Source organism: Apiospora phragmitis, assembly GCF_038363925.1.
Source record: "Apiospora phragmitis strain CBS 135458 chromosome Unknown utg000011l:1.0-3236445.0:1.0-3240683.0, whole genome shotgun sequence".
In the NCBI taxonomy this organism is placed as follows: domain Eukaryota; kingdom Fungi; phylum Ascomycota; class Sordariomycetes; order Amphisphaeriales; family Apiosporaceae; genus Apiospora; species Apiospora phragmitis.
Window position 1 is genome coordinate 2,147,082 of NW_027117411.1, and position 121,896 is coordinate 2,268,977.

Consider the following 121,896-nt stretch of genomic DNA (forward strand, 5'->3'; position numbering starts at 1 on the left):
TGCTCGATGATAGAAAAACCCCTTAATCCCTAACGCAATAGCCTCAAGTCCTTTCCTCAGGACAAGCAATGCTCATCAGACACTTGCTCCTTATCCTGTCCCCTCGTTTTCTCCATGTAAGCCACCATCACGAGCATTGTCCTTTTTAGCTCGTCGGTGCAGTCGCTCCGTTGTTCTAATGCAGCCCCTATCTTCGACATGTGTAGATGTCCCAGTATTTCCACGCTTCGTTGTCGTCTCCACGACAGTGATGCTTCTGTATGTGTTGGAAGAGTCTGTCCCAGCTACATGTAGCTATGTTTTCTTCTATGTCTATTGACCATTGAGTCAGTCTCTGGACATGAACTGCTATCTTGCCATCGTCTAGGTCGCTTGCGTCGAGGCTTTTCAGTATTGACAGGGGAGGGCAAATAGAACGTTTCTTTTCCAAGATGAGTTGTTTGAGTAGCTCAAGATAGGGGGCAGTATTGTTCAGCTCCTTGCCTACGCTAGTCATATCCGGATGCGGAAACACTAGTCAGGACATGTTAGATGCATTTCGATGAAGCGCCTGGTGGATTTGAGCAATACGCACTGGCCAGCATTCCAAAGGAATATATGCACAGAAGTTCGATCGGAAAGTCAAAGGACTGTAGAGGGTCCAGCACATCCCCAAAGTCCAGGAGCAAATGTACCGTCCGATCAGGGTGCACAGAATGCAGATAACAGCCACTCAATTGGGAAAGCATTGTCATCATTACCCAAAATTGAGGAAGGCCTAATAATTATTGCGATGTGTCAGGTTCATCGAAAGTCATGGGCGGACCTGAGCACTTACATTCTGGAGATTGATCCAGGACTTCGCTCAAGCGGTTCTTTTCCTCCTGGGTCCTGTCTACCCCGGTGTCTGCCGTACCCGAGGGTAGGGGACTAGCTGATGTCGAGTTACCAAGGACGTAGTCGTCTCTTACTCGACGTATCATGCTGCACCACTCGTCCACATGCTTGATCTCTAGATCACTAAGGCGAAGGTCAGAAAACATGTCCTCTATCTCCGTATCTCTTTCTGCAGTATTGGTCGAGAGCATGGGTTTTTTCGAGCTACTCTCTGCTGGCGTGTAACAGTGCACGAATCCTTCCGAGCTGCGCTCTGGTGGTGTGCAGTGAGCTGACATCTTGAAGATGACTAGGAAACAAGAAGAGCGGCCTCCAAAGGAGGTATTGCAAATCAACTTGGTGCAAATACACCTGCGGGATGTAGTAGTGCCACCAACAGGAACGTGTTGAAGTTGGATACATGGACTTTCTAGATAGCCCAGTCAAGATTATGGCCCCTTTTAATACCTCCAGAGCTTCATGTTGGATCCTGATTGAGTCCGTACACATAGTATATGCTAGCTAGGCAGCCGGTCGATTGCAGGTAAACTCGGTGATTTTGAACAAACAACTTGATACCACCAGGCGTTTTTCACGTTCCGACTATACAAACACATGAACAAACATAAGGCCCAAGGTCGTCCCACGCAAGATATGTAGCCTACAGGGGCTTACAGGAATGCCAGGAGCAAACTTCCGGGATAAGCATGTTTCCTGCAACTGGGATTGATTGCTAAAAGTTCGAACAAACAGGGCAGTACTTTGCGGGTTAATGGACATGTAATAGGATATGTCAATAGGAAAAATGAGGTAATAGCGGCCTGAGTCCAGGGCGGAATCGCAGGAAAAGTGGATGATGTCGTCGTTTCCAAGCCCTTGGCATCACTTCCGCTTGGCTTCGGAACTTATCGCAACGGTGGTAACACAATCCGCGATGCTTGAGAGTGCATATCGACCTGTTCGGAGCTACAGCATAATCTTTTCATAATTTTCCACCGATGTAGGATCACACCGTGACAGCACGAGCGGATGCAAAGTAGTTGCGTAGTAGTGCCAAGCCAGATGCCAAGCCAGATATGACTCAGGACGATACCCCTGAAAACCGCAAGTGCGGCTGACTGAGTACAAAAGGTAAACAAACAGCCGAAAGTTTCTTTTACGCAGTAATTCCCTATGTGGCAGCCCCGCGCGTTTCCGTGCTGCATTTTCCGAGAATCTTCGTCCATCATGAGAATCACTCAGGCAGTGGTGTTGGCGTCCGCGTCGTGCGCCGCAGCTCAGTCCACGCCAACGCTTTCCAACCCGGACTTGGCCAACTTCTCGGTCATTACAAAAGACTTCTCCGCTGTAATTGGGCAGACACCCTCAATTGAGCTGATTCACAATGCGACCGAGCCGCTCTTCCATGAAGCGGGCATCTTCCTCAACGGTACCCTGTTCGTCAGCTCGAACCGGATCAAGGTGGCGTCGGATCCGGCGACGGGCGACCAGACCATCTTGCTGCACGCCGTGACCAATGTCATGTCCGGCGATCTGTCTAGCATTGCACTGGACCCCATCTCAACTTCACAGGTGGTCCTCCCCAACGGCGGCACGCTCTACGGGTCCTCCGGTCTCGTCTTCACGTCGCAAGGCTCCAAGACGGCCAGCGGCGGCCTCTTCGTTATCCCGGACCCGCTGGGCAGCCCCAACGTCTCCGTGCCGCTCGTGACGGACTTCTACGGCAAGCCCTTCAACTCGCCCAACGACGTGGTCGTGAACCCAAAAGACGGGGGCTCCGTCTGGTTCACGGACCCGGACTACGGCCACCTGCAGGGCCTCCGTGACGCACCTGTGCTGCCCAACCAGGTGTACCGCTTCGACCCGGCGACCAACAGCACGCGCGTCGTGGCCGACGGCTTCTCGCGGCCCAACGGCCTCGCTTTCGATGCGGAGTTTCGTACGCTGTACGTCACGGATACGGGCGGGTCCGAGGCGCCCAACGGGGCCGGCCCCGCCACTATCTACGCCTTCGACGTCGTGACTGAGAACGGGCCCTTTTTGGCGAACCGGCGCGTGTTCGCGTACGCGCCCAAGGGGATCCCGGACGGTGTCTGCGTTGATAGCCAGGGCAACGTCTGGAGCGGCGTCGGATCGGGGCTTGCGGTCTGGAATCGCGCGGGTACGCTGATCGGGCAGGTGCTGGTGGAGGGTGGGGTGGCGAACTTCGGCTTCGCACCCAATGGGACGGTGTTTGTGCTTAACGAGACGAACTTGTGGCGGGTTAAGCTTACTGGGCAGTCATTGTTCTAGACCTAGCATGATGGTTTGGCAGTTACTTAAATACCGAAGACGGTCTCATGTGTTAAGAGATGTGTACTAAATCGCTTTTATTGTGCGTTATCCCATACTTCCAACCTTCTAAGCATATGTCAGTGTAATCCAACGAGGCATTAATAATAGAATTTAAGGAATTGTTATCCAGTGGGCGTTGTGGGGGCCTGCATTGAAAGAGATTCTGCCTTTTTTAGACAGTTGTCATCTGGGATCTTTGGGCTTATAAAACTGCCTTGGGATTTAACTTGCTGATGCCCAAAACATCAGTCAAAAGCATGGGGCCAAATCACTCTTTTCAGGTCAAACCTACAAACCCATCACCATCTTCCCACCAAACACTCCACTTGCGAACAGGGCCAAGATAGGTGACCAAGGGATACAACTACGAGCCAACGAGGTTTCCAACACCTCGGCAAAAATGGCACTACCGTTCGATATGTACGTTTTGTGCACCCGTTGCATTTCTGCCCTTGTCATCCCGATTTCCTAACACGTCATTAACAGCATTCTCCGGTCTCGCCCCATCACATTTGTGATTGGCCCGAACAAAACCGAATACACGGTCCAAGCCTACGCCCTCACCCGACTCTCCAGCCCACTGCGAGTCCTACTTGATGGCGGCATGAAAGAGGCCAACGAGGGCCGCGTAGTCTGGGACGATGTTGATGACCATATCTTTGTACACTTCATCCAGTGGGCCTACACGGACGATTACGTCCCGGCAGAGCCATACACCATGCCTGACGCGACAAGTGTTCAGCTACATGCTTCACCGACCAGCGAGTCTCCCCAATCTGAGAAAGTGTTTTATTCTCTCCAAGAAAAACCTCTTGAGGCGCCAGCCGAGCACCGTACCTCCACTTCCCGGTCCAACTACTACGCAACCGATGGTTCGTCACCATTTTGCTCTTCTTGTTGCAATTACCTACAGGGCTGTCTTCGCGGTTGTGCCTCTCTGGTCGACGAACACAAGTTGAAAAGCCGCGTTACGCGCAAAGGCCCCGCCATGGTCAAAGATTTCGTCACAAGCACCGACTGGGCAATGCACGATACTTCCTTCAAACCTAGACTAAACAAGAATCCTTGCGAGGACTATACCATTGTATTCTTCTGTCACGCCAGCCTCTACATTATTGCCGATAAATATGACATCGGCGCCCTCAGCAAGCTGTCGATGCACCGTCTTCACGCGACCCTGAAGGCCTTTACGCTCTACCCCAGTCGCATGTCTGACATCTTGTCGTTGGCCGCGTTTGTGTTTGAAAATACTCGCGATGGAGATCCGATACGTTTGATGATTGTTCACTACTGTGCTTGCATAGTGGAAGACCTGGCGAAGTCCGAAGATTACGAGCCCACCCTGCAGAACTACCCACAATTCAGCTCTGCCCTCATGGTGAAGATGAGTGAGAGGCTGGACTGAAGTTGCGATCTCGGCGAATTAATGGCTTCTTGTCTGTTTGTTTGACACGGTGACGAGTGTGTGTATGGATATGGAAGTAGACTACATAGTAGGTGGGCTGTTGCCCTCAGCCTAATTGAAAGAAACGTCTTTTGCCCCATGCAACATGTCTTAAATGCTATGGAAACAAACGGCGCAACTGGTGACTAAGCAGTACCATTGTCACTATTGCGACAGGGAGAAAGAACGGAGGGGTAAAGAAAATGTGGAGGATGTGTCCCGTCGACGACTTCAAATGTCCCTTCTCGTTTCTTGTAACACCGGTGCACCACCCCCAAGATGAGCTGGAAGTTGTCAAAACGTTGGTGAAACCCGCCTCGTAGCGCCTCAATTTCCATATGTATCACATATACAAATTTGAGCATTGCAGCTAACAGTCTTCCCTCAGGATTAAAAGCAGGCTTCAGCTCAGTGGCGCGTAATCAACCAGCGCCCACACCTCTACCGTCAGCCTCTACATGCAGCCCAGGCGGTGTCTTGATTGTGACACTATATGCTGCCGCTGGACTGAACGTGGCGGAAGCGAATCGCAACCGTCCCCGAAGCCATGAGTGCCCATCCTACCTCCCATACGCCATCTTAGACTATGAAAGGTCGCAAGTGCCTGTTGCCGCAGTATCCGGCACCACAGAGAATCCCGACTGGGGTTCTTGTGCCATCAACCTAATGTTCGATGTAACACGGGCCGCCGAACGTACTATTTCTATCTACCTGAGAGATCCGACGGCGGGAAGCAGAGGCAAGAACACATTGCTCGGGGAGGCAAGAACCAGCCCCTTTAACGGAAAAACCGTTTCGGGGCTGCAATGGCTGCCAATGCAGAACGGGATCGGTAAGCACCCTAACCACTTAGCCGTCCTACCACATAAGCAGCCACCTAAACTTAGCACTAAACCATATCGTAACCTAAGTTTATTTTATTAATAAGGTACCTTATAAGTGAATTAAATATATAAGTGAATTAAACACTTTCGCTATATTTTATTTAAATAACCTTTATATTTAATTTCTTTAATAATATAATATAGTTAATATTTTAAAAAGAGAAGTAAATACTTCTAGCTCTTTAAGCGCTTTAAAAAAAACTTAAAATTAAGTCTTTAATATATAGCTTTAATATATAAAGTCTCTTATATAACCCTTTATAATTAACGGCTCGATTTCTTTATAAAATATAAAATCTTTATAAAATTTTAAAAATTAACCGATTTAAAAAAAGGGGCGATTATAAGATATATAATTAATTTAAACTCGCGATCGTTTCTTTACTAGCTTAGCAGTATAAAAGATATAACGAATCGATTACTTCGTTAATGCGACGCGAGACGCGTCGGCATTAATTAGGCTTTAAACCTCGTATAATAATAACTAGACTTCTAAACGCGTTTTAATCGAAAAATCGATTATTAAAGAGTTTTTTATAAAAATCCCGACGCGTATCGCGCGTAGTTTACCTTCGTATAAAATATAATTAATAAATATAAGATTTAAGAGGAGGATATTTATAACTTCGATAAGACCGGCTTTTTTATAAACTAAATCTCGTTTAAAATAATCATTATAACCTCTAATCGATACGAAAAGCCTAAGGTAATTTAATAAAAGAACCGGGAATAAGTTATAATTATTTAAGGCGTCGGATCGTATAGTTACGCTATCCCTTCGTATATTATATTTATTAAGAAAACGTACCTCTTTTCTTAGTACGAAAATAGCTTATTATTAATATTAAATAAGCTCTCGTACGTATGGTAGTTCCGGTTTTAATCGGGGTTTAATCGTTCTTATTCTATTATTTATATCTATTTTTAATACGAGCTACGAGGGGTATCGTATACCCCTCTTAATAAAATAAGAAAGGGGTTCGTACGCGTAAATACGTAATACCTTTTTTAAAATAATATAAAAAACCTCAGTTCTTATTATTTTAATATTAGCACTTTTTGTTTTAATAATAGATTGAGGTAGCTCCCTTTTTTAAAACGAGTCTTCTTTTCGTAAGGGTTTTATACGGATAGGTTACGTTAATCCGGTATTCGGTACCTGTTTAAGCTGTATAGGTAATATTATACCTTCTTAATATTAATTTAATTAAGTAATAAGTCCCTTTATAATAATAATAATAAGGAAAGTTATTATATATTTACGTATATTATTTCCCGTTATAAATTAAAAGGAATAATTTAAAAATAATAATAATAATAAAAGTAGTAATAATAATAGGTACGCCGTCGTATATCGAGATACGTTATACCCGTTAAGGAAAAAGATATCTCTCTTTTTCCTTTTTTTACTCGCTGTACGAGTTTAGTCTCTCGACGTACGCTTTTATGCGTACGGTTAACCTATTAATTAATACTAGTTATTCGAGGGCTTTATTTAGAGATTTCTTAGTAAAGGCGTTTATAGGGTTATTTCGGCCGTCGACTTAATAAATCTTCGAGATCTCCCTTTTTTTATATAATTCTTAAAGCGATATAATATCGATTATTAGTTTTTTTTCGTTCGTTATTCTTAATTTAATTAAATATTTATTAAGTAAATATCCTCGCTAATAAGCCGGTGGTAAAACGCGGCGTCCGTTAAGTAAGTAATGCTTTATTATACGTTTTCCGGATTGAGATAGTTGTACTCCTTTTCGTCGTTTTTTAGCTCCTCCTTTTTTTTTTTTAGTCTCGAACGAAATCCCCGTATTTTTCTTAGGTAGGGAGATCTTGTTTAATATTATTACACGCTTAGAAGTATTAGATTATTATACGGGTTCGTTTTTTAGTTAGGTAGTTTATTAATTAATAACTTTATTTGTGGTAGATTCAATAGGTTCTTTGTTTAAACTGCCGGTTCCTGTATAATAACCTTGGTTAAAAGGTGTTAACGGGTCGCTAGCTACTTTCTTATTCTAGTAATCGGCTATTATATAGTAATTTATTATTATAAATTAGTTTTTTTTTTTTCGTATAGTTATTTATAAACCGTTTATTAATTAAGTACGTATTTTTAACCGGGTTTCGATATAGTTTCTCTGTTAAGTATCGTTCCGAAATCCTTTAATCCGCTATTATATTTAACGATACGCGAAAGTTTAAAAATAGCGCTTTATATATTAGCTTTTAGTGGATAAGAACCGGTAAAAGTTCCGGAACTTCTCGATAAGCTCTTACGATGGAGGTATAGAGAGCGATCTCTTTTTCGAATCCTTTTCCGAGGGCTCGTTATACGAGTTAGAGCTTATTTAATAGTATTTCTAAAACCTTGATAAATTATTTTTTAGCGTTCTTATTTTTTATTTATATAAAAGAGGTTATTATTTAATTTATAAAATATTATACGTAATTTATTATTATATTAAAATACGAGTTTATTAAATAGTATATCTCGTTTTATTTCTTTTCGAGTCTAATATAATTAAGATAAAATACCTCCGCACGGCCGGAAAAAATATTTAGAAAAACTATATAGTATTAATTTTTTAGTATATCTAACCGTTAGCATGTTCCGATAAATATCCGTACTTTATCGTAGAAGATATCGTACGGTTTGCCGGTATAGTTCTTTTCTTTCCTCTATACTTTTAAGAAGGTAATAACCTTATTTTAATCGATTTTATCGTTATAAATAACTCGGCTTAAAGGGATATCGTATTTTATAACGTACGCTAGACCAGATAATCGTATAGTTTGGTCCGGCGGTACGGAGTTAGAAAAAGAAAAGGGATAATATCTTACGACGTTTAAGTATTTAAGAATTTAAGGTTAGACGTCGGGCTTAGAGTATCCCGTAGTATCGCGGACGATTAATCCGTATAGAGACCGGGTATTTCTCGCTTAGGCGGCGGTTATTTAACTATTTATTTTAGGGGAAGAGTATAGAATATCTTTTTTTTAAGTTTTCGAAGTCGGTTCTACCGGTCGGTCTTATTAATATATAAAAGCGGCCGGTAATATTAATTATATGAGCTTATTTTTAAAAGATCCGCCTATTAATATATTAACTCCGTTTCTTTCGAGGTAATAATAGAGCTCTTTTTTAAAATATACGGTTAATTTAACCGAATTAATATTTAATTTATTTTTTAAACTTTATATTAAATACTTTTTAAATGAACGTTTTTTTATTTTTAATATATAATATTTTAAGAAATATTATACGAGGTACATTATAAATAATTCGGGTATTATTTTTTCGGAAAGTATTTCTAAAAGTTGAAGTTTTTAAAAAATAAGGTTAATATTTTTTTTTAAAACTATTAAAAAAATCCCGGTATTTTAAGAAACTTTTTTATACGTAAATAGTTTAAGGTTTAAAATTATTAATTTATCTAGGTTCGATACGTCCGGGCTCGATCCCGATTCGCCGACCGTAATTAATTCTATTTTAATAAGTGTTATTATTTTATAAATCGTATAATAGAATTATTTAAGTATATAATTATATATAGTTTAGCTAGTTTCGCGTATAATTCGGAACCTGGTCTCCTCCTTATAATATATACTTGGAAAAAGAGGTTCCTTTTCGTATAGTTAATTTAGTTCGGCTCTTCCTCCTAATCTCTAACGGGCGGAAATTCTCGGGGCTCCTTAATACGGTCGCCCTTATATCGATAGGGGCGTAAAACCGTCTCTTCACTCCTATTAATTTATAATCGCTACGGGTAATTATTAATTAATATTAAATAAGCTCTCGTATATATAGTAATTCCGGTATTAATCGAGGTTTAATCGTTCTTATTTTATTATTTATATTTATTTTTAATACGAGCTACGAAAGGTATCGTATTCCCCTTTTAATAAAATAGGAAAGGGGTTTATACGCATAAGTACGTGGCACCCTTTTTAAAATAATATAAAAAACCTTAGTTCCTGCTATTTTAATAATTAAAGAATTAAATAATCGTAATTATTAAAAACGGCTAAATTATAAATAAAAAAGCGAGGACTAAATTCGATACTTTAATTATTAAATAGGCTTTCGTACGTATATATAAGTAGGTTCCGGGTTTAATCGAGGTTATATTATTATATTTTATTATTTATATCTATTTCTTATACTAATTAAGAGGGGTATTATAAACCCTTTTTATTACAATAGAAAAAAGGGTTCGTACGTATAAATACGTAGCACTGTTTTTAAAATAAAATAAAAAACCTTAGTTCTTATTATTTTAATATTAATAACTTTTTATGTTAATAATAAATTTAGCTAGCTCTTTTTATTAAGACGAGTCTTCTCGTTATAAAGGTTTCGTATAAATAGATTATATTAATCCGATATCCGGTACTTATTTAATCCCTATAAATAATATTATATCTTAATATTATTTTTATTAAATAATAAGTTCTTTTAATTAATTATTTTAATTATTTAATAATAATAACGGGAATAAAACAATTATTATATATTAACGTATATTCCTTTTTATTATAAATTAAAAAGAACGGTTTAAAAATAATAGTAATAATAAATATAGTCGTATATCGCGATACGTTATATTTTATTAAGGACGTATAAGTCCAGCTTTTCGATATACGCTTTTATACGTACGGTAAGGCTATTTATCGCGATTATTTACTCGAGGGCCTTATTTAAAGATACCTTAGTAAGGTCGTCTACCGGGTTATCTTTATTATCGATATAATGGATTTATAAAATCTCCTTTTTTTCGTACGACTTTTAAAAGGATATAATATCGATTATAAGCCTTTTTTATTTATTATACCTAACTTAATTAAATAGTTATAAAAAAGCCTTGAATTTATATAAAAAATTATTAATATAACTTAAAATCTTAAAGTTTATATTAAATAGGCTCTCGTACGTACGGTGGTTCCGGTTTTAATCTAGGTTCAATCGTTCTTATTCTATTATTCATATCTATCTTCTCTACTAGCTACGAGGGGCATTATATGCCCCTCTTTATGAAATAAAAAAGGGGTTCGTACGCGCAGGTACGCGGCACCCCTTTTAGGGTAATATAGAAAACCTTAGTTCCTGCTGTTCTAACAGTTTATATAATTCTTTTAAACGTGATATTTAATACGATACCGTTATTTATATTAGAAATTATACCGTATAATTCTTTCATTAATACGCTTTATATAACTTTTTTATATTTTATTAAACTTTAATAAATAATATTATTTTAAATTTTAAACTAGTGCTTTATATAATTTATTTTTTAGCTTAATAAAATTAAATATTTAAATTAAAAGGTTAATTTTTTATTATTTATAAACGAGTCGTTAATAAAAATATATATTTTTATATAACAAAAGTTAAGCGGAATATATTTTAAGCCTTATATCGAGTTTTAAATTTATTAATTAATACGCTTGTTTAAGCATTTAATATTTTTATTTTTTAAGGTTTATATTTAAATGATAATAAATAAGTTATATATTATTTTTAATTAATAAATAAACGTTAAATGTATTCTTTTTATATATTAAAAAACGTATTATTAATCTTTATTAATAATTTTTAGGTTAATAAGTTTTAATTAATTAACCTATCTTTTTTATTCGAAAAAGATATCGTATAATTTTAATCGAATTTTGCCTTTATTAAACTCGATCGGCGTGTTTTTAGTTACAATGCTTTTCGGCTTTATACGGAATTATGTTTCTATTAATGTTTTTTCCTTTTTTTAAGAAAAAGGGGTTATAGCGAAGCTAAATGTATCGTCGGTTTATATTATTATAATGCCGAAAATATCCGGTCTGTCCGTAATAAATAATAAATAAGCGTCGTATATTAATATTATTATTTTTAAATTTTATACGTCATGATTATAATACGTTTTAAATTAATAAAGTTTTAATTCTATTAGTCTATATAAAGGTAATATAATTTAAAATAACGCTTTTTTTAAATACTTGTTTTTAAGCTTCATTAATAAACGTGTATAGATTAATCGGTTTAGCTTATCGTATAATTAAATATACGCCTATATAATATTACGTAACTCGGTTCGTATATTAAAGTCTCGGATTAGGGTCGGTCCGAAGGCTAAAAGGAGTTTTTAGCTTATCCGCTAAATTATTAATAATTAAATTAAAATAGCCTCTTTTTTTATATCTTTATAACCTTATATTACGAGCTTAGACTTCTCGTATAGCTTTATAGTTTTACTCTTAATTTCTTATACGAGCCGTATTTAAAGATTTTCTAGCCGGTATACTTACTTAGGTCGAATCAAATAAATTCGAAACTCTTCGTGCGGCGAGATTATTAATCTCCTCCGCGTTAAACTCTTAAAATAAATATCTAGAAGAGGTAATAACGCCGTTTTATTAAAATTTAATTATTAAGTCGTAATTCTTTTATTTTTTTTAAATAAAAAATATGGCGGTTAAAACGTTCCAGGGTAGATATTTTTTAGGTCGTCCCCGGCTATGTTATACGGGAGCTACCGTAATTTCCTCGGCTATCGGTTTAGTATTTAAAGTATTTACCGGCTATTCCGGATCTAGTTATATATCCGGCTCGTCGTACGGTTTTCCGGCCTCCTCTTAATAGTACGGCTTAATTTAAATTACTCGAAAAGCTTTCTAGCCGTTTAAGGTATTTATTTCAATTATACGATCTTTAATAATTATTATTTTATATAGTTTAATTTATCCTTTTTTGCCGCTAAACTAGAACTTCGCTTTAGAGCGAGAGTATTAAAATATTCTAAATAGCCGGTCTATTCCGGGTATTTAAAGCTCGGTAAATCTCGACGTCCGCACGTATTTTTTAAAGTATCTATTAGAACAGCAGGAACTAAGGTTTTCTATATTACTCCAAAAGGGGTGCCACGTGCCTACTCGCACGAACCCCTTTCCTATTTCATTAAGAGGGGCATACGATGCCCCTCGTAGCTAGTACTAGAGATAGATATAAACAATAGAATAAGAACGATTGAACCCCGATTAAAACCGGAACCACCGTACGTACGAAAGCCCATTCAACAGTATCTTTATTATTTTCTATACGGTTTCTCTTCGTATTTAGATCTTTAGTAACGGGTGTAAAGTTCCCGTTGATACGGGGTATATTTTAAATACGAGTAAAGTAAGTATTAAGTTATTAAGGCTAGCCGTATTGTTTAATATTTTAATTATTATTTAAAGTATTATTTTAATATTTATATAATAACCGAAATTTTTTTATAAAATATCGAAAACCCTACGTAGAGGAATATATATTCGTTCGATTTTACTTACTACTTAATAAGTTTCGATAAATATTTACATATAAGTAATTCTTATTATTTATATATAATTTTAAAACTCTTTTTTAAAATACGTACTCGGATTATACGAGATATAATTAAAAAGTTCTTAATATACGTATATCTAGCATTTATAAAAGGTATTCTAAGTATTTCGTATACTAAATAAATATAGAAATATAACCGCTTAGAAAAATATATTCGTATCGATTACGTGGAGTACGTTTTATCCGTTCACGTAAATAATATTTATAATAATCTCGTAATTAAAGTTATATTTATTTTATAACGAGAATTTAAATCTTTATAACGCCGAATTATACGCTTAATATTAAGAGTAGAATTTTTAAATCTTATCGAGAACAGTAAAGTTAACGTTATCGTAGCCGGCGTTTTTTAAAAAAGTATAGAGCTTTTACGTATAAAGGTATTCAAAACGTCGGTAAAAGTATTGAAACTATTCTTTAATAAAATATAATGTCGTTTTTATACGGCCGGTATTAAAGAACGAGTATCTTTATTTTTTAATTATAAAGAGTATTTCGCTATTTTTTATATAATAAAAATAAAATTATTATTATAATACGCTTTAAACTAATCGGCGTTATATAACGAAAATAAAAAAAAGGTTATAATATTTAAAATATAATACCTAATTATTTTTAATAAGTTTTATATATTAATTATTTTAATTAACGAAATAAGCTGTAAATTTCCGAACTTAATTTCGGCGCTTCCTGGGGTTTAATCGATTCGTATATCTAGGTTCTCTCGTATATAGGCCTTTATTTAAAGTTTTTTAATTATTAAAAATAAGGCGGCGCCGGTATTTTAAAGCTCTTTTTAATAAGTCTAGTTATATAAGCTATTAAGATTAAATTAATTAGCTTATATAATAGTTTCTAAATAAATATCGTCGTTAATAAATTAATAATAAAACGCGGTATTTATTAAGTAAATAATACTTCATTATATATTTTCTAGATCGAAATAATTATATTCCTTTTCGTTATTTTTTAACTCTTTTTTATCCTTTTTTTAATTTTAAGTAAATACTTCGTACTTATTTAAAAAAAAGAGCCTTATTTAATACTATCGCACGCTTAAAGATATTAATTCCTTATTCGGAACTATTCTTCGGCTAGGTGGTTTATCGATTAATAGCCTTACTTATAACAGATTCGGCAAGTTCTTTGTTCTAACGTTCGATTCTTATATAGTAATCTTGGTCGGAAAGTACCGGCGAGTCGCTAGATCCTTTCCTATCCTAGTGGTCGGCTATTATACGGTAATCTGTTACCGTAGTCTAGTCGGTTTCCTCTCGTATAGTTATTTATAAACCGTTTATTAATTAAATACGTATTTATAGCCGGGTTTCGATATAGTTTTATTATTAAATATCGTTTTAATAGCTTTTAATTTATTATTATATTTAATAATATACGAAGGTTTAAAAATAACGTTTTATATATTAGTTTTTAATTAATAAAGGCCGGTATAAACTCCGGAACTCCCGGTAAGTTTATACGATTAAGGTATAGAAAGCGATCTCTTTTTTAAATCCTTTTCCAAGGGCTGGTTATACGAGTTAGAGCTTATTTAATAAGATTTCTAAAACCTCGATAAATTATTTCTCGGCGTTTTTACTTTTTTATTTATATAAAAGAAATTATTATTTAATTTATAAAATAATTGTATATAATTTATTATTATATTAAAATACGAGTTTATAAAGTGGTATATCTTATCTTATCTCTTTTTAAGTCCGATATAATCAAAATAAAATACCTTTATACGGCCGGGAAAAATATCCGGAAAGATTATATAATATTAGTTTTTTAATATATCTAGCCGTTAATATATTTTAATAAATATTTATACTTTATTATAAAAGATATCGTACGGTTTATTAATATAATTCTTTTTTTTTATACTTTTAAAAAAGTAATAACTTTATTTTAATCGATTTTATTATTATAAATAACTCGGCTTAAAAGGATATCGTATTTTATAACGTACGCTAAACTAGATAACTATACGGTCTAGTTCGGCGGTACGGAGTTAGAAAAAGAAAAAGGACGATATTTTATAACGTTTAAATATTTATAAATCTAAGGTTAAACGTCGGGCTTAAAGTGTCTCGTAATATCGCGAACGATTACTTTATATAGAGACCGGGTGTCTCTCGTTTAGGCGGCGGTTATTTAACTATCTATTTAAGGGAAAAGTATAGAACATCCTCTTTTCGGGTTTCCGAAGTCGGTTTTATCGGTTAGTCTTATTAATATATAAGAGCGGCCGGTAATATTAAGCTTACGAGCTTAGTTTTAAAGGATCCGTTTATTAATATATTAACTCCGTATTTTTTAAAATAATCAAAAAGCTTTTTTTAAAACGTATAATTAAATTAATTAAATTAGTACTTAGTTTATCCGTCGAACTCGTTAATAAATAACTTTTAAAAAGAGGTCCTTTTTATTTTTAATATATAATATTTTAAAAAAATATTATATAAAGTACGTTATAAATAATTTTAGTATTTTTTTTTAAAAAATACGTTTAAAAGTTCGAGTTTTTAAAAAGCGAGGTTAACGTTTCTTTTCTAAATTATTAAAAGAATCTTAATATTTTAAAAAACTTTTTTATATATAAATAGTTCGGGGTTTAAAGTTATTAGTCTATCTAGGTCCGATACGTCCGGGCTCGGTCTCGATTCGCCGACCGTAATTAATTCTATTTTAATAAGGGTTATTATTTTATATATTATATAACAGGGTTATTTAAATATATAATTATATTTAGCTTAGTTAACTTTTATATATAATTCGAAACCTGGTCTCCTCTTTATAATATGTACTCGGGAAAAGGGGTTCCTCCTCGTATAATTAATTCAGTTCGGCTCTTCCTCCGAATCTTTAATGGGCGGAAATTCTCGGGGCTCCTTAGCACGGTCGCCCTTATATCGGTAAGGGCGTAAAACCGTCTCTTTACTTTTATTAATTTATAATTACCTCGTATAATTATTAATTAGTATTAAATAGGCTTTCGTATATACGTATAAATAAGTTCCGGGTTTAATCGAAATTATATTATTATATTTTATTATTTATATCTATCTCTTATATTAGTTACGAGGGGTATCGTATGCCCCTTTTATTAAAATAAAAAAAGCGTTCGTGCGCGTAGGTACGTAGCACCCCTTTTAGAGTAATATAGAAAACCTCAATTCCTGCTGTTCTAATATTAATAAATATACGAAGTCTCGTACGAAAAATATTTATCGCTTATTAATTCTTAACGGCTATAAGAGCTACTACTCGATAACTTTCGAGCTTTATTATAAAAAGAATTGAATTATTTTATTCTATATATTTTCTTATTTATTATATAAATTTTAACCTTTTAATATCGGCTATTTTTATATATTAAAAATGTTATATAAGAACGAAATCGAGCGTTTTATACGAGCGCATTTTATTTATATTTTAAAGGAGGACCTCTTACTAGCGGTTTAAAAGCGGTTTAAGCGATTTTTATCGTTTTAAATACTTAGGAAGGTTTTTAAGGGGCAGGAATTATATTATTTAACCTAGAATATATTGTTTATAGTTAAATACAAAACTACGTACGCCGACGCTTCCGGCGACCTCTTTTAGCTTATTTATACCTTAAGAATTAAAAACCTTAAATAATTTAATTAAAGCTTAATCTTAAACCGAGTATATCAAAAATCGAATCGTACGATATTAAAATAGTTTTTAAATATTAATTTTAATTAATCTTAATTAAATTATAAAAAATATAACGTAAGTTATATACCGGCTCGTTTTATTAAAAAGTAAGGTAACCGTATTACGAGAAACGAATAAGATGCTTAGCCGGCGCCGCCGTACGAAAAAAAAAACGGCTATAAGATAGAAAATCACTTCGTATATAAGCTAGAAAAGACCTATAGTTTTAAAAGAATATTAATAGATAATTATAAAACGAATCGCGTTAAAGGAGTAGTTATACGAGGACGTTTAAGACACGCTTACAGCGATATAAAATCTGCGGAGAGCCCGGTCATAATGCTTGTACCTGTTAAAATAATATAGAAGTATCTAGAGATAAGAATTTCGATTAATTTTAATATATTAAATACGTTATAATAAAATTAACTTATACTTAATTATACTAGGTTTTGAGAAGTGTTTAATTTATTTATATATTTAATTCAATTGTGAGGTACGTTAATTATTTAAAAAGAAATCGGAAAACTATAACTTTAACGAATTTTAACTTTTATATAAATAGTAATATTAAAATCGTTTTTTTAAATTTAAATTAATAATTTAAATCGATTTATTTACCTTCGATTAATTTTAAAGGTTATATTATTAAATTATTATTTTATTTTTAATTATTATTATTTTATTTTATATTATATAAATTATACCATTAAAGTTTTTAATTACTCGATAAGGTTTAAACTTATATACTTTATTTAATTTAATTAATTAAGCGTTTAAAGTATTAAGCCTTTTTTTAAGCTTATAAAATAATAGCCTTTTAAATATACTATTAAGTTAAATATTTTTATTACGACTCTAAGACACTCTGGTCGCTCAAACGATGGGCCCGACTACGGAGCTGGACGCCACCACAGACAGCCGGTATCCCAGAATTAAGACGTCACGAGGGAGCTGCTATCGAGGCGCGAAGCTACGACGAGAAAGCTACGCTCCTTTCGAAGAGGTTCTTCCCTAACCTAGAGGCCGACCTTACGGACCTAAATAACGTAACGAGCTACGCCCTTAGCCTTCCTCGGTCGAGATAAAGGTAACGGTTAAGGAGATAAAAGATATTATTAAATAGACGGGACTTTAGAAAGTTCTAGGGGAGGACCTTCTATTTACCGGCTTCCTTAAAGTGTGCGGGGAACCCTTTTTCTGGACGTTAGCCGGCTTAGCGACCGCAAGCTTCTAGCTTGCTTATTTCTTTAAACGTTTCCGTACGGTAAAGGTTATCGTAATCCTTAAGCTAAATAAGACGACAGCCGAAAAGCAGATACCCGGTAAATGGAGACCTATTTTATTATTTAGTACGCTCGGGAAGGTAATAAAGACGGCTATAAACCGGCGAATTACTAGTATAGCCGAAGAGTGCTCGCTTTTACCCGAAGGCTAAATAGGGAACCGAACGCGGCGATCTACCGAGCTTGCTATCTAACTAATTACCAACGTTATTCGTATAACGTGGAAATAAAAGGGTATCGCCTCCCTCCTCTAGTTCGATATTAAAGGCGCCTTTAATACGGTGAACCACCGGAAATTAATCGCTATACTCCATAAAAAAGGGCTGCCGGACTAGATCTGCCGATAGGTCGAGAGCTTTATTACGGACAGATCGGTCCGCCTTTATTTCGACGGCAAGTCGTTAAGGAAGATCTAGCTCCGTGCTAGTATTCCGTAAGGCTCTTTATTATTACCGATCCTTTTTATTCTTTATATCGTTATTTTATATAAGGAATTAAAAGCGTACGAGCAGCTTATTATTATCGGCTTTATAAACAATACGAACCTTATTATTATAAAGCCGGACTACGCTACGAATTACCGTAACTTAAAAAGAGCTTAGGAAACCTATAACCGCTGGGTATATACGAGAAGGATGGAGTTCGAACTTAAAAAAAGCGAGCTCATTTATTTTACTCGAGCGCGAGAAGCTTGTACGCTATAAGTACGACTCGGGAACGCTATTATTTCGCCGGTAAGCTTTGCGAGATTCCTCGGCGTATAGTTTTATTAAAAACTATAATAAAAAGATTATATTTTTAAAATTAAAGCGAAAATAATAACTTAAATATTAGCTCTTATTAGGCTCGCAGTATTAACGTAGGATATTCGGTACGAAAGGCGAAAAAGCTCTATACGAAAGTAATACGTAACGTACTTATATACGGATCGTCGGTTTAGTATAAAGTGGCCGATACGGAAAAGGGGCTAGTCCGTAGCTTTATAACAGTTTAGAACTCTTATCTCTAGACCGTAATAGGGGTATACAAGGCGACCCCTTAACGTTACTTAGAGATTAAAGCGGTAGTTCCTCTCCCTTGACCTTTATTTAAGTGCGAGGGCAGCTAGTTTCGAAATACGCACGGAGACTATTAAGAAGCTGTAGCTCCTGCGTGGCGCCTGTATAAAAGCGGTAGAGATTATTAATAAAGAACGTAGCGTAAAGAGGAGGAAATAAAGGAGACCTTAAGGGGCTATTAGCGAAGCCTTTGCGACTTTATAGCTAAGTGACGATTAATTAGCGTTAGTTAAATATTGGCTAGGCGGTTAAACGGTCGAATAAGCGCTCTAAGAGAAATGGGAATAAAAATGGTTCCACGCCGTTACTCCGACGCGAGGCCGCTGCGAACTAGCTGTAGAGTCGCCGCTAGACTGGGGAGCGTGCCGTTATTATGACGATATGTTTAAGCACGAAGCGTCGGTTTTAATATAAGCACGTATCGGAAGAATAGGACTTAAATTATTTTTATTTACCTGCCGGGTTCTAGACGTCCCGACGCCGCTATATAATTGCGGTGAAGGGCGGGAGATAGTTAAATACCTGATTCTATACTGTAAAGATTTCGAGGGGAAGTTAAGAGTAGTTAGTAAAATAATTAATACTTAGTTTATTACGAACTCGCCGCGATTTAGCGGCGCTTATTATAAAAAAGGATACGGCGAAGTTAATTACTAAGTAGTTTTTACGGACCGGTCGACTGCCGTTATATAAACTAATAATAGAGATGGGGGAATTACTCGTACCTAAATAATCTCTTTAAGCTTTAAAGTAAGGATCGTTAGGCTAGTAAATAAAAACTAGTATAATAATGTCGAGTACGTAAGGTAGACTTTACGATATTAATAACGTATATTTTTAATTTAGTTTCGGCACGGTTTATTATATAAAGAATTAGGTAGATATACCGAAGGCTTTCGGCCTACGGCGTACTATTAATAATAATAATAATAATAAATTTTTTTATTACGAGCTAAGGCTTTAATTTAACGTATATATTAAGAGTTTATAAATATAAACGCTTTTTAAATAAGTGTTTATTAGTTAAATTATTTAAGGCTTAAAAGGATTACTTTTTAAGCGCGGCTTTATTTATATCTATATAACCGAGAGTTTAAAGGTTTAATAATATTATTAGAACAGCTGGAACTAAAGCTATCTATATTATTCTAAAAGGGGTGCTACGTACCTGCGCGTACGAACCCCTTTTTTATTTTATAAAGAGGGGTATACGATACCCCTCGTAGCTAGTATTAAAGATAGATATAAATAATAGAATATAACGATTAAACCTCGATTAAACCCGGAATTTATACGTATATATAAAAGCTTATTTAATATTAATTAATAGTTACCCGTAGCGATTATAGATTAATAAGAGTAAAGAGACGATTTTACGCCCTTACCGACGTAAAGGCGACCCTGTTAAGGAGCCCGAGAATTTCCGCCCGTTAGAGATTAGGAGGAAGACCGAACTAAATTAACTATACGAAAAGGAACCTCTTTTTCCAAGTATATATTATAAGGAGGAGACCAGGTTTCGAATTATACGCGAAATTAATTAAGCTATATATAATTATATATTTAAATAACTTTATTATACGATCTATAAAATAATAACCCTTATTAAAAATAAAGTTAATTACGGTCGGCGAATCGAGACCGAGCCTGGACGTACCGAACCTAGATAAACCGATAACCTTAGACCTCGAACTACTTACGTACGAAGAGGTATCTTAAAATACCGGGATCTTATTAACAGTTTAAAAAAAGAATATTAACCTCGTTTTTTAAGAACTCGAACCTTTAAATATACTTTTTAAAAAAATAATACCGGAACTATTTATAACGTACCTCGTACGATACTTTTTAAAATATTATATATTAAAAATAAAAAAAACCTCTTTTAAAAAGTCGTTTATTATAAAGTTTAATAAATAAACCGAATATTAATTCGGCTAATTTAACCGTATATTTTAAAAGAAGCTCTTTAATTACTTTAAGGAATACGGAGTCGATATATTAACGGACGGATCTTTTAAAGCTAAGCTTATAAATTTAGTATTACCGGCCGATCTTATATATTAATAGGACCGACCGGCAGAACCGACTTCGGAAACCCGAAAGGAGGATATTCTATACTCTTCCCGAGAACAGATAATCGAAGAACCGCCGCCTAAGCGAGAGATACCCGGTCTCCGTACGGAGTAATCGTTCGCGATACCACAGGGTATTTTAAGACCGACGTTTAATCCCGGAGTTTTAAATACTCTAGGCCTGACGTTTAACCCTAGATTCTTAAATACCTAAGCGTCGTAAGATATTATTTTTTTCCTTCTCCGATTCCGATACCGCCGGACTAGACGGCACGATTATCTAGTTTAGCGTATATTACGGAATACGATATCCCTCTAAGCCGAGCTATTTATAACGGTAAAATCGATTAGAATAAGGTTATTACCTTCTCGAAGGTATAAAGGAAAGAAAAGAACTATACCGGTAAGCTGTACGATATCTTTTACGATAAAGTACGAATATTTATCGGAATATATCGATAGTCAAATATATTAAAAAATTAATATTATATAGTTTTTTTAAATATTTTTTTTTAACCGTGCGAAGGTATTTTATTTTAATTATATTAAACCCGAAAAAAAATAAAACGAAATATATTATCTTATAAACTCGTACTTTAATACGATAATAAACTACGTATAATATTTTACGAATTAGATAATAACTTTTTTTATATAAGTAAAAAGTAACTTATCGAGGTTTTAGAAATCCTGCTAAATAAGTTCTAACTCGTATAACGAGCTTTTAAAAAGGGATTCGAAAGAGAGATCGCTTTCTATACCTTAATCGTACGAGCCTAGCGAGGAGTTCCGGAGCTTATACCGGCCTTTATTAATTAAAAGCTAATATACGAAGCGTTATTTTCGGACCTTTGCGTATCGCTAAGTATAATAACGGATTAAATATTATCGGAACGATATTTAACGGAGGAACTATATCGAAACCCGGCTATAAATATATACTTAATTAATAAACGGTTTATAAATAACTATACGAAAGGAAACCGACCAGCCTACGGTAATAAATTATTATATAATAACCGACTACTAGGATAGGAAAGGATCTAGCGACCCGCCGGCACCTTTTAACCAAGATTACCGTACGAGAATCGAAAGTTCGAATAAAAAACCTGCCGAATCTGTTATAAATAAGGCTATTAGTTAATAATCTACCTAGTTAAAAAGTAATTTCGAATAAAGAACTAATATTTTTAAACATGCGATAATATTAAATAAAGCCCCCTTTTTTAAAATAAGTACGAAACGTTTATCTAGAATTAGGAAAAGAATAAGGAATAGTTAAAAATAACGAAGAGAAGTATAAGTATCTCGATCTGGAAAATATATGATAAGGTATTACTTACCTAACGGACGCCGCGTTTTATTACCGGCTTACTAGCGAGGATATTTATTTAAAAACTATTATATAAGCTGATTAATTTAATCTTAATAGCTTATATAATTAGACTTATTAAAGAGAGCTTTATAATACCGGCGTCGCCTTGTTTTTAATAATTAGAAAGCTTTAAGTAGAGGTTTATATACGAAAGAACCTAGACGTATAAATTAATTAAACCTTAAAAAGCGTCGAAATTAAGTTTAAAAGTTTAAAGCCTATTTGATTAATTAAAATAATTAATATATAAAACTTATTAAAAATAATAAAATATTATATTTTAAATATTATAACCCTTTTTTATTCTCGTTATATAACGCCGACCGGCTTAAAACGTATTATAATAATATTTTTAATTTTATTATATAAAAAAATAACGAAATATTCCTTATAATTAAGAAATAAAGATACCCGTTCTTTAATACCGGCCGTATAAAAACGACGTTATATTTTATTAAAAAATAGCTTTAATACTTTTATTAACGTTTTAAAAACCTTCGTATAAAGAAGCTCTATATTTTTTTAAAAAACGCCGGCTACGATAACGTTAACCTTACTATTCTCGATAAGATCTATAAGTTCTGCTCCTAATATTAAACGTACGATCCGGTATTATAAAAATTTAAATTCTCGCTATAGGACGAATACGACTTTAATTACGAGATTATTATAAACGTTATCTATATTAACGGATAGAACATACTTTACGTAATCGATTTAAATACGTCCTTTTAAATAGCTATATTTTTATATTCGCTTAGCGTACGAAATACTTAAAATACCTTTTATAAATACTAAATATACGTATATTAAGGACCCCTTAATTATATCTCGTACGATCCGGGCACGTACTTTTAAAAAAAATTTCGAGACTATATATAAATAATAGGGAATTACTTATAAATAAATACCTATCGAAGCTTATTAAATAATAGGTAAGGTTAAATAAGCGCACGTTCCGCTACGTAGAGCTTTCGATATCTTATAGAAAAATCTCGGTTATTATATAAATACCGAGACAGTACTCTAGATAGTAATTAAAGCTTTAAACGATACGGCTGGCCCCGATAGCCTAGTTCCTACCCTGCTCGTATTCGGAACATACCCTCGTATCGACGGGAACTCACCACCGTTACCGGATATCCAAGCACGAGGAGAAGCCGTACGGAAAGTAATGAAGATGCTTCGGAAGATACGTGTAAATATCGATATCCACCGAGCTCTAAATACCCGGAATAGACCAGCTGTCCACGATATCTTAATACTCCCGCTCCGGAGTGAAGTCCTGGTCTGGCGGGAAAAAGAAGGATAAACCGGATCATACAAGATAGTAGCTATCGAAGACTGTACGATCCGGGTGGACACCCCAGACAGCCTAAAAGCCTTTCGAGTGATCTAAATCAAGCCGTACTACCGGGAAGAGGCCGAAGAACCGCGCAACGAGCCGGATACACAACCAGATCCGGAACAGCCGGCAGGTACTGAGTACCGGATTGGAGGAACCCAACCGTACGAGACCCTCGTGGAGGGAAGGCTCGTATCTAAAAGGGGGAACAGGCTGATTCTATCGCCAAAACAGAAAACTGCCAGTGTTGGAACAGCTAGAACTGAAGCTGTCCATATTACTCTAAAAGGGGGTGCCACGTGCCTACGCGTACGAACCCCTTTTCTGTTTTATAAAGAGGGGCATACGATGCCCCTCGTAGCTAGCACTGAAGATAGACATGAATAAGAGATATAACGATTGAACCCCGATTGAACCCGGAACCTGTACGTACGTACGAAAGCCCATTTAATAAATACTTCGTAAATAGATTTCGATAGCTCGCTACTCGTTAGTTATTATTTTAAGTGTAAAAGCTAATTTTTAAACTTAATATTATTTTTAAACAAAATTAACCTTATTTATATTTATATAAAATATTAAAAAAAGATTTAAAGTTAAAAACTATAATATATAAAAAATATATAACGTATCCTATAAGCGAATATCCTATATAAGCGAATGTCCTATTTTTTACACCTTTTCTAATAAAATATAAGTTAATTTTATTATAACGTATTTAAAATATTAAAATTAATTAGAATTCTTATCTTTAAATACTTCTATATTATTTTAATAAGTACGCGTATTATACCCCGGCTCTCCGTAGATTTTATAACGTTATAAGCGTATCCTAAACGTCCTCGTATAACTACTCCTCCGACGCGATTCGTCTTATAACTATTTATTAATATCCTTTTAAAATTATAAGTCTTTTCTAGCTTATATACGAAATAATCCTCTATCTTATAATCGTTTCTTTTTCGTACGGCGGCGCGGCTAAACATCTTATTTACTTTTTAAAATATCGCGTTCTTATTTTTTAAAAGAATAACTCGATATATAATATACGTTATAACCTTTACGATTTAATTAAAACTAATTAAAATAAACGTCGAAAAGCTATTTTAATACCGTACGATACGGTTTCGAACATATTCGGTTTAGAATTAAGCCTTAATCGGGTTATTTAAAGTTTTTAATTCCTAGAAAAAAATAGGCCGGAAAACGTCCCCCGGAGGTATTAAAGTATATAGCTTTACATCTAACTATAAAATAATATATTCCGAATCGTACAAAACGAGTCCTATCCCTTAAAAGCTTCCTTATATATTCGAAACGGTAAAAATCGCCTAGAACGCTTTTAAAAACATTAATAAAAAGTCTTCCTTTAAAATATAAATAATATACGCCTGTATAAAATATTTAATTTTTTTTATACACCCTTTTTAACGTATAAAAATAGCCGATATTAAAAAATTAAAGCTTATATAATAAATAAAAAAGTATATAGAGTATAATAATCGAGTTTTTTTTATAATAAAGCTCGAAAACTATCGAATAGTAACTTTCGTAGCCGTCTAGGATTAAAAAGTAATAACGACCTTTCGTATAAAACTTAATATATTAATTAAAATATCGAATCTAATCCTCGCCTCTTTTATTCGTAATCCAGCTATTTTTAATAATTACGATCATCTAGTCCTTCGGTAATAAGCTATTTTTATACTAAGAAGAAAGGTGCGTTTTCCCGGTAAAAATAATATACGGAAAGATAGCGTAACCGTATAATCCGACGCCTTAAATAATTATAACCTATTCCCAATTCCCTTACTATACTACCCTAAACTTTCCGTATTAATTAAAAGTAGTTACGACTATTTCGAACAAGATTTAGCCTATAAAAAAGCCGGTCTCGTCGAAATTATAAATATCCTCTTTTTAAATCCCATACTTATAAATTATATTCCGTACGAAAATAAACCACGCGCAATACGCGTCGGGATCTTTATAAAGGATTTTTTAATAATTAATTCTTCGGTTAAAACGCGTCCGGAGATCTAGTTATTATCATACAAAATTAAAAGCCCAATTAACGCCGACGCGTCCCGCATCGCGTAAACTAAATAATCGATTCGTTATATCTTTTATATTACTTAACCGGGGAAAAAACGATCGCATATTTAAATTAATAATATATTAAATAATTATATCTTCTTCGGAATTTAAAAGCTTTCGAAAATTCGTAAATATTTCGCATTATACAGGTTAATTATTTCGTTTACGCTATAAAGTTTTTAATAAGACGTAATAAATTAATACAGCCTTTCGTACGCTTAAAATTAAGTATTCCTAAAGCGCTTAAAGCGCTAAAATTATATCACTCTTTTTCTAAAGTTATAACATTTTTAGACGTAAAAAAATATAAAAAAAGGTTAAAGCTATAAGGAAATTTATAAAAGTAAAACATTCGCTTATATAGGACATTCGCTTATAGGATACGTTATTAATAAATATAATAATTAGATTTTCTTAATTATATATTTTATTATAAAATAGTTTTTATTAAATAAGCTTTCGTACGTACGTATAAGTGAGGGTTTAAGTAGTGCTATATTACTATATTCTATTATTTATATTTATCTATAGTGCTAGCTACGAGGGGTATTATATACCCCTCTTAATGAAATAAAAAAGGGGTTCGTACGCGCAGGCACGTAGCACCCCTTTTAGAGTAATATAAACAGCTTTAGTTCTAGCTATTCTAATAGTTTTTATATATAATTATTATTACTTCGAGGTTTCCGGTTTTATTTATAATAAATAAATATTTCGTAATTATATTATTATTAACTAGTTATTAATTTATTTTTTAAATAAAAAAAATAAAAAATTAGTTTTAAAAATAATTACCGCGGTTTAAAAACTATTATTATTATATATTAACACTTTTAAAAGTAATTAAAAAATAAAATAATATTATTTATATTTATAAACTTTATAATAATTATTTATAAAAAACGGTATTTTAAACTGAAATTTTAATTAATTTAATTATATAATATTTATTATTTAAACTTATAATATTATTAATTTTATTTATATTATAAATAAATTAAATAAAAACATTTTTAAGAAATTTTATTTTAAAATAAAAGAAAAAAGCTAGATATTCTTTTCGAATATATAATAAAGCGTCGAAAGTTTATCGTCGTAGCTATTATAATTTTTAATTTAAATTAATAAGTAATAAATCTTTTTACTTAATAAATCTTAAAGGGTAAAGCGCGCTGGTCCGTCTTAAATAACCGGGCGACGAATAGCCGGAATACGTTATATTTAAAGGTTAGGCCTAGCTACGCTTATCAAATAGCCTAGGTTTTAAGATATTCCTCTTAGGCGAAAGAGGGGGTCCTAGCGGACTCCTTAGACTCGGTCCGGGTTAATCTGCCTTTAATTCTGTTCCGCAAGGTGGCTCGGGTACCTTAAATCTTTTAAAGGCTGCACGTTCCGACTCGCTAGCTTATACGGTTAAAATAGCACGCTAAATAGCGGATTAGAGGGTTAAAATAAGCATAGCTAAAAAGTATAAGAAGTAACGATTTTAATAATATCATCTAATTATTAATAAAGGGGTTAAATACTAATTTATATACGAAAAAAGGGGTTAGGGGGCTCGCTTATCGGTAGTTAATTTAGGTGGCTGCCAATGTGGTAGGACGGCTAAGTGGTTAGGGTGCTTAGTAATTCCATCGGCTTGGAATATAATCACGTCGCGAACAATTGGTTCCGACAAGATATGATCTCCAGCTTTATACTTTCGAGTGTTTTGGATAACGAAGTCTTGCTATGTAGGGAAAAAGGATACGAAGAGAGAATACGCCGTGAAAAGGGTCCAAGCAGCTGACCTGGTTTCCCCTATTGGACTCACAGGGACATATTAGTATATCTGGCTTCGGCCTCTTCATGTCGCACATTGAGAGTGACGGAGGCTACATCTCCCATCAGGGACCCCGGTATCCCGCGCCCGAACTCCTCCAGGGCGAACAGAACGAATCTCGGGCAGCGGACTGGTGGACACTGGGTGTTCTCCTGTTCGAGATGTTGACGGGTTTGCCCCCGTTCTACGGCGATGATGTCGAGCAAATACGCCGTAACATACAGAGTCGCCTTTTAGAGCTACCTGACTCATTACCTTCATCTACTCGAGACATGATCAGCAAACTCCTCGACCCGAGGCCTGATAGGCGATTAGGGGGCTACTAGTGCCTCGGAGGTTCAGGACCACCCCTTCTTCCAGAACATGATTGGCAGAAGCTCAATCAGCGCGGTTACGAGCCGGCGTTCAAACCACACAGGGCTGTTAGCCGATTATATAATCATGGCGTCGGCCACCGGACTAAAAGAGAGCAAACACAGTTGGAGTGGCTGCGTGGAGTTGGGGTTTCGTACAGCAGGCCGGTAGATATGAGCAAGCCTCAGATGCTGTCCGAAATCGGCAGTGAGGAGCCTTCGACGGTCCATCCATCTATCACGGTTGTCACCAAAAATAAAGATAACTGGGTGCTCGTCTGGGACGAGAGGCCACGGGAGTTTGATTTCTACAATACAATCACTGGCGCAAAACAAACGATCGAAGCCGAACGAACAAGACCTACCAATTCGGATATGGAAAGTAACGCATCTACTTCATCTTGTTTCCAGCCACATCTGCCCTCCTTGCACCAGAAGAAAGAGGCTCTCAAGGCAGCATTGCTGGCCGGGTACAACCATGCCGTCTCCCAGCATGCCGTCTCCCAGCTGCTTCTAGAATACGACGGCGTGGATACGAACACACCTCTCTTCTGGACGCCCACCAGCACGAGCACGACGCCGCTGCAATGGGCCGTGGTACAGGATAACCTGGACCTTGTCACATTATTCCTCACCTCCCACAAAGAAGGAAAGCAGCCACCGCTGCTGAATCGTGTGACAGGCACCCGCGCCTTAGGCCAAGCAGTAGATCGCCAGAACATCGCAATCACGAAGGTGTTGTTGAACCACGGGGTGCGTTGTGACTTCGAAGCCGACGACCGGCCGCGCCCGCATCCTCCATACGGCTATCTCAATGGGACCGCCATCAGCAGCATCAACAAGAACAATTTCGACCCGCACGACGCGTCCAAGCCGGCCGAGTACATCCCGCCCCTCGTGCGGGCGGTCCGGCACGGTCACATCGAGCTGTTGCACCTACTACTCTCGCACAGCGCCGATCCCAATGTCGGCTACCATGATCTGTGGTTGCCGGGTGCGGGCCGCGACAAGAAGTTGCCGACATGGTGGGCTCAGGAGGAGGAGGAGCCGGTAACGATACAATTCATGTGCGGACGGCCGATGCAGCTGGCGATGGAGCTAGGCCGTCGGGAAGTTGTCGAGGTGTTGCTGGATCACGGCGCCGAGATCGAGCAGCCAGGGCCCGTTTGGGGTGTGGCGGGCCACGAGTGCGAGAACGCATCCCGGCAGGTGTATCTGAGGGTGAAGGCTAAACTACGACAAGTGGTGGCTTCAAGGCTGGTTGCGAAAAGTGTTAGTGGCGTACGTTGCCCGACCATTCAAACGGCGCAGATTGGGAAGTAGTAATGTTATGAGCCCATATGAGTCCATTTCAGTTTTAGGCGGCCTGCTCAGTGCTTTGGAGATCCGGAGCGCTTCGGTCTAAACGAGTACCCACTGCACCTTCAAATTCAAAGCTGTCTTGCTCCTAGCTTGGTAGTTGTAGAGATATTTTCTAATAATGCCCCAGAGTATGGAAGCTGCGTGGCATCCTTCACGAAGAAGGCAAGAGCAGCAAGTCAATGTTCGTTCGACATTGGGAATCGAACTATTCCTGTTGATTCCACTGATGAGGGTCTTTGGTGAACTGAATGACGATCGGACTCTTTCAACCTTCCTCACACTGCACTGAGAGATCATCTTTATAGCTTTTGGCTGTGCTCAATACCTTTCATTTATTTTGGTCCACTTCCAACACAACAATAGCCCATCATGTTTATTTCTGCATCACAGTTCGGATCCATGCGGAAGGGCACTTCTCGACTGCGCACGTATAACATGGAATCGACCAGCAAAGGCGTCAGTGTCATCGCCAACACCGACATCCCCCGAAGCACCATCATCATCGAAGAGAAGCCTCTCTTCATCGTGTTGCATGACGAACCGCAAGAACCAGAAGAACCAAAAGAACCGCAACCCGAGAAAACAAAAGTCGCCAAAATAATACCGTGGCAAGTCAAGATAAACAACAGGTACCGAAACCTGACCCGCGACAAGCAAGCCATCTACGACTCCCTGGACTACTCCCCTCGAGAGCCTCACGGTGGAAGACCAGACCGAGATCTTCCTCTCCGACGCCATGGAACGGACCCTCATGCGCTACCGCACGAATCGCATCGAGCTCGGGACCGGCAGCCGCGACACGGGCATCTTCGCCACCTGCTCCCGCCTGAACCACTCGTGCATGCCGAGCGCCCAGTTCCTGTGGAGCGAGCAGGACACCATGGTGATCGCCGCGGTCCGCCACATCCGCGCGGGCGAGGAGATTACGATCCCCTACGTCGACCTGATGGCGACGGCCGCGCAGCGGGCCGCGGACCTGGCGCCCTACGGGTTCCGCTGCGACTGCGCGGCGTGCGCGGACCCGACGCTCCACGACATGCGCCGCCAGGCCCTCCTGTACCTCGAGGACCAACTAAACGATTACGACCTGAATAATATTGTGGCGTTCGAGCCCCGCGTGGCGTTGGGCATGGCGTTGGCGTACGTAAACATGACAAACAGTACGGGCATCACTGGTCAAGTCCTCGACGAGGCGTAAGTGCACAGCCGATTGGCTCTTTTCCGTCCATGTTGTTTCAGCTAACCGTGTCTGCCCTTCGTGTCGTGTAGTTACTACCGCTGCGCCGACTATGCGAAACAGGCTGGACAAAAAGAAATGTTCAAGGTATATGCCAAGAAGGCAGAAAGAGGCGTGTACCGCGACGACGGCGATGTGGAAATTGCAGACGCTTCACCTTGAAAAGCGACGTGGCAGGGAAAAGTCAGCGACAGGATACATACAGGGTCTTGTGGAAAGACGGTTGGGATTGCATTGCGATAACAGTATAGGTTTGAGAGTTTCATAGCGCCTTTTCACAGTAATTGATTCAAGTACACACATCACATCACGGGAGATGCCTATCTTCGTCTAACATGATGTGATCATCAACCCCATCGAGGAGCCCCGAACCCCATCCTATCCCTGCACATTACCCCTGCGACTGGGGACGATGGCTGACAGTGGGGCGGCTGAAGTTGAGATTTGGGCTTACTTGGACTTCGACTCAGAGGATCAAGTGAGCCTCCCACTGCTGCCCTTCAGAATTAAACAGACCATCTCTTGTAGAAGTTCCAACCCCTGTTTGCAATGCCATCACTCGAGGCTCTCCCTTTCGGGCCCGACTCTTTCGCACAGCCACCAGCCATTGACGACAGTGCGTTCCGCTATGAGCCCCACGTGCTCTGCCCCGCCTGCCGGGCGCTTCTGACGCTAGCCCTCGAGCGGCACCGCCAGCGCGGGGCCCAGCTGTCCGAGTACATCGAGACGGCGTACGACTTCGGCCAGCTCTGCGCGTCGGCGAAGCTCGGCTGCCATGTCTGCGCCCTGCTCGAACAGGCGATGTGGACGCGGCCGTTGGACATCGTCGCCGACGATGCCCGCATGCGCGACTGGAAGGTGGCGTTCGTCCTCCTGCCCGCGACGGAACCGGAAGCTTTGCTGACCATCACCATCGAGTGCGCCGGCGGCGGCGGCAGCCTGCGCGGGTACAGCCTCCCGGTCTTTTCCAAGGACCGAGCCGGTGGGTCGTTGGTCCACGTCTATGCTCCAACTGCGGGGCTGAGCTTGGGCAGAAGCACCGGGGATGAGGAGACGTTCGATGTGGCGAAGGCGTGGCTGGATACATGCCTGAAGGAACATAAAATGTGCGCCCAAAATGACGATGCGGCTCGAGTGGTGCGACCTAACCGCTTGCTCCAACTGGACGGCACCATCAGTCTCGTGGACTCGACCGCCGCTGCCGGCCAGGAATACGTGGCATTGAGCCACTGCTGGGGCCGGCAGGTCCGTGTTCCCCGGCTGCTGGCGGAGACGGAGGCTGAGCTTCGGGCTGGCGTCGAGCTGTCGTACCTGCCCAACACCTTTCAGCACGCCGTCTTGATCACAAGAAAGCTGGGCTTCCGGTTTCTTTGGATCGATTCGCTCTGCATCATCCAGGACTCGGCCGAGGACTGGCGAGACCAGGCCGAGATCATGGCGCTTGTCTACAACAACTCGGTCCTCACCATTGCGGCCTTGAAATCATCGGGCAGCCATGAGGGCTGTTTCACGGACGCGCGCAACTCACTGCGCCTCAGACCGTGTGTCTCGGACGAGCTGGGCGTGACCGTCTCGTCGTGGAACCCGGGCAGGCTGTGGGAGGTGGAGGTCAATACGTCGGGCTACGGCGCATCCCCGCTCCACTCGCGGGCTTGGGTCGTACAGGAACGGTACTCGGCCCCGCGCACGCTGCTGTACGGCGCGAACGGCATCTACTGGGAGTGTCGCTGCGCTCAGGCATCCGAGTCCCACTACTGCAACGTGGCGTGGGATGACGAAGCGAACAAGAAGACATGGCTGCAGCGCTTGGAGGTGGACGGCAGTACTGACGCCGCTGCTCAGCAGCAGTTAAGCTCGAACGGAACAGAAACGTCGTCGGCCAAAATGGCGACGTGGAAAGATCACTGGATCGGCCTGTTGAAGGTATACTCGAGCTGCCAGCTCACGCAGACGACGGACAAGATCATCGCCGTCACCGGGCTCATAAAGGAGATTGAGCGACGCTCCAAGGCGAAACCGCGCTGCATTTTGGGACTGTGGGATTACGACTTGCCGGGTATGGCGCTGTGGTACCGCTCCAGGGACATTGCCAATACGGCTACCGATCTCATCGGTAGGCTCGACAACAACATGCCTACCTGGACCTGGGCGTCGGTGGAGGGCAAGTGCTCTTACCTGCTCTCGGGAGGCGAGATCGAGGTGGCAAGCCAGCGTGAGTATCGACCAGACCACTGTGCCCGCAACCATGAGAATCAAGACCTGGCGCAAGCAAGTGCTCCTCGACGAGTACGAGGATATTCAGCTGGATCCGGACGATCCGAAGACCGGTCTGAAGGGGTGGGGTGGGGATCTGGAGGAGACGTATTCGTGGTTCCCCGACGGCGAAATGCCGGGCTTAGGGGTGACGTTGTGTGCCGTGCCTATGCAGCGCGTTCGCATAGCATCGGGACTGTGGGTCGCACGATGCCTGGTGCTGACCCCGTGCATGGAGGAGGCGGGGGAGGTTTTTACGAGAGTTGGCGTGGTTTTCATTCGGTACGGCGACAAAAGGGATGATCCTTTCAAGTCTAAGGATGCAGAGGCTCAAGAGGTGGTATCAGTGAAGTAACATGACGACGCAGCGGTGAGGATCTCTGTCGGTTTAAACCTGCATATTCTACAGCACCATGCATATGCATCTTACACCCCTTATCTATCAAAATGGTGATCAGCAATTTGAGCCTAACTATGCCGGTAGTTGTCAGCCATTTGCAGAAGAAAATACCCTATAAACGCGGCAATTGGATAACGTTTTCCAAGTGCTGAGTAAGACCATGCATTGAATCGCGACCTCTGACTTGTCACGAAGAAATGCACGCTGACTTCCACACCCTTACGGCTCTGGAAACTAGCCAGTAAAGTGAAAAGATGAAGCACCGTTGCAACCTTGATGCCTCGCCCCGGACTCCGTATCGCAGCACCGTTGGAGCCAACCACCAATAAGTGAAAGTGAAATGCCATTGCCCCTGGCAAATATTGAATCCATCGTTCTACTCTTAGACTCTAACTTATAAGTGAGTGCTTTGGTAGGGGTGCAAACAAACTTCAAGCCCCGAAAAGAGACAATAGACTTCGCGATGGAACACTACACGATGCTTGGCGCCGGAGCGGCCCTGCTCCTCATACTCTACCGCCTGACCAAATACGTTCTATATCCCCGACCCCTCCCCCGGCATTCCGTACAACCCAGAATCCGCAAAGCGATGGCGAGGCGACCAACCCGCAGTCGCGGCCGTGTACGCCCGCCTCCACGAGTGGCTATCGCCCCTAATGGCGCGGTCCCTGGAGCTAGGCTCCCCCGTGCATCAGCTCTTCATGAACCCCTTCAGCCGGCCGCTGGTCGTCATCGACGACCCGTGCGAGGTCGCGGATCTGCTCATGCGCCGCGGGCGCGACTTCGACAAGTCCACCGCCTACGGCGTCTGGCAGACCCTCGTTCCCGCGCCACCCTGGCCCATCCGACCGACGCCCACTGGAAGATGCAGCGCGCCGCGTGGCGGTATACGATGCATCCAGCGTTCCTGCGCCGCGTCGTCGGGCCGCACGTCTATGCGGCGGTGCTGGACCTGACGCGGCTGTGGGAGGCCCGCATCGGCGAGATGTCGTCGAAAACAGTAGTACCCGCGATGGACGTAAGCAAGGACTTCTCCTTCGCCGCCCTCGACGCCATCTGGGCTTCCATCTTCGGCGAGCGGCTCGACCTCGTGGCCGGGCAGGCCGAGGCGGTGGGGATGGGTCTGCCGGTGCCCCGGTTCAAGGGCGCCATGGTCGCGCAGACGGTCGACTACGTCAATATCATCTGGGACCAGTGGGGCTCCTCGCTGTGGCCGGGGCTGAGTCGGTGGCGCATCACGCGGAGCCGTGCGTTTCGGGACTATGTCGCTTTGAAGGACCGCGAGACGGGCCGGCTGTTGTCCGAGGCGGCGGCGCGGTTGCAGACGCTTGTGCCACAGGAACATGAAGAGGCTGGGCGTGATGCGGACGACGGCGGGCAGGACGACTCGTGCCTCATGGACCTTGTTCTCCGTCGCAGTCTGTTGGTGGCGCAGAAGGCGGGCCGGACGTTGCCGGATCCGGCTACGAATGATGACTTGAAGGATGAACTGCTCTTGATGATTTTCGCAGTGAGTACTTGCCTGAGATAAAATCGATAAGGTACTATAGACTGTCTACTAATGGGTGGTTACTTGGCAACTCCAGGGCCACGACACTACTTCCATCACGCTGCAATGGTTTGTCAAGTACATGACCAACAACCAGGAAGCCCAGACCAAGCTCCGGCAAGCCCTCAAGCACGGCTTCAGTAAAAGCACCACCAACGACAATAGCGGCGATCTCCCCGACTGCGCCGCCCTTCTGGCCGCCGACATCCCCTATCTGAACGCCGTGATGGAGGAGACGCTGCGCTGTGCATCGACGGCGTCGCGCGGCACCCGCGTCGCCACCGTCGACACCGAGATTCTGGGCCGCCCGATTCCCAAGGGGACCCAGGTCCTCCTCAGCCTCAACGTGCGCTGGAAGCCGGTTCCCGTGCCCGACGATGTCCGCAGCCCGGCCAGTCGCATGGCGAAGGCGGCTGACTGGGTTCTCCACCCCGCCGCGCAGGACTTGGATCGCTTCCGACCGGAGCACTGGCTCAAGGTGGACGAGCATGGTCAGGAATTGTTTGATTCTGAAGCATTGCCCCGCCTTAGCTTTAGTGGAGGGACTAGAGGGTGCTTTGGTATGTTACGTCTATTTGCCTTATCTTTCCTGCTAGACGACGTCTCAATAAGACAGGTTTGTTAACCGATTCGTGCCCCTTTCTCTCTTAACAGGACGACGCCTTGCCATGATGGAGTTGCGTATTATGATCTGCCTGACGACTATGAGGTTCAAGTTCCTCCAATCCTAGAGGAGCTCAACAGCCCTATGGCCCAGGAGAGGCTTCTCAGAGCGCCTCTTCAGTGCTATGTCAAGCTACAAACGGTGGCAAGCACGAATAGCAAAGTCTGATGCGGCTTTCACGACTTTTGCTGCAAACAGCTTGGATCACAACAACCCGGAGCCAGTCAAACAGTAGGCTGAAAGTCATGATATGACTCGTATATACATAAGACGATATGGCCAACGGATAATCGTTATATACCCCTTGCGCGTGTTAAACTATCCAAAGACCCCCTTTGAGTACCCAATTTGTCCCGAAGGCATGATTTGTTGCTATCTTCATATATAACCTCTTTATTCCTAGTGGGGTCTTCGGACCCTAAATATCTGTAGATTAATCAGTTCCAAGTCAGTCGACATGTTTTCAGCCTAACTCCTCTTTTTCATACCCTCCAGCAATATTGCGCTCGATTGCTAGCATGCCTTCGGCTACAATGTTCAAGAGGACATATGGTCGTAGAAGATCAGAGGCTAACCAGGCCTCACCTCTTGGCATATAACAAACGAAACTCATGGTAGGAGTTTCATGTGAGGCTCATGGCAGACATCCCCAAGTCTCGAGAAAGCATGCTACATTTAGACTCGTAAGCTAAAACGCCCCCTTACGGGCCACCCCCTCACGAGCCACTTTATTAAGCTACCCTTACCCCTGTAATCAAAGCCATTTCTATGGCTAGAATTAACGTAAATACACTATTTTTCGTTATTTTTAATAATAATATAGTCCTCCGCCTCCGTGCTATTATTTTTTATAGCTTTTATAGCGTTACGAGGCCCTTTTAATACTTCGACGTCGCTAGTTTCGTCCTCGTATACGACTCTACTCCTTAGCCTCCGCTTAGCCCGGCGTATATTGATTATACGAATAAATCGTTATTCCGGTGCGATTTTTACTTTTTAATATACTTTCGTAGTTTTTTTATTAAGTTTAATTTAAAAATAATTTACTTAAGTTTTAAGATACGCGATTTTATTAGCGCTTTAATTTAAAGCTTTATTAGCCTTTTTAATAAAGAGCCGTTAAGAGGGTATTTTAAAAGTAAAGTTTATAGTAACTAATTTTAAACTATTATTACGTAATTCTTAACTATTAAAGGGTGTTTTAATAAGTATTAAAACTAATTCGGCGAAGAAATCGGGTATTAATTCTTTCTTTATTATTTTTAATAATTTTAAACGTACTTAAGTAACCCTTACATTTTTTAAAATAACGTATTTTAAAAATAACGGCTTTAAACGATCCCGCGAATAAATTTTAGTTATTTTTTAAACGTTTTTAATTATAAAAGAAGTTAATACGGTAATCTTAGCCTGGCGGTGTACTTTTAATACATCTATTTTCGTAAGCTTTAATTTAAAGACCGTATTCGGGTACTTTTTTAAACTAATTTTTAACCGTTTTTTTTAATAAACCGAAAACTTTTATATTTAAAATCTATATTATATAATTATAATATAATTTATAAAAAACTAGCTATATTTTATTTAAAAAATAAAGCTATAAAAAATTTTCGTTTATATACTATTTATAATTATTATAAATTAGGATAACTTATTTATTATTATAATAAGATTATATATAAAGGATAAAAATGTTTTAAATTTAATTTAAAATTATAATATTACTAGTCCACTTTTTAAACGACGCTTTAAACCGCTAGTTATTTTAAAGATAGCCGTCTTAGTTTAGAAATCACTAGCTTTAAACGTAAGCCCCTTTTATTAAATAAGCTCTCGTACGTACGGTAGTTCCGGTTTTAATCGAGGTTTAATCGTTCTTATTCTCTTATTCATATCTATTTTTAAGACGAGCTACGAAGGGTATCGTATACCCCTCTTAGTAAAATAAGAAAGGGGTTCGTACGCGTAAGTACGTGGTACCCTTTTTAAAATAATATAGAAAACCTCAGTTCTTGCTATTCTAATACTGGCAGTCTTTATTTTAATAATAAACTTAGGCAGCTCCCCTTTTTTAAAACGAGTCTTCCTTTCGCAAGGGTCTCGTACGGATGGGTTACGCTAATCCGGTATTCGGTGCCTACTTGAGCCGTACAGGTGATATTATACCTTCACTTATATATATTACTTCCCGCTATAAATTAAAAAAATAGTTTAAGAGTAATAATAATAATAAAAGTAGTAATAGTCATAGGTATGCCGTCGCATATCGAGATACGTTATACCTTATTAAGGAAGAAGATATCTCTCTTTCTCCTCTTTTCTTACTCGCCGTGCGAGTTCTAGTTTCTCGACATACATTTCTACGCGTACGGTTAACTTATTAATTAATACCAGCTATTCGAGGGCTTTATTTAGAGATTTTTTAATAAAAGCGTTTATAGGGTTATTTTAGCCGTCGACCTAGTAGATCTCCGAGATCTCCCTTTTTTTATACGATTTTCGGAGCGATATAATATTAATTATTAATTTTTTCTCGTTCGTCGTTCCTAGTTTAACCAAGTATTTATAAAGTGATCTCGAGTCTATATAAAGGATTATTAATACCTCTTAAAATCCGAAGCTCTGTACGATTCTTTTTAACGTGGTATTAAGTGCGATACCGTTATTAATACCGGAAATTATATTATATAGTTCGTTAAGCTTTAATAGATAATATTGTTTTAAATTTTAAATTAGTCCCTCGTATAGTTAAACTTTTAGCTTAAGATAATTAAGTATTCGAGCTAGAACGTTAAGTTTTTATTATTTATAAAAGAACCGTCGGTAAAGATATATATTTTTATATAGTAAATATTAAGCGGGATATATCTTAGGCCGCGTATCGGATTCTAGATTTATTAATTAATCCGTATGTTTAGGCTTTTAATATCCTTTTCTTTTAGAGTTTATACTTAAGCGGCGGTAGATAGGTTATACGCCTATATAATATCGCGTAACTCGCCTCGTACGTTAAAGTTTCGGATCAGGGTCGGTCTAAAGGCTAAAAGGAGTCTTTGGCTCATCCGCTGAATTGTCGGTAACTAGGTTAAAATAGCCTCCTTTTCTATATCTCCGTAGCCCTATATTACGAGCCTGGATTTCTTATATAGCTTCGTAGTTTTACCTTTAATTTCTCGTACGAGCCGTGTTTTAAAGATTCTTCGGCCGGTATACTTGTTCGGGTCGAATCGAATAAATTCGAAAACCTTTCGTACGGCGAGATTATTAATTTCCTCTACGTCGGACTCTTAGAACGGGTATTTAAACGAAATAATAACCCTGTTTTATTAAGACTTAATTACTAGGTCGTAATTCTCTTATTCTTTTTAAGTAAGGAATATAGCGGCTCGAGCGTTCCGGAGTGGATATTTTTTAGGTCGTCCTCGGCCGCGTCGTACAAGAGCTACCGTAATTTCCTCGGTTATCGGTTCGGTATTTAGGGTATCTGCCGGCTTTTTCGGATCTGTTTATAATTCCGGTTAGTCGTGTGGTTCTCCGGCTTCCTCCGGTAGTACGGCTTGATTTAGGTTATTCGAAAGGTTTTTAAGCCGTCTCAGGTATTTACTCGAATTATACGGTCTTTAATAGCTGTTATTTTATATAGTCCGGTTTATCCTTCTTTTTCCCGCTAAATTAAGACTTTACTCCGGAATAAGAGTATTAAGATATTTTAAATAGCTAGTTTATTCCGGGTATTTAAAGCTCGGTAAATATCGATATTTATACGTATCTTTCGAAATATCTTTATTATTTTCTATATAGCTTCTCTTTATACTTAGTATTAAAACAGCTGAAACTAAAGCTATCTATATTACTCTAAAAATAATGCCACGTACCTACGCGTACGAACCCCTTTCTTGTTTTATTAAGAGGGGCATACGATACCCCTCGTAGTTTGTACTTGAAATAGATATGAATAATAGAATAAGAACGATTAAACCCCGATTGAAACCGGAACCACCGTACGTACGAGAGCCCATTCAACACTTAGATCTCCGGTAATGGTAGTAAGTTCTCGTCGATACGAGGGTATACTCCGAATACGAGTAAGGTAAGTATTAAGCTATTAAGGCCAGCCGTATCGTTTAAAGCTTTAATTATTATTTAAAGTATTATTTCGGTATCTATACGATAACCGAAATTTCTTTATAAAATATCGAAGGCTCTACGTAACGAAACGTGCGCTCGTTTAACCTTAACGTTAGAGACCCACCTTCGAGCCCCCCCCTGCTTCGGCCCCCTGTTAACTAGTTCGCTTAAATTAACTCCTTTAATTCAACGCCGTCTTTCTAGCTCGTCCTTATTACAATAACTATATAGGAACTAGCCTTATTATTATTATTATCGCTCTCTTTATTAAAACTATTTTTAGTTTTATTAATAGCTAGTTACGTACGCTATATATCTTTAATTATTACGAACTTCGAATTCGGGTTTAAATTAACCTTCTTTCTTTTCTTTAACCTTATAGCTTCTAATTAAGCCTAGAGTGCTTTAACCTGCCTTTCTAGAATGGTAACCTATACTTCCTTTTTATCGAATGCTTTCCGAACTTTCCGGAATAGTTAGCGTTGCGTAGTTATATACTCTTTTAATAGGTTAGCAAGTTGTATTTGCTCCTTGAACTCTTTCGATTTTCTTAGAGTCGACTAAATAATATCCGAACTATGAGCAGTATTCCGAGGCGTATAAAAGGCTTTATTAAACCCGTTAGGCCCTGTTCTAGCAGGATCGGCCCTTGTATAGCTAATATTTTTAAGTAGATGCGAGCTTAATAATGATTTTATTATACTTACCGGCTAAAGACCGGCTACCTTCTAGCTACTTTAGATATTTTAGCTCGAGAGTGCTTTTAAATATGCCTTTTAATAGTATTAAAGGAAATATCGTTTACCGATTACCGTCGAGTTCGTTAATTAGTTTAAATTCCCGAGTACTTTCCGGTATGCCGATTTAAGAGCGCTAAAAACGGTTAAATCGAGAGGCTGTAAGATATGGGTTATATAAGGGGGTAAAAAAAGAAGGCGAATACGATGGCGGAAGTATAAATATATAAAATCGGTTATTTTATAGCTTCCGTGGCTATTTATAACGAGTAGCCGGTATTTCGAAGGGTCCTCCGGGGCGGTATTCGGGATAAAGATCTTTTCGAGTTATTCGATAGCCGTTTTATCCGTTATTTATCCATTCTTCGTTATGGTAAACTATTAGCCCTTAAAAGGACTTAAATTAAGAGGAAATTATTATTATTAGATAGTTTTACCCTTAAAAATAACTAATAGAGGTAATATATACCCTTAAGTAGATACGTATTCGATAAAGGAGGTCTAAGCCTTTAAACTAGGGTGTTTTTTTCGAATACACCGGTTTTTAATATAAATATTAAACCGTTCGATTTAATACTTTTTAAAATCCCTGCTTTATTTATATTATAACGATTAGCCGGCTTGATTTCTCGGATCTCGGGTTGTTCGAGCCGCTGAAACTATAACCGAATTACCTCGACAAAAGCTTTATTAATACGCTTTAAATCGATAAATCGGGCTCTCTAGGCCTTTATAGTAAGATTCTTACGTAAAAAGGCTTGCAGCTACTTTTTACTAAGTAGTTCGGGGTCCCTTTAGGCTCGGAGGATGCGCTCGGCGAATTCTTTTACTTAAGCATGCGTTAAAAGAAGCCTTAAAGCCTGCTAAGTAATAATCCATAACGACAAGTGCTTCTCCTAGTTAGAACTAAGCCTTTATAGATCTGCTATACCTTCGGATCGAGAGTATTAACTTTTAAGCCGGTTTTAGAGCGTTAACCTAGGAATACCGTATTTTCGAGCGGCTTATTTAATTAAAGTATTATTTTCGATATAATTTAGGGCTTTTTAGAGCTCTTTTTCGAAGTATTAGTTTATAACTAAGTAGCGGTACTTTATAAAAAAAATTTAAAGGAAAACGATAAGGAATTAATAGATGAGTTGTAAAAGTTTAAAGGGCGTGAAAAATTAGGTGGCTGGTTAACAGGGGGCCCGAATCAGGGGGGGGCCTAAAGGTGAGTTTCTAACGTTATTTATTACTTAATAAATTTTAATAAATATTTATTTATAAATAATTTTTATTAATTATATATAGTTACGAAACTCTCTTTAAAAGTGTGTACCCGGATCGTGCGAGATATAGTTAAGGGGTCCTTAATATACGTATATCTAGCATTTATAGAGGGTATTCTAGGTGTTTCATACGCTAAGCGAATATAGGAATATAACCGCTTAGAAGGACATACTCGAATCGATTACGTAGAGTACGTTTTATCCGTTAACGTAAATAACGTTTATAATAATCTCGTAATTCAAATCGTATTCGTTTTATAACGAGAATTTAAATCTTTACGACGCCGGATTATATAATTAATATTAAGAGTATAACTTTTAAATCTCGTTAAGAATAATAAGGTCGATATTATCGTAGCCGGCGTTTTTTAAAAGAGTATAGAGCTTTTCTATGCGAGGGTATTTAAAACATCGGTAGAGGTATCGAAGCTATCCTTTAATAAAATATAACGTCGTTTTTATACGGCCGGTATTAAAGAACGGGTATCCTTATTTTTTAATTATAAAAAGTATTTCGCCGTCTTTTCGTATAATAAAATTAAAGATATTATTATAATACGTTTTAAGCCGGTCGTTATTATATAATAATAATAAGAAAAAGGTTATAATATTTAAGATATAATATTTTATTATTTTTAATAAGTTCTATATATTAATTATTTTAATTAATAAAATAAGTTTTAAACTTTTAAACTTAATTTCGGCGTTTTTTAAGATTTAATTAATTTATATGTTTAGGTTTTTTTATATATAAGCTTTTATTTAAAGCTTTTTAATTATTAAAAACAAGGCGGCGTTAATATTTTATAGTTCTTTTTAATAAGTCTAGTTATACGAGCTATTAAGGTTAAATTAATCGGCTTATATAATAGTTTCTAAATAAATATCCTCGCTAATAAGCCGGTAGTAAAACGCGGTGTTTATCAAGTAAGTAATACTTTATTATATATTTTCTAGATCGAGGTATTCGTACTCCTTTTCGTTATTTTCTAACTCTTCCTTATCCTTTTCCTAGTTCTAGACGAACATTTCGTACTTATTTTAAAAAAGGGGGCCTTATCCGACATTATTACACGTTTAGAGATATTAATTCCTTGCTCGGGACTACTCTTCGGCTAGGTGGTTTATCGATTAACAGTTTTGTTTATAGCAGATTCGGCAGGTTTTTCGTTCGAACTTCCGGTTCTTGTACGGTAATCTTAATCGGAAGGTGCCGGCGGGTCGCTAGATCCTTTCCTGTTCTAGTGGTCGGCTATTATATGGTAATTTATTGCCGTAGGCTAGTCGGTTTCTTTTTATACGGTTATTTATAAACCGTTTATTAATTAAATATATATTTATAGCCGGGTTTTAATATAATTCCTTTATTAAATATCGTTTTAATAATATTTAATCCGTTATTATATTTAATAATATACGAAGGTTTAAAAATAACGCTTTATATATTAGTTTTTAATTAATAAGGGCCGGTATAAACTCTAGACTCCCGGTAAGCTTATACGATTAAGGTATAAAAAGCGATCTCTTTTTTAAATCCTTTTCCGAGGGCTCGTTATACGAGTTAGAGCTTATTTAACAGGATTTCTAAAACCTTAATAAGTTATTTTTCGGCGTTTTTACTTTTTATTTATATAAAAAAAGTTATCGTCTAATCCGTGAAATATTATATATAATTTATTATCGTATTAAAGTACGAGTTTATAACGTAATATATGTTATTCTATTTTTTTTTTCAAGTCCGATATAATTAAGATAAAATACCTCCGTACGGCCGGAAAAAATATTTAAAAAAACTATATAATATTAGTCTTTTAATATATCCAGCCGTCGATATATTTTAATAAATATCTATACTTTATTATAAAAGATATTATACGGCTTGCCGGTATAGTTCTTTTTTTTTCCTCTAACGTATCCCACAAGCGAATGTCCCACTTTTATAAATTTCCTCATAGCTTTAACCTTTTTTTATATTTTTTTACGTCCGAAAATGCTATAACTTTAAAAAGAGAGTAATATAATTCTAGCGCTTTAAATATTTTAAAAAGATTTAATTTTAAACGTATAAAAGGCTGTATTAATTTAGTACGTCTTATTAAAAACCTTATAACGTAGACGAAATAATTAACCTATACGACGCGAAATATTTACGAATTCTTAAAAGCTTTTAAATTTTAAAAAAGATGCGATTATTCGATATATTATCAATCTAAATACGCGATTATTTTTCCCCGGCTAAGTAATATAAAAGATATAGCGAATTAATTATTTAGTTTATATAACGCGGGACGCGTCGGCGTTAATTAAGCCTTTAATTTCGTATAATAATAACTAGACTTTCGAACGCGTTTTAATTAAAAATTCGATTTTTATAGAATCCTTTATAAAGATCTCGACGCGTATCGCGCGTAATTTACCCTCGTACGGAATATAATTTATAAATACGGGATTTAAAAGAAGGATATCTATAACTTTAACGAGACCGGCTTTTTTATAGGCTAAATCTCGTTTGAAATAGTTATAACCACCTTTAATAAATACGGAAAGCTTAAAATAATATAATAAAAAAACCGGGAATAGGTTATAATTATTTAAGGCGTCGGATTATACGGTTATATTATCTCTTTATATATTATTTTTATTAAAAAAACGTACCTTTTTTAATACGAAAATAGCTTATTACCGAAGGACTAGGTAATTATAATTATTAAAAATAATTAAATTATAAATAAAAAAAAACGAAAATTAAATTTAATATTTTAATTAATATATTTAATTTTATATAAAAGGTTATTATCGCTTTTTAATTTTAAACGCCTACGAAAGCTATTATTCGATAACTTTTAAACTTTATTATAAAAATAACTCGATTATTATACTTTATATATTTTTTTATTTATTATATAAGTTTTAACCTTTTAATATCGGCTATTTTTATATATTAAAAAAGATATACGGGAAAGAAATTAAATATTTTATACGGGCGTATATTATTTATATTTTAAAAGAGGACTTTTTATTAACGTTTTTAAAAACGTTTTAAGCGATTTTTACCGTTTTTAATATATAAAAAAGCTTTTAAAAAATAGGACCCGTTTTATATAATTTAAAATATATTATTTTATAATTAAATATAAAGTTATATATTTTAATACCTCCGGGAACGTTTTTTAACCTATTTATTCCTTAAGAATTAAAAACTTCAAATAATTTAATTAAAACTTAATCTTAAACCGAATACGTTCGAAACCGTATTGTACGGTATTAAAATAACTTTTCGATATTTATTTTAATTAATTTTAATTAAATCGTAAAGGTTATAACATATATTATATAACGTATCTTATAAGCGGATATCTTATATAAGCGAATATTTTATTTTTTTATACCTTTTTTAATAAAATATAAATTAATTTTATTATAACGTATTTAATATATTAAAATTAATCGGAATTTTTATTTTTAAATACTTCTATATTATTTTAATAAGTACGCGTATTATACCCGGGCTTTCCGCAGATTTTATAGCGTTATAAACGTGTTTTAAACGTTTTTATATAACTACTCTTTTAACGCGATTCGTTTTATAATTATTTATTAATATCTTTTTAAAACTATAAGTCTTTTTTAGTTTATATATAAAATAATTCTTTATTTTATAGCCGTTTTTTTTTATACGGCGGCGTTAATTAAATATCTTATTTATTTTTCGAAGTATCGCGTTTTTATTTTTTAAAAGAGTAACTCGGTATATAATATATATTATAACTTTTATAATTTAATTAAAACTAATTAAAATAAATATTAAAAAGCTATTTTGATATTATACGATACGATTTCGAGCGTATTCGGTTTAAGATTAAGCTTTAATTAAATTATTTAAAGTTTTTTATTTTTAAAAAATAAATAGGTTAAAAAACGTCCTCGGAAGTATTAAAATATATAGCTTTATATCTAACTATAAAATAATATATTCCAGATTATATAAAACGAGTCCTATTTTTTAAAAGCTTTTTTATATATTCGAAACGGTAAAAATCGCTTAGAACGCTTTTAAAAACGCTAATAAAAAGCCTTTTTAAAAATATAAATAATATACGCCCGTATAAAATATTTAAATTTTTTTTATACGCTTTTTTTAATATATAAAAATAGCCGATATTAAAAAGTTAAAGTTTATATAACGAATAAGAAAATATATAAAGTATAATAATCGAGTTTTTTTATAATAAAGCTTAAAAGTTATTAAATAATAACTTTCGTAACCGTTTAAGCTTAAAAAACGATAATAATTTTTTATACGAAACTTAATATATTAATTAAAGTATTAAATCTAGTTTTCGCTTTTTTTATTTATAATTTAATTATTTTTAATAATTATAATTACTTAGTTTTTTAATAATAAGCTATTTTCGTACTAAGAAAAAGAGGTACGTTTTCTTAATAAAAATAATATATAAAAGGATGGCGTAATTATATAAACCGACGCCCTAAATAATTATAATTTATTCCCGGTTCCTTTACTATATTACTCTAAGCTTTCCGCATTAATCGGAGGTAGTTATAACTATTTCGGACGAGATTTAACTTATAAAAAAGCCGGTCTCGTCGAAATTATAAATATCCTCCTTTTAGATCCTATATTTATAAATTATATTTTATACGAGAATAAACTATACGCTATACGCGTCGGGATTTTTATAAAGGATTTTTTAATAATCGATTCTTAGGTTAAAACGTGTCTAGAGGTCTAATTATTATTATATAAAATTAAAGGCTTAATTAATATTAACGTGTCTCGCGTCGCGTAAATTAAATAATCGATTCGTTATATCTTTTATATTATTTAACCGGGGGAAAAACGATCGCGTATTTAAATTAATAATATATCGAATAATCGTATTTTTTTCGGAATTTAAAAGCTTTTAAGAATTCGTAAGTATTTCGCGTTATATAAGTTAATTATTTCGTTTATATTATAAAGTTTTCGATAAAACGTAATAAATTAATATAACCTTTTATATACTTAAAGTCTTTTTAAAGCGTTTAAAGCGTTAGAATTATATTATTCTTTTTTTAAAGTTATAGCATTTTTAGACGTAAAAGAATATAAAAAAAGGTTAAAGCTATAAGGAAATTTATAAAAGTGGGATATTCGCTTGTATAGGATATTCGCTTATAGGATACGTTACCGGTTACTCTTTTAGAAGGTAAGAACGCGATACTTTGAAAAATAAATAAAATGCTTAGCCGGCGCCGCCGTACAAAAAAAAACGGCTATAAGATAAAGGATTACTTCGTATATAAGCTAGAAAAGACTTGTAGTTTTAAAAAAACGTTAATAAGTAGTTATAAAACGAATTATATTAAAAGAGTGGCCGTACGAAAACGTTTAGGACACGTTTATAGCGCTATAGAATTTATAAAGAGCCCGGGTATAATACGCGTACTTATTAAAATAATATAGAAATATCTAGAGATAAGGATTTTAATTAATTTTAATATATTAAATACGTTATAATAAAATTAACTTATATTTTATTAGAAAGGGTATAAAAGAATGGGACATTCGCTTATATGGGACATTCGCTTGTGGGATACGTTAATAAACAGTATATAATAAAGGCTCACTCTCAGTCTAACACCGGTCTTTCCACATCAGCCCTCTACACAAGCGCTCATAATACTTCTCTCGCAATACTATCGTACCTGCATAGTAAAGATTGCTTATTTCTACCACTCAAATATCTTCACAAGATCATAGGCTCTCCCTGAAACTCGGCAGTATTCATGGACACGGAATAAGTCTTGTGGCCCAACTCGAGCGAGAGACACATGTCAACTGGGGGATCTACGGGGGTAACTGATTTCCCAAGCATATCCTGAGTCCAAATGTGTTCCTGACTCATCCGCCATTAAGCGTGGCTACTGCCGGCCCCGACAGTTCATTAGCACTTCTGTACTCCGTTTCGTGGCCGAATCTACAGTCTCACCAGTGCCGACGTCCAGCTGGAACGGCTAGTCAGCGAGCTGGAGTTGGGCTTCTCACAACTCCGGTGGGCCACACCCTCCATTCCCAAGAAGTACAAGAGAAAGCGCCTCATCTGCAACGAGATCTTACCTAGCATCGTCAACCCGAACGCCGAACGGGCGTCTTCCGATCCCAACCGCCCGGAAGAAGCGCAACTGGGACTCGTTGCACGCGAAACTGGCCCTATACAGGCTGCTGTGCCGTCAGTGGCGCGACACCTTTGCGCAGATCCAAGACGACGCAAGCAGAGTGGAGGCGCTCGCTCACCTAAGAATATTAGTAGACGAGGACTATCAGCCGTTCGGCGATACTGGGATGTACGACGTCGTCGAGGGGTACTTCCTGTGGCTTACGCAGTGCGAGCAAGGGGTACTCGAAACTCCGCAGCTCTTGGTGGACTGGGCCTTGGCTGGGAACGGGTCGAGTCTGACTTGAGTCAATACGAGAACCCGTCGCCCTTAACCTACAGCCGAGTAAACTCTAAGATTTGAGTAACAGATTACTTATGCCACCTAAGCCTTTGCCCTTCCTATAGAATCCTGAGCTCACCTATATGCACTTTTGAAGCAATGTTCTGCCCATACTAGAAGGGGGCGCCAATTATATAGAACAGTACTATTAGACGAAACATTACGAAAATGGATGATAAAAATAGAGACTTATCATGATCAGCGTGGCAGCGAATCCAAGGCAGATTCGGAGGCTTACCGCCTTCCCATTTCAGCTTGGCGTTATTCTCCCGTTTCGATTATGACTCGGTTATATTAGCTGCCCATGTTCCGGCGCAGCCTGCTTCTTGTACCACCCACCGACGCACCCACATCACCCCGAGTGACGCCCATTTGCTCAGTAGCGTATCGGTGTGGGCGTACATTCGTCACTCCTCCGACCGCCCGTAACTAGTGTATGTGCAATGCCTTGGAAGAAAGGCAAATCTTGCCTCCTGCAGTATTGAGTTAAGATCCGGGCCTATGCATACGCATGGCATAGCTCGTTTATACAACGGGTATATTCAGCCTTATGAAAGGATATGGCCTTGCCGGCGGCAATCGACGCATCTAGTTCATGAACAAGTTGCAGTTGATTCATGCAGGCAACTATAATTGGTTGAGCACAGCTTATCGCATACGACCAGAGTACACCGAGGACACTACACCCTCCCCGCCCAATTTTCCTAGTCACACCACCTTCCTTTCCCGAAGGCTGGTCAGCCGGTGTTCAAAGGGTCTTTTAGTCTGTCATAGTGCCGCATGTGGCCGGAGACCAGAAACTAGACATATACAAAAGTATGTAAATATATATACCTCCACGGCGAGGCCCAACCAGCCCAACCCACGCATAGTCCGCATAGGTCCAGCACAGCTCCATCACCTTACTTGATCATCGATCCACGTTCAATTCTACAATTCTAGATGGCAAGAACTCAAGTCGTAGTGGCCGACCTCAGTCTTGGAAAGCTCTCCAGGATTGACCGGTCAGAAGCCGAAGGTAAGGGATTCCCCTAGCCCATCTCCACGAATATGGTCAGTGCTGTACTAACTTGGCGAAAATATAGAGAAACATCCAAGCATGACCTATCAGGTCCCTCGACTAAAGCGGCATGTCGATATATACCTCCCAGACTGCGACGGGGGAAGCGAAGAGTTCATGGCCCGAGTCGACGTCTCGAAGTTAGGATGGGGATGGAATTTCCACCGTTTTGTCAGCCAAAAGCAGCTGTACGTTTACACACAGTAGATTCTGGGTGGAAGGGATGTGGTCGGATGGTACTGGTTACGTTTCAAAGGTTATGCTGTGTTTTACCCTGTAGATCTTGGTATCTGTGTCGGCGTTTAGCAATTTTTGGGATTATATGCTTCTGGGCTCCGGTTGCATGGGACTTGCTTTAGGTTAATCTGAATACGCCATAAGAATGAATATCTGGCATTTAATTTGCATCGATGAATACTTGAATAGAAAGTCCATAATCACATTGTATATGCGTATCAGCAACTCGGCTCACCTTGGATGAACTCGAGTCGTGAACTCATGAAGTGTCCAGTAAAGCACGCGAGCTTTGGGGGACTGTTAGCGCAAAGATGGGTCCCAAGACATTCGTCGGTGTGTTCCTCTCCAAAATGCTGAATGTGTCTTCAGAATTCATTAACAATTATAGAGGGTGTGTGACACAGCAGCGAGAAGCTGAAGCTGACGGGAACCCGATGCCCAGGTTGTGGCGGCTGAGTAGGCCTGGGCTGTCTGCAAGGCGCTGAAGATCTCTTCCGATGGATCGGCTGCGAATCTGACCACCCTAAGTGTATCACTTCTTGGAAAGGCTGATGGGATCAAAAGGAAGGCTCGTATGCGATATTAACGCGCAACAGTTCGGTGTTCGTGAAGGTGTTGGTGTATCCGCGTTGTTGTTGCAGTGTGCAAGGCTGATTATCGATAAATTCCAGGTACACAGATAAAAATAGGTGTAGCGTGAGGGTGCATCTCAGCTCTTGGAAGTACATAGTAGGTGTATCGCTTCTGATGTACATGGTGTATGGGTACATCTAAATGCTTGGGGCGTCAAATACTATGCATCCATCGCACGACATGTTGGCTCCGACAAGTCTCAATCTGCATCTCTGACCATTCTGGCTACCCCAGCTTACATTCATCTTTCAATCAACGCCTTCTGATATAAACTAAGGGTCTCGAGTAGGCTAGATGGTTCGGCGAAGGGCGTGCCGACCTTGCGGCTCAGCCATTACCTATGATATGACATTGCCTAAGATAGTCGCCTGTAATTGAAGATGTCTAATATTGGGGTAACGAGATTCTTCAGCCGCATAATTTCTTTGGAACCCAATATTATAAGAGCCTGCCCTTGCCTGAATCTAGTAAGGGCTTACAAGTCACTTACGCAATTCATTCTTGTGTGAGACTGTGGCCAAGTGATACACAAACGCGGGTCATGAGCGACACCACAGAACCGACAATCGGGTTTGAATCCGAGACCCCAAGTGGAAATGGGGTAGACTCCAGTGAAAACGGCAGCACTGAACCCCCTCATCCGACTGGATCGCCATCCGTCGATCCTCAGCATACCAAGCTCGATGACGACCATGGCCCCTGGGAAAGGAAGACTGTGCTCACTTTCGGTAAGATAAGTTCCTACTATACATTCCATGGATCGACAAAAACTAATTCTGCCCTCTACTGGGGACAGACGGGGGTGGAATTCGCGGCTATCGAGCCTATTGATTCTCAATAGCATCATGGAGTCCGTGATGACTATTGAGACGACACACGTTGAAGGACCACACTTCTCTAGCGGTGACTACCGCGGGAGTGGGACAAGCGCCAGCCACAGCCAAAATCGACCGCATTGAGCAAGCTGCCCAATTTCTTCCATGCCATTACTTTGACTACATTGCTGGAACCTCTACTGGGGGGTAAGTCTGGAGCTACTCGTTGTGCTTTAGGACATATACTAACATATCGTTAGGCTCTCCGCTATCATGCTTGGACGCCTTCGCATGAGTGTACAGCAAGCTCTTGATAGCTACGAAAAGTTTGGCAACAGAGTGTTCGGAAAACCACGAAGGTCGCATTTGAGAAGCCTTCTGTGGTATCCAAGGTCAAAGTACTCCACGCTCAATGTTGAGTCTGCCTTTATTAAACTCATATCCGAGCAGCTTGGCATCTCAACACCTATAGCTAAAGAAAAGTTATTCGAAACTCCCGATGACCAAACCCGGTGGTAAGTTGGTGAACTATCTCGTATGTAAAGATACATGGGCTAATAAGCGCTGATAAAACTTCTGCCCTCCAGTATAGTACTCTCATACAAACAAGCACCATTGATGAAAAAGCCGTACCTATGGCGTAGCTATGATCACGAATACTCTGCAGGAGATGATGCAGATAAACTCCTCAATCTCGGGCGTAGGGCTCTAACACCTATCTGGGAAGTGGCTCGTGCAACCTCGGCAGCACCAGGATACTTCGAACCAATCCAGATCCAGGGAGATATGCACATTGATGGTGCAGTGCGGGTGAACAACCCATCGAAAGTGAGTACACGTGAGGTGTACTTGAAGGAACACGAGAGATTACCGGCCCTGTGTCTGAGCATCGGAACTGGAATGAAGCAAGCCCAGGCCGACGCGAGCCGAGAATCCAAGCAGGACCTCAAGAAGTTATTGCGAGGTAGGTCTACCAGCAAGAGGCCCCGGCGGCGAGAGATCATCAAGGGGTACTTCCAGACCATCGTATCCTTCGCGGAGAAACTGACAGAAACGGAGGAAACAAACAGTAGTTGGAAGAGTTGGTGTGAGAGGAGACACCAAGTGAAGTACCCAAACGGCGGCTCCCTGCACTGGTGGCACCGACTGAACCTCGACAGCGACTTTCAGAGGGAGGTGTCGCTTGACGACTGGCGCCCGCATGTGGGCGGGACCACAACACGTGAGGTTATCAGAGAATTTACCGATAAATACCTGGAGAGTGACGTCGTGCAGCGGGAGGTGCAGGAGATCGCTGCGGCCCTCGTCGAAATACGAAGGAAACGCATAAAGACCGATGCATGGGAGCGTTTTGTCGATAACAAGATCAGGTACAGCTGCGGAGGCAGCGAGCACCACCACGGGGCCAAGACCTATAAGAAGCGCGAGGACTTGCGTCGGCATCTGAAGAAGAGTCACGCGGACGCACAATCCCTGACCTCGGACGAGATGGACGAGAGGATGAATGAGTTACGGTTCATTCTGCAGGACCAGTAAATGGGCGCGCGAGCTACATCGGGCACTATGGCTGAAGTAATATACACATCTTCGCATCTCTGTGAAGCTATTTATTTATTGTCACTGGACACTCGTGATCAAGTGATGCTCTAATTAAAAGCCCTAACGGCGTGACTGTCGAGATGCTAGTCACATGCTGTAGCTTCTTTCTGTTTTGGAATGCTCACGTCTTGGAGCGTCAGATGCGGGGAAGAAGGGCGGGTGGCTTGGTTATGCGTCCAAGCTTGTTCACTTGAGGTCAGGCTGTACTTGTCTTGATAGCAAGAACTCGAGTCCATACAGCGGAAGTATAGGACCAATACACGTAATACTATATTGGGAAATCTCCTCCGGGACCTCTAGCGGGGCATGGCTAAGAATAGGGAGTAAAATGGGGAGCAGCAGGTAGTATGTCTGAATACGGGCGAAATGAAGCACCATCATCGTCCTGCATGCGGCTGAGAACGGGGATAATATTGGTTGCCTAAAAAGGTTAGGATATCTCTGGTGCCAAGAGGGGGCGCATGACATCCAAGCAAATCCTCACTTTTTTCGTGGCTCATGCTTTCTTCCACTTCCATGACAAGGGAAGTAAGAATAGTTGCTAACCTGATAATCTGCATCACCATCAATTTATAGTTATAACGACGTTGTAATAAAGTCTCGTTTCTCCTTTTCTTGGTACAGCCATCCAGGCTTAAGGTTAGAAACTTTGATCTTATTAGCCCCTGATTCGACCCACTCTGCTCGCCTTTGAGTGAGTGCATGTTGACTTGAATCGATGGCACTTTGCCACTTCCTGCAGCAGAGAAACCCAAAGGTCTGCAGCTCATGATAAGTATCATTAAAGCCCAGACTGTGGGGTACTTCACTGGGGATCATGTATCAGGCCAAGTTCTGCCGTATTTGGACGCTACTCTACGAGAAAGGAAAACACAATACTGATTGAGGCTTCTTCTTTGAAACGGCTCTAGCTAACACAATAAAATCTAACACTATGAAAAGAGTGCCCTCTTAATCCCACTGGGGACCAGGTTCGTCCAATCAAGCGCAGGCGGCCGTTGGGACTCTTTACCGTCACTACTTGACCGCATTGGAGATGTTAGCCAAAACTTCCCTAGTGCCTGCTTCAGGTCTAAGATCTATCGTGTATTCTAAGATCATCTTGTCCATTCTTGCCTTTCTCCCTCTTTCGTCTGCCCCTCTCTCCTCCCTTGTCTCATTTTTACTTCCCCCCGTCTCCCTGGCCCTCCCTGGTCTCTCTCTCTTCCTGTTCCTTCTTCTGACTTTCCGTCACATGATCATTGTACTCCGGGCTAATAAATTGTACCACGAGTGCTTCGTACGACAGTGGGAGAGCGGGATTTGGGTACAGTAGATGTGTTCGCAGATTAGACTACTGTACGGAGAACTGCCATTCTGAGACACACCAACGGCAGCCAAGGTGACGTTTTTGCTTTTTGAAATATAGCGGTCAAAGGAAGTCGGCCTGTGTCCCCGCTCAAGGGGAGGCATCATGATAAGAAGGTCAAAGCAAAAAGCGGCCGGGAAACATCTGAGATAGTAATTAGTAATTACCGCATAACACGGGATGTTTAAGCACCCTAACCACTTAGCCGTCCTACCACGTAAGCAGCCACCCAAATTAACTACCGATAAGCGAAGCCCCCTGACCCCCTTTTCGCATATAAGTCTGTATCCAACCCGCTCATCAACAATCAGAGGATACTGCCAGAATCGTCACTTCTCGTGCTTTTTAGCCATGCCCATCCCAACCCCCGAATCCGCCATTCAGCGTGCCATTTTGGCCGTACAAGCTGGCGAATCGGAACGTGCAGTCTCTAAGAGACTCAAGGTACCCCGAGCCACTTTGCGGGATAGAATCAGGGGCAGACCGACTCGGACCGAGTCCAAGGAGTCCGCCAGGACCCTCTCTTCCACCCAGGAGGAATATCTTGAGACCTGGGCTATCCGACAGGCGCAGTTAGGCCTTGCCCCTAAGCACAACGTGTTCCGGCTGTTCGTCGCCCGGCTACTTAAGACGGACCAGCCCGCCCTGCCCTTTGGAATCCACTGGGTAAGGAGATTTATTGCCCGTCATCCCAAGCTCAAGACCATATTAGCCACGACGATGGACTTCCGGCGCCTCCACTGCACATCCGAAGAAAATATCCAGCTTCTCTTTTCAACTTTGAACCAGAATTTCATCAAGGATATTCCCCCCGATTCATCCACAATGTGGATGAGATTGGCAGCACTATGGGCCTGGGTAACAATCACCATGTGATTGGCCCGGCCGAATTGGCTAGGATCTTTATTCAGGATACCGCCCATCGCGAGTGGGCGACCGCCGTAGAGTCTATAAGTGCAGATGGTATTGCTCTGCCCCCTTTAATCATTTTTAAGGGCGCAAGCGTACAGCAGCAGTGGTTTCCAGACCGCGGTGACGACTTTTACGACCTACGGATAAATATCAAGGATTGGTTATTCGCTTGTTCACCTAAAGGATGGACTAATAACGAGCTGGCGATGGTATGGCTACGGAATATCTACCTGCCACGGACGAAACCGGAGGACCCGGAGCAGTGGCGGCTACTTATCCTGGACGGCCACGGTAGTCACGTACAGGACTGCTTTATGGCTGAATGTGTAGCTAATAAGGTCTGGCTACTATATCTCCCGGCACATACTTCCCACGTGTTACAGCCCTTGGATCTGGGTCCGTTCTCTGTACTGAAGCGGAAAGTCCGGGATTATCTAACTCTCCGCTGTCAGCTGACGTTTAATATGAACGTAGGCAAGGCTGACTTTATTTGGGCGTGGCACAGGGCCCGGGAGTCAGCCTTTAAGCCTAAGGTGATAGCCAGCGGGTGGCAGGCTACCGGAATCTACCCACGGGACATCTCTAAGCCCTTGAACTCCCGGCTGCGCAGATACGAGCAGGGCCGTGGCCAAGAAGTGGTCCCTTCACGCCCCAAACAACCTGACGACCAGCAGACCCCTATCCAGGAAGCGCCTACACCTACCAGCTCCCGGCAAATACGTCATATCGAAGCCCTGGCCCGGAATGGGGATGTCCAGCTTGATGGCACCCATAGGAGGCTGTTGTTCCGTAAGCTAGGAAAGGGGCTCGACTCTTTAAACGCCCAGTTAGCTGGATTGGAACAAGAGAGGGACCGTTTATAGGCCGAGTTAAATAAAGCACGTAAGCTTAAGACCCGTCGGGCGGTTAAAGACCCTAATCGGGCCTTTGTTACGATGCAGGATGTAATGGCAGTTAAGGATGGAATAACAGGCCAGCAGTATGACCCCCAGGATGAATCGGGTGAAGATAAGGCGATCCAGGTTATTAGCTCAGATTCGGAAAGCGATTCTGATGTTGCCAGCTGTATTGAAGTTGAAATTCGATAAAGTTGTAATTTTACGATTTTTTTTCAAATAGTTATTAGCAAAATAAACTTAGGTTACGATGTTGTATGGTGTTAAGTTTAGGTGGCTGCTTATGTGGTAGGACGGTTAAGTGGTTAGGGTACTTACTTATTCGTCATCATCTAACTAAAATGAGGAGCAAGTATAGGGTCTTCAAACCCGCCAGTATTTTCAGTACCAAGGCGACTTCTGCCGTTGTATAGTAGTCGTCTACCTGCCATCGGAAAGTGGTTGGGTTACTTGAAAGTACCTCTTGCCCAGGTACCGTATATATCCCGTGCACCGCTCGGTTGTGATCCTTTGGAGGTTTAGATACCTGATCAATCCATCAGATTTTGGCTCTCCTGCGAGTGATGGGTTGAACCAAAAGTTTCTGGTCCACGACTCCCTTGGCAAGAACCCAAATATCTCATTCAGTGGCGTACCAGATATTCGTGTTGCCGTGTTGGGTGGAGATGCAACAGCCACATAATCACCAACCAAACAAGCACATTCACTAACGACCTGGGATGTCACTCGTCAGCAGTGGGCCAGAGGACATGTCCCGTGAATGTTTCAGGTTGGCTGTTTTTCTTAATGCACTCGGTCGACTGATTAAAGTAAGTGACTTCCGACGGGGATGATAGACAGACTAGAGTATTTTTCTGAGACATTATACTGCGCGTAATCAGCCATTGCAAAGAGCTCGTAGCATCTGCACCTTTCTTCTCCTTGGCGCCAATGCTAACGCACGGCATAAAACCACCAATAGTAGCTACACAGCCATGATCCTCTTAAACCGATCAGATGGCTTTCTTGGCATGTTAGCTAGTATTGGATATGAAAGGTTACTGCGAGATTTGGTGGCGTCTGCACCTCTCCAAATAGAGGACGCGTTTCCAAACGTCAGCTGCTGGTGCTGAATTAACCTATTCAAAAGCCAGTTTTTCTACTTCTCAACGTCATCATGGCCTCTTCCGCGCCGCCGTCGAAAAAGAGACAACCTCACGGGAGGAAGAGCTTTCGTCAAGGGCCAAGCGCGAGCAATGCTATACTCATCAAAACACTACCCTTCAACCAACTTTTCGTCTTTGGATCTGGAGCTCTGATTGGCCAGCTGAGTAGGATGGGTACGATCACAACCAGCCAGAATTTCGAATGTACCGAATCGATTCAGATAGGACTTCAAATGACACGCATGGCTGACTCTGACGGCTGTTATATATATTGCCCGAAAAGCATCAGCAGCTGACGTCAGGAAACACGGCCAGATAATGGGCATGCAACCTTTAGACCTTTAGCTTTCCCTAAACCCAGATGAGGTCTTAAGAACCGGACGTTTCCCTGGTTACGTTTCAAACAAAACGTTAAAGATCACCGAGAACAGTGGGAATCATCCAGTCAAATAAACGCACGACAAGACACGGCAAAACAGCATTCGCAAATATGGATATCAGTTCAGGGGTCAGTCCAACAACGCAAGTCTTTCATCTAAAGACTCCGCTACCATTCACCACACTCGTTCTAGATCTCGGAGGTGTCCTATCTTTCTACTCGGCCAACGGCATAGACGACCTCCCCATCTCCCCTTCTCTCCTTAAAATCATTGTCAACTCCCCCGACTGGCACAGTCTCGAGTGCGGCCGGGTATCCCGTCACGACTGCTTCGAGCGCTTGGCCGCGGAGTTCAAGATCGTGCCCCAAGACCTCGACGAGACCCTCGGGAGACTAGCGGCCACGTTGACGTACAACCAAGAGCTCGTGGACGCGGTACGCCAACTCAAGGAGGCCGCCGGCGGGAAGCTGCGGGTCCTGCTGGCCACCAACCTCTGCCAGCACGACTGGGAGGAGCACCTGCGCCGCACCGTAGAGGGCTGGGAAATTTTTGATCAAATCCTAACCACTTTCGAAGTCGGCGAGCGCAAGCCGGACAAGGCCTTCTATCGTCGCCTGCTGGACGACGCCAACGCCGATGCCGCCAGTGCCTTGCCGGCCAAGACAGTATTCATCGACAATAAGCCGGAGAACTGTGTGATGGCGGCACTGCTGGGAATTCACGCCATACAGTTTGAAACGACCGAGGACGTCATGGTGAAGCTCCGGAACATGTTCGGCGACCCCGTAGCGCGTGGCGAGGCTTGGATGCGGCAACACGCAGGGGGGATGTGGAGCACATCTAGCACAGGCGTTCTGCTCAAGGAGCAGTTTAGCCAGCTGCTCCTCTTTGAGCTCACAGGGGATAGGTATGTTAGGATGAAAATTCTGGGATTTCTTGTCACTGCTATGTTTCCTCTGGACACTAACTGGAGCTGTACTCCAGGAGTTTAGCCACCCTTGCCGAAGGGGGAGCGGAGGTTTTGGAACGTCTTCATTGGGAGAACCTGTTCTAACCACGGCAATTTTCCCCGACGATCTGGATTGCACGACGCTGGGTCTGCTGCACGTCGGCGCTGGTTCCGACGAGGTCAAGCATGAAGTACTGGATCAGTACCTCGAGTACCTTCGAGACGATGGCCTATTTTACGTACGTACTAATGTTGGATTATAAATTCTCAAGCTTACTATGTCCCCAATGCCGAAATCTAGACATACTTTGACAACAACCGGCCCCGCATCGACCCGGTCGTCTCAGCCAAACGTCATCCGCATCTTCTACGCGAGCGGGCGCGGACACGAGGTGCGCCGGACGCTAGACGCCATGATAGCCATGGCCGAGGCACGCGCCTACGAGTTTTCCATGCACTACTACATGCACCAGGACTGGTTCTTCTACTACCTATCCGACCTGTGCCGGCGCAACCCAGAACGGGTGGAGCTGGCCAATTCGCGGAGCCTCCTGCGCGAGCGCCTGGCCGAGCGCAGCAGCGGCAAGCGTGGTTGTGGCACGTGGGATAACGACGCGCTGGCAGCGAGCCTACGCCTCGTCGCCGCGAACAACCTGGGCATGGACAATCCTCGCGATCTGGAAGTGGTGCTGCGGACGCAACAGCGCGACGGCGCTTGGTCCAAGGAGGCCTGGGTCTGGCGGTACGGGCACGGCGTCTTGGCCGAGAACCCGGGGCTCATCACCGCATTCGCAGTCAAGGGGCTTCGAGGCGTGTCGGAAAAGCTGAAGAAGGATTTTTGTCTCGCCGAGACTAATAGGGAGTGATATTAGTGAGAGTCTGTCAATGCCCAACGTATAACTTTAGATTATTGTGTGATCTGATGATGCTGTGAAAGGTGGGTTGGTGAGCTGCGGCCCGGTGCTTGGTCGGTCAGGATTCTTATCACGTAATAAAAATAGTCAGATCTTCTCCAATTCCATCGAGTCTATGTCACACACACTGAAGCGTGATCTCTACGAATTGGGTGATCCAAGCACTCATACCGAGAAAGTCATTTCACCGACACCCGACCTGGTAGTCTTGTCTCTACTGTGTTCACCATTTAGTAGACTCCGGCGTTGACCCGGATATGTATAATATTAAGACACCGTCATCAGGATTTACGAGAAACAAGCAGATTGAAAACAAGCTCAGTACTTAACAGGATAAAGGAGTGCCGAGTCCCTAACAATTGCACAGATACATGGTTACACACAGACAACCCCTCTCTCATTTCGCCCATTCATTGACCTCCCCAACCACCACGACCTTCGTCCCTTCGCGGCCCCAGAACCCGTCCTCGTCGGCCTTGATCCGGGCGCTGGCCTCTTCTGCGGCCAAGGCCGCGGTGAATCTCTTCCACCCCGCCTCGTCCTCGAAGATCTGGGCGACCACGTCGTAGTGCATCGCCTCGGGCTTGCCCATGAGCAGGAGCGGCTGGTCGCCGTCGGCGGCGCGGGCGAGGTACGTCCGCGTGTGTCGGAGCGGCATCGCGTCGCCGCAGATCTCCTTGACGAGCTGCATGTGCTGTTCGTACCGGGCTTTGAACTAGTCGTGGGAGACGCCGGCCTTGCGGCCGGCGAAAACCATGATGCTGTAGACCATTGCGAAGGCTGGCGTGGCTTGTGTACTGGGGTGGATTGAATGATATGATATGGTCCTCGAGTCTTGTGGTTTGGTGATGAAGCCATAACACACAGAAGTCCAAGTGGCCCGGCCGGTTTATATATCCCTGAAATACAGCTACAAGCCCAGGAGACGGCTGACCTGGACGAGAGATGCAGAAAATTCCAGAATATATTCGAAAGTTCCCTTAGATTATAGCGTTGTCCTGCTTATTTGATGTTGTGTAGCCTGTAAACCATACGCAGGATAAGCGTGGTTACACGACTGGTGCCTAAAAGCAATCAGACACCGAGTGAGTGCATACCCCTGTTAAGTGCATCCAAAGGAAGTAACCAGGGGAGAGTACTGAAGGTGCGTTCCATTAACGTTTACTCCAGGTTCTGTTGGGAAGTATGTACATGTAGCTACCTCTGCCGAATCCAGCTATCCTGCTACATTGGCAGTGACTAGTGCATTCCCTCGGAAGCTGCGATGCCACAAACTCAACGCTTCTTCTGGATTGACTTCATCTGGTCTCTCACACTCTAATTCAGTCATCTCCAACTTTTGGCAATTCCGAGCATTCACTACCTCCAAGACATCGTCACGACCATGTCTACCAACGACAGCAATGGCGCCACTCCGTCCCAGGCCTCGCTATGGGGAATTCCACTGCCATCAGATCTGGTCGACATGATCGTCGAGTATCTAGACATCCCAAACATCGATTTTCTATCCCGAGTTACCAAGGCGTACAACTCTTACTTCCTCAGAACCCTATTCAAGCGCCTCAAGAGGATTCCCCTCAACGAAGAGAAATACGAAGGCAGCGTGCTCATGTACGCCGCTCGTACCGGCAATCTTCCGATGCTCCGACTCGTCGTTGTCGACTAGGAGAGGACTGGCAGCTTGAGCAGGTTGGAACCGAATCACAATTTCCATATCCGGAATAAGAACCAGGAAATGTATCCCGGACACCCTCTCTACAGCCTGTGCAACCCCATTCACATCACTCAATTTACGGTTCCGGCGATCCTGGGCAGCTATACTCGGTTTACTCCACTATGCATGTCAATCATCAACGGCCACCCTGACGCCGCCAAACTCTTGGTCGAATCCGGCGCAAGCGTCATTGTATCCACTCATGGGCTCACCGAAGGCATTTTTGGTACATCAACGAGGTTTGTGCGGCCCTTGAACTTCGCCCTGCACAAAATGGCGGAAAGGCCCGACCGCGTGGTTATGCGGAAGTGGATCGAGCTTTTGCGAATGCTCTTGGACAGGGGCGCCCCCGTGTGGCCCAACGCACCGTCCGGGACGTCGGCGCTCGGGCAGTCCACCCATCCCCACGTTCCCTACAGGGTCACCACCATGCTGGCCGCCCATAGGGGCCGCCCATAGGAGAATCGGCAGAGCTAGATTGACGGCAGACCGCGCATACGAGCTAGAATCCACGAGGTCGGCGTCGGCCTTGCGCTTGGCTCAACAGTGCGTGATGCGAAATCCAACTTCGTATGAAAACAAGCGAAAACTGGTCTTGTTCTGGACCTTGATGATGCGGCCTTGAACAGCGGAATGAACAGGGGAGTGAACAGCAAGATAAACGGAATAAACAGCGGAATGAACAGCGGTAGGATGGCTCGTAGCATTAAGGAAGTCGAGCGAATGTCACGATAGCTGGAATCGGGATAGGTAATTTGTTTACCCAATAGAATTTGGAGTAAACGCCAATACAGACAAGATTATGTTGTCGCTTCATGATTGCCAGGCGACAGCAGTGGGTGATATGGCCAAGCCCCTTATCTCTATTGACGACGTGATCAGGGCCGGTAGAGCACGTCATTGCTGATTGCTGATTGATGACTAATGTCGGGTGGGAAAGACCCGAACATTGCTAGGATTTGCGGGTACTTTGAAACCCGACGCGACAACTTTCATCTTCGTTGCTAAGTATATGTATGGTACTACTACCTCAGTATACTATAGACTAGAAATCGAATAGAAATTATATATCGATCTAATTCACTCTTATCTAATAATTCCGTTACACAATGGGGGACCTGGAAAACCAGGAGCAGGCCGGAAACGCCGAGCGCACCCCGCTTCTCGCGCAGCACCAGCAGCACCAGCAGCACCAGCAGCACCAGCAAGCGCAATCGGCACCGCACCGCCCAACAGAAACGGAAACAGAGCCAAATGGCGACGAGCAGCACGAAGCCGCCGCGCTCCTCGAGCCGCAGCCGCAGGAACCGCCCCGGCAGCACACCCGATCCTGGTGGTTCTGGCGGATACTCTGGGCGGTGCTCGCCGCGCTGGTGCTGGCCGTCTTCATCAAGGGCTGGGTGGACGCTAAAGACGTCGATTTCGACGTCGGCCGTGCCCTGAAGCGCGCCCTGGGCGGCGGCCTGAGCGGCGCCGCCGCCATGGTTTTGCAGGTGTTACTGCTGATGGTTAGTGCAAAAGCCACCATCCCCCAACCCCAATGCTACTTGACCAAATACGACCATCCTGCACAGCCAGGACAGTCGATTGGGCTTCGGATGGAATTGAGGAGACAAACTCGATTGAATGAAAGGTTCATACGCTTACATAATCATGGCAGCCAATTCGCACCATCATGAACTACCAGTATCGACATGGCACCGGGCTGCGCACCGCCACTAAGACGCTCTACCGTGAAGGCCGCATCCGCCGGTACTACCAAGGCATGGGTGCCGCCCTCGTCCAAGGCCCCGTCGCTAGGTTCGGCGATACGGCTGCTAACGCGGGCATCCTGGCTTTGATGCACTCCAACGGGTACCTGGATACGCTGTCGTCCCCCATCAAGACGATATTTGTGTCGCTTTGGTAAGCAAGCCCGGCCACTCCCCCCGTGGTGCTGTTCGCGAGCTGCCTTTTTCGTCATATGCTAGCCAATCCTGTTAATCTCTTCCACTTTCGCACAGTGCTGCTGCATTCCGGATGATCCTGACACCCATCGACACGCTCAAGACCACCCTGCAGGCCCAAGGTGCTCGTGGGACGTCGTTGCTTCGTCAGAGAGTCAAGACGCATGGTGTGGGCAGTCTCTGGTGGGGAGCCTTCGCAACCGCCGCGGCCACTTTCGTCGGCAACTACCCCTGGTTCGCGACGGTACGTAGTCTTTACTCACTTTAACCCATCTGGGACCATAATCCCCTCTTGGGTATCCGTCGTTGTTGCTGACACTCATGGATCGGCGATGAAAAGTACAACCTCCTTTCCGAAGTGCTCCATGAGCCGCCCCGCCACCCCTTGATCGTGTGGCTGCTCCGCATGGCCTTCATCGGCTTCTGCGCGTCCATCATCTCGGACACGGTCTCCAACTCGCTGCGCGTCGTCAAGACCTACCGCCAGGTCAACGACACCAAGGTCTCGTACTCGGAGGCCGCCCGGCTCGTCGTCCTGCAGGACGGCATCTCGGGGCTCTTCGGTCGCGGACTGAAGACGAGGATACTGGCAAATGGCTTGCAGGGCATTCTGTTCGCTATCTTGTGGAAGCTGTTCTTGGATCTGTAAGTTGCTCGTCCTCTCGTGGGGTTTCTTGAGTGGTTCGAGGTCGGGGGTTCTCATTGTGCTGACTGGTTACTCAGCTGGGAAAAGGAGACAAGCTCATAGGGTGACAGCCCAAGGCTGTCTTCTATGATTTTTCCCTTTTGACTTAAATCATAGAGGGATGCTGCATATACTCGTAGAAAGAAGGGGGGGGGGGGGATCTGCAAGATACGATTACTAAGGTAGGATGTTGGAATGCAACTTACCAAGGAGTCGGCGTTGGGAGCTCATTCGGTCATGACGAACTAAGAGATAATAATCGTAGACAATTTTGAGCCATGTACCAGTCTGAGCACGTTCTCGAACACGCTATTCCATACCTTCCTCCACCCAGCCTCCCGGCATCCAACGCGGCGTCGGATCGACCAGGTCCCAGAAGTCTCCGGCGTATGCCTCCGTATTGCCAGCTAACAAGAATCGCCAATCCTCTGGGTTTGGGCCGTGAGTAAGGCCAATGTAATACACAGTGGGATGCCGCGTGTTAATGAATGGACTTTTGATCCCCCCTGCGCGGACATATGCTTCCCACAACGGCACCTCGCTTTCAGACACTGAAGTCAAATCCACTCCGCAGTTCTGCAGCATTTCAAGATACACTTTGATAGCCTCATTCATAGACGTGTCGAATCGCATTTATGTGCAACGACGCTCTTTTACAACACCTTCGTCCCAGAATTGGGTAAGCCCTTGCCTCACACCGCTCAGCAATTTCAACAGCCATCCGGGTGAAGGTTGCCTTCGTAAATCTTCGTATGAATGATCTGGGATCCGTTGAAGGGAGTCGTCACAGTTACCGGTGAGGCCAGCATTTGCGAGATCCACCCACAATTCTGTCCAAATGCTACGGACTGAGGCGTCCCGGTCAACAGTCGATCGCCCGATTGCCCGCTCGACATGTCCGAACACTTTAGTTACCAAGCAACGTTGGTTGGATCCAGAACCGATGATCCCTTGATGGAGGATAACTTTTCGTATCTTTTCTCTCGGAAGAGAGGGGTCCATTGAGCTCGCCTCCCAATCCAAGATCACGTGCCCAGCAATCCCGTCTCTTATGTCAATAAAGGACTCATGGAAGAACTGAGAGTCAGGCCAGAACGCTCGTCTCAGAATTTGGAATTCCTTGATTGACCCAGTATAGGAGCTTAAGGATGTGCTGAAGAAAAATTCATCGTCAAGCCTTTGTAATAAATCTTGACGGTGGTAAGCTCCCACGCTGTCGTTGTTCCACTGCATCGAGACGATAATATAGACTTCTGGTGAAAGGCCCATTTCTTCCAAGTAATTGCCGATCTTCCACGCTCCTTCGGCCAATGCGAGCTGTTATTATTAGCTTTGAAGAATACGGTAGATGTAAGCACAACTCACTGAGAACAAGCAATCTTCGGAACTCGTCAGTGAGTTTCTTAGTAACTGGCATTTGAGAATGAAACGGTCCCTGAGGGCAATATCTCCAGATTGGAGATATCTTTTCAGCCCCTATATATCGTCTTCATCCATGATATGAAGAAGCCGATCACCCGCATCTGAGTCCAGCTTGTTGAACTCCTGCAAAAGAGCGAGTCAAGCGCTCTTTCCGAAAGCCACCGGGGCAGCCGAACCCTGACCATGCATGACGTGTTCCTACCATATTTTCCTTGTGTGTTCTCCGAATTGATGGCATAGTTCGGGGTTCGGACTTGAATGCAGCCGGTGAGACATTCAAGGCCAACAGTAGTACTTGACCGGAACACACCGAGGCGTGTCAGTAAAGCAACATCTGTCCTCGAGGTCTTGTAGTACCCTTTCTGGGACACGTTTGTTTCCATGTTTGCTTGGTATTCGGTTTGTGGCGACTGTTCCAGTCTTCTGGCAACTACAAGACTGCCTATTACCTCGGCCGCAATGATGCCAGGCTGAGACTGTTGTAGTCGTCTATGCCTAAATCAGCAAAGGAAAACCAGACGAACGATATTCATCATCTCGGGTAAGTCTGACATGAGCTCGTTTTGTCGGCAGAGGCTTGTCAGTTGTAAAGCCAGCATGAGCATCTGCATAGTTGCTTGCATCTGTTTTTCGTGGCGCGAAAGGGCAACTTTCTGCACAACAACTTGGAGGGAGCGAATCCGCCGATTGAACCCCTTGCTGGACTCCACCTGATGTGTTAAAACCGTCGCCAGCATATCCAGCCCCGAAGCGGCTTGCCGACACTGCTCGGCAGCGGCAAGCAGTGCGCTGTTGCTCATCGATGGGCCATGGTCGATCTCGGAAAGCAGAGGTGCGAGTACCTATATCTGGCCTAAATGGCGTTGCAAGTCCTCTGGGACATCTCTAATGTCTTCAAGCAAGGTCTTGATGCAGAAGCCCGTTTTGATGATACCCCCAGCGAACTGGGCAATGCTGATGCCGGAAGCAACCGCGCCCAATACTCCGGCCATCGCTCTGTTCAATACACTGACGCTCGATCGTCCGTGTGTATATCGGGGCAAGGAAATCGTCGCTTGGATCAGCTTCGGAGATGAGATTGAAGTAGCAGTAGATAAACTTGCCACTCCTCACACACGGCCAGATGAAGAAATGTTTTGGTGTGGTTGAGAGCAGCACCTCCATGATGAATGTGTGTCTACATGCAGCATGCTTGCATAGCCACAGGCCCCGTGTGTGACAACCTACCAATAGCAACACGGCCCAGTCCTCCATCTAATGCTAAGGCATTTCATAAGGCAACCGCCTTTGGCAATACGTACCGTAAGGATGGCGTCAGCACCAGATCGTTTACGGGGTATTCTGTGTGACTTCAACCAGTTTGAAGAGGGTAAGAAACGGAAAATGAAGAGTAATTACTGTTTGCAAAATGGGTTTATCGACTGTGTCAGAGTTGACGGTGGTATATTCTGACCAACCAGGGCAGCATAAATGTCTTACGCTCCATTCCTAACGCAGCCGCTGCAGGTCTGACAGTACGGACAACGCATCAGCTAAGCGTGTATTGCCACATTTGCCGCTTCGAGGGCGGACTGAAGTTTTGGCTGCTACCAGGCGACGAATTATGTCAATCTACTCACAGAGGGGACAAACTGATAATGAGGAAACCGCATATTTAGAAAGTTCTGTGAGTACAGCTTTGTTATCATTATCTTAGTTTCCGAGTCTCTACAATCACTACATGTATCTAGCAACTGGGCGCGTTAGAGTCCTCCCATCATGAAACCCACACATAGAGTTCTATACCCACGCAACACCACCTCGTGTAGGAGGCGTAACCCGGGAGGTATTGACCGACTTTATCGTTGCAGACTTACTTTTTTGCTCTCAACAAACGAGTTGGTGCCTGCTCACCCTTTCCAAGGATCTCTACCGCTTCGTCGGTATATGGATATATTTGAACCTGAGATGATGCAATCTTATCAACACACAAGCCAACGGTCTTAGTATGATATCATTTTGGAATGTTGACAGAAGCACATGCGGTATACAATGTAAGACTCGAATCCAGTGTCTACATTAATCCAACTATGTATTTACAGGCGTCCTTGGTTTAGCGAGAGAACTTGGCAGCGGCATAGTCCGGGGTAGGCCGTGCCTAGCTCCACCAACCTGTCTCAGGCTGCACTTTGAAACATGTTTGGGGATGTGAGAGAAAGCCAAATAAATATAAAGAGAACCGTGCCGCCATCGCTACTTTTCCAATTGAATCCACTTTGTAAATAACATGATTCCGAGCAAACTTTAGCATCTCGAAAAGACATACCATACTTGAACACAAACACCGCACCACTAGTACGAAGACACACGTTCGTCCGATCAAGTATCACATATCTTCTTCCACTACAAACATGACAGACCGCGAAGAGTTGCTGTCCGCAGCCTCGAGGGATGACGACGAGAAGTACGAATGGAACAGGGCCGCAGCAGCGCAAGGTGCCAAGTGGTCCGAAAGACGGACCTGCATGACAACGCTTCAGACTTTCTCCTGGCTGGTCAACATGGTCCTCTTGACAATCAACACTATTGGGCTACTGTACCTTATTCACTACGCCGGCGCGGGTCGGTTTCCAGGCAGTGCGTCCCCGATACAAGTGGGAGGAGATTACACCAACGCAGGCCCGACTTGTACGTTTATTGCCTCTTTACTCATAGTATTAAATAACGACTTGTGCAGCCTTAGTGGAGCTTGACTAATGCCAAGAATATTTCAGTCTCGACCACCGTGCAAAAATGGAGGGCTGACCCGGACTTCACGCCTCTTTCGGCAACCGAGTTTCTTCAGCCCAAGATACAAGCAAAATGGGAGTCAATCGTGCCAAGTGAGAAACCGACTTCTGCAATCCTGGTCGGTGGTTGCCAAATATGACTGACTTATGCCTCGTTTCCTGTAGCTGGTTCGAACTTTGGGGAGGATGAAAAAGTATACAACACTACCTCGGCTACCCATCAGATACACTGTGTGGTACGTGAACCCATTGCGTCTCGATTTTTGTATCTGCGCGGGCGTGCACTCTTCAGACAAGATAGCTGACGAAGAAACCACCACGGGCAGTATATCATGGGCAAGATCTTTTCCAGCGTCCTGTCCAACTCCACAGACATCGGCATCCCCTCGGACTACGAGGCCCACTTCCTGCACTGCGTCGACTACATGCGCCAAGCCGCCATGTGTGCCGGAGACGTCGCCATCGAGCCGCGAGATGATAACGGCAGCCCGGGGCCTGTGACCCTGGAGAATGCCTTCAATGGGTACCACGGTAAGAATGCTCTATGCGTGATGATATCGTCTACAAAAACAATCAGGCTAACAAGGAGTGATTTCTCCACAACCCAGTTTGCAAGAACTACGGTCAAGTCAAAAGCTATCTCGAAGGTGAGCCTCTAGCTTCATGGCTGATCACCCCTATTATGAGGTCAAATAAGCTAATCGCCTATCAACTTGTTGTAGAACAAGTGAAGGATGGACTACGGAACATTTTGCCTATTGACGATTAGGTTTAGGCTTCCGCTCGGCTATAGTCAGACGCTACTACAGCTCAGATAGCTTGGCTCCTTGACGGCGACGACCGGGAGAGTGGACGACCACGGCGGATGATACTCTGATAAGTATATGACGGGTAAGGATCCTGGATACCGAAGAAGAGGTTTCGGGCGCTACGTATGGAGTATACTCTGGAAAGACATGAAACGGTTTTCCTAGCGACGTTAAATGAGTGATAGAAAGGGCGAATCTTGGTGCAAAGGATATGCTACCACCAGCCCCTATTTCTCCTGTGCGGGTATCTCGTTGGAATGACTGGTTTCTACTCACCCTTCTCTTCCTTCAAAATCTTGGAATATCATCTGAGCTACATTGGCCAAAATTGGGCGACGGGATAACTGGTGATATTTGAAGTAGCTGGTGGTACTTTCTATACACACGAGACATAACAGCATACACGGCAGCGGATCAAGGAAGGAGCCAAGATAAACAGTATACGTTAATGATTGATTGAATCAAAGCTGCTCTGCTAAAGGCAAAGATACATCACACAGAATTATACAGTAAAGCTCGAGAACAAAATCCAAGACTATCGAAATCAGGCAACAACGCAACTCTGGCGGTCGCTGACTTTCACTAGCCATGTCTAGATGTAGTGGGAATCGGGAATGGAACGAGAGCCACCGCCAGAATAGGAGCCTGACTGGTAGCTCTTCGACCCCGAAGCGACTGATGGCGATTGATAAACCGATGGCGCCAGCCTCAGTCGAGCTCGAGCGGAAGCTCTTTCTGGATCTTCCTCGAGTAAGAAATCAAACGCATCCTGGAACTGGCGAAGGCGCGGGCCTTTGCCCCAGTCCAGCATATTCTTGACGTAACGGCGAAGCAGCAGGTAATCCACTAGATTCTCCAGATCAAAGCGGTAGCGTACGTCCTGCATGTAATACTTGCCATCGTCGCTGCTCCATGAGACATGGAGCTTTGCCTGCCCCAGGTCCATGGAGATATTGAAGGACGTGTTTTCCACCGTCTTGGCGTTGGGGTACTGCTGCAGCAGACGATTGAGCCGTTCGGCGGTTTCGACGCACGTGGCGGAGCCGCCGAGACACTGGTTCGTTGCGACCCACGGACTTCTTCCGCTGAAAGGCCCCTCCTCCCCGTGATCTCGATAGTGAAAAAGGGAAAGAAAGGTTATCGGCACTCTCCCCCATTGGCGGATCAATCATGTGGCCGACCAGGATTTTGGAATCGGAGAACTCCATGAAGCCACGCTTCGTCGTATACCCGTAAGCCAAGTTCGGCATTGGCTTGGACACTTTGTTGGGACCGGGGCCGCTGGGAATACAGCGTTGAAACATGGGTCTAATCCTGACCGCCAACCCATCTTTATATACATCATCCGCCCCCGGGAAAATCTTTTCTCTAAACAAGCTATCAACATCTGCTTCGAAGGCGCCATAATTCTGCATGCTTCGGAGGAATCTCATTACCGGTATTAAGCTAAAGCACCCCCTCACGGGCCACTTTACTGAGCTACCGTTACCCTTATAATTAAAGCCATTTCTACGGTTAGAATTAACGTAAATATACTATTTTTCGTTATTTTTAATAATAATATAGTCCTCCGCCTCCGTGCTATTACCTTCTATAGCTTTTATAGCGTTACGAGGCCTTCTTAGCACTTCGACGTCGTTAATTTCGTCCTCGTATACGACCCTACTCTTTAGCTTTTACCTAGCCCGGCGTATATTAGTTATATAAATAAATTATTATCCCGGTACGATTTTTACTTTTTAATATATTTTTATAATTTTATTATCGAGTTTAGTTTAAAAATAATCGATTTAAGTTTTAAAATACGCGATTTTATTAACCTTTTAATTTAAAGCTTTATTACCTTTTTTAATAAAGAGTTATTAAAAGGGTAATTTAAAAGTAAAGTTCGTAATAACTAATTTCCGACTATTATTTCGTAATCTTTAATTATTAAAAAGTGTTTTAATAAGTATTAAAATTAATTTAACGAGGAAATCGGGTATTAAATTTCTTTTAATTACTTTTAATAATTTTAAACGTGCTTAAATAGTTTTTATATTTTTTAAAATAATATATTTTAATAATAACGGCTTGAAGTAATTTTGCGTATAAATTTTAACTATTTTTTAAACGTTTCTAATAAAAAAAAATTAATACGTTAATTTTAACCTAGCGGTATATTTTTAATATATTTATTTTTATAGGTTTTAATTTAAAAACTATATTTACATATTTTTTTTAAAATAATTCTTACCCTTTTTTTTAATAAATTAAAAACTTTTATATTTAAAAATTATATTATATAATTATAATATAGTTTATAAAAAATTATTTTCGTATATAATTTAAAGTTATTATAAATTAAAATAACTTATTTATTATTATAACGAAATCGTATATAAAAGATAAAAATATTTTAAATTTAAATTAAAATTATAATATTATTAATCTACTTTTTAAGTAACGCTTTAAACCGTTAGTTATTTTAAAGATAATCGTCTTAGTTTAGAAATTATTAGTTTTAAACGTCGGCTTTTTTAAAATTAACTAGCGGCGAGAGGGTTACTTTATTATAGTTTATATATTTTAAGGTAGTAATTTATTCTCTTTTTTTAACGTCTTTTTTAAAAACTAAATAATTAATAACTTTAATAATTACTTAATAGCTACTATTAACGCTTTAATTAATACTTATTTCGTTAATATTATAAAAGCGTTTAAAAAGGATATTAACTAGTTTTAAAGTATTAAATTTATTAAAAAAAACGTTAATATTTATTACTATAACTTTATTAACCCGGTTATAATTAATTATTTTCGACCTTATAGTTTTAACGGATTTATTTCTAATTAAAAAATAAGTATATTATTATTATCTTAAAGTATAAAAAGCTTTAAAAGCGTTTAATATTTACTAAGCTATAAATTTAAACTTAATTAATATTAATATAAAGCTTAACTTAATTTAATTAACGGCTTAATATATTAATTCGTTTTTTAAAAATAATAATAAAACTTATTAATCTTTATTAAACTTACTTTTAATAGGTATACCGGCGAGACGGCGTTAGATATACGATTGGGGGGCTAATTATTTACGGGCGGATTCGTAAGTAGCTACTCCGAGCTTTACGTTACGCACGGCAGCTTATGCACGCTTTTAAATATCAAATAAAGATATCGTTATAAAAAGTAGAAGTAAACGAGAAAAATAAGGGTAATAATTACTTTAAAAAATAAAAGGTAATAATTAAATTAAAAAGTCTTCTAATTAGGATACACGGTAAAAAGACGCGTTCGTGGGGTAAAACGCGGTGGCCCGTAACGGGGTGGCCCGTGAGGGGGTGCTTTAGCTTACCTCCTCGATGGTAGGCTCAGGCGACGTCCGGGGGTTCCCGACTCTGTCGCAAAGGGCAGACATTTTTGGGGGTAAGGGATCCTCGCGATCGCGTTTCTCGATGCCATTCTGTTCCAGATTCGTCTCCCTGTAGTCGGGTCGCTCGTCGTGTCTCCCAGTCGATGCGACGCTCCGGTAGGTCGTGGCCGTGGAGGGGAGAGATATACCCGTTAAGACACTGGAGGCTGATCGGGCCGGAGTATCTAGTCCGTTTATGACGCTGGAAATGTCTGGGTTGGCTTCGGAGGAAATTTCAGAGGGCAGCTGGCTCAGCCAGTCCGCCACACCCTCTCTTTCTGCATATAGGAGGAATGTATCGAGAGACCGCTTCCTGTTTACTCCCATATTCCCGGATATCCCTTTGGCGGGTGAAAGGCGGTTCATTTAATGGAGCCGTTCGTTGTTGGCTAACGGATGGAATATAGTCTCGATCGCGCGTTGATAGCTGAAATGGATCAATCGAGCGGTGTCGGGGATGTCGGAATCATAGTCATGGTGGACATACGATTATTTATGTCGTCGTATGTAGGCGGTCAAGTGCGACCGAGGAATGTGATCGAGTTCCTGCTGCCAACCGGGGAGGGGGGTCAGGGATTGGCAGGCAACAAGCACACCGGATAATGCACCTAACGGGCGTGCTGCCCTGAACGAGCTTCGCCAGTAGTATGGGACGATCTGGTTATCTGCGTCAACTAGCGGTAATCCCAGGTTCGCTTCTTTGATAAGAGCGTGATACGTTGGGGCATGACGCCCAGCCCCTGGTCTGCGTCTCCGTTGATACGTAATGCTTCGATGACGTTGCCGTCAGGCAAGTCAAGGTGCAATATGCCGCCGAGCATCTTGGACTATTCGTTTTTCTTCAGGTGAGTCCACCACCAGCTATTCCACCACAACTCATTATCCGAACCAACGGCTTCATGTGAAACTATGCTGTTGGTTATTCTAGTATCATACGGATGTTCCGATGCCAAGGACCATTATCCACAAATATTTACCATCGGGCTAAATATGGAATCAACAGACGTGGTCGATGTGTCCATTCATCTCCAGGTTTACGCCGTTTACGCCGACCCACAACCAATTAGGCGGGCAAGCGGGTTAGCGCACGGCAAGTGGCTCGAGTCTACCCCACAGTTAGCTCTGGATTTAGGCTCGGTCGCATTCCTCGGTCGCGGCACCGTTGCTGACCTTCTTCCTTACCTTACGAAATATTAACCGAATGGCCGCGACAACATCTACGCCCTTCTGGCCTGCAGACGAGGGTGCATGCCAATCGCCCGTGTCATTGTCTAGCAATCGCCATTGCGAGTTTGTAGTTACCCGGTAGCGAGGACATATTTGTCCATAGCGCGACGACGAGGCCACGGTCTACCAATAACCAATCGCATGTCCACCACAAGACCATGACATCCCCGGCCACGTTCGATTGACCTGTTTCAGTCATCGCCGCCGCCGCGACCGCCAACAACCAACATCAGTAGCGAACGACTACAAAATGGACGACATTTCTCCCGCTGAGGGGATATCCGGGAAGATGGAAGCAAAGAGAAAGCGGAAACGGTCTCTTGATACATTCCTCCTGGACGCAGAACGAGACGAGACTCCTTCCAAGCGCCCCTATTGCCCAGACAGTCTCTCTAGCCGTGTAACGGACTGGCTGAGCCAGCTGCCCCTGAACGCCCCTCCAACGAAGCCGACCCAGACATGTCGAACCTGTTCAAGAAAGGCAAGGGCAAGGACAAGGACAAGGGAAAGAGCAAGAGCGATGGCAGTGTCCTAGGACTAGCCACCCCTAGTATTTCTTCTGGTGTATCCCGCCCAGCCACAACGACGGGAACTGTTTAGACCGGGGCTTCGGCTTCAACAACACCACTAGTCAACCGGACCGAGTATCGAGAGTATTTGGAAGAGAACAAGATCTACTTCCGCGAATATGACGAGCCCGTACCGAAGTATGTCACGGACGTGTGCGACGATATGCGAAAGCCCCGTACCTCGCCGGAGCCCACGCGGGATGATGCGCTGCGCCACATGAACCAGTTGATAAGGATGCAGCACAATGGCGCCCAGGAATCGCAGGTCGAAGACTGGTTCAAGACTAAAGTCTTTCCAGATGCGGATGGTATAGCCGAACGTCGGTTGCAGGGGTTGGAGGTTCGGGCTAAACCCACTTTCCAGAACTGCATTCCGAATGGCTCGGGCTCAAGCCCCCAGAGAATCTCGAAGCCGATTCCAGATCTGGTTTACGGATATTCCACCGATCGCCGGAGGGCGCCTTTCAGTAGCGCCCAGAAGATCGCTGGAGGAAGATGGATCCCCGGTTGGGGATAGTCGACAACCACAGGGCCCTCGCCTTCCCATTCTTCGTCGTCGAGTTCAAGTCGGAAGGGCCGAGCAACGGCAGTATGTGGGTGGCCACGAATCAGTGCCTGGGCGGCTCTGCCACCTGTACCGAGGCTGTCAGTAGGCTCAACTACCTCCAGCAGTATCCGGGCGCCCGCCCGGTAGGCAATATGGCCTTTAGCATTGCCATGAATCAAGCTTCGGCCGAGCTCTACGTCTCCTGGAAGACCGACGAGCTTGAATACTACATGCGGGAAGCTGCCGCCTTTTACCTGAAAAGGCCGAAGGGTTTCCTTGAGTTTCGACGTTACGTGAGGAATATCCTTGACTGGGGTAAGGGCCCGCGTTTGGAAGATCTCCAGGAGGCATTCGATACCGTACTTGAGGAAGACCGGAAGATCGCGTCGGCTCAGGCTAAGCAGAGACCGGCGCCTTCGTCGGCTAGTGGGTCGTCAGCCTCCTTGAAGCGTCCGCAAAGGGCTCCGGATGCGAAGCAGGCACCAGTGGACGGTCATTCTACCTCTGGATCTCGCGGATATGCCCAACCCTCTGGCTACCAGTCGGCGTCGGCTGCTTCGGGGTCAAGGAGCTACCAGTCCGGCTCCTACGCGGGAGGTGGCGGCTCTCGCTCCGGTCCGGGCTCTGGTAGCAGCTTCAGAGGAGGCCGGGACAGAAGTCCCAGTCCGCCAGTGAGCACTTCAGGGGCCACGCAGTCTAAAACACCCAAGCCGTCCGGGCTACGATAGTCGACGTGCGCCGCCACCACCAAGGCCCAGCGGATCTCCTCCTAGGTCCGACAATTACGCGCAGAGGCTCAATGCCCCTTCTCGCGACCCTTACCGCCGCGGCGACTCCTCCCGCAAGCAGTTTCCCGATGTCTATGATCGAAGGCGATGATAGTTATGCTTTTATCTATGATGCATGTGATACCCACGATACCATCGACTTTCAAATCTCAATAGCGTCTCTTGTCTATCTCTTCTTAGTTTGAATTGTGTTTTGCCGGGCTTTTCTTGGTTTGAATGGTGTTTTGCTTAGGTTCTTTTAGTTTTGATATTGGTTTTCTCGGGTTTCTGTACATTATGATGAATCTCGCTGGTGGATATGGCGTATAATGACTACACTAAGGTATATATTTTCCACTTCTCTTGTCATAGACTTTTATCGTGTCAACCCATGATACGCCCAGCTATCCCAGCTATCCTAGCTATCCTAGCTCGGCTATCCCAATTCCGGCCCGGATCATGGGCCCTCTCGACTCGGGATCGACGAAGTGTGAAGTGACTCCGGGTTGTGGTGACGGCAATGGAGTTTTCCAGATGTCGACACCAGCCAGAGGGTTTCATGCGTCAGATGCCAATACTGCTGCAATTTAGTGAGCAGTCGGGGATTAGGAAGTAACATTAAGCAAGATACAAGGGGTCTCAGATGGGAGCGCGGCCAGCGCAACCGAGATGGGAAATAGTTGAGCATAGGAGGTTCAATCCAATTTGGGGTTACGCAAATGAGGGGAAGAGGAGATAAACGGGGGGCCCAGAAATATCATCCCTGTCATCCCTTGCTTCACCAGCCTACGTAGCAAATAAGTACCTAGCTCCAACCGCATGCTCTTTCTCATCCACTGCCGACGCAACTCGCAGCTGTTGGAAACCTAAACCTTAGCCAGAGTCGACCAGCGTGGTGGGCTTTACCCATTCGAATTGCACTTTCAATATAATTCTGAGCGAGGATCGACCTGAGACTGACGAGGACTCAACATGCTTTGGCCTTTGGTTGCTGCCGCCGTGGCGCTCATGGTTACCTTCTCATACCGCAAGGTACAGTTTATGCGATTTCGGCAGCATGCAACTCTGCCTCAACATCCAACCTCGCTGATACTAGGGCATCTCAAAGTTTTTGGCGACTATGTGAAACGCAACAGGCCCGACGCTCATCCGGACATGGCCATCGTAGCCATGAGCCAAGCCCTGGGCAGGCCTCCTCTGATGTTTGTCGACTTGAGACCGATCAGTCAGCCCATGGTTGTGGTGGGTGACCACGATATCGCCGACCAGCTTACCAAGGCTACACCAACATTCCCAACAAGCCCGCCCAAGTCTTCCCAGTCCTTGGATCGCATCCAGTACGTGATGGGTCCCACGTCCATCTTCTCGGCACATGTACGTACAATACATCTTGGACCATTTCGCGCATTGTACTCTCCATGGCCTTGCAAGATGTGGGGACGACTCTGACACCCAGAGTCATGGAGGAAACGTGCGACCAACTCCGCACTTTCTGTTTGCGGGACACGATGCTACTGTCACCCTACTATCGTGGGCACTTTACGAGCTCTCGCGAACCCCTCATGCACTGCGCACCGTCCGTACTGAGCTCGACACCTTGCTTGGTAGTGACGCCAGCCCCGCGGCTGTGCGCGCCATATTGCTAGAGCGGACAGACCTGTTGCAACAAATGGATTACCTGGCCGCCGTCATAAAAGAAACGCTGCGTCTGCACCCCCCCGGACGGCACGGCGCGCGCAATTCCGCCGGGCTCCGGCTTCACTGTGCGCATGCCCGACGGACAGCAGCAATGTCTGGACGGGCTGCTGGTCTACAACTGCTAGAACCTCATCCACACCGACCCCAACACCTTCGGCCGCACCGCGGGCGATTTCGTCCCGGAACGTTGGCTGCTCTCGGCCGGACCGGGATCATCAGTTCCTCCTGCCGAGGCGTGGTGCGCGTTTGAGCGAGGCCCGCGGAACTGCATCGGCCAGGAGCTGGCTAACATCGAAGCGCGCGGCATCCTGGCGCTGGCGGCCCGTCGGTTCGACTTTTGCAAGGTGGGCCTGGGCGCAGTCATCAGGGACGAGAGCGGCCGGCCGAGACTAGATGCCAACAAGAAGGGCCAGTATCAAGTTGGGGAAGAGCTTTACTCGGTGCGTCTGTCATAGCATGAAAAAATGTACATGCTTTCCAGGGACACTCCGCTGACGAATGAGACATAGTTAAGGCAAATAACGTCAAAACCGGTCGATGGTATGATAATGAATGTGGGATTGGCGGAGTAGTAATGTGTGAGCAGGACTATACCTTACAGCAGAGGGGACAATGCCTTGGGTAGCACAAGGCAATGACTGTAGATGGGCAGCAAATCCTTTGGAAGTAAGCTACGGAAATACACATGTAGAGATATTTTGAATTAACATATCCTTAGATGTGGACAACCGATCTGAGGAACTTGTGTGTTGGCGGTTACGCCCTTACTCGGGGTTTGTCTATTTACTCGGGGGTTAGCCCTTACTGGAGGATTGCCCATTTACTCGGCGGTTGCACCCTTACATGGGCCGATCCGACGAAGAAGTATTAGTAATCGATTTAAGGAACTTATGTATAAATTGAGGGTTACCCCCTCACTCAGGCCGATCCGTCGGACAGGTATAAATAACCGATCTAAGGAACTTATGAGTTGGGGAGTGCCCCCTTACTCAGAGGTTGCCCCTTACACGGGGTCTGCATGGCGAAAGCTAGTTAAGAAGGTGTTGCGAGAGATTGATGACCAATTGGCTATAAAAACCTGGCTACCAAATGATTGCCAGAGCCTTTCTTTAGGCGTGGGCGATGATACATCCTGATAGAAAGCTGAGACACTGATATTGATATAAGTTCCATGAAAAGAGAACCAAGCTTGCACCTTTCTCCCCCTCTGCTTTCACCATGACGAGCTATCGTGTTCTTGAGTTGTTTCTTGTGCCTTCATGCATTGCTGCTCCGATTCTGGCTGTCGCAGTGGTCTATGGTTCGATGTGGCTCATCCTACGTCTAACGCAGGATCCAGCAGAACCTCCCCCACTCCTTGATTCTATACCTTTTCTGAGCCCAGTCTTAGGCCTGGTTAGCCGCAGGTACAAGATTTTCACTAGTCTACGGTAAGAATTTAACCTCTGTAGTCCCTGTATACGGGTGTGTGAGTAACAAGGAATTAATCGGGTCGTACATCCACCTCATCCTGGAAATGGTCGTTGCTGACAGTAGCTCACCAGAGACCATTATGGCTTCCCAATCAACACGTTGCGCGTGCCTGGACTACGTATGTATGTGGCCAACGACAGGGCGTTGATCTCTGCCATTGAGCGTAATATACGGACTATCTCATTTGCGCCCATCGAAGCTCAGGCCACGGCAGCCGTGTTAGCGACCAGCAAAGCCACCAACGACATCATGGCTCGTGACCCAGGCAGCGACCAGAACCACTTCGCCGTGTTCCGGAAAGCAGTGCGCCCAATTCTAGCCCCAGGCCCTCATCTTGACACCATGTTGCGGAGACCTTTTCACACAATGTCTCTGTCTTTGGACGCCCAGCTAGCGTCTGCGGAGCCGATAAAAACCAACCTGCTTGCGTGGGTACGTCACGAGATCACCCTAGCCGGGACCAATGCCGAGTACGGCGAAGCGAATCCTTTCCGCGATCCCGCCATTGAGGCATCATGGCAGTAAGTTGACCCCGGAACCCCCCAGGACAGAAAGTGGCCCACGGTTGCTAGCTAACCAAGACGCGCAAAACAAGAAAATTCGTGTCGGGACTGCCCGTTTTGGTCGGCGGCGTGCTCCCCCGCGTATTCGCCCGCGAGAGCATCCGGGCCCGCGAGCGCCTTGTGCAGCGGTTCCTCGGCTACTTTCAGCAAGGCCACCACGTCGCCGAGGGCTCGGCCGCCGTGCACGCCCGGCTGCGCCACAACGCGGCTGCGGGCATGCCGCCGGCCGACACCGCGCGCGGCGAGGTCGGCGCCTGCCTGGCGTTCGTCAATAACACGGTCCCCGCCGCCTTCTGGGCCCTGTACCACCTGTACGCGGACCCGGCCGTGCTGCGCGACGTGCGCCGCGAGCTATTGGCCTAGAACGCCGTGGTGCGGCGGCGGGCCAAGGATGGCAATGACCATAGTACCTCGACGTCGACCGCGTGCGCTCGGCGTGTCCGATCCTGCGGTCGACGGTGCACGAGGTCTTCCGCTTCCGCGGCATCGGCACCGGCATGGTGCGCCGCGTGCTCGAGGACCAGCGCCTGGGCGGCGGCGGCGGCGGTGGCGGCGGCGGCAGCGGGTACCTGTTGAAGAAGGGCGGCCTCGTCTTCGCAGCCTCGGTCGCGCTCCGGGCGGATATTCGGCCCGCCCCCGGGCGAGAGTGGGCTGATGTCACGGCGGAGAAGTCGTTTGGCTTGGGTATCGCTACGGACTTTTTAATGCCGGATAGTGACCTGGAAGTAGACATCTTATCGACTGGTAATAACATTTGATCATTAAAGTGGTCTCTCCATTTGTAGCACTTTTGTTATCGATTCCCGGTTCATTATTAGTGGTATCGTGCTGCGGGCTCTCAATCGATGGGAAGAAATGCATCGCTGCCGCCGACCCTTGCCCAGTTGACAGCAGGGACTCTCAGATGGGCCGGTTCCAAGTCAATTGAGGTTCCAGAACCAGCAGCCAACGGAAGCAGCAAGTAGAAGTAGGTAATTACTGCGACTCTTCTGCTCGCACGGCCCGGAATCATTCGGTATGAGATTACCGTCGCATTCAGACATAACGACCTACATTATTTTGAGCTTCCTCGACGACCCTCGTAACAAACGTGCCATTATTGGTAAACTTATGCAGTGTTTCCCTTTTTATGGTAGCTGGGTAGGTAGTTCACATTTTGCATGAGCATGCAGAGTAGGGGGTATACATTTCCAGAGTCCTTGACTTTTCCAAATGTGATATAAGCTACATGATTCAGCTGATGATACACACCTGGATGTGCGTAACCAGTTAGTAGACGACAGCTACACTTTGGGCTCTTTACTGGTTGCATCGGAAGGCGCTGGATCTGATTGGCCATTGGCATAGCTGCTATGCTCGGAAAGGACGGATGATGATTGGCCGGCCCCTTTTTCTTGGGCTATTATTCCTTAGCTCGGATCATACTCTGGGCTTATTCGTCATACAAAACATCAACGGATGCGGACTCATGATGGCATACCGAACGCCGCATGAGTCATAAGGGAATAGTGATTCGCATGCAAGACAAGAAACTGCACAGTTGGCTCGTCGGGTGACTAACTGTCCTAAGTCCGACCCAGGATCCCGTGTCCAGAAGGGGGGTGCAGGGCACTTCCTGAGCACTAGTAGAAAGGAAGCTTAATAATAGACTGGCGCATAATATACGTCTTCCAACGTGCTGGCAAGCTGACAGAGTTAATCAGTCGTTCCCTATCTATAAATACAGCCCATCCGTCCACCATTCTCCACCGCGGACTGAGCACTCCCCCTATCCAAGCAACAACACCTCCTCCCTTCTTACCACTACTACAGGTAATTCCTTTGATCCAGTATCGACACTCCGGCTATCATGGCTCATGCACCTATCATTCGCACCTTGGGCAAGAACGGCCCCAAGATCCCTGCCCTCGGCTTTGGATTGATGCTCATAGGCGCGCCGGCGTATGGCGCCGTGCCCCAAGACAAGGATAGATCTGCCATTCTCGACAAGGCCTTGGAGCTCGGGGCCACATTCTGGGACACATCGGAGTGAGTGGCGCCTTCTTCCCGTTCACAGAGTCAATCCCAACAATTCTATCGCACGAGTATTCAAGTATATCCAACTGACCGCCCACCCAAACAGTCTCTACGGCGATAACGAAGAGCTCCTGAGGCAGTGGTTCCAGAAGACGGGCAAGCGCGATCAGATCTTCCTCGCCACCAAGTTCGGCTATGTCAAGGGCGAAGGGGGCAAGACCATGCAGTTCCAGTTCGACACGTCGTACGAGTATACCAAGAAGGCCTGCCAATCAAGCCTCGACGCCATGGGCACGGACTATATTGACCTCTGTGAGCTGCCCTCTAGTTACTGTTGTTTACCAACAACACGGTTTGCTGTCAAGCAGTGAATGTACCGAGCTAACAGAGAGGCCGTAGACTACGTCCATCAGGTCGACAATGTGACGCCTATCGAAGAGACGATGCGTGCGCTAGCCGAGCTCCAAGCGTAAGTTGACCATTAATGCTTCCCCCTTTTGGACATTTTCGTCTCAGCTACCCTCTTTCATCATCACGGTGCGACCGTACAGACATCTCTACAGCACTAAAAGGGGCAAGAGCCCGCCGGCTAACAAGATCCGCACATCATAAGTGATGGCAAGATCAGACACATCGGCCTCAGCATGGTCTCCTCAACCACGCTCCGGCGCGCCATCAAGATCGCCCCCGTCGCCGCCGTGCAGCCCGAGTATTCCCTGTTCGGGCGCGAGATTGAGGGCCCCGAGGGGACAGACCTGCTGGCGACGTGCCGGGAGTTGGGCGTGGCCGTGGTATGTGCTACGCCCCTGGGCCGCGGCCTGCTGTCGTCGGACTTTGGCTCAACTTCTTCTTCTTCGTCTTCTACCGCCGAGGACGGCGACACCACCAAAGTCGACCCTGCCGACTTGCGAGCCAAGATGATGCCGCGGTTCCTGGCGGAGAACCGGGCCCACAATGCGGCTGTCGTGGCCAAGATCCGCGAGTTCGCTGCCGAGAAGAAGGGCTGTTCAGTGTCACAGCTGGCGCTTGCCTGGCTGCTCAAGCAGGGTGATGACATTTTCGTCATTCCGGGCACTAGGCGCGTCAGGTACCTGGAGGAGAACTGGGCCACGAACTCGGTCGAGCTCAGTGACGAGGAGGAGAAGCAGCTGAGACATTCGGCCCAGACATCAGAGTTGGCGGGTGAGGCGCTCCCGGAGCAGTTCATGGACCACAAGTTCAGGAACACTAAGGAGATCTCGTAGTCGGCAAGGACCTAGTTACTGTTGAATATTCATTAGGCTATATTAAACTTCGATAATATTCCCCCCAGTCAGTACGCCGCTCTGTAAAACTCACTTGACTTACCCTCTCCCGGGAACACGGGCAAGCTAGCAATATCGGACAATCCTTCACAGCAACACCCTTGTGTGAGACGGACCCTGTCCGCACGGGCCAAAAAATGAGATTAACACCAAAAAACATACAACACCGAGGATTCCCAGGTCGTCACCGACCCTAGTACTAATTCGGCTCTCTGCTGCTTATATATGGGAGAGCGGACGGGATCCCTAGTATTCAGCAGGATATGGTCGTATGTACTAGATTCGTCTAGTACGGGGACCTATGTAGTATTTTAGAATACAGACATACGACAGGAGATACAGTTTCCGTGTTTTCCCAAACCAGTTGGGCATGGTACCACTGCCTACTTTACACAACCAGTCTGCTTCAAACTATCACCACCGCCTAAAGCTCATCGCGCCCCTGGGCATCACAGCACCCGCCCTCCTTCTTGCACGCCCCCGCGCAGCCGAGGCTATACGCGGAGCTCCAGCCCGCGACGCTGATGCTGGGCTCGCCCGAGTGCTTGCCGAAGTAGCACAGTCCGGTGCTCGCCTGCCAATCGACGGACTGGCGCGACGGCACCGTGCCGCAGGCCGACATGCAGGCCTTGAGCGACGGCATCTGCTCCTTGGCGAAGTGCTTCACGCCGTGGCGCTTGCAGCAGCTCATGCGGAAGCGCTGCACAAGAGAAAAAGATGAGGTTAGTAAGTGTTGCAATGCACGGTGGGTAGTAGGTTCTCCAGCGGAGAGAGAGGGGGACACATACCTCGCCCGAGGGATAGTCAAAGGTCTGGCCGTGCCCGTGCGGGCACTCGGTGCTGCACAGGACGATCTGGTCGTCGGCCGCCTCGATGGTGGGCGGGTCAATCACGTAGGCGCCGCCGTGGATGTCTGCGATGCTGTCAGTCCAGGGCGCCTTTGTGGTCGAGCGAGCAAAAAGCGGAAAGGGGGCAGGGAATGTAAAAGGGGAGGGATATGGTTTACTTACTCATACCACACTTTTTCAACTTGTCCTCGCCCTCGACGAAGAGACGACAGAGCCAGCTGGGCCGTCCTGCCTCCCACGTCACACTAGGAATCGTTTTGTCAGCAAGCATACGCCAGGACGGGGCACCCATCAAAGCTTTCACTCCAGGAGACAAGAAAGAGCTTACCTGTTGCAGCCCGGTGTGTCGGCGCAGTAATTGTAGCACTCAGTCAGGGTGCTCATGGGGGTCTCGCCAATCGGGGGCTTGCTGTCGAACTCGTGCTGACACCTGTTCTGCAAGTAGGTGCCGCTGGCGCTGATAAAGATCTTGCCATCATCTGTAAAGAGGGGAGGGGTCTGGGTCAGTACGACACATTTTGGAGATGGGACAATAACTCATGACGTGTTTAGGCAGAATCTTACCGGCGGGGCAACGGATATCCGTCGAGAACGTGGTGGCATCCGTCATGGCCTCTACGATGTTGCGGGGTGCTGCTGGACAGTTGGCCCCCGCGCGGGCGGGCTGGGGGTCCGGCTTGGGGTCCTTGTTTTTGCGTTCTTCGAGTGGGAACCAGGTATTGACGCCCGTCTGGTAGACGATGAGTGTAATTTAACTGACCACAGGAGAGGAGGGGGCATTATTTGCATAGACGTACCATAGGAATAGCCTGTTGTCGTTAGAGGTTTGGGTCTAGATATTTATCATGTACCGATTGTGGTGGTGAAGTTATAACTTACAAGAATGTACTGTGCAAGTGATTAGCAAGGAACATCGCCAGGGGTTAATTCGCAGCTTGGTGCTGTCCGTCATTCAACTTACCTCCTCGAAACGAGCGCAGTTCTTGGTATCCCAGTTGTAGTCAGCAGACTGGCACTTCGGGTGCTCAGAACAGTGATTGGCACACTCCTTCTGGGAGTCTTTGGGCGTGTTGTCGACGCGCTTGGCCGTGGTGCCCTGGCCGCACTTGAGCTCGAAGGTCACAACATTAGGATCCGGGCTGTGATTCCAGCGGGCTCTTGTCAGCTCTCAAAGTACACGTACCCAGCAGGTTGGGTTGGTAGTGTGAAAGTGTTGTTGCTAGTTACATACGTGGTATATTGGACGCCGTGATCCTCGGGGCACTTGTACTTCGGAGGTCTGCCCTTGGAGCCACCCTGCGCGTTGACGGCGCTGAATTGGATGAAGGCGAGGATGGCCACGGCGATGGTACGATGCATCATGGTGAAGGCTTGTTAGTAATTAACTGCGAGAAGTTGTGTGAGGGGATATGAGTTTTCGGATAGTCGGATAGGGTATCTGTAAGAGTCGATGGCACTGGGATGAGATTGGCTTAAGAGTAAGCCGCAAAAGTATGATACGCCTGTGTAGCTCTTTGAGTATCAGAGTAGAGATTCCATAGCATAGTACATGTAAGTCAAATTCTTGTAAGGTGGTTGTGGAGTTGATAAAAAGGAGGCATACCGGCACTATCGACAGGCAAAAAGCAATAATCACCAGCTAAGACAATTACGGCGCAACCTGCAGGTACTCACCGAGTCGTCTGGCACATTCATGTGTTGGCGTTTTGGTGACTTGCCGCAACGCATGCAAGATCTGTGGCGTGATCCAACAGCTAGCTCTTGACAACGATAGTCTCAGATGATCCATTCTAAGCTGCTTTTGTCGTGTCCCATCACAGTATCGTCCGGGAAGACACGATCTGAGACCTGCAAGGGATCTTTAGACCCAATGTACCCTACAGACAACCAGAAGCAAAGTAGCGAGAAAAAGCAGTCAACCAAATTTCCATCTTCATGCAAGGCGGCATAGATGCCTTAGACGATTAGTACAGAGCATGTCGGTAGCCTGGTTCTGTCGAAGGTCCGTCATCGATATTGTCCTCCCCGACCCCTTCAGTTAAACAGGTAGCAAAACTTTTGCAAGTCTTGTTCCTGAATTCTCTTACTGCTCACCTTCATCATCGCTCCTCATAAATTCTCTTCCAAACTCTTCCTGGCCCGTTATACCGAATACCTTGTCATCGGTCCAAGATGGTCGGCCTCACTCTGAACAGATGCGCTCTGGCCCTGGTGGTCGCAGCCACTTTTGCCAACGCCGTTGATCCAAGTCCCGAGATTCGCAAGAAGTGGGACGACAAGTGTAAAGCCAGTAAGTGCTCCTTCAAAACAGAATGCGGTGGGACCAGCTAACGTTTCCTTTGCCAGAGTCGGGCCAGATGTACTGTACGTTACCTTCTCGCGTAAAGCCTGTCGTCGCAGGATTCATACTAATACTGACCAGATAAGCTAAAGCACCCCTCCACGGACCACCCCTTTACGGACCACCGCGTTTCGCTTTATAAACGCGTTAGACTTTTAAATAATAATATAGATTTCTCTTACTACTTTTACCTTTTAATTATATATATTATTATTATTTTATTCGTTTTTTTTAGTTATTTCTTTATATCGTCGTTTAATATTTAAAGACGCGCGTAAGCTGCGATACATGACGTAAAGCTCGGACTAGGTGTTTACGAAGCCGTCCGTAAATAGGATACTAACCGATCCTATGTTATGCGGCGCTTAGCCGGTATACCGACGCGATAAGAGCTAAATAAGGACCGGCAGGTATTATTACTATTTTTTAAGACTTAATTAGCGAATTAAGCTATCGGTTAAGCTAGATTAAGCTTTGCGCTAACGCTTATTAAATTTAAATATATAGTTTAACGGATATTAAACGCTTTCGAGGCGTTTTATACGCTAAGGTAATATTAATATATTAGATTTTTAATTATAAACGAGTTTATTAAAACTATTAAGTTTAAAATAATTAATTATAACCGCGTTAATAAAATAATTAACGTATCTTATAAACGAATATTTTATATAAACGAATGTCTTATTCTTTTACACTTTTTTTAATAAAATATAAATTAATTTTACCATAACGTATTTAATATATTAAAATTAATCGGAATTTTTATCTTTAAATACTTCTATATTATTCTAATAAGTACGCGTATTATACTCGGGCTCTCCGTAAATTTTATAACGTTATAAGCGTGTTTTAAACGTTTTCGTATAACTATTTTTTCGACGCGATTCGTTTTATAATTATTTATTAACGTCTTTTTAAAATTATAAGTTTTTTTTAGTTTATATATAAAATAATTTTTTATTTTATAGCCGTTTCTTTTTCGTATAACGGCGCCGGCTAAATATTTTATTTACTTTTCGAAGTATCGCATACTTACTTTTTAAAAAAATAACTCGGTATATAATATACGTTATAGCTTTTATAATTTAATTAAAATTAATTAAAATAAACGTCGGAAAATTATTTTAATACTATACGATACGGTTTCGAACGTATTCGGTTTAGGATTAAGCTTTAATCAGGTTATTTAAAGTTTTTAATTCTTAAAGAATAAATAGGCCGAAAAACGTCCCCGGAAGTATTAAAATACGTAGCTTTATATTTAATTATAAAATAATATATTCCGGATTATATAAAACGAGTCCTATTTTTTAAAAGCTTCTTTATATATTTAAAACGGTGAAAATCGCTTAAAACGCTTTTAAAAACGTTAATAAAAAATCCTCCTTTAAAATATAAATAATATACGCCCGTATAAAATATTTAATTTCTTTCCTATACGCCTTTTTTAATATATAAAAACAGCCGATATTAAAAAGTTAAAGCTTATATAATAAATAAAAAAATATATAAAATATAATAATCGAGTTCTTTTTATAATAAAGCTCGAAAGCTATTAAATAATAGCTTTCGTAACTATTTAAGATTAAAAAGTAATAACAACCCTTTATATAAGACTTAATATATTAATTAAAATATCGAATCTAATCCTCGCCTCTTTTATTCGTAGTCCAGCCATTTTTAATAACTACGATCACCTAGTCCTTTAATAATAAGCTATTTTCGTATTAAGAAGAGAAGTACGTTTTCCTAGTAAAAATAATATACGGAGGGATAGCGTAACCGTGTAATCTAATACCTTAAATAATTATAACCTATTCCCGGTTCCTTTACTATATTATTTTAAGCCTTCCGTATTAATCAGAGATAGTTACGATTATTTTAAACGAGATTTAGTTTATAAAAAAGCCGGTTTCGTCGAAGTTATAAATATCCTTTTTTTAGATCCCGTATTTATAAATTATATTTTATACGAAAATAAACTATACGTAATACGCATCAAGATCTTTATAAAAAACTTTTTAATAATCGATTCTTCGGTTAAAACGCGTCCAGAAGTCTAATTATCGTCGTATAAAATTAAAAGCTTAATTAATACCGACACTTCCCGCGTTACATAAACTAAATAATTAATTCGTTATATCTTTTATATTATTTAACCGGGAAAAAAACGATCGCGTATTTAAATTAATAATATATCAAGTAATCGCATTTTTTAAAAATTTAAAAGCTTTCGAAAATTCGTAAATATTTCGCGTCGTATAGGTTAACTATTTCGTTTACGTTATAAAGTTTTCGATAAAATATAATAAATTAATATAACTTTTTATACATTTAAAATTAAATCTTCTTAAAACGCTTAAAATATTAGAATTATATTACTTTTTTTCTAAAGTTATAATATTTTCGGACGTAAAAGAATATAAAAAAAGGTTAAAGCTATAAGGAAATTTATAAAAGTGGGATATTCGCTTATATAAGATATTCGCTTATAGGATACGTTATCGTTAATATTAATATTTTTTTCGATAGATTTAATACCCGGAGCTAGTTAATATTTTTTTTAAACGCTTTTATAATACCGACGAAATAGGTATCGGTTAAGGCGTTAGCGGTGACCACTAAGTAGTTACCGAAGCTATTAATTATCAAGCTTTTAAAAAAAATGTCGAAAAAGGGGAATAAATTATTACCCTAGAGTATATAAGCTGTAATAGGGTAGCCCTTCCGCCGCTAGTTATTTTTAAAGGGGCCGATATTTAAAGCTAGTGGTTTCTAGACTAAGATAGTTATTTTTAAGATGATTAGCGGTTTAAAGTATCGCTTAAAAGGTAGATTAATAATTTTATAATATTAGATTAAATTTAAGATATTTTTATTCCTTATATTTAGTTTCGTTACGATAATAAATAAGTCGTTTTAATTTATAACGGCCATAATTTATATATAAACGAAAATCTTTTATAACTTTATTTTATTAATAAAATATAAGTTATTTTTTATAAATTATATTATAATTATATTATATAAGTTTTAAATATAGGGGTTTTCGAGCTATTAAAAAAAAGCTAAAGATTTTTTTAAAAGTATATTTAAACGTAGTTTTTAAATTTAAGCTTATTAAATTAAATACATTAAAAATATACCGCTAGGCTAGGATAAACGTTTTAACTCTTTCGACGATGTAAAATGTTTAAAAAATAGCTAGGATTTATTCGCGGGATCGATCCAAACCTTTATTATCGAAATATATTATCCTAAAGGATAAAAGTGTCGCTTAACTATATCTAAAGCTACCCCCAGTAATTAATAAAGAATTAACGTTTAATTTCGTTACCGAATTAATTTTAACGCTTATTAAAACACTTTTTAATAATTAAGTATGAAGAAATAATAATTAAAAACTAGCCCCTATAAACTTTATTTTTAACCTTTTTTTTAAAAACTCTTTACTCGTAAAACTAACAAGGCCCTTAACGAATAAATTAATATAATCGCGAGCTTCGAAGCTTAAATTAATTATTTTAAGCTAAACTTAGTAAAAAAACTATTAAAATACGTTAAAAAGTAAAAATCGTACCGGGATAGCGATTTATTCGTATAACTAATATATAACGGGCTAAGCGGAGGTTAAAAAGTAGGGTTAAATTTAAAAACGAATTTATCGATATTAAGGTATTAAGTAGGCCATAAAACGATATAAAGGGAATAAAAAACGATAGAATAGAAATAGAGGATTATATTATTGTTAAGAATATTAAAAAATAGTATATCCTAACTGATTTTAGCTATAAAAATAACTTTGAATTAAAAGGATATGTTTAATAGGTTTTCTGGTCCGCGAAGGGGTGGTACATGGAGGGGTGCTTTAGCTTATGGTGTTTGATACCAATGGCCGTTAGTATAAACCTTGAAGAATGCCGCGTGCGTCGATGCTAACATGTCACAAGAGCCTACGGGAATCTGCAAAGCTCCCGGGTACAAGGGATGTTACTGGGGTCCCTACAAAGACCCCAAGACCGGCCAGGACGGATGCTGTGAGAAAGGAAATGTGAGAACCGCGATATTCGTTTAAACTTACTTCGCTCCCTTCTGACAGAAACCGCAGGGCGTCTTCTCCACGGACCCCCTCGCCACTCTCGAAGGAGGCTGCTGCCTCGATCCTAAGAAGTACAGTTACGACACCAATGCGCAAAAGGGAGGCTGCTGCCCGCCCGACACTCACCTGACCTGGGACCTGTCGTACCAACCCACCACCCAGCTTGGACTGTGCTGCCCTCCCGAGCAGGTCACGAGCACCGACCGGGCTACTGGGCAGAACCATTGCTGCCCGCCCGGTCTCACGCACTCGTCTCACCTTGCAAGCGGCCAGGGCGAGTGCTGTGAGCCGGGGAAGAGCTTCAGCTTCGACGAGGCCGCTCAGAAGGGAGACTGCTGCGATGCTGGCAAAGAGTATAAAGTAGATCCGGTCACCGGCAAAGGGGGTTGCTGTGGCGCCGGCGTGGCCTTAAAGTGCGACTGCAGCTGCGAGTAAGTAGCGTACAGATCCTATAAGAGGATTATCATGTCCACTAACTATGCCAGTGCTCCTCGCCCAGTTGACCCCGACCCAAAGGAGCCGGAACCCAAGGAACCCGAGACCAAGGAGCCCGAGCCAACAGAGCCTGTCAACCCTCCCGTCATCGATCCACCTACAACTTGCCCTGGAGTCGACGGTCGTCACATCACGGTGGACGGCGTCGAGTACGAGGTTCAGTGCAATCGCGGTAAGCTAAAGCACCCCTCACGGGCCACCGCGTTTTACCCCACGAACGCGTCTTTTTACTGTACATCCTAACTAGAAGACTCTTTAATTTAATTATTACCTTTTATTTTTTAAAATAATTATTACCTTTATTTTTCTCGTTTATTTTCACTCTTTATAACGATATCTTTATTTAATATTTAAAAGCGTGTATAAATTATCGTGCGTAACGTAAAGTTTAAAGCAGTTATTCGCGAATCCACTCGTAAATAATTAATCCCCCGATCGTATATTTAACGCCGTCTCGCCGGTATACTTATTAAAAATAAGTTTAATAAAAATTAATAAGTTTTATTATTATTTTTAAAAAACGAATTAATATATTAAATTATTAATTAAGCTAAGTTAAGCTTTATATTAATATTAATTAAGTTTAAGTTTATAATTTAATAAATATTAAACGCTTTTAAAGCTTCTTATATTTTGAAATAATAATAATATACTCGTTTATTAATTAAAAACGAATTTATTAAAACTATAAAATCGAAAATAATTAATTATAACCGGGTTAATAAAGTTATAATAATAAATATTAACGTTTTTTTTAATAAACATAATATTTTAAAGCTAATTAATATTTTTTTTTAAACGTTTTTATAATATTAACGAAATAAGTATCGATTAAAGCGTTAGCTTTAATTATTAAGTAATGATTAAAGCTATTACCTATTTAGCCTTTAAAAAAAACGTCGAAAAAGGGGAATAGATTACTACTTTAAAATATATAAGCTATAATAAGGTAGCCCTCCCGCCGCTAATTATTATTAAAGGGGCCGACGTTTAAAATTAATAGTTTTTAAACTAAAACGGCTATTTTTAAAATAATTAACGGTTTAAAGCGTTACTTAAAAAATAGACTAACTAATCTTATAAGCGAATATCTTATATAAGCGAATATTTTATTTTTTTATACCTTTTCTAATAGAAAGTAAATTAATTTTACCATAATATATTTAATATATTAAAATTAATTAGAATCTTTATTTTTAAAGACTTTTATATTATTTTAATAAGTACGCGTATTATACCTAAGTTCTCTACAGATTCTATAGCGTTATAAGCGTGTCTTAAACGTTCTTATATAACTACTCTTTCGACGCGATTTATTTTATAACTGTTTATTAATATCCTTTTAAAACTATAGGTTTTTTTTTAACTTAACGTATCTTATAAACGAATATCTTATATAAGCGAATGTCTTATTTTTTTATACCTTTTTCGATAAAATATAAGTTAATTTTACCACAACGTATTTAATATATTAAAATTAATCGGAATCCTTATCTCTAGATACTTCTATATCATTTTAATAAGTACGCGTATTATGCCCGGGCTCTCCGCAGATTCTATAGCTTTATAAACGTGTCTTAAACGTCCTTGTACGACCACTCCTCCGACGCGATTTGTTTTATAACTATTTATTAATAACGTATCCCATAAACGAATATCTCACACAAGCGAATGTCCTACTTTCACAAATTTCCTTATAGCCTTAACCTTTTTTTATGTTTTTTTATATCCGAAAATGTTATAACTTTAAAAAGAGAGTAATATAATTCTAGCGCTTTAAACGATTTAAAAAGACTTAACTTTAAACGTACGAAAGGTTATATTAATTTATTACGTTTTATTAAAAACTTTATAGCGTAGACGAAATAATTAACCTATACGACGCGAAATATTTACGAATTTTTAAAAGCTTTTAAATTTCAAAAAAATGCGATTATTCGATATATTATTAATTTAAATACGCGATCGTTTTTTTCCCGGTTAAATAGTATAAAAAATATAACGAATTAATTTCTTAATTTACGCGACACGAGACGCGTCGACGTTAATTAGGCTTTTAATTTCGTATAACGATAACTAAACCTCCGGACGCGTTTTAATCGAAAAATCGATTATTAAAAAGTTTTTTATAAAAATTTCGACGCGTATCGCGCGTAATTTATTTTCGTATAAAATATAATTTATAAATACGAAATTTAAAAAGAGAATATTTATAATTTTAATAAAACCGGCTTTTTTATAAATTAAATCTCGTTCGAAATAGTTATAATTATTTTTAATTAATACGGAAAGCTTAAAATAATATAGTAAAAGAATTAGGAATAGGTTATAATTATTTAAAGTATTGGATTACACGGTTACGTTATCTCTTTATATATTATTTTTACCGGGAAAACGTACTACTCTTCTTAATACGAAAACAGCTTATTATTAAAGGATTAAATAATCGTAATTATTAAAAATAACTAAATTATAAATAAAAGAAATAAGGATTAAATTCGATATTTTAATTAATATATTAAATTTTATATAAAAGATTATTATTGCCTCTTAATTTTAAACGGCTACGAAAGCTATTATTTAATAATTTTCGAGCTTTATTATAAAAAAAACTCGATTATTATACTTTATATATTTTTTTATTCGTTATATAACTTTTAGTCTTTTAATATCGGCTATTTCTATATATTAAAAAGGGCGTACGGAAAAGAAATTAAATATTTTATACTAGTATATATTACTTATATTTTATAGGAGGACTTTTTATTAACGTTTTTAAAAGCGTTTTAAGCGATTTTTACCGTTTCGAATATATAAAGAGGCTTTTAAAAAATAAGACTCGTTTTATATAATCCGGAATATATTATTTTATAACTAAATATAAAACTACGTATTTTAATACTTCTAGGGATATTTTCCGGCCTATTTATTCCTTAAGAATTAAAAACTTTAAATAACCCGATTAAAATTTAATCCTAAACCGAATACGTTCGAAACCGTATTATACGATATTAAAATAACTTTTTAATATTTATTTTAATTAGTTTTAATTAAATTATAAAAACTATAATATATATTATATACCGAATTATTTTTTTAAAAAGGAAGAATATAATATTTTAAAAAGTAAATAAAATATTTAGCCGGCGCCGCCGTACGAAAAAGAAACGGCTATAGAATAAAAAATTATTGCGTATATAAGCTAAAAAAACTTATAATTTTAAAAAGATATTAATAAATAGTTATAAAACGAATCGCGTCGGAGAAATAATTATATAAAGATATTTAGAACACGTTTATAACGTTATAAATTTTGTGGAGAGCCCGGGTATAATATGCGTACTTATTAGAATAATATAGAAGTATTTAGAGATAAGGATTCCGATTAATTTTAATATATTAAATACGTTATAATAAAATTAATTTATATTTTATTAAAAAAGGTATAAAAGAATAAGATATTCGCTTATATAAGATATTCGCTTGTAGGATACGTTAAGCTAAAAAAGACTTATAGTTTTAAAAAGACATTAATAAATAATTATAAGACAAATCGCGTTAGAGGAGTGGTCGTACAAGGATGTTTAGGATACGCTTATAACGTTATAAAATCTACGGAGAACCCGGATATAATACGCGTACTTATTAAAATAATATAGAAATATTTAAAAATAAGGATTTCGATTAATTTTAATATATTAAATACGTTATAGTAAAATTAATTTATATTTTATTAAAAGGGGTGTAAAAGAATGAGACATTCGCTTGTGTGAGATATTCGCTTGTGGGATACGTCATCTTTTTAAAAACTACAGGTCTTTTCTAACTTATATACGAAATAATCCTCTATCTTATAACCGTTACATTTTTATACGGCGGCGCCGGCTAAATATTTTATTCGCCTCTCGTAATACGGTTACCTTATCTTTTAATAAAGCGAGCCGGTGTATAACCTGCGTTATACTTTTCGTAATCTAGTTAAGCCTAGTTAAAATTAATATCGGAGAGCTATTTTAATATTACGCGATTCGATTTCTAAAGTACTCGGTTTAAGATTAGGCTTTAATTAAATTATTTAAAGTTTTTAATTCCTAGGGTATAAATAGGCCGAAAGAGGTCGCCGGAAGCGTCGGCGTACGTAGCTTTATATCTAATTATAAAATAATATATTCCGAATTATACGGTATAAATCCTGCCCCTCGGATACCTCCCTAAATATTTAAAACGATAAAAGTTGCTTAAAACGCTTCTAAGAATGCTAGTAAGAAGTCCTCCTTTAAAATATAAATAATATGCGCCCGTATAAAACGCTCGATTTCTTTCTTATATAACCTTTTTAACGTATAAAAATAGCCGATATTAAAAAGTTAAAGTTTATATAATAAATAAAAAAATATATAAAGTATAATAATCGAGTTCTTTTTATAATAAAGCTCGAAAATTATCGAGTAATAACTTTTGTAACTATTTAAAACTAAGAGGTAATAACGACTTTTTATATAAAACTTAATATATTAATTAAAACATCGAATTTAGTTCTCGCCTTTTTTATTCGTAATTTAACTATTTTTAATAACTACGATTACCTAGTCCTTCGGTAATAAGCTATTTTCGTATTAAGAAAAAAGGTGCGTTTTCCCGGTAAAGATAATATATAAAAGGATAGCGTAACCGTATAATCCAACACCTTAAATAATTATAACTTATTCTTAATTTTTTTATTATATTAGCTTAAACTTTCCGTATTAATTAGAAATAGTTACGATTATTTCGAACGAGATTTAGTTTATAAAAAAGCCGGTTTTATCGAAATTATAAATATCCTTCTTTTAAATCCCGTACTTATAAATTATATTCCGTACGAGGGTAAACTATGCGCGATACGCGTCGAGATCTTTATAAAAAACTTTTTAATAATCGATTCTTTAGTTAAAACGCGTCCGGAGGTTTAGTTATTATAGTATAAAATTAAAAGCTTAATTAACGCCGACACCTCTCGCGTTATATAAATTAAATAATTAATTCGCTATATCTTTTATATTATTTAATCGGGGAAAAAACAATCGCATTTTTAAATTAATAATATATCAAATAATCGTATTTTTTTTAAAAATTTAAAAACTTTCGAAAATTCGTAAATATTTCGCGTTATATAAATTAATTATTTCGTTTACGCTATAAAGTTTTTAATAAAACGTAATAAATTAATATAGCCTTTTATACGCTTAAAATTAAATCTTTTTAAAACGTTTAAAATATTAAAATTATATTCCTCTTTTTTTAAAGTTATAATATTTTCGGACGTAAAATAATATAAAAAAAGGTTAAAGCTATAAAGAAATTTATAAAAATAAAATATTTACTTATATAAAATACTTGCTTATAAGATACGTTAATAACATTATAGTTTTAAATTAAATTTAAAATATTTTTATTCTTTATATATAATCTCGTTATAATAATAAATAAGTCGTTTTAATTTATAATAAATTTAAATTATATATAATTAATCTTTTATAAATTATACTATAATTATATAATATAGGTTTTAAATATAAAAGTCTTCGGCTTATTAAAAAAAAGGTTAAAAATTATTTTAAAAAAGTACTTAAATACGGTTTTTAAATTAAAACTTACGAAAATAACTATATTAAAAATATACCGCTAAATTAAAATTAATATATTAATTTTTTTTATAATTAAAAATATTAAAACAGCAGGAACTAAGGTTTTTTATATTAACGTATCCCACAAGCGAATATCATATATAAGCGAATGTCCCATTCTTTTATACCCTTTGTAATAAAATATAAATTAATTTTATTATAATGTATTTAATATATTAAAATTAATCGGAATCTTTATTTTTAGATACTTCTATATTATTTTAATAAGTATAGGTATTATACCCGGGCTCTCCGTAGATTTTATAGTATTATATGCGTATTTTAAATATCCTTGTATAATTATTTCTTTAACGCGATTCGTTTTATAACTATTTATTAATATCTTTTTAAAACTATAGGTTTTTTTTAATTTATATATAAAGTGATCCTTTATTTTATAGCCGTTTTTTTTCGTACGGCGGCGCCGGCTAAATATCTTATTTATTTTTCGAAATATCGCGTTCTTACTTTTTAAAAGAGTAACTCGGTATATAATATACGTTATAGCTTTTATAATTTAATTAAAATTAATTAAAATAAATATCGAAAAATTATTTTAATACCGTACGATACGGTTTCGAACGTATTCGGTTTAGGATTAAGCTTTAATCGGGTTATTTTAAGTTTTTAATTCTTAAAGAATAAATAGGCCGGAAAATGTCCCCGGAAGTATTAAAATATGTAACTTTATATTTAATTATAAAATAATATGTTTTAAATTATATAAGACGAGTCCTGTTTTTTAAAAGCCTTTTCGTATATTTGAAACGGTAAAAGTCGCCTAGAACGCTTTTAAAAACGCTAATAAGAAGTCTTCTTTTAAGATATAAATAATATACGCCCGTATAAAATATTTAATTTCTTTCCCGTACGCTTTTTTTAATATACGAAAACAGCTAATATTAAAAGGTTAAAACTTATATAATAAATAAGAAGGTATATAAAGTATAATAATCGAGTTCTTTTTATAATAAAGTTCGAAAGTTATTAAGTAATAACTTTCGTAACTATTTAAAATTAAAAAGCGATAACGACCTTTTGTACGAGACTTAGTATATTAATTAAAGTATTAAATCTAGTTTTCGCCTTTTTTATTTATAGTTTAATTATTTTTAATAATTACGATTACTTAGTCTTTTAGTAATAGGCTGTTTTCGTATTAAGAAGAGAAGTGTATTTTTTTAATAAAAATAATATACGGAGGGATGGCGTAACCGTGTAATTTAATACTTTAAATAATTATAATCTATTCCCGGTTCTTTTATTATATTATTTTAAATTTTCCGCGTTAATCAGAGGTGGTTATAACTATTTCGAACGAAATTTAACCTATAAAAAAGCCGGTCTTATCGAAATTATAAATATCCTCTTTTTAGATCCCGTATTTATAAATTATATTCCGTACGTAGGTAAACCACGCGCGATACGCGTCGGGATCTTTATAAAAGACTTTTTAATAATCGATTCTTCGGTTAAAACGCGTCCGGAGGTCTAGTTATTATTGTACGAAATTAAAGGCTTAATTAATATTAACGCGTCCCGCGTCGCGTAAACTAAATAATCGATTCGTTATATCTTTTATATTATTTAACCGGGGAAGAAACGATCGCGTATTTAAATTAATAATATATTAAATAATCGTATTTTTTTTAAAATTTAAAAACTGTTAAAAATTTATAAATATTTCGTATTATATAAATTAATTATTTCGTTTACGTTATAAAGTTTTTAATAAGACGTAATAAATTAATATAGCTTTTTATATATTTAAAATTAAATCTTTTTATAGCGTTTAAAATATTAAAATTATATTACTTTTTTTTTAAAGTTATAACATTTTTAGACGTAAAAGAATATAAAAAAAGGTTAAGGTTATAAGGAAATTTATAAAAGTGGGACATTCGTTTATGTAGGATATTCGCTTATAAGATACGTTATTTTAAAAAAGGTGCTACGTACCTATTCGCACGAACCCCTTTCCTATTTTATTAAGAGGGGTATACGATACCCTTCGTAACTAGTATTAGAAATAAATATAAATAATAAAATAAAAACGATTAAACCTTGATTAAAACCGGAATTATCGTATATACGAAAGCTTATTTAATATTAATTAATAGTTACTCGTAGCGATTATAAATTAATAAGAGTAAAGAGACGGTTCTACGTTTTTACCGACGTACGGGCGACCGTGCTAAAGAGCCCCGAAAATTTCCGCCCGTTAGAGATTCGGAGGAAGAGCCGAATTAAATTAACTGTACGAGGAGGAACCCCTTTTTTTAAATATATATTATAAAAAAGAGACCAGGTTTCGAATTATATGCGAAACTAGTTAAACTATATATAATTATATATTTAAATAATTTTATTATATAATTTATAAAATAATAACCCTTATTAAAATAAAATTAATTACGGTCGGCGAATTAAGATCGAGCCCAGACGTACCGAACTTAAATAAACCGATAACTTTAAACCTCGAATTATTTATATACGAAAAAGTTTTTTAGAATATCGGGATATTTTTAATAATTTAAAAAAAAAACGTTAACCTCGTTTTTTAAAAACTCGAACTTTTAAAAATATTTTTCGAAAAAATAATACCCGAACTATTTATAATATATTTTATATAATATTTTTTAAAATATTATATATTAAAAATAAAAAAAACGTTCATTTAAAAAATATTTAATATAAAGTTTGAAAAATAAACCGAATACTAATTTAATTAAATTAATTATATATTTTAAAAGAAAATTTATTATTATTTTAAAAAAAACGGAATTAATATATTAATAAACGGATCTTCTAAAAATAAGCTCGTATAATTAATACTATCGGCCGCTCTTATATACTAATAGGACCGACCGGTAGAACCGATTTCGGAAACCCGAAAAGAGGATATTCTATACCCTTCCCTAGAATAAATAGTCGAATAACCGCCGCCTAAACGAGAAACACCCGGTCTCCGTATAGAACAATCGTTCGCGACACTACGGGATACTTCAAGCTTAATATCTAACCCTAAATTCCTAAGTATTTAAACGTTGTAAGATATCGTCCCCTTTTTTTTTTCCAACTCTGGTACCGCCGGACCAGACCGTACGATTATCTGGTCTAGCATACGTTATAAAATACGATATCCCTTTAAGTCGAGCTATTTATAACGGTAAAATCGATTAAAATAAGGTCGTTATTTTCTCGAAGGTATAAAAAAAAGAAAAGAACTATACCGGCAAGCCGTACGACATCTTTTGCGATAAAGTATAGATATTTATCGAAATATGCCGACGGTTAAATATATTAAAAAGTTAATACTATATAGTTTTCTTAAATATTCTTTCCAGCCGTGCGGAGGTATTTTATCTTAACTATATTAAATTTAAAAAAAAATAAGACGAAATATATTATTTAATAAACTCGTATTTTAATACGATAATAAATTACGTATAATATTTTATAAATTAAATAATAACCTCTTTTATACGAGTAAAAAATAAAACCGCCGAAAAATAACTTATCGAAATTTTAGAAATCTTATTAAATAAGCTCTAACTTATATAACAAGCCTTTAAAAAAGGATTTAAAAAAGAGATCGCTTTTTATACCTTTATTATAAGAGCTTATTAAAAAGTTTTAAAACTTATACCGGCCCTTATTAATTAAAAGTTAATATATAAAGCGTTATTTTTAAACCTTTACGTATCGTTAAATATAATAACGAATTAAATATTATTAAAACGATATTTAATAAAAAAATTATATCGAAACCCGGCTATAAATATATACTTAATTAATAAACGGTTTATAAATAACTATATAAAAAAAACCGACCAGCCTACGGTAATAAATTACCGTATAATAGCCGACTACCAGGATAAAAAAGTAGCTAGCGACCCGCCGGCACCTTTCGACTAAAATTACCGTATAAAAACTAGAAATTCGAACGAGAAACTTATTAAATTTATTATAAACAAAGCTATTAATTAATAAACTACTTAATTAAAAAATAGTTCCGAATAAAGAACTAATATCTCTAAGCATATAATAATATTAAACAAGGCCCCTTTTTTTAAAATAAGTACGAAACGTTTATCTAAAATTAGGAAAAAAATAAAAAAAAGTTAAAAAACGATGAAAAAAAATATAATTACCTCGATCTAGAAAATACATAATAAAGTATTACTTACTTAACGAACGCCGCGTTCTACTATCAGCTTATTAGCGAGGATATCTATTTAGAAGCTACCGTACAAGCTAACTAATTTAATCTTAATAGCCCGTATAACTAGACTTATTAAAAAGAATTTTAAAATATCGGCGCCGCCCTATTTTTAATAATTAGAAAGCCTTAAGTAAAAGCTTACGTACGAGAGAACTTAAACGTATAAATCGATTAAACCCCGGAAAGCGTCGAGATTAAGTTCGGAAGCTTAAAGCCTATTTCGTTAATTAAAATAATTAATATATAAAACTTATTAAAAATAATAAAATATTATATCTTAAATATTATAACTCTTTTCTTATTTTTATTATATAACGTTAACCGGTTTAAAACGTATTATAATAATATTTTTAATTTTATTATATAAAAAAACGGCGAAATACTTTTTATAATTAAGAAATAAGGATACTTATTTTTTAATACCGGCCGTATAAAAACGATATTATATTTTATTAAAGGATAGTTTTAACACTTTTATTAACGTTTTAAATACCCTCGTATAAAGAAGCTTTATATTTTTTTTATAAAACGCCGGTTATAACGATATCGACCTTATTATTTTTAACGAGATTTAGAAATTCTACGTTTAATATTAAACGTATAATCCGGTATTATAAAGATTTAAATTCTCGTTATAAAATAAATACGACTTTAATTATAAATTATTATAAATATTGTTTATATTAATAAATAAAACGTACTTTATATAATCGATTCGAATACGTCCTTCTAGGCGGCTATATTCCTATATTCGCTTAGTGCACGAGATACTTAAAATGCCCTTTATAAATGCTGGATATACGTAAATTAGGGACCCCTTAATTATATTTCGTATAATCCGGGTACGTACTTTTAAAGAAAGTTTCGTAATTATGTACGAGTAATAAGAATTACTTATAAATAAATGTTTATTGAAAATTATTAATTAGTAGGTAAGGTTGAACGAGTGTACGTTCTGTTACGTAGGGCCTTCGATATTTTATAAAAAGATCTCGGTTATTATATAGATATCGAGATAGTATTTTAGATAGTAATTAAAGCTTTAAACGATACGGCTGGCTTTAACGGCTTAATACCTACCTTATTCGTATTCGGAATATATCTTCGTATCGATAAGAACTTATTATCGTTATTAAAGATTTAAATACGAAGAGAAGCTATATAGAAAGTAATAAAGATACTTCGGAAAATATATATAAATATCGATATTTATCGAGCTTTAAATACCCGGAATAAACTAGTTATTTAAGATATCTTAATATTCCCGCTCCGGAGTGAAGTCTTGGTTTAGCGGGGAAAAAAAGGATAAACCGGACTATATAAGATAGTAATTATTAAAAACCGTACGATTCGAGTAAATACTTTAAACGGTTTAAAAGCTTTTTAAATAATTCAAATCAAGCCGTATTACTGAGAAGAAGCCGGAAAATTATACGATTAACCCGAATTATAAGCAGATCCGGAATAGCCGGTAAATACCCTAAATACCGAACCGATAGCCGAGGAAATTACGGTAACTCTCGTATAACGCGGCCGAAGATAATTTAGAAAATACTTACTCTGGAACGTTCGAGCTACTATATTTTTTATTTAAAAAGAATAAGAGAATTACGAGCTAATAATTAAGCTCTGATAAAACGGGGTTATTACCTTGTCCGGATACCCGTTCTAAAAGTCCGACGTAAAAAAGATTAATAATTTCGCCGCACGAAAGGTTTTCGAATTTATTCGATTCGACCCGAATAAGTATACCGGCTAAAGAATTTTTAAAATACGGCTCGTATGAGAGATTAAGGGTAAAATTACGAAGCCGTATAAGAAATTTAGGCTCGTAATATAAAATTATAAAGATATAAAAAAGGAAGCTATTTTAACCTAGTTATTAATAATTTAGCGGATGAGCTAAAAACTCTTTTTAGCCTTCGAACCGACCCTAATCCGAAACTTTAACATATAAGGCGAGCTACGCAATATTATATAGGCGTATACTTAATCGTATAATAAACTAAACCAACTAATTTACGCAGGCTTATTAATAAAGCTAAAGATTTAATACCTCGAAAAAACGCTATTTTAAATCGTATTACCCCTATACGGATTAATAAAGTTAAAACTTTATTAATTTAAAACGTATTATAATTATTATATATAAAATTTAAAAATAATTATATTAATATATAACGCTTATTTACTATTTATTATAAAAAAACCGGATACCTTCAGTATTATAATAATATAAACCGACGATACGTTTAGCTTTATTATAACCCCTTTTTTTAAAAAAAAGAAGAAAAGCTAATAAAAAAACAATTCTATATAAAACTAAAAAATATCTTAACTAAAAATAAGCTAATCGAATTTAATAAAAATAAGATTCGATTAGAATTATACGATATCCTTTTCGAATAAAAAAAATAAACTAACTAATTAAAACTTATCGACCCGAAAGCTATCAATAAAAACTAACAGTACGTCTCCTAGCGTATAAAAAAGGCATATCTCGTATTTATTTATTAACTAGAGGCAGCGTACGACCTATCTACCGCCGCTCAAATATAAACCTTAAAGGATAAAAATATCGAAAACCTGAACATACGGATCAACTAACAGATCTAGAATTAGACACGCGGCCTAAGATATATCCCGCTTAATCATTACCGTACAAAAATATATATCTTTACCGACGGTTCTTTCGCAAATAATAAAGATCTGACGTCCTAATTCGGATACCTAGTCATCCTAGGCTAAAAGCTTAGCCGTACGAGGGATTAATTCGAAATTTAAAGCAATATTATCCACTAAAGCTCGACGAAATATAAAAGAATTACTCGAAGCGTATTAATTAACGAACTATACGGCATGATTTCTAGTATCGATAACGGTATCGCATTTAATACTACGTTAAAAAGAATCGTACGGAGCTTCGAATTTTAAGAAGTATTAATAATCTTTTATATAAACTCGAGATCACTTTATAAATACTTAGTTAAACTAGGAACGACGAACGAGAAAAAACTAATAATCGATATTATATCGCTCTAAAAATCGTACGAGAAAAAGGGAAATCTCGGAAATCTATTAAGTCGACGGCCGAAATAACCCCGTAAACGCCTTTACTAAGAAATCTCTAAATAAAGCCCTCGAATAGCTAGTATTAATTAATAGGTTAACCGTACGCGTAGAAGCGTACGTCGAGAGACTAGACTCGTACAGCGAATAAAAAGAGAGGAGAAAAAGAGAGATATTTTCTTCCCTAACGGGGTGTAACGTATCGCGATATATAATAACGCCCCTATCATTATTACTACTTTTATTACTATTATTACTTTTAATTAATAACGGGGAAATAATACACGTTAACGTATAATAATTTTCCTTATTATTATTATTACTAAGGGACTTATTACTTAATTAAATTAATATTAAAAAGGTATAATATTACCTATACGGCTTAAACAGGCACCGAATACCGGATTAATATAACCCATCCGTATAAAACCTTTACGAAGGGAAAACTCGTCTTAAAAAAAAGAGCTACCTAAATTTATTATTAAAACAAAAATTACTAATATTAAAATAATAAAAACTAAGGTTTTCTATATTACTTTAAAAGGGGTGCCACGTACTTACTCGCACGAACCCTTTTCTTATTTCATTAAGAGGGGTATACGATACCCCTCGTAACTAGCATTAGAAATAGATATGAACAATAGAATAAGAACGATTAAACCCCGATTAAAACCGGAACCACCGTATATACGAGAGCCTATTTAATAAAAAACGTTTAAAAAACGGCTAACATTTATTTACAGGATCGCTTAAAGCCGTTATTATTAAAATACGTTATTTTAAAAGATATAAAAATTACCCGGGTACGTTTAAAATTGTCGAAAATAATTAAAAAAGAATTAATACTTAGTTTCTTCGCCGAATTAACTTTAATATTTATTAAAACACTTTTTAATAATTAAAAATTATAAAATAATAATTAAAAATTAATTATTATAGATTTTATTTTTAAATTACCTTTTTAATAACTCTTTATTAAAAAGATTAATAAAGCTTTAAATTAAAACGTTAATAAAATCGCGTATTTTAAAATTTAAATCGATTATTTTTAAACTAAACTTAATAATAAAACTACGAAAATACGTTAAAAAATAAAAATCGTACCGGGATAAGGATTTATTTATATAACTAATATACGCCGGGCTAAGCAGAGGCTAAGGAGTAGGGTCGTATACGAGGACGTAGTTAACGACGTCGAAGTGTTAAGAGGGCCTCGTAACGCTATAGAAGTTATAAAAGATAATAGCACGGAGGCGGAGGATTATATTATTATTAAAAATAACGAAAAATAATATATTTACGTTAATTCTAGCCGCAGAAATAGCTTTAATTACAAGAGTAACGGTAGCTCAGTAAAGTAGCCCGTAAGGGGGTGGCCCGTGAGGGGGTGCTTTAGCTTATCAGTAAGCGCTTCGACTGGCTTGGCACCACCCCTACCACCCAGGGCCTTGCGGAGTGCATGGCGCTTTGCTCCGCCAACCCGGGATGCCAGGGCGTCAACCTCTACGACGACGGCGTCGATGAGGGCTGCGTCATGATCCGAGACTGGGAGTATCCAGCGACGGGCGGCCCAGAAGCCAACATGATGTCCTTTGTGCCTATCAAGAAGCGATAGACTCGATTCTGTGGAAGCTCCCAATACTGGAACATGCCAGACTCGAAAGGGTTCGAGCTCGAAGTGAGCTGGCACTGCGGGGGCTGGCAAGACACACACCATGTAGGATTTACTGGGAGGCGAGGCTGGACAGTTTAGTTTGTAAGGGGGTTACGGGAAGTAGATTCGGTCTGCTGCATCATTGCGCCAAGCCAACTATAGCAATGACACATACGTTCAGACGAAGACTTCCGATTATATCGACATCTCCTTATTCCCTTTCTACCTCTCTTTTACAACACAACATTTGTTATGCGGCACAAGCAAAGCCACATCATGCTTGCTGGAGTTGACAAGACCACTCATCACATTAGCTTGAGTGATGACAGGCCGTTCTGTCCCTGAAGTCTATCTGCATAACTAGCCTTCGTAAGTAATGTTGGGACTGGAGCAGGACTCTGGCACGGAGGTTTGGATTGGGACGGCAGAGATCGGCCCCGCCAGCCTACAGTGCTGAGGTAATAATCGGGCCGTCCCGAGATCTAAATAACAAAACCAAAATAAAGTGAAACTCCGACAAGCCCTGCCCGCATCTAGCCGCACGGTAATTAGAGGCAGTTGAGCTGGGCCTAGCAGATGACGCAAGCCACTTCCCCCTTCTATTAGTAGAACATTGCATACGCGGCGCGGCCAATACGGTCCCGTGTCTCGAAACGCCGTCGAGTGAGATGCGGGACTGACCGTAGTAGCGTAAGCAAGAGCCAGCCTGCCAGCTCCGATTCAATTACGCCATGGGTGTTTAGCTTGCTCGATGCCCGGCTTATAAACAACGGAAATGGAGAACATCATTGGCTTCGTGCTTTTCGGGTTGGCCAGGTAGCTGAGTCACTGCAAGGCTCCCCGTGCTGGACGGACCTTACGAGTCTAGTCCTTCGGTACACCGCTCTGTCGATCGCTAACCTACTATTGAGCCTCCTGCAGTCACTAACTGCTTGCTGTAGGCAGAGTTATGGACCACATGCATTCCTGAGGCTGGCTGAACTTCACGGAAGGGAGTACGGCCCATGTCTTGGGCCATCAAAAACGATGGCAGTAGTGGCCTCCCTCGAGAGAGTGAGCATATACGACTCACTGGCCATTCAGTACGCAGACTCAGGGAGGCATTGTATACAGTATGATCGTCCCCACGATCTAATGCCAACCTGCTGCGGCGATGGCGGCATCTTTGGATCAACCACTAGAAGCAGCCACCACAAAGCAAGTTCACCCCTTTTTCATACCAACGTAGCAAAATTACGGTCAGAAACATGCAGTAGCTAGATCTGGAACTGTATCTCATGACCTCGGTGGCAATCGAGTTGCAGCGGTAAGATGATGCATATCCTGTCCTGTACACCCCTTACTGCCGCTACTGGGCTTCCGTTACGGCGACATGGCCAGGGGAAAAGCGCGTGGCTCCCTCACGGCCTAGCATAAGAGCCCCTGCGTCTCCGTTGATATCGTTTCGCCAAGTCCCATGTAAGAACTTGTCATTCTGTTGTCCAACTTGATTTTATCTCATGTCACCAAGTGCTTGCAATCTCAACTGCAACCATGCATCCCCACGCTATTCAGACGCTGTTCACAGCATGGGCATGGGCCCAGGCCACCTCGGCTCAGAATATGACACCTGAAGTAAGTGCCCAGCCAGCCCAGTGAGTCAAGCACTGTATCACCCGCTGACCAATGAATGCAGGAGTTCTGCAAGAACCAGGGATCCGACTTGAAGCCCATCATGGAAACCGATGGCACCTTCAACGGTAACTGTCACAGGCCTAGTTCATCAGGTATGCCGTCGTCCCCCAGCCAGTCCTGCGACCGCGTCCTTTTTTGCCATACGTCTTTCGATGCGAGAGAAAAAAAACAGAAGAAGAGACGTGGTCGGGTGATTTGCCTCATGCTAATTACGAGCAGTCTGTCTTGACAATGAGTACAGCAGGCCCAATGGCGGCTACTTCTGCTGCGAGGGCGGTAGCGTCATGGCCATCCACCCGCCCACCAACGCGGCCGACTGCTGCCCGCCGGGCAAGGTCTACACCAACCCGGGCTGCGCCGACCCGCCCCTGCAGATCAGCTGCCCCGGGATCCAACATGAAGATCGTGCAGAAGTGAGTCCCCCCCTTTTTTAATAACGCCGCCCCGTCGGCACCCCCCGTTGAGATAGTGCTGAGACTGCAGCTAACCACGGAATTATTCCCCCCAAAAAGGAATGGCATCAACTTTCAGTTCTGGTGCCAGCGTAACATCATCGAGTACACGGACCCGTTGGACTGGACCGGCAAGATGTCCGCCATGATGAACATGAACAAACGCGGCCAGGCCACGTTCCAGGACTGTCTTGTGAGTAATTAATAGCCCGACCCACTAACTTAACAACTAACCCCAGCGGCTATGTTTTTTTTGATGTTGAAGGCTGACTGGCGTTTGTGCAAAGGATATCTGCGCCGCGGATGCCAAGTGCCAGGGTGCCAACTGGTGGTACGGTAAGGGCATGTGTGGCATCAACAACAAGAAACAGGGCGGTAGCTGGTTCGCCCGCGGCGGCGAGTACAAGAACCCCCCTGACGTGGCGTGGCTGGACCGGAATGTTATTGCGATGGTCGCCGTTCCACAGCGATAAGCCTGAGTCTTATTGGCTAATCGTATAAGACACCCGAGGATTAGCTTCAGATATTTTCCCCTCTGTTTAGATAGTGTGGGAAAGGCCTGTTGGCAAACGATCGATCATAACGTACGTCACCCCATAATTGACCCCCCCCTGTAATTGACCCCCCAATAAAATTAAAGGTATAAATTGACCACCAACTCCAAATAGTCACCATTCCTTTAATTTTGGACTATAATGCAATCGCTTTCGACTGTAGATACAGTAGATATCTCAGAATCCGATTCCTCAATTTCAAGCTGATCTGGCCCCTCCCTCGTACGTTGTATGCTCTTAATTGATGCAAATTTCGAATTCGGGCTAATCTGTACCCTTCGTTTCTTTCGTGGCCTTGCAAGCTCTAACTTCTCTTTTAAGGACTGGATTTGCAATTCCGTATTGACTAGTAGATAATCCTTTTCTTGGTATCCTTTTTGGATCTTCCTGAATAGCTGGTGTTGTGTAGTAAGGTCGCTTTGACCTAATTGGTGAAAGTGTCGAATCTGGCGCTCTAGATTAATAGACCTTTTTGGTGTTGACCATAATATACCATTAGCTAAAGGAGTTTGGATAGGTGTGAGGGCCTTATCTTGACTAGCTAAGGCCTGTGTTCTCTCTTCCGGTCGCTTTTGGTTACTATTTTCGAGTAAAAGAGGGCTGGTGAGTGGCTTGGTAACATATACGGGCCAAAGACCACTACCACGTTAACCACCCTTGATATTCCGAGCCGATAAAGCCTTTTTACGGGCTCTAGCATAGTATATAAGGAAGTTCCGTTTACCGATAGGAGCTGAATCCGTTAATAAGGATAGGAAACCGATCTCCTTCCGGTAATAAGTCTTTATAGCGGCGAAGACCTTAACATCGAGGGGTTGAAGAACGTGTGATGAATGAGGGGGTAAAAATAATAAATAAATGTTATTTTGGTAGTAAAGGGACATGAAATCGTCGGTTGTATGACTGCCATGTCTATCCAGAATAAGTAAACGGGCATCCTTTGGGTCGTTCGGGGCGGTTTCCGGTATAAAGACCTCTTCGAGCCATTTGACGGCGATCTCGTTATTCGTCCAGCCTTTACTGCTCGTATCGAACTTCTATCCTTGAAATTTATCGAGTTCTTGGGGGAACCATTGCTCTTGGACCGATTTACCCTTATAAATCACCAAAGGAGGGATGGCCCTGCCGATTGCCGATACATATTCCAATATGGTCGTCCAGCACCTTGAACCAGGCTGTTTTTGTTGAATAGAACGTAGTTCCGAACTGCTTACTACAAGGCCATTGCCTCCTTGGCCTTCTAAGATACCGTGCTCGTCCATATTATGTCTGTTTTCAGGTTTAATAGCCTGGATTTGAGGTATACGTAATTTGGTTAAAAACCAAGACTTGATTACCTCAGTTGATGCCCTATTGATACGCTGGGAGTCGATACGACGTTGCCTCTTCGTCCGTAAGGCTGGGTGACGTCCAAGGAATGACTCTATCCAGTTTTTACCCAATGGCATAGGGTTGCCATGAAGGGCTAAAACGCGCTGAGCCAGTTCCTTGATTTGCGTATGCGTTGGTGCGACGCCAAGGGCTTCTTGGGCTAAAATCCAGTCTGCCAGATGCTTCTCTTGAACTGGAGAGAGCTTCTGATAGGCAGATTTTGATTCTCGACGTGATTGTCGGCCGTGAAGTCGACTAATAAGGGTAGACCGTGGAATACCCTAATGAAGGGCAGCCTTATGAATAGATTTACCGCTTGACACATCTTGGATGGCGGCAGAGATGTCGCTTTCGGTATATGAACGTACCATCGGTAAATTGATATATTTTTAAAAGAATAAAGTAATTCGGATCAAAATTCGTTGAGAAATCTCTTTTTGAATCGAAATGGCGGTGAATCGTGGTGGAGGTCGACAGGGGGGGTCAATTACAGGGGGGGTCAATTATGGGGTGACCTACGTTATCCAAGCCCACATGAATAGGATCTGACCACGACATCTTCTTAGCTGTCTCCCAAACAGTGTTGGTGAAATGCTTATATATGGATTAGAAGACCTCGACATGCCTGTAAACTTGCTATGTATTATGTATTATGTATGAACTTTGAATGCCCATTAAATGGTAATCAAAGTTGCCGTACTGGCAACCGGGATTTCGTATTTCTTCTAATCCCACCTGTTATAAAGTATTGTTGTCGGTCTTACGCAATGAAAATGACCAAGTCCCCTTCTATAGGGAATTAGTGGTTGTATTAAAGTTCTACATGTAAATATGAGATCAGTGGAAATCGCTTTACACAGCTATGAGGACCTGCCCTGGCAACGCTCTGGAACACCGCCAGCTCTTTTGCTTATAGAGGATATACCAGGTACGTTGACTACGATGAATATCCCCTGTGTTACAAATACAACTCATGCCGCACGTCGTCTTTATCGTTAGTGCCCACGGTGGCCGCGTCTTTACGCTCCCGCCAAATGATCAACGCGTAGCCCGCGCAGGAGGCGAAGCAGAGGGCGGCCATGGACAGGACCAGGGAGTAGCCCGTGTGATACAGGGGCGCATCTTTCTTCTGAAAGGCAAAGGTGGCCACGATGCCGCCGATGTTACCGAAGCAGATCATCCAAGCAGACCCGATGGCCCGTTCCACGTGGCCTCGGAGGTTCATAATGTACCTATCGAATCTCAGCATTAGTGTCACTCTTGTTCGGGCAACTCACCCCATTCTTTGAACGAGGAATCGTGAGAAAGTTATATATAGGTCCTTCCCAATATACCTCATAACGGAGATATTTAGCACCGAGTTTTCGCTTACCAACAGACGATGTTGCCACCCACACCCAGGGACCCCATGGCGGCGAGGCAGAGGCCGGCATACTCGGCCGAGAAGTGCTCGACGCCGTGGATCTGCATGCAAATAGCCGTGCCGGCGATCAAAAAGCAGAGGCTAAAGAGGATAAAAGGCGACCGCACCCGCATCCGGTCGGAGAGTACGGCCAAGACGACGGCAAGGCCGAACGTGGCGGCGAAAGGAGGCACCGAGTGCAGCTGGGTCTGGATGGTGCCGTACCCAAGCCCCTGGACAATGGTAGGCGTGAAGTACACGAACGAGTATGCTGGGATGAGGATTGCTATAGAAAGGATTGGTTAGAACGAGTAGCTCAGGTTATGTATATATGTATTGGGCCAACGGCCGATGTGACTCACAGAAGTACATGAGCGCACCAAGCCAATGCTTTGGCTTGGCAAGGAAGGCCAAGACATCTCTGACGGTGACAGGATGGGAGACGGACTCCTTGGATTCTGTCTTGTTCATCACAAAGGCTCTCTCGTCCTCGGTCAGCCATTTTGCCTCCCGCGGAAAGTCAGTGATGGTAAAGTAAGCGAGAGCAGCGACGAGCACGGTCACGACACCCTCGAGAATGAAGACCCATCTCCATCCGGTCAGGCCGCGCAAGCCGTCCATGTTGGCGATGCCGCTCGCCAGGAGGCTGCCGAAGGCGCTCGCGAAGATGGTGCTGCACCAGTAGGCGGTGAAGCGGGCCTGGGCCTCCTGCTGCCGGTACCAGAAGCTGATAAGATAAAAACTGCCGGGGAAGATGCCGGCCTCGGCGAGCCCGAGGAAGAAGCGGGTGGCCAGGATGCCGCTGTAGCTCTTGACGAAGCCCTGCGCGATGGTGATGACGCCGAAGACGAGGATGCAGGCGGACAGCCAGAGGTGGGGGGACAGCTTCTTCATCAAGAGGTTGGAAGGGATCTCGAAGAGGATGTACGGCACGAAGAAGATGGTGAGCGCCACGTTGGGCTGTTGTCCGGTTAAGCCGAGCTCGTCCGGCAGGCCCAGCGTCAGGGCGTTGGACATGTTCACCCGGTCGAGGAAGGCCACGACGTAGACGAGGAAGAGGATGGGCAAGACACGGAAGTCGATCTTGCGCAGGAGCTTGGCCTCAGGCACTGTCGGCACCGAGGCTGGGGCCATAGCCGCCGCAGGGCTGGTGGGCGAGTGGGCCTTGTCGGAAGGAGCGCCGTCATTGTGGCTGACTTCGGTTGACGCAGCCTTTCCGTTTCCGTTGATGCCGGACATGGTTTCGAAACACGTCCAATGGAAGTTACTGTCAAACTTATTAGAACATCATTGGCGTTTGGATAACTTGGATGAGGATTAGTTGATTGAGTTAAGGAGGGAAGACAGGAAACGAGATGGAAACCTCCCAGAAGGAAATTACCGTGGGATGGAAAGCAAAGAAAAAGAAATAACCAACACACAAACGGGAAGTTGACAGTGTAACAATAAGTAAGCACTTACCGCCAATACCTCCCCCTTACTTCCCCAATTCGCAAAAGGCAGGGGGCTGCAGTCTTCCCGTAATTCAGTTCCTCCGGAAGTAAGGAAGTACGCGCGAGAGCCCGCGACTTGGGAGGACGGGGGTTCTGCTTGGGGGGCGGGCAGCATGGTCTCCTCAATTACCCGTCAACCCCCAAAATAAGAAGGTTTCTAGCTGCAGTTCGCCATCCACCCACCACCCATTACGGTCACGACCAACCGGAACCGTATGATGGCGCATATCCCTCTAAAAGAATGGAGCATTGCATCCTTGCAGTGTGCCTGACAACTACCACCCTCCGTCTTTGCCTATTCCCCAAGCGTAATATTGATGATACCTAACCATGCTTACTCTGCCTGGCATCGTATTCTACTCGTGGTATTCCAAGGGAGAAGAGTATGCCCATGCATGTATCATTTGTTGGCTCCCTCCCTCCCCAGCTGCATCTCCCGCCCGGCCTATTAGAGTCGCATTCCAATTTGAGGCAAACTTTACCGGTACTCCCGGTCTCAGAGTCAGCAGGCTGCGGGCAGGCAGCGGATCGAGGACTCAAAGCCTGCTGTGCGTGACTGACTGCATAGGTGAAGGATCAATATGCATGATCCATACGATCTGAAAGACCAAAACGGCAAGGCATTTCACAGGGCCTGCAACCGCCCCTATAAGCTAAGTTTGCTGTCAGGTGCAATCATGTCGTAAAACCCCACTGGCACGCACTGCCGTGCTCTCTCTTCTCCGCTTCGTCCTTCTCACTGGGGCGACGACTTGAATTTTATAAATCGCCATTAATCTAGCCCACACTTGACAACTGTGATCGTTTGGAAAGGAGGGAATACTGTTGCTGATGTGTGACGAGTAGTCGACTAGCAACCTGTTTTCCCAGAATAGCATTGCGCACGCGCGTCAGACGCCATGGTGACCCCCGTGGTACAGACGCCGACGGCGTTCGAGACGCGAATCCCCGCGTTGCCGCCGCCTCCAGGAGCGACATCCAACTTTGACCACCCAGAAACCCTGGTGCACCAGAACTATATCGCCATGGGCATCGCTCTCCCCTTCGTTGTCGTTCCCTTTGCCCTCCGGTGCTATGTCCGCCTGTGGAGGAAACGGGTCTGGATCTTTGAGGACTGTAAGCAACTCGCTCGCTCGCTCGCTCACAGAGGTTTTCTCCATGGCTTCTCCTGAAAACGGCATTTGAATTGACATACAGCTATAGGGCTGGCCCTCATTGCATGGGTAGGTGGAGAGGTGCACGAATGACCCTCGGTAGGCCTGAGATCGCCCCCTGCTCCCCTACTGACGCCGACCAACATATAGATCGGCACGGTATCGTTCTGCGGCACGGGCGCATCCACTATGGCACATTATGGCGGGCGTCACTCGTGGGACATCACGAAGCCGCAAGCGCAACAAGCAGCCTATGTAAGACCCTCAACGCCCGAAAACCCTCGGCAAACTTAGCACAGAGCAAAAGTCCAGGCTGACAATGCGCTGGTGGGTGGGTTCCAAGTGGTTTAACGTCGTCTCAATCCATTACGGCGTCACGATTTGCATTGTGAAGCTGACGATCCTCTGGCTGTACCGCCGCATCTTCTCGCCCGCGCGCCACGGCGCGTTCGACGTCGGGATCGTGGCCCTGATCGCCTTCCTCGTCGGATTCTACGTGGCGACCAACCTAGCCAAGATCTGGCAGTGCATCCCGCGCGAGAAGATATGGGTCGCCAGCCTGGCCGGAAGCTGCATCGACATTTCGATGCTGCTCAATGTGAGTGGCATCGTGAATACAGTGACGGACGTCGTCATCCTCCTGTTGCCCATCAGGGCGGTCTGGAATCTCAATTTGGTCGCGCGGAAGAAAATAACGGTCGTCCTGGTCTTCACGTTTGGTTTAAGGTAAGGACAGCGATTCCATGGTACTTGTCGATTGCACTAACCGGCATTTTGGCACAGTGGCCCCGCGTTCAGTTTGGCGGGGTCTATGGTCCGCTGGAGTGGCACTGGTAACCCAACAGACCTGGGTGCACCCTGAGATCATCATGTGGGGGTAAGCTTATTCTATCTTCTTGGGTCCTTTTGAATGACCTATGTACTTATTTGTTTTGGCACAATTTATTAACGAGAAGGGACACGTGTCCATGATGTTTAGGCTCGCCGAATTGACGACAGGGGTGCTCTGCTTCAGCGTGCCAGAGCTCGGGCTGCTACTCCGAAAGAAACCCAAGCCGGGCCCATCCGAGAGCATCCTGCAAGGGCGCTACCTAAAAGAGGACTCGGCTTACCTCAACCGCTCTGACCGAAGCGGCAGCAAACAGCTCACTGGGCTCTCGACCATCATCTCGTCGCGCGTCGTCGGCAGGTCGAGTAGAAATCATCAGGACTTGGATACTACCCTCACCAGCGGCGATTATTATGAACTAGACGAGCGCGTGGGATCGGACGCCAGTTTTGCACAGCACGGAGATGTTGGTGCCCGACCATCGCCCACGCGGCCTGAACCGAATGGTGTTATTGTTACCCGTGATTTCAGGGTAGAAACATCACGAGCTTGATCGGTTCGATGTTGGCATATAATAATGGTATAATAGAGCGTTTCTGAGGAGTTAAGATCTGATAATGGCTACATGTGCACAATTCTTTCGTCTCGGTTGCAAGTATGAAAAGCGAGAGTTGTGGTTGGAATCTTGGCCTGAAGTGCTGGTAATCTTAAGTACTTGTGGGGAGTGGTGCGGGGTGTTTAGTGGATGTGGCCCCATTTCCCCAGGGGAAACAAACAGAGCCCTGATTTTAGTGATTGGGCCTGGCGGTCAGGGGCATCCAAACTTGAAATTGGAGGTAGATTGAGCCCACAGGCTAAAAGCACTTTATTTTGACGTCGGCAGTCGCACCGGGGCCCCTATTCTGCAAGCACTCAACATTATGCGCTTCGCTTGATATAGGATCACCGAGGCGTCGTCAACCATCGTGTACCCAGCCTCTGGCTCTCGCTTAACAGTCTATTGCTTTGAGCCATGCATTTAAAGGTTTAGCACCCGTAAAGTACTATTCTGCGAAGGCCCTTCTCATTTTGGCCGCTATTCTGAGCTCGGCAAATTCGAATTGTTCGGCTCGCTACAAAGCGCGTCGATGAGAAGTCCGAATAGTGCGAGGCACTCTTTGTTTACTTAACCACGCGAAAAGCTTCGACTCTGGATAGTAGACAGGCACCTATCCACTGGTGTATGAATATCTAAAACCTGCCTCGCTGTGGACAGGAATTGGGATGGAACCGAAGCTGAAAAATCCAAGGGTGCACTTATGGCACAGGGAATAGGCAACCCATACTCAGTATCACACGACTGAGTTCCACAGCTGCTCTACGGCAACTGTTCTTAACATGCCCCAATTGCCAATGTTTCCTCTACCCTCTGCATCCAATCACGCAACACCGTTAGTAGAAAAGAAATTCGGGATCTGCCTAGTAGAGCAACAGAGCCCCAACAGCCGTGATCACGGGCGCGTACCCCCAGTGGTTCCAGTGACCCTGCCCGTGCGCGAAGCAGGCGGCCCCGTCCACAAAGGCCACGCCGCCGGCCGCGAGCAGGGTCACGGCCAGGGATCTCTTGGTCCCGGTCATGGCGGCGGCGTATATGGCGACACCCATGAAGACGTTCCGGGCACCGTAGACGTACATTAGGCTGTCGACCATCCGGCGGTCCGCCGCGGTGGCGGGGGGCGAGAACTCGAAGAAGGTGAGGGCGTGGCCCGGGCGGAGGAAGGCGTTGAGGCCGAAGCCGGTGAAGATGGTGGCGAAGGCGTAGGCCGCTAGCTTGAGAGCGGCGGTACGTGAAGCCATTTTCCAAGATGGTGTGATCGGTTTTCTTGTTTGGTTGGTTTCTTTATGCGGTGGGATCTCGGTGGACTGTCAGTTACAGCTGGCAATATCAAGGGAGCATGCAGTCGGCGAAATGACGTACTGTATGAGAGATTCTAATTTTAGAAACATGGACGCTTCGACAGTCTCCAGTTGGTATAGGGGTGGAAACCTTTGTGATAGTTGGAGCGAGGTTTTGTTGATGAGAGAAAGCTCCAAGCCGCCAAAATCAAGAAATAAAAGTAAATAGGCGCGACCGCGACGGCGGAGATTTTCGGGCATTGTTCCTTGGCTTGGTTGCCTGGTATGAAATGAAGAGTGAAGCCAAGCATTCTCCCCTCGTTTACAGCTGAGGTTCATTCATCATTGATCTGCCGCTAACCTACTTTAAGTGCCAGGTGTAAGCCGGTGCCTGCGTAGCGGCCGTTCTGCCCCACGCAGCAGAAGGCTACCTACGTCCACGTCTTCTAGACAAGCTATGACACAGGACATGTCCGATAATCGACCTCTTCGAATTCGGGAAATGCGCGGAGAGGTTTCTGGCGCGACCGCACGAGGATGTGTATATATGCAACTTTTGTGTGTTGCAGGCAGTACAGGATAAACACTGCCGGCGTAACACCAGGGACTTCATGGCTGTCCGCTGCGTTGGGGTCTAGGGGCGCCAGTGCGTCCACAAAAGGCTCCCGTCGGTGGCGTCGTGCCAGGTCCCTGTTGTTACGCCGGCAGTGTCTATCCTGTACTACCACCGCTGGCCTGCTTATCACGAGGATAAGGGTATTCGGCTTCGAAGCTTCCCCTCGGCGTATCCCCCTTTTCCGTCCTTCCAGATCCACTGACCGCCCTGATCCATGCGACCCAGGGTCTGGTGAGAGTCAGGGAGGTCGCATTCCTCACCGTCGAATACCGCTCGCGGCAGTGCGTCTGCAACACAATTCCGTGAACCTTCGACTTATTTGATTCGAATCCTAAGGGACCTCAGTTCGGTTGTCCATCTCTCATATATGCCTTCGCATGATGCTGAGTCAAGGAACTGTGTCAGCGTCAAGGGTAGCTAGTAGTTCGCGCTTGTAGGTTCCGTAGGTCCTCTGGGGTTTAGTAAAGAGGAAGGGCAGGAGCAAGGGGGGGCGCTTTCTCCTGTACCCCCTATTGCGGGGTTTTGGCTCACGGATTCGAAATAGCACCCGAATTATTCTCCTGCCAATACCCTTGTAAAGTTCGCATGGCCATACGACTTCACTACAGTCAGTCTGCTTTCCTTAATGGGCCCGAATGCTGCATTAGCTATTATTGCTGTACCAGCCTTCTCTACAATCTCCGTCATGTTGTTATTGCTGCTGCTGCTGTCTGTTGAACCGGTTGAGGTACTGAGTCTCACGATAAGCTAAGGAACCCCTCTACGGACCACCCTTTTACGGACCACCGCGTTTCGCGTTATAAACGCGTTAGACTTTTAAATAATAATATAGATTTCTTTTATTACTTTTATTTTTTAATTATATATATTATTATTTAATATTTAAAAACGCGTATAAGCTGCGATACGTAACGTAAAGCTCGGACTAAGTATTCGCGAAGCCGTTCGTAAATAAAATACCGACCGATCGTACGTCATCCGGCGCCTAGCCGGTATACCGATACGATAAGAATTAAATAAAAACCGTTAAATATTATTATTATTTTTAAAAACTTAATTAATAAATTAAATTATTAATTAAATTAAACTAGGCTTTATATAAATACTTATTAAATTTAAATATATAATTTAATAAATCTTTAATATTTTTAAGACGTTTTATATATTAAAGTAATATTAATATATTTAATTTTTAATTAAAAATAAATCCGTTAAAACTATTAAGTTTAAAATAATTATTATTAATATTAACGTTTTTTTTTAATAGATTTAATATTTTAAAACTAGTTAATATCTTTTTTAAACGCTTTTATAATACCGATAAAATAAGTATCGACTAAAACGTTAGTAGTAATTATTAAGTAGTTATCGAAACTATTATTATAACCCGACCTAACCATGCGACTAAAAGACTCTACTTACTAGCACGGAACTACTATACCTCGACCAGGCTACGATATTACAGCTATAGACCGTACCGCCAGTTATATTAATATAAAGCTAGACTTTTTTTAATAACGAGTAATAATAATACTACCCCGCCCGGCGAAAAAACGAATACGCCTATAAGTAACGGCGATTATTAATAAGTCACGTAACGCGACGAACGTTTAAACGAAACTATTAAGTAGCGCGGGGTATAATTAAAAGAGATTACTAAATAACGTAAAGCGTAATTAAAAAAGATTATTAAATAGCGCCGAGCGCGTTTAAACGAGATTATTAAATAATAACGAATTAATAGAAAAGGATTAAATATATAACCGCGAACGTTTCTTATATATTTTATATAAATACTTTTTATTTTAATAATTAATTTAAATATTAATCTAATTTATTAATAAAATAAACAGTTTTAATAACCTTATTATAAATACTTTTAAATCTATATACCTTAATTATTTTTATAAATTATTACCTATTATATCGATAAAAGCGGACTTTTATCGCATATTTAAATACTTTTTCGTATTATTAATATAAACCTTAGTACGTTTTACTAGGTTTCTTTTAAAACCTAAATAACGTTCGTTATATTTTAATTACTCTTATTTTTACGAGTTATTACCTAGACCTTCGAGCAATAGCACTATAAGAACTATATCTACGCCTAGCCCTAGTAACACCGTCTAACAAGGGAAGATCCCTATCGCTACCCCCGGCACCTCTTAACGAGACCCTGCTATAGAGGTCGACAGCGACGATAACGACGACGAGCCTACTTGATAAGCGCTAGCTAAACGAATTAAGGAGCTCGAGCAGGAAAGCGCTAATTATTAATACTATTACGCACGGCTTAAAAAAGAGCATAACAAGCTCTAAATTAAAGGTATTTTAGGATAAATACTTTATAATATTAATAAGCTACGTAAAAAAATATATCTTTTTTATATAGCTATTAATATTATTTAAACCTTTATTATATTTAAAAAAGGTATAAAGATTAATATTTTAATATTATTTAACGAAATAAATAAAAACTTTTAAAACTTTTTTATTTAAATTAAAGCTTATTAACGGTTTTATAAAAAAACGTTCTAAAACGCCGCTTAACGAGTTATTTACGCTGCCTCGTTTTTTAAAAATAAAGTACTCGCTTAGTTCGAACCTTACTTAAACGAACTTGTAAAAAACGATTAATAAATTAAATTATATCGTACGGAAGTATAACGAATTTTCGGAAACTATAATAACTTCGAGTAAGCCTTTAAATTATTTTTTAAAAACCCCGATAAAAAACAACAGGCGGAGAAGGAACTCGAATCCTTTAAATAAAAGGGATCAGCCGCCTTTTATATAACCGAATTCAGACGTATCATAGCCCGGTTAAACTGTACCGAAGCTATAAAAATTATAATATATTATTAAAGCTTAAAAAAAATATTAAAAACGAACTTAGCCGGCTAAATATTCTTAATAACTTCTTTTTATATATAAAACTTATTATTAAAATTAATACTTATATATATAAATAATACCGTAAGAAGTAAGGCGGACTATTATAATAAATTAACCGAATTTAGGCTAATACTAGATAATTACGTTAATATAATAATATACCGCCTAAATATATTACGGCGTATAGTTATTATAATAAACCTATAAATCTTAACGTTATTAAATATAATAACTTAAATAAAAAATAACGCGTTATTTATTATAATTATTAAAAATAAAAATATTACGCTCAAAAATATTAAGCGTTAAAAAAAACTTCTAACGAATACTAAAAGAATAATATATTAACGCTATTAAAATAAATAATACTTTAATAATAATTATTAAAAATAATAACGTTATTATTAAACACGGTAACTTATTTTAAATAGCCTGCTATAATAACGGGTACGCTTTACACCTAGTAAATAAAAAAAATATTAAATAGTTTTTAAAAACCCTTAAGGGTAAAAACTATAACCGAAGCGTCGTAATATTACTGAAAAAGTAACCCCTCTTATATAACGACGATAGGAATTTTATAAATAATATTATAAATTAATTAGTATAATTATTAAACTATAAACGTTTAATTAATATATTAATAAAAGAATTTATAAATAAAATTATAAAGTTTAAAAACTTAAAAACTAATAAATAATTAGTTATCCTTAATATTTTTTACCCCGATTTAAAATATTTACGTTAAATACTTATTACGGCTAGGTTTAATTAAAAAATCTACGATAATTACGCGGTAAAAAACGATATTCGAATCTCTCCTACGTATAAAAAATACTTCACGCTCTTATAAATCTTATACGTATATAATATTTATATAAAACACCTCGTAAAAAAACTTAAATACGAATAATTTTTCCGAAAAATTAATAAACGACTTATTACATAATTATACCTTAATTATATTATTAAAAAAATCCGAACGTTAATTTTTAATAAACGACACGTATATTTATTAATATAAAAAGATTTATAATAATTATAATAATATTACTTAAAAAACGAAATTAAAAGGAGTACTTTAAAAACCGATACTTTAAATACGCCTAAAAAAAATCGCGAGTTTATAAACGATTAAAAAAGAGTATTTAACGCTTTTAAAACATATAAATATAAACTTAATAAAAAAAACCCCTTAATTTATTAAAAAATTTATAAAATATTTATAAATTACCGCGAACTTAATAAACTTTTAATTTATCCGAAGAACCCGAATTTTAAATATTAAGGACAATACTTCGTACGGGGGAGGAGCATAAAAACACCTCTATTAATATACTAAAGAACGCCTTATAAAGAACGAAAGGAACGATAGCAATAATATAAAGATTAATTGTAAAAAAATATTAATTACTTATAAAAGCAGCGTTCAAGAAATAGACGCCGCTTATTATAAAGGGACGATAATAAACGGATTAAAACAAGTCTTTATACTAAATAATAGATAATCGAGCTATTTATAAGTATATTATATTAATAATAAATATAAAAAAAGTCTATATTAAAGCGCTACTCGATAGCGGAGCGTAAAGAAACTATATTTTACTATAAATCGTTAATTACCTTAAACTTAAATAATAGGAGAAAAACGCTTTATACCGATTTAAAACCGTTAATAAAGGACTTATAACTTATAACGATAAAGAAGTACGGAAAGAAATCGCGAACTTTCCGGTTAATATTAGAGGATACTATAAACGAATCACGTGTAACATTACGGACGTCGCAGGATACGATATAATTTTAAAAATATCCTAATTACGGGTAAATAATTTTAAAATTAATTAAAAAATAAGCTAATTTTAATAAAATATATTAAGAAGAGGTTTAATTAATAAATAACGGTTTAAAAAATAACCTTTTAATAAACTTAAAGTCTTTAAAATATATATTATTACTAAAGAACTTAAGCCGAATATTATAACGATTATACCGAAAGAGTACCGGTAATTCGAAGCTCTTTTTAATAGGAAATTAAAAATAAGCTTACCGTTTTATATACGGTAAAATTATGAGATATTTTTTAAAAATAAGAAGGAACTCCTATTTATACTTATATATAAATTTAACCAGGAGCATAAATAAGCCTTAAAAGAGTATATTACGAAAAATCTCGAGAAAGGAGTTATATAACCATTTATATCGTTAACAAGCTTCTTTATCTTCTTTATTCCAAAAAAGAGCAAAGACGAGAAACCTAAGTAGCGGATATATATCGACTACCGAAAGCTTAACGAAATCATTATTAAGAATTAATACCCCTTACTTTTAATTAATAACATACGAAATAAACTATTAAACATTAAAATCTTTATAATACTTAACCTCTTTAATATATATAACCTAATCCGAATTAAAGAAGAAAAAGAATAAAAAACCGCGTTTTAAACTAAGTACGGATATTTCGAATACTAAGCTATATTATTTAGCTTAACTAACGTACTAACTAGTTTTTAATTTATAATTAACTATATCTTACAGGAATACCTCGATAAGTTTATTATAATATATCTCGACAACATCCTTATTTACTCCGAAAACGATAAGTAATACCGAAAACACGTAAAGCTAATACTCCGGAAATTACAGAACACTAACCTACTAGTTAACTTAAAAAAAAGCGAACTCTACCAATAATCCGTCACATTCGTAAAATATATAATATCCCTTAAAGAAATCCGGATAAAACCCTCTAAAATCTTAACAATCAAAGAGTAGCTTACGCCTATAAACGCTACAAAAGTTAGATCTTTCTTAAAATTAGCCAATTATTACTAAATATTTATCCCCGGATTTAACAGGTTAGCGACACCTCTAACGAACCTAACGAAAAAGGACGAACTATTTCGATAAAATAGAGAAAAAAAAACCAAGCCTTTTATAATATTAAGGAGCGAATCCTTAATGAACTAGTACTCCGCGTAACGGACCCTTCGAAACTTTTTAAAATCGAAACCGATATATCGAATTATACGATCGGAGGATAACTAAGCCAACGGGATAATAACGAAAAGTCGTACCTTATTATATTCTTTTTAAAAAAACTAAATAAACTAGAACTTAATTATTATTAAAACTTATAAAAATAGAGATACTATTTTAACGAAATAATAAAACTAATAAAGGTTTACACCGATTATAAAAACCTTACGACGTTTATTATTATTAAAAAATTAAATAAATAATAAATAGAATTGTTTAAATTCTTTTCGAAATTTAACCTTATTATTATTTAC

The 121,896-nt window shown here is 40.8% G+C and overlaps 33 protein-coding genes across 33 annotated transcripts; 24 read left to right on the plus strand and 9 right to left on the minus strand.

Moving 5' to 3' along the window:
- Positions 1–764: 764 nt before the first annotated feature.
- Positions 765–1,154, minus strand: PG994_013419 (uncharacterized protein; the record flags this gene model as incomplete). Its single annotated transcript, XM_066864828.1, has 1 exon — positions 765–1,154. The coding sequence occupies one exon, from the start codon at positions 1,152–1,154 to the stop codon at positions 765–767; it is 390 nt and encodes a 129-aa protein (XP_066709789.1).
- A 928-nt stretch (positions 1,155–2,082) lies between these two features.
- On the plus strand, positions 2,083–3,147 carry PG994_013420 (SMP-30/Gluconolaconase/LRE-like region; the record flags this gene model as incomplete). The annotated part of the gene is made up of 1 exon (XM_066864829.1): positions 2,083–3,147. One exon carries the CDS (start codon positions 2,083–2,085, stop codon positions 3,145–3,147), a length of 1,065 nt encoding a protein of 354 aa, XP_066709790.1.
- A 442-nt stretch (positions 3,148–3,589) lies between these two features.
- PG994_013421 (uncharacterized protein) lies at positions 3,590–4,594 on the plus strand (the record flags this gene model as incomplete). The annotated part of the gene is made up of 2 exons (XM_066864830.1): positions 3,590–3,609; positions 3,676–4,594. 2 exons carry the CDS (start codon positions 3,590–3,592, stop codon positions 4,592–4,594), a joined length of 939 nt encoding a protein of 312 aa, XP_066709791.1.
- Positions 4,595–27,660: 23,066 nt separating this feature from the next.
- Positions 27,661–27,960, plus strand: PG994_013422 (uncharacterized protein; the record flags this gene model as incomplete). The annotated part of the gene is made up of 1 exon (XM_066864831.1): positions 27,661–27,960. One exon carries the CDS (start codon positions 27,661–27,663, stop codon positions 27,958–27,960), a length of 300 nt encoding a protein of 99 aa, XP_066709792.1.
- A 201-nt stretch (positions 27,961–28,161) lies between these two features.
- On the plus strand, positions 28,162–29,392 carry PG994_013423 (kinase-like domain-containing protein; the record flags this gene model as incomplete). Its single annotated transcript, XM_066864832.1, has 2 exons — positions 28,162–28,660; positions 29,343–29,392. The coding sequence occupies 2 exons, from the start codon at positions 28,162–28,164 to the stop codon at positions 29,390–29,392; spliced, it is 549 nt and encodes a 182-aa protein (XP_066709793.1).
- A 326-nt stretch (positions 29,393–29,718) lies between these two features.
- On the plus strand, positions 29,719–30,748 carry PG994_013424 (set and mynd domain protein; the record flags this gene model as incomplete). The annotated part of the gene is made up of 3 exons (XM_066864833.1): positions 29,719–29,978; positions 30,043–30,543; positions 30,619–30,748. 3 exons carry the CDS (start codon positions 29,719–29,721, stop codon positions 30,746–30,748), a joined length of 891 nt encoding a protein of 296 aa, XP_066709794.1.
- A 387-nt stretch (positions 30,749–31,135) lies between these two features.
- PG994_013425 (heterokaryon incompatibility protein) lies at positions 31,136–33,194 on the plus strand (the record flags this gene model as incomplete). Its single annotated transcript, XM_066864834.1, has 2 exons — positions 31,136–32,798; positions 32,860–33,194. The coding sequence occupies 2 exons, from the start codon at positions 31,136–31,138 to the stop codon at positions 33,192–33,194; spliced, it is 1,998 nt and encodes a 665-aa protein (XP_066709795.1).
- A 621-nt stretch (positions 33,195–33,815) lies between these two features.
- Positions 33,816–35,620, plus strand: PG994_013426 (cytochrome P450; the record flags this gene model as incomplete). Its single annotated transcript, XM_066864835.1, is given in 4 exon segments — positions 33,816–34,124; positions 34,142–34,749; positions 34,826–35,340; positions 35,443–35,620. The coding sequence occupies 4 exon segments, from the start codon at positions 33,896–33,898 to the stop codon at positions 35,618–35,620; spliced, it is 1,530 nt and encodes a 509-aa protein (XP_066709796.1). The 5' UTR covers positions 33,816–33,895.
- Positions 35,621–50,560: 14,940 nt separating this feature from the next.
- Positions 50,561–52,370, plus strand: PG994_013427 (FabD/lysophospholipase-like protein; the record flags this gene model as incomplete). Its single annotated transcript, XM_066864836.1, has 4 exons — positions 50,561–50,747; positions 50,921–51,041; positions 51,095–51,349; positions 51,422–52,370. The coding sequence occupies 4 exons, from the start codon at positions 50,561–50,563 to the stop codon at positions 52,368–52,370; spliced, it is 1,512 nt and encodes a 503-aa protein (XP_066709797.1).
- Positions 52,371–54,132: 1,762 nt separating this feature from the next.
- PG994_013428 (uncharacterized protein) lies at positions 54,133–55,781 on the plus strand (the record flags this gene model as incomplete). Its single annotated transcript, XM_066864837.1, has 3 exons — positions 54,133–54,447; positions 54,792–55,482; positions 55,666–55,781. The coding sequence occupies 3 exons, from the start codon at positions 54,133–54,135 to the stop codon at positions 55,779–55,781; spliced, it is 1,122 nt and encodes a 373-aa protein (XP_066709798.1).
- A 1,443-nt stretch (positions 55,782–57,224) lies between these two features.
- PG994_013429 (uncharacterized protein) lies at positions 57,225–58,168 on the plus strand (the record flags this gene model as incomplete). Its single annotated transcript, XM_066864838.1, has 2 exons — positions 57,225–58,021; positions 58,102–58,168. 2 exons carry the CDS (start codon positions 57,225–57,227, stop codon positions 58,166–58,168), a joined length of 864 nt encoding a protein of 287 aa, XP_066709799.1.
- A 182-nt stretch (positions 58,169–58,350) lies between these two features.
- Positions 58,351–58,929, plus strand: PG994_013430 (Sesquiterpene cyclase astC; the record flags this gene model as incomplete). Its single annotated transcript, XM_066864839.1, has 1 exon — positions 58,351–58,929. One exon carries the CDS (start codon positions 58,351–58,353, stop codon positions 58,927–58,929), a length of 579 nt encoding a protein of 192 aa, XP_066709800.1.
- Positions 58,930–59,374: 445 nt separating this feature from the next.
- PG994_013431 (uncharacterized protein) lies at positions 59,375–59,749 on the minus strand (the record flags this gene model as incomplete). The annotated part of the gene is given in 2 exon segments (XM_066864840.1): positions 59,375–59,692; positions 59,708–59,749. 2 exon segments carry the CDS (start codon positions 59,747–59,749, stop codon positions 59,375–59,377), a joined length of 360 nt encoding a protein of 119 aa, XP_066709801.1.
- A 612-nt stretch (positions 59,750–60,361) lies between these two features.
- Positions 60,362–60,643, plus strand: PG994_013432 (uncharacterized protein; the record flags this gene model as incomplete). The annotated part of the gene is made up of 1 exon (XM_066864841.1): positions 60,362–60,643. The coding sequence occupies one exon, from the start codon at positions 60,362–60,364 to the stop codon at positions 60,641–60,643; it is 282 nt and encodes a 93-aa protein (XP_066709802.1).
- A 174-nt stretch (positions 60,644–60,817) lies between these two features.
- Positions 60,818–61,150, plus strand: PG994_013433 (uncharacterized protein; the record flags this gene model as incomplete). Its single annotated transcript, XM_066864842.1, has 1 exon — positions 60,818–61,150. One exon carries the CDS (start codon positions 60,818–60,820, stop codon positions 61,148–61,150), a length of 333 nt encoding a protein of 110 aa, XP_066709803.1.
- A 650-nt stretch (positions 61,151–61,800) lies between these two features.
- PG994_013434 (mitochondrial carrier) lies at positions 61,801–63,385 on the plus strand (the record flags this gene model as incomplete). The annotated part of the gene is made up of 5 exons (XM_066864843.1): positions 61,801–62,199; positions 62,352–62,596; positions 62,695–62,881; positions 62,978–63,282; positions 63,361–63,385. The coding sequence occupies 5 exons, from the start codon at positions 61,801–61,803 to the stop codon at positions 63,383–63,385; spliced, it is 1,161 nt and encodes a 386-aa protein (XP_066709804.1).
- Positions 63,386–67,134: 3,749 nt separating this feature from the next.
- On the plus strand, positions 67,135–68,281 carry PG994_013435 (uncharacterized protein; the record flags this gene model as incomplete). The annotated part of the gene is made up of 4 exons (XM_066864844.1): positions 67,135–67,411; positions 67,678–67,748; positions 67,839–68,043; positions 68,121–68,281. 4 exons carry the CDS (start codon positions 67,135–67,137, stop codon positions 68,279–68,281), a joined length of 714 nt encoding a protein of 237 aa, XP_066709805.1.
- A 632-nt stretch (positions 68,282–68,913) lies between these two features.
- PG994_013436 (uncharacterized protein) lies at positions 68,914–69,571 on the minus strand (the record flags this gene model as incomplete). The annotated part of the gene is made up of 2 exons (XM_066864845.1): positions 68,914–69,431; positions 69,469–69,571. 2 exons carry the CDS (start codon positions 69,569–69,571, stop codon positions 68,914–68,916), a joined length of 621 nt encoding a protein of 206 aa, XP_066709806.1.
- A 3,833-nt stretch (positions 69,572–73,404) lies between these two features.
- On the plus strand, positions 73,405–74,031 carry PG994_013437 (uncharacterized protein; the record flags this gene model as incomplete). The annotated part of the gene is made up of 2 exons (XM_066864846.1): positions 73,405–73,495; positions 73,577–74,031. The coding sequence occupies 2 exons, from the start codon at positions 73,405–73,407 to the stop codon at positions 74,029–74,031; spliced, it is 546 nt and encodes a 181-aa protein (XP_066709807.1).
- A 74-nt stretch (positions 74,032–74,105) lies between these two features.
- On the plus strand, positions 74,106–74,789 carry PG994_013438 (uncharacterized protein; the record flags this gene model as incomplete). Its single annotated transcript, XM_066864847.1, has 1 exon — positions 74,106–74,789. The coding sequence occupies one exon, from the start codon at positions 74,106–74,108 to the stop codon at positions 74,787–74,789; it is 684 nt and encodes a 227-aa protein (XP_066709808.1).
- Positions 74,790–75,800: 1,011 nt separating this feature from the next.
- On the plus strand, positions 75,801–76,981 carry PG994_013439 (uncharacterized protein; the record flags this gene model as incomplete). Its single annotated transcript, XM_066864848.1, is given in 4 exon segments — positions 75,801–76,202; positions 76,285–76,515; positions 76,526–76,636; positions 76,652–76,981. The coding sequence occupies 4 exon segments, from the start codon at positions 75,801–75,803 to the stop codon at positions 76,979–76,981; spliced, it is 1,074 nt and encodes a 357-aa protein (XP_066709809.1).
- A 1,138-nt stretch (positions 76,982–78,119) lies between these two features.
- PG994_013440 (cytochrome P450) lies at positions 78,120–79,320 on the plus strand (the record flags this gene model as incomplete). The annotated part of the gene is made up of 3 exons (XM_066864849.1): positions 78,120–78,520; positions 78,595–78,901; positions 78,970–79,320. The coding sequence occupies 3 exons, from the start codon at positions 78,120–78,122 to the stop codon at positions 79,318–79,320; spliced, it is 1,059 nt and encodes a 352-aa protein (XP_066709810.1).
- Positions 79,321–80,411: 1,091 nt separating this feature from the next.
- Positions 80,412–81,822, plus strand: PG994_013441 (aldo-keto reductase; the record flags this gene model as incomplete). Its single annotated transcript, XM_066864850.1, has 4 exons — positions 80,412–80,590; positions 80,685–80,890; positions 80,978–81,047; positions 81,192–81,822. The coding sequence occupies 4 exons, from the start codon at positions 80,412–80,414 to the stop codon at positions 81,820–81,822; spliced, it is 1,086 nt and encodes a 361-aa protein (XP_066709811.1).
- Positions 81,823–82,306: 484 nt separating this feature from the next.
- PG994_013442 (uncharacterized protein) lies at positions 82,307–84,092 on the minus strand (the record flags this gene model as incomplete). The annotated part of the gene is made up of 7 exons (XM_066864851.1): positions 82,307–82,582; positions 82,671–82,795; positions 82,899–82,975; positions 83,059–83,209; positions 83,295–83,460; positions 83,692–83,869; positions 83,962–84,092. 7 exons carry the CDS (start codon positions 84,090–84,092, stop codon positions 82,307–82,309), a joined length of 1,104 nt encoding a protein of 367 aa, XP_066709812.1.
- Positions 84,093–88,965: 4,873 nt separating this feature from the next.
- PG994_013443 (uncharacterized protein) lies at positions 88,966–89,608 on the plus strand (the record flags this gene model as incomplete). The annotated part of the gene is made up of 2 exons (XM_066864852.1): positions 88,966–88,998; positions 89,174–89,608. The coding sequence occupies 2 exons, from the start codon at positions 88,966–88,968 to the stop codon at positions 89,606–89,608; spliced, it is 468 nt and encodes a 155-aa protein (XP_066709813.1).
- Positions 89,609–89,638: 30 nt separating this feature from the next.
- Positions 89,639–89,911, plus strand: PG994_013444 (uncharacterized protein; the record flags this gene model as incomplete). Its single annotated transcript, XM_066864853.1, has 1 exon — positions 89,639–89,911. The coding sequence occupies one exon, from the start codon at positions 89,639–89,641 to the stop codon at positions 89,909–89,911; it is 273 nt and encodes a 90-aa protein (XP_066709814.1).
- A 14,047-nt stretch (positions 89,912–103,958) lies between these two features.
- On the minus strand, positions 103,959–104,345 carry PG994_013445 (uncharacterized protein; the record flags this gene model as incomplete). The annotated part of the gene is made up of 1 exon (XM_066864854.1): positions 103,959–104,345. The coding sequence occupies one exon, from the start codon at positions 104,343–104,345 to the stop codon at positions 103,959–103,961; it is 387 nt and encodes a 128-aa protein (XP_066709815.1).
- A 1,470-nt stretch (positions 104,346–105,815) lies between these two features.
- PG994_013446 (uncharacterized protein) lies at positions 105,816–106,881 on the plus strand (the record flags this gene model as incomplete). Its single annotated transcript, XM_066864855.1, has 5 exons — positions 105,816–105,896; positions 105,976–106,021; positions 106,176–106,369; positions 106,500–106,601; positions 106,696–106,881. 5 exons carry the CDS (start codon positions 105,816–105,818, stop codon positions 106,879–106,881), a joined length of 609 nt encoding a protein of 202 aa, XP_066709816.1.
- A 206-nt stretch (positions 106,882–107,087) lies between these two features.
- PG994_013447 (transposase) lies at positions 107,088–107,584 on the minus strand (the record flags this gene model as incomplete). The annotated part of the gene is given in 2 exon segments (XM_066864856.1): positions 107,088–107,531; positions 107,543–107,584. 2 exon segments carry the CDS (start codon positions 107,582–107,584, stop codon positions 107,088–107,090), a joined length of 486 nt encoding a protein of 161 aa, XP_066709817.1.
- Positions 107,585–107,609: 25 nt separating this feature from the next.
- On the minus strand, positions 107,610–108,224 carry PG994_013448 (transposase; the record flags this gene model as incomplete). The annotated part of the gene is made up of 2 exons (XM_066864857.1): positions 107,610–107,999; positions 108,069–108,224. 2 exons carry the CDS (start codon positions 108,222–108,224, stop codon positions 107,610–107,612), a joined length of 546 nt encoding a protein of 181 aa, XP_066709818.1.
- Positions 108,225–109,291: 1,067 nt separating this feature from the next.
- On the minus strand, positions 109,292–110,974 carry PG994_013449 (MFS general substrate transporter; the record flags this gene model as incomplete). Its single annotated transcript, XM_066864858.1, has 3 exons — positions 109,292–109,565; positions 109,706–110,021; positions 110,098–110,974. The coding sequence occupies 3 exons, from the start codon at positions 110,972–110,974 to the stop codon at positions 109,292–109,294; spliced, it is 1,467 nt and encodes a 488-aa protein (XP_066709819.1).
- Positions 110,975–112,127: 1,153 nt separating this feature from the next.
- Positions 112,128–113,764, plus strand: PG994_013450 (uncharacterized protein; the record flags this gene model as incomplete). The annotated part of the gene is made up of 6 exons (XM_066864859.1): positions 112,128–112,344; positions 112,432–112,451; positions 112,533–112,637; positions 112,726–113,108; positions 113,166–113,215; positions 113,382–113,764. 6 exons carry the CDS (start codon positions 112,128–112,130, stop codon positions 113,762–113,764), a joined length of 1,158 nt encoding a protein of 385 aa, XP_066709820.1.
- A 905-nt stretch (positions 113,765–114,669) lies between these two features.
- Positions 114,670–115,047, minus strand: PG994_013451 (uncharacterized protein; the record flags this gene model as incomplete). The annotated part of the gene is made up of 1 exon (XM_066864860.1): positions 114,670–115,047. The coding sequence occupies one exon, from the start codon at positions 115,045–115,047 to the stop codon at positions 114,670–114,672; it is 378 nt and encodes a 125-aa protein (XP_066709821.1).
- Positions 115,048–121,896: the final 6,849 nt, after the last annotated feature.